The 141,176-nt window shown below is 45.9% G+C and overlaps 5 protein-coding genes and 2 long non-coding RNA genes across 34 annotated transcripts; 2 read left to right on the forward strand and 5 right to left on the reverse strand.

Moving 5' to 3' along the window:
* Positions 1–221: 221 nt before the first annotated feature.
* On the reverse strand, positions 222–9,705 carry LOC149911842 (uncharacterized). Of its 3 annotated transcripts, none has more exons than XR_016462837.1 (3): positions 8,483–9,705; positions 1,657–1,792; positions 222–379 (listed from the first exon to the last, which is right to left on the reverse strand). It is a non-coding gene; the product is annotated as an uncharacterized LOC149911842 (long non-coding RNA). The 3 variants fall into 3 exon arrangements; XR_016462836.1 differs by having other exon boundaries at positions 901–1,792; XR_016462835.1 differs by lacking the exon at positions 222–379 and having other exon boundaries at positions 685–1,792.
* A 33,773-nt stretch (positions 9,706–43,478) lies between these two features.
* Positions 43,479–69,266, reverse strand: LOC149911843 (annexin A4-like). 17 transcript variants are annotated; one of them, XR_016462794.1, is made up of 7 exons: positions 67,579–69,266; positions 67,398–67,492; positions 67,035–67,148; positions 66,056–66,112; positions 65,664–65,740; positions 62,985–63,132; positions 43,479–44,079 (listed from the first exon to the last, which is right to left on the reverse strand). XR_016462794.1 is itself a non-coding variant. In XM_090133266.1 (6 exons), the coding sequence occupies exons 1-6, from the start codon at positions 67,655–67,657 to the stop codon at positions 53,609–53,611; spliced, it is 504 nt and encodes a 167-aa protein (XP_089989392.1). In that variant the 5' UTR covers positions 67,658–69,266; the 3' UTR covers positions 50,768–53,608. The 17 variants fall into 17 exon arrangements, 11 of the variants coding, with proteins under 11 accessions (XP_089989392.1, XP_089989389.1, XP_089989391.1 ...); XR_016462792.1 differs by lacking the exon at positions 43,479–44,079 and adding an exon at positions 50,766–53,619; XR_016462793.1 differs by lacking the exon at positions 43,479–44,079 and adding an exon at positions 61,557–62,714.
* Positions 69,267–69,702: 436 nt separating this feature from the next.
* On the forward strand, positions 69,703–77,221 carry LOC149911844 (zinc finger CCCH domain-containing protein 11A-like). Of its 2 annotated transcripts, XM_090133248.1 has the most exons (9): positions 69,703–70,988; positions 72,279–73,050; positions 73,392–73,599; positions 74,241–74,364; positions 74,842–74,904; positions 75,150–75,236; positions 75,526–75,864; positions 76,171–76,247; positions 76,369–77,221. In XM_090133248.1, the coding sequence occupies exons 3-9, from the start codon at positions 73,546–73,548 to the stop codon at positions 76,423–76,425; spliced, it is 801 nt and encodes a 266-aa protein (XP_089989374.1). In that variant the 5' UTR covers positions 69,703–70,988; positions 72,279–73,050; positions 73,392–73,545; the 3' UTR covers positions 76,426–77,221. The 2 variants fall into 2 exon arrangements, with proteins under 2 accessions (XP_089989374.1, XP_089989373.1); XM_090133247.1 differs by lacking the exon at positions 69,703–70,988 and having other exon boundaries at positions 71,768–73,050; positions 73,484–73,599.
* Positions 77,222–83,176: 5,955 nt separating this feature from the next.
* Positions 83,177–86,103, reverse strand: LOC149911845 (uncharacterized). Of its 2 annotated transcripts, XR_016462843.1 has the most exons (3): positions 84,374–86,103; positions 83,996–84,073; positions 83,177–83,369 (listed from the first exon to the last, which is right to left on the reverse strand). It is a non-coding gene; the product is annotated as an uncharacterized LOC149911845 (long non-coding RNA). The 2 variants fall into 2 exon arrangements; XR_016462842.1 differs by lacking the exon at positions 84,374–86,103 and having other exon boundaries at positions 83,996–84,367.
* Positions 86,104–89,886: 3,783 nt separating this feature from the next.
* LOC149911846 (RANBP2-like and GRIP domain-containing protein 8) lies at positions 89,887–97,027 on the reverse strand. Its single transcript, XM_090133282.1, has 6 exons — positions 96,922–97,027; positions 95,802–95,895; positions 93,160–93,271; positions 92,672–92,828; positions 91,700–91,930; positions 89,887–91,318 (listed from the first exon to the last, which is right to left on the reverse strand). Exons 3-6 carry the CDS (start codon positions 93,201–93,203, stop codon positions 91,214–91,216), a joined length of 537 nt encoding a protein of 178 aa, XP_089989408.1. The 5' UTR covers positions 93,204–93,271; positions 95,802–95,895; positions 96,922–97,027; the 3' UTR covers positions 89,887–91,213.
* LOC149911847 (uncharacterized) lies at positions 97,027–116,832 on the forward strand. Of its 8 annotated transcripts, XM_090133232.1 has the most exons (10): positions 97,027–101,494; positions 102,082–102,147; positions 102,489–102,548; positions 103,098–103,169; positions 103,545–103,637; positions 104,064–104,211; positions 104,484–109,288; positions 111,271–113,604; positions 114,311–114,442; positions 115,936–116,832. In XM_090133232.1, the coding sequence occupies exons 1-7, from the start codon at positions 101,308–101,310 to the stop codon at positions 104,644–104,646; spliced, it is 789 nt and encodes a 262-aa protein (XP_089989358.1). In that variant the 5' UTR covers positions 97,027–101,307; the 3' UTR covers positions 104,647–109,288; positions 111,271–113,604; positions 114,311–114,442; positions 115,936–116,832. The 8 variants fall into 8 exon arrangements, with proteins under 8 accessions (XP_089989358.1, XP_089989357.1, XP_089989359.1 ...); XM_090133231.1 differs by having other exon boundaries at positions 104,484–113,609; XM_090133233.1 differs by having other exon boundaries at positions 104,484–113,609; positions 114,365–114,442.
* A 7,284-nt stretch (positions 116,833–124,116) lies between these two features.
* On the reverse strand, positions 124,117–130,558 carry LOC149911848 (zinc finger CCCH domain-containing protein 11A-like). Its single transcript, XM_090133289.1, has 7 exons — positions 129,058–130,558; positions 126,960–127,731; positions 126,411–126,618; positions 125,646–125,769; positions 125,106–125,168; positions 124,774–124,860; positions 124,117–124,484 (listed from the first exon to the last, which is right to left on the reverse strand). The coding sequence occupies exons 3-7, from the start codon at positions 126,462–126,464 to the stop codon at positions 124,117–124,119; spliced, it is 696 nt and encodes a 231-aa protein (XP_089989415.1). The 5' UTR covers positions 126,465–126,618; positions 126,960–127,731; positions 129,058–130,558.
* Between the last annotated feature and the right edge of the window lie 10,618 nt (positions 130,559–141,176).

The raw sequence follows: 141,176 nt of genomic DNA on the forward strand, positions 1-141,176 counted from the left end.
GACTCCTTTTTGTGCCGTTTGGATGCATTCTGTCCCTCCTGCACTCTCCCTGTGGGGCAGCTGCAGCCCCTGCCCTCTGCTTCCCTCTCCCTCCATCTCTTCTTCCCTCCATCCCTCCCTCCATTCTTCCTTCAATTCCTCCTCACTTGGCCTTGCCTTCTACCCGCCCTCCCAGCTAGTGGCAGGGCACCCAGTCCATTTGAATTGAAGCCATAAGAGGGTGCTGTAGTCCTGGTGCTTTATAATCCTAACAAAGCTTTTTCATTTTCCCCTTGATGTAGCCCACCAAAATCTTTCTCCATTGCAATTAATGATCCCTTTAAAGGCTGTGATCTGGGGAGGTCAGCCAAAATTTCCTGGTGTATCCGTTGTTTCATACCTACAGAAAAGGAGCACCTTTTACTAAGTCAAGCTTATGCGAAAAATAAAGAAGTGTTTTTGAGGTTGCTTACATTCATTTTCTTCCCGACTAATATATATATTCTATATATTATCTATATTATCTATCTATATTATCTATATAATCTATATTATCTATCTATATCTATATATTATCTATCTATCTATATATTCTATATATTCTAATATATTTAGCTTTTTATTCCCTTCAATCCTTTCTACAATATGGCAATCAATGCAGAAGAGAGAAAAAAACACATTTGAAATAAACAGAGAAAGACAAGCTCATTGTCACTGATGTGTCGTTTTGCTGTTGTGGCATGCCTTCTGGTATTCTGCCTTCTCTGTTATCTGTCTATACTATTAGCTTTTTGGATCAAAGCCATTTTCTCTACACATAGAGTTATACGAACGATATTGTAGAGCCTTTGGTTTCTCAGCACTGGCATTTGTCAAGGGATAAATTGCTACTGCCCCGTTGCAAAAAGGAACTACTAATACCAAGATGCATTTGTTGCTCTGAGCTGTCGTGGGCTGGAGTCCTGCAAAGTCAATCTGCAGTCATTCCCCTGGGCCTTCGGTACACTGGTGCTGGCCTGAGGCTTTTACTCCAGCATAATCAGCACTGGTCAGGGCACAAGCATGACAGTTCTTACATCAGCAATCTACTGTCTTCCTCATGTTACGTCACAAATCAGTGTCCTTCACTCCGCTTAGACCATTTGTTTTTGCTCATAGGTTAAGTGGATTAGACAGCTTTTAGTAAATTGAGGCACAGTCCAATAATGTTTGCCTTCTGCCACTATAGCACAATACATTTGATTTTCCCTTACTCAGAGGACTGGCCGGATGGATCTTTTCACACTGTTCCACTTAACTTCCCTAGCTGGAAGGAGATGTTCTCCCCAAATAATGGATTCTACCACAGTTACTTGGCGTGACCTGCACTCGACTCTTTCAGTCTGAGTTTGCCACAGATAATCCAGGACGTTTCGTGGATATCTGGATATCTACTAAGAATCAGGAAGAGTTTCTTGGATTCCAGTGGCCACTTCAACTGTGGATCATCCCCAACGATCCACTGTCTTATTGTGGGGGGGAGGATTTAGTGTGCCGGGCTGGGCTGCAGTACAGGGACAAAGACAACTGCTAGCAATCAGATCCCTTGGGGCTCTCCTTCCAGGCTCCATCTGTAGTCCCAAAGGGTTCTGGTCTCCTGCAGGTTCTCTCTGACAACTGTTAGTCCCAGGCAGGTACCTCAGGAACACCAGGGCCTCTCGAGATGGCACCGGCTGCTTGTGGTCACACGGTGGAGCTCTGCTTGAAAACCTGAAGTCATCTTCAGTGTTTTTCAAACACTCAGCACCTCCTCATGAGCTGCCCTGGTTCAATCCTGTCAGTGAAACACGCACACAATAAGTGGAATTTCTATCATGAGAAAACGTGACCTTTCAGGATGGATATTCACTGTATGGAAAGAAATACCAATCTTCCGCTGTTCTTGCACTGACAACTCTCTCTCATTCTGTGCATGTAACTGCCCTCATTTTACAGGTATTTCCACCTGCCCTGATTAGGCTGACCACGTTGGAAGCCACCTTTCCAGCTGCCTGTCTCAACCTTTGCAGTTTCTATTGTTATCCCAATTTCCTCTCCCCTTAATCTCTGATCATTTATAGCCCTTTTAATGAGTGCAGTTCTTTGAGTTTCAGGGAGCTAATGTTTGTCCCTCCTTAGCAGTTTGTCTCACTGTGTCCTTAGCCAGCTAACTGTTTAATTAATATGCCTTTCATATTAATATTTATCATTTCCTATCTATGTACGTGACATATTTCTTGTACAGTTATCTTTTGGGAAGGAGAACTTCAGTGGAGGCATACAGCTGAGGAGTACGTTCTATTTCTTGGTAACCTGTGTTACGCTTTGTTACGCTTACTGTTCTTTGTTTAAAGGTAAGAGAAACCCTTCTGCACCCGTGTCCTCTGAGGAGAGCAGGTGGCAGCTGCTACAAAGGATCTGAAACATTCAGTGCAGACTTTAGAAGAGAAGTCTGATGTAAGGAAAAGCAAGGCAAGTGCCAGGTGGCATTAAGCAGACAGGGCTGGGGAGATGGGCAGTCACGTTGTCCATGCAGTGTCAGATTAAGCAACTGCTCTTCCTGCCTATGCAGGTCTCCTTAAGGGACACCCTGGATCCACCCTGGATCCACATCAATTGGAGAACGATGCTCCAGAGCCAATGGAAGAACATTATGGAACAGACACAGCTCACTGTAACCTTCTGCACTTTAGAAAGATCCACGGTATATTTAGTGCTACTTCTGCGAACGTAAGGTACTGAGAGGAGAATCACAGAATCATTAAGGTTGGAAAGCTCATCCAGTCTAACCATCCACCTGCCACCAACACTGCCCAACAAACCCTGTCCTGAAGTACCACAGCTACCCTTTCCTTATGCACCTCCAGAGACTCCACCGCTTCCCTGGGCAGCCTGTGCCAATGCCTCGCCACCCCTTCTGGGAGAAACTTTTCTTAATATCCAATCTGAACCTCCCATGGTGCAATGTGAGGCCATTCCCCGTAGTCCTATTGCTATTTACCTGGGAGAAGAGGTCCCATCTCACTGTAACCTCCCTCCAGGTAGCTGGACGGAGCGATAAGGTCTGCCCTGAGCCTCCTCTTCTCCACACGGAACCATCCCAGCTCCCTCTCCCACTCCCCGTTAAGTCTTGCGCTCCAGACCCCTCCCAGCTTTGGTGCCCCTCTGTGGATACACTCCAGGGCCGCCATGTCTTCTTGTAGGGAGCGGCTGGGCTGGGCTGGGCTGCAGTTGATGGGACAAGGACAACCGCTAGCAATTTAGATCCCCTGGGGCCACTGGCAAATCACAGCGACGATCGCATCCCCGCTCCTGACTGCCCCATTTCAGGCTGCCATTGGGCTCCTTGGCCACTGGAGGGCACTGCCGGCTGTCACCAGCACCCCAGACCCTTTTCGTCCGTGCAGCCTTACAGCTGCTCTGCCCCAAGCCCGTAGTGACGGTGCCTGGGGTTTCTGTAGCCGAAAAGCAGCACTCAGCTCTTGACGTTCTTAAAACTCATGCAGTTGCAGTCAGCCCAGTGATTCAGCCTATCTCAGTCCGTCTGTGGGACGCTTCCTCCTAACTTGGTGTCATCTGCAAACTTACTGAGGGTGCACCCAATTCCCTCATCCGACTCGTCAGTGAATACACTGAACAGGACAGGCTGCAGCGCCGACCCCTGAGGAACGCCTCTCAGAACTGGACTCCATCTGGATCTCTCTGGGCCTGGCCCTCCTAGCAGTTTTTTACTCAGCAAAGAGTGTACCCATCCCAGCCATGGACTGCCAGCTTCTCCAGGAGAATGCTACAGGAGGCGGTGTCAGAGGCTTTGCTCCAGTCCAGGTAGCTTCCACCCACAGCATCTCATCCACCAGGTGGGTATGTAGTCATAGGAGGACATCAGGATGATCCTTCTCGTAGATGGGCACCACATTAGCAAGTATTCAGTCACCTGGGAACTCCCTGATTGATTAGGGCTGCTAGGATGCCATGTCCACCAACTGCCTCAGTACCCTCAGGTGGATCCAGTCCAATCCCATGGATGTGTGACAGCCCGGGTGGAGCAGCAGGTCACGTGCTGTTTTATTCTGAATTGTGGAGGGTTTATTCTGCTCCCCACCCTGTCTTCCAGTTCAGGGGGCTGAGTACCCTGAGAATAACGGGCCTGACTATTAAAGACAGATGTAAAAAAGGCGTTGAGAACCTGTCTGCTTTTCCTCATCCTTTCTCCTTGCACTGGGGTGGAAGGGGATCCATCCTGTGCCAGCCACGTGCACTTGTGTTAGGCTGTTAGGGTGCCTTGGCATGTTTATACAGATATTTATTTGGGTCCCAGATTGACCAACTGAACCGAGTTAGATTCAGAGAATCATAGACTGGTTTAGGTTGGAGCGATATTAAAGATCATACAGTTCCAACCCCTCTGCCATGGGAAGGGTTGTCATGCAGTAGATCAGGTTGCCCAGAGCCACATCCACCCTGGCCCTGAATGCCTCAAAGGATGGGGCAATCCAAAACCTTTCTGGGGGACCTCTTCCTGTGCCTGACAGCCCCCACAGTGAAGAATTTATTTGATCACCAACAAAGATATTAAAAACAGCAGTCCTAAGATGGAACCCTGAGGGATTCCTTAATATAACCACTTATTGTTAGCCTCCACCTGGACACAGAGCTGCTGACCACAACCCTCAGGCTGCAATCATACAGCCAGCTACTAATCCACTTTTCAAATCCACGTATCTCCAAATTAGAGATAAGGATATGGAGTGAGACCATATCAAAGCCTTGCACAAGTCCAGGTAGATTACTTCAGTGTATGGGAACTGCTGAGTCACGGCCTGAACCTCTGATTAGTCACCTGAGGCGAGCAATGAGGCAGCCCTGGGAGCACAGGTGAAAGCAATTCACCTGTGCTGCAGGAAGGGGTGGAGCCTGGCTGCACCTCTCCTAGACCCATTCAAGAGCTGACTACCAGGGGGGAAGGATCTCTCTCTCTCTCTTCGGAAGATCCACTCCACTGGTCTTTCCTGAGCGAGCCCACGACACGGGTGAGCCTTCTATTTATTCTCTTTGTCTCGCTGTGCCTAACTCTCTTGCTTATTTCATTACTATAACATCTTAATATTATTAAATTATATAATATTCCTTTATATAATTTTCATTAATTATACACTTGGCGAGCCAGGCAGGCAAGCTGAATATACTGAAACTTACACTATGTCCTTTCTTTGGAATTTCTGTAAATGGTTCAAGGGGGAGAACACTACCCCCCTAGATAAAACAATTCCAGGGCAGATCCCAGGATTTGCGGGATCCCCTTATTATGAATTGGCAACTATCATTGAAAAATGGGTCCCCTACGTGTTGTGGGAAACGTTTCCCCATATCGCCTAGCGGATTACTTTCAGGGACTAGGCAAAGATATATTAGTCACTAGAGAAAGACAATTAGCTGCTTCTACAGTGGCATGGCCACTATTAAATGCTTTAAACAATGCCGAAATAAGGAATAATACTTCAGTGAATGAAAATGAACTTTTAAAAGATCGTATTGAAAAGTTAGAGCAGGAACTTGGCCTATTAACAGGAAAAAAAAACCAATTCTATGTCTTCCAATAGGTCAAGTTCGTAGTATTTCAATAAACAATGACCAGGCTCCTGAATCAACGGACTGTGTTGATCAGGAAAATAAACCATCTAAATCGAATCTTGAATCCCCAATTTTGACGGACGCACTAGAAGTCCGTCCTGTTATATCTCAAAAAACAAAAAAGGTACAGGACAGACCAGCAGGGGTGCCGCCTGATCAGTGGCCCCCCACTCAAACCCACTTGCACGTAACAGCCCAACCGTACACGGCAACAGAACTGATGGACTTAGTCCAACGATTCAGGCAGAAACCTAGAGAAAGTGTGCCGGCTTGGTTATTAAGACTATGGGATTCTGGGGCAGAAAGTGTTCTGGTGAATGGCCTGGAAATAGCCAAATTGGCCACAATGACCGTCCATCCTGCTCTTAGACAGAGATTATATGCAGGTAATCAATATAATGATGAAAACCATTCAATAATAGAATGGTTAATGGTGGCCTGCCGTATGGTATGGCCCAATAAATCTGATATTCCTTTACATACAGGGATGTGGTCCTCCATAAAACCAGGTAACGGTCACAGGATGTGCATTTTCAGTAGCCTAAGCGTAGCCTAAGTTGCTAAATATTGCAACATATTGGCATTGTGTGTTTATTGCTGTCTTTTTCAGGGCTTGCAAGAGTCAAAATGGAGCATGAAAACTGTAGTTAGAGAGTTTATTCTGCTAGGATTGTCTCAATCCCACAAAGTCCAGTCAATTCCCTTCTTCTTCTTCCTCCTGTTCTACATCATAATTCTCCCAAGCAACATCCTTATCATTCTCACAATTCAGGGGGATTCCCAGCTGGGATCACCCATGCATTTTTTCCTGGCTAATCTGGCATTCTTGGATATCTGCTACTGTTCTGTGATCCCACCCAAAATGCTGGCTGACTTTTTCTCAAATCCTAAGATCAACTCCTACAAGGCCTGATTGACCCAGCCTTTGTTTCTTCACTTCCTGGGAGCAGCAGCAGCTTTCCTGCTGTTGGCCATAGCCTGTGACTGTTACGTTGCTATTTGCAAGCCTCTCCACTACACCATGCTTGTGAACAGGACTGTATGCTGTGCCCTGGCTGGAGCTTCGTGGGGCGGTGGCTTCATTCATGGCATCATTCTATTTGCTCTCACCATCAAGCTCCCCTTCTGTGGCCCCAACGTCCTGGACGACTTTGTCTGTGATGTGCGTCAGTTGGCGAACTTGGCCTGTGCTGACCTTACACGGCGGAACTTCTGATGTTCCTCAACAATGGAGTTGTCATTGTCATGTGCTTTGCACTTCTCCTCATCTCCTACATAATCCTCTTGCTGAAGCTCCAGACACACCAAAACAAAGAACAAAATAACCTCCACCTGCGTTTCCCACATCATCGTTGTTTTTGTCATGCTTGGCCCAGCTGTCTACATATATGTCCTACCCTCTGAGGCTGTCCCAGTGGAAAAGGTTTCCATTGGGAAACCTTTCTTTTCCATACGGTTGTCTTCCCTTGACTAATCCCATGATCATGCTGTAACAAGGAGATCAAAAGCTCCGTGTGGAAGTTGGTCAGCAAATACATATTAAAAAAAAATTTGAAAGAAATAAATGAAAGTTTATTTGTTCCTCGTTTTGTTCATGCAATTTTCTTAGGAACAAATCCACACTGTACGTTATGTAAAAGCATAATGTACAAGTGATAACCTTCAAGAAGTCCTTTTCTATCAAAAAAATCCCTAGAGTGATACTAAAACCTGTATGGAATAAGTTAAGGAAGAACCAACCTGTGTAAAGGAACCAACTCATGCACTATGAAGTTATCATTAAGAATCTTTTAAATTCATTAGAAAGTATCTGGTAGGTGTTGAGATTTCATAGAACTATTACTGGACTACTGGTTCAGCTTCAACCATGGTAATTCATTATTTCAGTTTATAGTCAAACTTTCACTGTTGATGCTGCCTTCTCGTTGGACTCATTCATGATCCCACCATTGAATGAGTTGATTACATTTCCACAAAGGGAGAGTGTGAAAGCTGCTGGATGATCCAGCTTGCAGGCAAGCTTTGCAATTCATATAGCATAGGCAAGACATTGCAATCTGTTAAGTAAAAATCAAAGACAATGTAGCTATAGCTTTACAGGACGTGCAGATCATAAACTTTATCCATACAGTTACAGACATTTGCAGCACAGATGTCTGTCTGAATTAGTCACTAAGGATTCCAGCAAAACTAACAGGCATTTCTAGGGAGAAGTTCAGCTAACCCTTTCTTAATTTCTACTTTGAGAAGTAATAAACCATGCCTTAGGCGTTTTTGTCTCGCCCCTTGTACTTGCCCTGTAATCCGCTTTATAGTTTGACCCCAAGGTGGTCAGCCAAATAATTCTTCTCAATGGGAAACTGTGCTTTCAGAGAGCATGGTTTTCTTACTGCAGTGTAACTTCCTTAGGCAGTGTAGATGATGCAGAGTGAGCTAAACACGTCTCCGTCCACAAAGTCCTCCAATAATCTCTCAGAAGACATTGCATCCTACAGGTCATGGAGTTCTTGGTTCTCACATAACGCTCTAGCATGCTGTAAATATCCAAATGCAGTTGCCCTTGCAGTAGGGTATTTTTGTTCTTGTTGTTCCTTTCTTCACTAACTTTCTACATATCACTAGGTGAAAGAAAACGCCATAAAGTCAAGAGTGCCTTTCTCAGGAATGCACTCAGCTCTGAGCACCACCACTTATACACGGCCTTCTGTCACACTGCTGCCATCAGCTGCCGCTGTCGGCCTCCCCAGTGCTTCCACCATGGTTACCTGACATCCCTACAGTCCTGCACCTGCTCAGAAGTAATACTTAAAATGCATTCTTCCATACTTCATGACAGAGGACTGAAGAGACTCACTTTTGCGTAGTGCTAAGGATGGTCCATCCCCAACACGTCCCTTTGCGCGCTGCAAGGCCCAGCTGGCATTCTGGCAGCCTGCTGGCTGCTGCTCCCTAACGCAGGGAACCGCACTGTGCTGCTTCTGAGGAGAGAAAGAAAGGAGGGTCCATGGAAATGGGCACCCAACATCTGCAAAGAGATGCAGCGTTCCAGATCGTGCCAGAGACAGGATATCACAGTGCTGAGTCATTAGCTACCACTAAAGGAAACAAACATTTGGGAGAGTATTCACAGCAACTGCTGCAATTTCTGGGCATACCCCAGCTTTCTTACTGTTCAGGTGGAGAAGACTGGCGCTCACAGACATCAGTTCAGTGGGTTAAACCAACACACCTGCAAAATGCCAGCATTATTCAGGAAACAGTCTTCAGGTGCCACAGTTCAATCCACGCAAAGTTATTGTGCAGAGCCTTAGCTCTTGACTTCCATTTCTTCCCTAAATTTTACTACTGCAAGCAGCTAGAACAAACCTTTCAGGTGAAATTCAGGGCAGCAGGGACCTGGCAAACCATAACTAGGTGCAGCTGGCAGGAGGGCAGTTCACGCTCTTTGCTCCCACCCTGCCCCAGCAGGTTAAGGAGCCTGGCAATGCTGTCCTGTTGCAGCACATGCAGAATCCAACCGGTTATGGAGGTAACAAAGGACCAGTAGTGCTCCCCCTGCTCCAGCTTTTCCCCTTCAAAATGAGAGAAAGGAAGAAAACCCAAACAAATAAATCCAGCCATACTTTTCCATATGCAGAGCAGGAATGGGAACTGCGTCTGTCTTCTCATTGAGACAGTGGTGGGGAAGCTCAGTTCCTGGGGTCCTCTCCACAGGGACTGCCCCCTGGCTTCACTCTTTCTTCAACTGCCTCAATCCCCAAAATCTCCTTTTGGAAAGAATCCCTAAAGAAAGAATCTGCAAGTGAAAAATAGTAAGGAGAAGCATTTTCCCAGCTTTCTTCTATCATGCACTCTAAAGTACTCTTGAGTAGGACAGTGTCTTAAAATCAACTGGTTACAAGAACCATCCCCAAAATACAACTAGATTCTGTACAGCTGCCATGATTTCTGACAGCAAGTGTTCTCCATCTCCTCAACATTTATACACCTTGAAGCAAGTGGCTGGTGTTGCTGTCATGAAGAAAACTCCCTTTGTCTTCCACCCCTACTGCAGCCGCAATAGCTGCACTGGTACGATCCACGGGTTCAACAGACAGGGAAGGAATAATCTTGTCTATAAATAGTGATAAGCATTTTCAACATCACAGTGCATGTGTAGGCTTGTTCAGTCAAGAAATCAGACGATACGACCAGCAGAATATATATTAACAGATTATTAATCTACTTCCTATAGTAACTTTTGATGAAGTAATTTCTAGCTTTCTTCTGATGTTTTTATTTTGGTAGTTTGTAATATATTATTAAATAGCTATTATTTTTGTCTGTATTTCCTATGACAAAAGTTCACTAAAAATGGAAATTTTTCTAATAAAGAACTGATCAGCAGTCTCTTCAGATAGAATCTGAACAGAAACTTCAGTGCTTTTTTTTTCCCTGAGAGTCAATACAGTTTAGAACCTGCTAATCCTGACTGCATCTTTCACTAATGTTTGAGGTCAAAAAGCTAAATCTTGAGGGGAAAAAATAAATAATACCTGAAAGCTTACAGTAACTAATACACTTTGAAACAGCAATGATAGAATATACTGAATAAATGTATCTTCCACGTGAAGATTTTTATATCTTCTGATGAGTTATGCAACTTATTAGAAACAATGTTAAGAAAAACTATTGTAATTTTATTTTATGATTTTTAATATTGTGCTTGCTTCAAGCTGTGAACTACTGTTGTTCTCTTAAAAAAAAAAAAAAAAATCAAGGAAAATTGCACCTAGGTATGTATAAGGATTATTTTTAATGCTAATGTGTGAAGATTATGCAGAAGCATACTTTAGATATGATCCCACTGATTCTTTGACTCACAAACATCCATTAAAATTGAAAGATACATTGCAGATAAGCCAGCTTCTTATGTGCCTGAAAATTGAGTAACAGATTTCTAATTTTAGAGAAATTACCTGTTTATATATTTTTTGATAAAACACAGTCAGGATATGTTTTGAGCTTTTAAGAGGGAAAGTAAATTTACAAGTAAAAAATTAAAAACTGTATAATGTAAAAGCTAAAAGCAAGTTTAATAATTATCGACTTATATAGATTGGTGTAAAATTTTCAAATTATCAGAAAAAGTCTGGAAAGAAAGAAGTATTCAAAATTCCAAAAAATATTGCAATATTATTCCTGAAGGATGCTTTCCCAGGATTTACTGGGATCTTTACTGGACAAAGTATTTCCCCTTCAGCTCAAACTAGCTGTGTGCTCTGGTGGCCAGGCAGGGTCCTGTCCACCTCTCCCCAGATGGCCACCTCTGTCTTGGCACCAAACTATCCATCCCATAAGTTTACCACTAGCTGGCGGAGTCCCAACTCCAGTACCACCTTGCAGGCTCACATGGCCATTCCTGGTAATTCTTTTGACAACAAAAGCTCCTGTGAGACCATCCTTCGCATCTCCATCCTTTTCCCTTGCCAAAATCTGTCATTTCTTCTTCCCCAAGTCCTCAGGAATAGGGGAAGGCAGAGACCAGCATTCTCTGAGCTGCTGTGCCAGGACAACAGAAGGAATCCAGCAGAAGGACCTGAGCTGACTGGGGCCCTGAGAATGTGTCAAACAAGTTACAGAAGTGGCTACTCATGTGGAGAAGATGACTTTGGTTCTGACATGAAGCAGCCTGAAGTTCAGCATGAAGGTCATCTTTTCAAGATGAGGCATATTGAACAATTGATTCAATAAATAAAAAATGAGTAATACTTAAGAAAACGAACTCACAAAAACAACAAAAACAACACATATTTCTCTCTCTATTTTTTCCCCCCTTTTGGACCTTGAGAATCTGCATGAGGATTCTTAAGTCCCTACCTGGTGTCCCTGGTATGAAAAAGACATTGCCACATGGAGCAAGAGCTCAGCCAGGGCTGGTGAGAGTCCAGGGCACCCAGCAGTCGCAGCAAAGGCTGAGGGAACTGCCTACAATCAGTATTAAAAAAAGTGAGTGTTACCTACAGATGCTTACTGGGATTGTGGAAGATGATGAAGCCTGGCTTTTCTCACAGGTGCTCAGTGACAGGAGCACAAGCGGCACCAGACACATGCTGCAGCATGGACATCTTCCAGCTGGGAGAAAAAGACTGTCCCCATGAGGATGCGTTCCCAGAAAGCATGGGGGTCTCTGTCTTCCCCATGATATCTAACCTTGACTCAATCTAGCTGAATGTAACTCCCCTCCTCTGAAGAAAAGCTCTGGGCAACATGTTCCAGTACTCTGTAACCCTCATTGTGAAGAAGTTCTTTCGCTTATTGGTTCGTAACTTCCTATGCTCAACTTTATGGCCATTTCCCCTTGTTCTGTCCCCATGGACTGCTGAAAAGAGGTTGGCCATGTCCCTTTGACTCCCACACTTAAGATATTTATAGACATTAATAAGATCCCCTCTCAGTCTTCTTTTCTCAAGGCTGAAAAGATTCAGGTTACCTAGCCTTTCCTCATAGGGGAGACTCTCCAGGTCACTTGTGGTCCTCTGCTGGACTATCTCCAGGAGATCCCTGCATTTTTTTGTACTGGGAAGCCCAGACCTGGATAGAGTACTCCAGGTGAGGCCTGACCAGAGCAGAGCAGAGGGGGAAGATCACCTCCCTGGACCTTCTGGCCATGCTCTTTTCAATGAACTCATTGGCCTTCTTGGTCATCAGAGCAGTATGTTGATAATATATTGTTTATGTGCTTAAATTTTCATAATGATATTTTGGTGCCCGTGATTAATAACAACAAGAAAATACTCTACATGTGTGGAATATGGTAGCCCAGCGAGAGGCTCTTTGATACATTTTACGTGTTTGAAAGATAGATGCTTTTAAAGGATAGATTCACGGTTAATGCTTTTTAGTCGTACAGAATTAGTATATGCATTAGTGCCCATACAGCAGCATAAGGCTCACATAATATGTTAAGAAAAGAATGCTGAAAGTGAAGATCCTCACTCTAAAAATGTTTTAATCTAAAAAGTATGTCAGATGAAATGGAGTTAATGTAAGTGAAAAAAGTGAGAAAAATTTCACCTAAGATTGCCAGCAATCATTAGTACAGAACCTTTATATTTTTAATCCCAGTGAAATGTTTTGTAAGAAGTGTGCAGAGTTGATCGTGTAGAAGCCATTGGCAATTTTGAAATATGTGTGAATGGTAAATTTCCTATGAATATTGTTGGCTTGATTTCAGATATATTCACAAGCATTTCTCTGGAAAGTACACTGCTATTCTGTCCAATGTAAATTCACTGACACCTGCTCTTAGCAGGAATTTTTTAGTAATTCAAGGCAGTAACGTTTATCAAAGTAGCTAAATTAGCTGTTATGAAATCACTGTTGAGTTTTTGTGAATGAGCACCTCTATGCACTATTCTACTTCTATTCTAGCACTTTTCAGACACTAACATAGGTAATAGACTAATGAGGCAGGGGAACCTGCGAATCCAAGCCCTGGGAAAAGGAAAAGGGGAAAAGGTAGGGAGATGGGTCTAAAAACAGCACAGTGGCAATGATCTGAGGAGAAACAAACTAATTTACTAAATAAGATATCAGAATGCAAGATAACATACTATAATGCAATATAATATAACGTAATTAGAATTGAAGCTAATAACTAAAGTGAGAGTGTCTGAAAAATAGAAGCCTTACTCTAATTAAGCTGAGGTGATATGGCTGGGAGCAGAGATGAGCCAGAAAATCAAAAAAGGGAAGTCAAGAGATCTACGAATGGTTTTTATCTTTCCCACTGAGCAGAAATGGTAACAGAACAGTGAGCAGTCCTCTGGGGGATATAGTTCTTCTTCTCTTCTAAAACAGGTACCCCGAAGTATCTACTATGCATGGAACAGGAGCATTAATGCTTTAACATGTACTACATGGTGTTATGATGTGGAATACTGAGAACAAAAATCTAAAACCATGACATATAGTTACACTTCCGTCACCAGAAAAAAGAGGAAATAGGGAAGTTCTGGAGTCTGAGTCTAATTCAAAATTGTTTGTAATTAATTAAATGAATTATTTTGGAATTCAAAAAGGAATCTCTTTTACAGATTTTGTTCACTGACCAAAATTTACAAAATTCTTCAAGTAGACACAAGTATAGGGCAAAAAATATCTGAACAAGCCTACCCAAGTCTAATAAGGTAATAAGACTGTGGGTGGTGACTTATTTTCCTTTGAGATTTGGAATTGGGGTCACTTTTGTCACCAGATTTTTTAACACCTTCTTCGAGATATTCTGATTTATTGTTCTTCAGAGGAAAACTGCTTAAATGTGGCATCACAGAAATATATTGGATTAAGGGCTAATACATTTTCCTAGCCAGATGAAAGTGGTGGTGTATTTTTAACATGTCAATAGTGCTTATCCATATCTCAGGAAATCCAACAGTGGAGAAATCAGGTTTAAAGTAATTAGATTTATATTTCTTATTTAAATGCATATATTTATTTTCAATATTGTCAGTTACTTTTTTCCTATCTTACCACGTTTTTGTCTCTCTTCCTCTTTTCCTGTCTCTCTCGTGCACTAATATATAAACAAATATATAAACATATATGTATACACTTATATACTGTCTCTTTCCTATTAATGGTAGTTAGTTTAGTGACTAAGGATGAAAAATATTGTATATTTACGCTTCAATTATAGGAACAATATGTTTTACTGTCTAAGTACCATTTCTTGTCATGGTTATTATCGTGATATTAAATAGCTGAGAGTCATTGTAGAAGGAACATAAGTCATTACCATCTTTCTATACATAATGACTCTTAAACATAATTGCTATGTAATCTTTAGGTGAATTATTATATTGAATTACTATATAGGCCAGTGCACATGCTGGTAGCTTAGCTAGGAATAAAAGAAAGCTACTCAATCAAAGATTAGTCCTGTTTCTTTTTTAATTGAATGATTTCAAAGCATAATATTCAGGGCCGTGTTTTAGAAATATGTGATACTTTTACTTGACTCTGTTAAAGTGTGTGATATTAATTTATGTAAATTGATAATGAAACGAACATAACTGCATGACTGAAAGACTGATCCAGGTATGAAAAGGATACTTGTATTTCATGAGCTACATATTGAGAACCCACAAACCCACAAAAATCTAGTCAAAGTCTTGATTAGAATGTGAGTCACATGCTTGACAGTCAAGGTAACTTATGCTGATGTTACAAAGAGATACCAGCTGATCTTAGGGGAAAGGTGATATGTTCTACATAGGGGACTTTACAAACAGCAGAAAATTAAATTCTTTCCTTTGACCTCCTTCATAGGATGCGAAGTCAATGCAGTATTTATTTCAAATATTCCTTTCATACGCATCAAAAAAGTACTACTGATTGATCCTCAGAGGCAGAATTACAATCTGTGACTGTCCTCAAACATGCTTATATGTCCTTCTACTTGAATGTGAAAGCTGTTCTCCTTCCTAGGAAAATGAAGACAGTTCTAAGCACCTGGTCTTAAGTAGCTTAAGAAAAAGAAAGAAAACAATATAATGAACATAAGATAATGGAAGGTAGGTTTATTTGTTTGTTTGTTTTAAAGTAAATAATCTGATTTCATGCTTCTGTTTCTTTTGAAGCTTTATTATTTCAGGAGGTTTTTGTTCCTTTGGAAGAGATACTATTCCTCTGTGATTTCCCTGTAGTTCTATTCATGTTTATATGAAACAAAGTACTCCAAAATTCAGAAAGTCTTCTAGGTCAAATGCCCCTGAATAGATCTTAGCATCTGAAATAGGAGGACTTCTGTATCTTAGCAAAATAGATTAAGATGTAAATATCATTTAATAACCAGAAAAAGAAAAGAGCAATAGAGAAGAATGACAAGATTTTGATAGAGTGATTTAAATACATCTTTTCCTTACAAAGAAAATGATTTAATCATTTACTGTTATATCATTGAAGCGAAGTGAGAGATTTCTAAAGACTGTTAGATGTTCTGGAACTAGAATCAGAATGAGCTACGTTCATTCCAGTAAAGATAATCTCTTCTTTGATATGTATTGTGTGGATGTTTCAAAGCATTCCTCTTTCCCTGTTCATAATGAAGTTGTTGTCCATGAAGTGCCTTCCTTTCATAAGCAATTCACTCTGCTTCTTTTTGATGTTCCTGTTCAATAAGAACTTGCTCTCTTTCAAAATGCTCTCATTCCATCCTTTCCCTCTAGATTTTACCTTTCTATTTCTAATTGCTCCCTTTCTCTTTGCAAGCATTCTTCTGGCTCATACATTATTTGTACACATTCTCTCTCATGACACTCCCTTTCAGCAATTTCTGTATTCTTTCAGAGTTCAAGAGCTCACTGTATTCTCTCCAGCAGAACCATGTGTTCTTGCAATCTCTTTTCCTTCATCTTTCCAAAAGACAAGATATCCTCTCTACTCATGTATTCTCTAAACTACACTTTATCTTGAATAATACACTCTTTGTTCCTCTACATCTGTGGTTTATTAAACCTTTCCCTTCTAACTGCCCTAGTGTGGCCTTGATTTCCTTTTGTTTAATCTAAAACTACAACTCAAGCTTTTACCACTTCAGGTTTTCTTCAGGTTTTCTTTTTTAGTTGTTTCTTGATTAGGACCATTATCACTCTTTCTCATCTTTACCCTCTGTTTTCTCGAGTTCTTAAGTTTGTTTTGTTTTATTTTTGTTTGTTGTTGTTGTGGTTGTTTTTCCAAATTTCCTGGATTGCTTCTATTTTGCTTGATGAAGTTTTTCAGGCTTTATCACTTGGTGCGGTTTGTTTATTCCCCATGCTTCTACCTGAAGCAGATTTCTCATCATTTTTCATCAGCTTCTTTTTGGAGGGGTCACCTTTGACTTTCTGAAAAGAAATTTACACTGATTTGGCTTTTTTTCATAAGAACTGGATTAGCTGTGAGAATAATTTCCGTTCATGTATTCATAAGTAAGGAACTGTAAATTAGTATGCAATATTGGTGATATTGCTGCTGAAATAATTCTTCAGTGTAGTTACCATACAGGAGTTTAAAATTACTGGTTTGTCCCTTAAAGAGAGTGATTCATACTTCTTGCTATTCTTCTGTGCAAATAAATTATCCAAGTGAACATAAACTGAAAAAGCTGCAGAAGTATTTTCAGCTCTTTGTTGAATATTGTCTCCTCAAAAGAAACCAGACTGGCTTTCTCTAGTAGAAAACTAGCACCAGCCTCTGAGGGACACCATTCATCACTTATATCCATCCAGACATTGAGGCATTGGCCATCACTCTTTGGACTCGATCCTGCAGCCAGTTCTTCGTCCGTCAAGCAGTCCACCCATCAAATCCATATCTTTCCAATTTGGAGGGAAGGAAGTTGTGGGGTACCATGTCAAAAGTCTTACTGAAGTCCACACAGACATTAATGACTCTTCCCTTATCCATTGACACAGGGACACTATCATAGAAGGCCAGTAGGTTGGTCAAGCGGGATTTGCCCTTGGTGAAGCCATGCTGGTTCTCCCGTATCACCTCTCTGTCTTCCATGTGCCCTAGCATATCTTCTGGAAGGATCTGTTCCACAACCTTCTCTGGCACACGAGAGATACTGACAGGTTGCTAGTTTCTGGTGTTGTCCTTTTTACTTTCTTAAAAATTGGTGTGATGTTGTCTTTTTCCCAGTATCCAGGGCATTCAGTTGACTGACATGGCTTTTCTAATATGTTTGATGCTTGGCAACTACATCAGCCAATTCCGTCAGGACTCTGGGATGCATCTCATCAGGACTCATAGTCTTGTGGATGTTCAGATTCCTCAGGTGATCCTGAACCTGATCTTTGTTTACAGCGGGAAGGATGTTTCTTCTCCAATCCCCTCACTGTGAACCAGTATTTTGAGGGCTGTGTGCTGTGCTGTGCACTCATCAGAACAGGCTGAGGTAAAAATTTTTTGAGTACCTCAGCCTTCTCCTTATCTGCTGTTACCATCTTGCCTGTGTCACTCTTTCGGGGGGGTACACCCTCTTGGACTCACCTTTTCTGGTTGAGATACCCGTAGAAGATTCATTTCAAATACATATTTTTATTTTTATTTTATTTTTATTTTTTGTGATTTATTTATTAAATGTATTGCTCCATGGCATTTATTCAGATTTAGCAAGGCCATCCAATGATTTCATGTAAAGCCAAACATTCTGAGAATTGTGCTTTCTTTTCAAATGAAGAAAAACCACTTACATGTACATGTAAAATTTGAGAGAACTAATCAGCAATACCACTTGTAGGTGAGGAAACAGTCTGATTAAAGCAGGGGAGCACACTGAAGAGATGTGAGACTAGGCACTTTAAAAATTTAGAATACAAATTTTTGCCAAATATTTAGTTAATAAAAAACCTCAGCACTGGGCGTGGAGTCTGGACATCCTCACTTCTGAACTTGTCTTAGCCACAGAACCTCTCTCTTTTGCCACTTCAAGCTTTACATTTTCTTGCTTTGCATTTCAAATGTTAAAATAATCAATATTTAAAATATAGTTTATATGATGGATCTGATCCCTAAAAATTGATTTCAAATAATCAATAAAAGCCAAATAGAACTTTGTCTCAGGTTTTGGAAATACATACAATGATAACATGGCTATCTAGATGCACAGAAACAGAACTGAGGAAAAAAAAGATATTACAAAACAACATTCTCTTTTTTAAAATGTTTTAACTAAAACTAAAACGTTTTAAGTAAACTATTCACTTAATTTGCAGAATTTTTAGACTAGCTTATTTAAAGCACTGCAGGTTATGTGGGGAATATATTCTGTCATAACACCGTAGCTCATAGTTTCCTAAATTTCCAAATTAAGTGAAAACCTGATGGCATAGAGATTACTTACAGATTGTGATCATGGTCAAAACGGATTTAGCTTGGGGAAAAGTAATTTGTTTCCAAACAAATAACATGAGATGGAGAGAAACAAACACAGAGAGCACAGAGCCTATGTTACTGCCTGCTTTTCAGGCCTACGCCACCCCTCCATTTCTGACCCTTCTAACTGTCTCAGAGCTGATCGTCTCTGCTGACCTTTCCTCCTCACACCTTTCCCTGCTCCAGCACAGGCTCTCCAGAACAGCACAATGAACTCTGCTGGATGCACCTCCTCCCCGAGCTACTTGCAGGATTGTTTCTCACTCTTTTCCTCTTAATGCCAGGCAGCATTTTGGATTTCCAAGCTTTCTTCATCCCAAGGCACTTGCCCATGGTTGAGGGGCCTGACTGCACCCTGTGGTGGGGTCAGTGGAGCCAGCTGAAACAGCTGTGTCTGGCACAAAGCAGCTACACCTCACTTCTCACAGCACTGTGGCAATCTGTGCTTGCTGCTTCCTCAGCACCTGAATTTGGTACACTCACTCAAAAGTATACTTGCTTTTCTAGGGCGTACATTATTCCCTCACCTAAAATCTAAGAAATGACTGTACTATGTTGTTATGTTGTTGCTAGCTTCTCCCCCACTCCAGCTCTCTCTCTCTCTTTTTTTTTTTAAAAAAAAACTAATAGATGGAAAACGATTCCTAAAAGATTCAAGTTTATTTGCAACAGAATTTTCCTAAACTTAATTTTACACTGTATTACAAATCTTAGAATATTTAACATTTAGTCAATTGGTAACTAGTTATTTACAAGTCATTTGTTAATTTATGCAGCATGAGGTATCTGATTTATCTGATTCTGGTATGTCTTTCTTCTTATTATTAATTTCGGCAGTCAGGATTTTTTAAAAAAGGAAGTGGTGATATTTTGAGTCTAGCTTTGCTTTGTATCAGGCTGCTAGTTGTATCAATGAGTTGAGATGATAGCCTTTATGGACTGAATAAAGGAAAATTTAGATACCAACAGAGTGCATCTCTGCTATTAATGGTTTCATGTTTTCTTACTGGTGTAGAAGCAGGCAACGGAAATTTTAATATACAAAGTTAAAGGCCCAATGTTTGTTTTACATCACCTACTTGCTAGTTAAAAGGATCTATAACAGCACAGAGGAGTGTGGTTTTCTTGCTATTCAAAGACCCAAATTCCCCAGGAAAGGATTGGTAAAAAATGGTGAGTCTTGTGTATATTTTTCCATATATATAAAATGAATATTTCCCTTTTCCAGTAAGAACAGCTATTCTTATTATAACTAGCTTAATATTATAACTAGCTTAGTAATATGATCTTCACTATTAATACATTGCTATTCTTCAGTGAAGTTTATCCGTTCTGTTAGAATTAGTGTAAGAAAAACTAAAATAGAGCTTGAGAGTACTTTGAAACCATGTTTACAAATGTTCAGAATACCTGCAGGAAACATCTTTACAGCGGTTTGATAAAACTTTGTAAATACATGTAATGCAATGGTACAAGCACCGGAGCCAGGAATGGTGGTTGGAAGTTTTCATTTTGTTGCTCGCATACTGTTTGAATTTAGACCTAACAACTCAATGTCTATGAAACTCATTCTGTCTGTAAAAAGGAGATAATATCCATTATACCCTCAGAAGTCTGTTCTCAGTACAAATTTTTGTACTGATCCTTTAAAAATAAAAACAATAGATGCACTGTTTTTACATCTCTCTTAAAATATAAAATATAAATAATTACTATTTATTTATTTATTAAAAGAGAGACTCAGTGTCCAAATGAGAGCATTATGATAATCTAGTAAGAAGTAAGAAGTAATCTAGTAAGAAGTAAGACACAGAACAGACTCCTATGAAACAGTTCAGTTAATGAGTTCTCAGTCAGGGTCATAGTGAAACATTTAGAAGGTTATTCACTCTTAATTTCAAAACTTATAGTAATGGAAGACAGAATTGACAAACACCCTACAGAAGATCATCCAATAGTTAATAATGTTTACTCTTTAAAATAGGCTTTATTTTCACCTAGGCTATATCTGTTTTGATCCTCTAGGAATTGGATCTCATTGTGCCTTTTGCTTTGTATTAAGGAATAGTTCAATGTTATGCATGTCATCTCCTTTGCAAGTTCCTGGCAAATTATGATGAAACGGATACACTTGCAGAACATCAAAGTAATCACGTAATTAAGCCAAACTGGTGGTTTGTCTGGAACAGCTTGCAAAATGACAATGTGATCTAATTTGCAATATCTGTATAGGTTTGGTTTTAAACGTGCTGGCATATTTTTTAATTAGATCTTCTTCCTCTGTCACTGGTGTAAAAAATCAGACTTAAATAACAGTGTGGGTTTCTATTCTGTTTTTGTTTCCAATTATCAGTCTCATTAACTTATTATTATCTAGCTGGGATTGTATATTGTACAATAACAGAAAACTTCCTCACAGTCTTTGTACTTCATATAAAATCAGCTGTAACTTAATTCACAATGACATAAACAATGTGATAACACCATAGCTTATGCTTCCATTTAAAATTTATCATTTCTATTTTTGTAAAATAACATCAGTTCGTATAATCTGTGTACAATTCAGTCTGATTGCTTAGAATAACTTGTTACAAATGTTAAATAGCTGTCATGCTAATATATCATAAGACATGATGAATATGTAGTTTTTAGGAAGAGTGCCACAAGAGCTCAATCCATCTTTGAAGAGACACATTTTTTATAAGGAACCTATTTCATACTCATACATAAAGCACAGTTGTTTAGCTTTGTTTATCTTTGCAGAAGCTTGCTTATGAATAGAAATAACACATTTTATAGAAGAGAGAAAGGAAGGTAGAAAGAAAGTAGCAGTAGCACATCCTTCTTTTCATAAATTCTCTTAGAAAGTTAACTGAGTTTCACTGAAGGGAATGAATCAATGGTCCTTTATAAAGAAAAAATCAATTAGAAAGTCATTACATAAACGTTAGCATTCAAAAAATAAAATTATATATTAAAGCCAATTAGACTGTATGTCAGAACTACGGTGAATTGCACTTGCATTGATGTATGCAAAATCATTAACAACCTCCATGTCCAAGAAATGTAGAGAGTGAAAAAGAACACGTTTATAGACAACTGAATTTTCTTTTGCAAGCTATCTCAAGCAGCAGATGACTTCTCTGGGCTTTTTAAGAGGTTTACTTTGTCTATCTCAAGTGTTACTGTTGTTACTGAAATTAGAACACTTGAGGCAACACATAAGACAACAGCCACTCCTGTGGCATCCAGGAGGGCTATAGGAAGAACAGGAATCCCAGTAGAGTCTTTCTCCCAATAGCTTGCTGTAGTCCTGGTGTGATTTGTGTTTAATGCCACACTGGAGAGGCAGATGGTGTTAAACATTGAGAAGGAGCACTACTGAGCATCTCACAGAAGAGCTGAAGTCCCCTCCTGTGGATGCAATGGGACAGTCAATCTTATTTATTTCCTTAATGACAGCAAATAGGCTAGCTAACTTTTCGTGTTTGGGTCTGCATCACAGAAGATTAATGTATCTAACCCTGATGGGTTTGTTCTGAGCAATCAGAAGCAGAAGAAATCTCTCCCTGTAAGTCAGATGCTGTAGCTTGCAAAATTAAACATTCCGATACAGGTTGTCACATCATACAACCACTGCAAGGGATGGGGCATTTCAACTGTATCACAGTTTCAGGATTTTTGTAATTGGTATTTCACATCTTAACATCAAGTAGTGCACTGGGAGTTAAAGAGTTAATGCTCCAGTTCTGTGGATTGTTGATATTTCTAGGTATAGCTGTCTCAGAAGACAACTATATAGCCCAGAGGACTTTACGTTTTTATTTTCTGTTTGGATGGGAAAACAAAACTGTTTGCAAATCATGAGACATCTCCTTTTTCCTTTCCGCTCATCTCTACAGCGTGTGTGCTCCCTAGCCATCTCACCTTCAGCGTTAGAGTAAGGCCTTTGTTTTTTGGACACTCTCATTTTATTTGATTTCTTAGCTTCCATTTCGATTATATTATATTATATTGTGTTATCTTGCATTTCAATATCTCATTTAGTAAATCAACTTTTCTCCTCAGATCATTGTTGTTTCATTTTTAGGCCCATCTCTCTACCCTTTACCCTCTCTACCCCTTTTCCCCTTCCCCCTTTCCCAAGGTGTGGGTCTGTGGGTCCCCCTGACCCATTAGTCATGGAACCAGGCTGAACTGGCCTGTAAACCATTGACATACTGCATCTACCATTAGAGGTTCAATCCTAAACACAGTAGATAGAGAGAGAAGGAGACACAGAAGTCTGAATTCATTACATATGTTTCTGAACACATATTCAACATAATACACATTTTAGTTAGATATAACTGAAATGCAAATGGCATGCATTTCATTTCAGAAATGAGATGCATTTCTGAGCTGAGGTAAAAACTATGTTTAGTTAGAAAAGCTGAATTAGGGTACTTAGTGCCAGAGATGCTTAAGTAACAAAGACATCCCTATAGCTCTGTAGATGTGAAGGAGGTATGAGATGAGACAACAACTGCTGGACAGACAAAATGCCTGAGTGTGCCTCAGCTGGTGAAAGATACCTAAATTCAGAAACATAATTTGTCCTAGGTTCCTAAAACACTTCAGTATGAGATGTATACTGTCCTAACGCTATCCATTTATCTTCTAGCAATATGTACTTAGATTAGACAAGTTTGTATAAAAGTCTAATCAAATGTTCTGATAATGGTTATTTTTATATTTGAATTCAGGCATAATGGACCATAGGGTCATAAAGAGTAGATGGTGCATATACAAATTCATATCCACTTCATAATTTATAACAATTAGTAATTTTGATGACAGAATACTAGTTCTTGGGAACAAACATACCAAAAACTACACCCATTTGGTCTAGAATAGCAAACAATCACCAAAGTCAAATAACACAACTCAAAACACTTAGTACTCCACGAATAATTTCAAAGTTTAGCACAAAGGACATTATTTTAAAGACTTAATCTGGATATATGAACAATAAACAGAAAAATAGAAGAAAAAAAAAAACATGAAAAAAAATGAAAGCAAATAATAAAGAAAGATTGTTAAAGAAAAAATGGTTATGACTGCTACTGGAGTACTGTGTTCAGGGAATCCAGAACAACCACATATTATATTCTTATTGTCCCTCGTTTAATCGTTGCTAGCAAAACCTATGCTTTAAATAAAATGCTTTTATACTAACTTTTCATACATTAAATTTGATTTCTAAATCAAAATATACCTAAGTCAGGTTTCAGTGTAAGATATTTATAAAGTAGCCAGTATTAAATAAATTGTTTGAATATTTATTTTACAACTTGAAGGTCTATTTTGCAACTGTAGCTTATTTTCTTTGGCTCTACTTCAAAAAAAATAATAATAATAATAATCCTTTTGTGTCTCACATGTCTTAAATCATCTTAAGATGTCTTAAGACATCTTAAGTCACTGCATGTGTTTAGGAGCTGGTTGATCACATCTGAGAAGTGCTTGTAAAAGGAAGCAACTTTGTAGTATCTTTTATTCCAACAAGTTAATCAGTAAATCCTCTCTGCTTTCATTGCGCATCATCTGTAAACTGAAAAGCTGAAGGCTGACTTGCATATTTGCTAATGCACTAATGCAGTAAATGATAAGAATATGTAAGTGGTTGATTCTAATCACAGCCTTGTGAAGCTATATTGCAGAAAGCAGAATTAAATCCATAGGGCTACCCTGGACATCTGTTGTGTGGAGCTCTGACTTTGCAATTCCTATTGACAGCTACATCAAACATCCGAGTGCTTGAAATATTTGAGTGAGTGACCAGAACTCTTTAGGCTCAAATGAGATGCTGCATTACTGCATTAATAATTAGAGGAATGTTCATCAGTTCAGACATCTACAAGTTAGACTCTATATTTCTATCTAAACTCTGAATTTTAAATAGACATGTTTTCTTAGAATGTAAGAATATTTTACCATTGTGTGCATTGACACAGCTAATCATAGCAGCTAATCATAAATGAGCAGATTTGTAGAAAGATTCAAGCATTAAGCGTTATCTGGAGTATTATGTTCAGGTCTGGGGCCCCCAATACAAGAAGGAAAGGGAGTTGTTAAGGTCCAGAGGAGAGCCACAGAGATGATAGAGGGATGGAGCACCTCCCCTACAAAGACAGGCTAAGGCACATGGACTTGTTCAGCCTGGTTAAAAGAAGGCTACGGGGTGACCTCTTGGCAGCATGTGACATGGAGTATGGAGAGATCAACTTTTCACAGTCTCAGCAAAGATATATTATGCTTCAAATTATGATAGATTCAAAGAAAAACAGAGATTATGCATGGAAAAGGGATGACAATCTGTTAAGCTTATTACTAAAATGCTATCAATACTGAAGGCTTTTGTGGGGTTAAGAATGTAAACTGGGAAATAATATGTAAGAGCCATTTAAAGTTCAATAAATATGCAGTAGAACCACATGACTCAAGAAGTTTTTGAGCCAAAACTAATTCAAAAGTAGAAGAACACTGTCTGGAAGCAACATACCTATTTTTATTTTTTTTATATATACACTTCTTACCAGATCCCAAAGAGATGGCCTTTTCTTACATTTATATATATATAAAAAAAAAAAAAAATATGGCCTTTTCCCTCTCAAGCATCTGTTTTCTCACCAATACCTGGCATTTTCTCCCAGAAATACCAGCTTTCTCACGGATACATGACCTTCTCCCCCCCACATCAGACATTTTCTCCCAGAAATATGTCATTTGAGCACAGAGATCAAGTCTCCCCGAAAAAGCACTTTTCTGAGAAATACCTGACATTTTCTCTCCAAAATACTACTTGACACTCCTCCAGTGGACATTTTCTCCCGTGTTTACCATATTTTCTCCCCGAGACCACTTGGCACACCAAAAATACCGCAGTTGCTCTCCTCTACAAGACAGTCTTTCCCACCGTTTCCCACGTTTCTCCCTCATTTATCTCATTTGCTCCCTGAAGTTCCAGCTTTCTCCTCCTTCGATGACATTTTCTCCCAGAAATTCCCGTTTTTCACCCAGAGGATGGCATCTTCTTCCAAAAAGAACACCTTAGCTCCCAGAAATACCAGCTTTCTCCAATCCAATGAGATTAGCTCCCAGAAATACTGCTTTTTGCCCAAACACACGATCTATTCCACCACAACTATCATGTTTTAATCCTCAAGAATACATTTTCTACCAGACCTATGCCATTTCCCCCCACAAATACCACCCTTCTCCCAAATACGTGGCATTTCCTCCCACAAGTACTACTCGGCCATCCAAAAGAGGACATTTCCTCCCCAAAGAAGGAGACTTGCTCCCTGAAAAAACAGCCTTCTCCCCAAACAGATGAAGTTTTCTACCTTAAATACAGCTTTTCTTAGATATGCTTCACGCTTCATCCACAAAATACTATATGACAATGCCAAAGGTGACTTTTTCCAACAAAAATACGATCTTTTCTCCCACAAATATCACCATTCTCCCAAACAGATGACATTTTCTACCACAAGTACTACTTCACACTCCACAGGATGAGACTTACCATCATACTTTTCTAGACTTCATATCACAGTTTCCTCCCAAATTAGATTTCCTTCCAGACATACCAGCATTCCCCGAAACAGAGGACATTTTCCCCCGGAAATACCATCTTTTCTCCCAGAAATGCCAGCTTTCTTACAAATACTTCACATTTCCTCCCATTTACACTACTTCACACTCCTAACAATCCTACGGCCGTTTCATCTCCCAAATGTGTTTCTGCCAGAAATACCAGTTGTCTCTTAAATATATGAAGCTTTCTTCTTAGACAATCCTCAAGATGACATTTTCTCCAAACAGAGGACATTTTCTCTCAGAAATACCAGGACTCGTATGAATATTTCAATTTCCTCCCGAATATACAACATTACACTCCTCAAGAGGACAGTTTCATCCAGAAATGTGGCATTTTATCACACCTAGACCATTTTCATCCCCAATAGAACTCATTTTCCCCCACACATACCACTACTCCAAGAAATAGCTCCCATTCTCTACCAAAAATGCTGCTTTACTCTCCTCAAGATCACACTTACCCCCATCAAGATGGCAGTGTCAAAGAAATACCAGCTTCTGCCCCCCAAAATAGGACATTTTCTCCCCAAAACAAGACATTTTCTCCCAGAAATACCACTTCTCTTAGAAATACCTCCCATTTCATCCCAGGAATACTACTTGACACTCCTCAAGATCACACTGACTCCCATCACAATGGCCTTTTACTCCCACATACACCAGGTTTCTCAGAAATACACCACATTTACTCCTACATAGACCAGGTTTCTCCCAAAGATGGCATACATTCACCCAGAAATTCCTGCCTATTCTTCAAAATACGGCCTTTTTCCCCAAAAAAAACCAGCTTTCTGACAAACACATGTCATTTTCCAACCAAGTCTGCTACTATCTCCCAGAAACAGCCGGTTTCCGAGAAATACCTGACGTTTGCTCTCCCAAATACTACTTGACACTCCTCCAGAGGACATTGTCTCCCCTATTTACCACGTTTTCTCCTCAAGAGACCACTTGGCACACCAAAAAGACCACCGTTGCTCTCCAATACAAGACATTCTTTCCCACCGGTTCCCACTTTTCTCCCTTAACGATGTCATTTCCTCCCAGAAATACCACTTTTCCCTTGGAAATTTCACCTTCTCTTCCAAAAAGAGGAGATTTGCTCCCAGAAATACCCCTTCTCTTACAACTGCCACACGCTTTCTCCCCAAAAAGCCTCCATGACAATGCCAAATGGGACACTTGCAGCCAAGAAGAGGACGCCTTCTCTCAGAAAGACCACTTTTCTCCCCAAGAGAGGAGATTTTCTCCCAATTGGATGACATTTGCTGTAAGAAAGACCCGTTTTCTTCCCTCAAGAAGACATTGTCTTTCCCACTGAGGACATTTTCTCCCAGAAGTACCGCTACTCTTAGAAGCACCTCCATTTCCTCCCAAATCTACTCCATGACACGCCTCAGGATGACACTTACTCCCCAATTTGGGGCATTTTCTCCCAGAAATACCACTTCTCTCCCAAAGGGATGGCCTTTTCCCTCTCTAGCATCTGTTTCCTCACCAATACCTGGCATTTTCTCCCAGAAACACCAGCTTTCTCACACATACGTGACCTTCTCCCCCCATCAGATGTTCTCTCCCAGAAATATGGCATTTGATCACAGATATACTCTTTCCAGGGAATACCAGGTTTCATAAAAATACCTCATAATTTCTCCATGAAGTTCGTTAGCAAGATGACATTTTCACCCTAAATAGGAGATTTTCTCTCAGAAATGCATGCTTCCCCCTCACAGAACAGCATCTTCTCCCCAAATTAGGACATTATCTCCCCGAAATACCACATTTCTCCAATCCAATGACATTATCTCTACGGAGAGTTTGCAGTTGCTGCCCGTTAAATCGCTTTTCTCCCCGAATACCACGTTGTGCTTTCAGAGAGGACGTTACAGAAAGAAAAAAACCCCTGTTTTCAGGAAATGCAGTATTCTGAATTCGCACGTTCTCGGCATCGCAATTTCGCTAATTCGCTCTCGTGGGTCGACAGCGCCACTCTCTGTTAACCGCTTCGGAGAGTCTGCAGTTGCTGGCCGGGAAATCGCGGTTCTCCCGGAATGCCGCTTTCAGCCTTCAGCAGCGGTCTCGTCTCCCTATGATGCCGAGAAAGGTGCGACGTCAGCCGATTGCTTTTCATCAAGAAGCGGCTTCTTCTGCGCATATCCCAAAGGAGCGGTTCTGACTACTCCTTGTGTCCATGCATTCTGCACTACGCTTCTCTCTCATTCTTATGTCTTTCCTCTTATTGCTAGCGACTTTTCGTTTTGGTGTGTTTATCCGATGCTGCACTTCAGCATTCTGTGACGAACAGAGTAGGAGGGAAAAGCCCCTCTAAACAGGCAGCTAGAAGTTCCAGGAGAGACACACGTTGTGCTTTCAGGGAGGACGTTAGAGAAAGTGGAGAGATGTGGATTCTATTTCCGGAGGAAAAAAACCCTGTTTTCAGGAAATGCTGTATTCTGAATTCGCACGTTCTCGGCATCGCAATTTCGCTAATTCGCTCTCGTGGGTCGACAGCGCCACTCTCTGTTAACCGCTTCGGAGAGTTTGCAATTGCTGGCCGAGAAATCGCGGTTCTCCCCGAATGCCGCTTTCTGCCTTCAGCAGCGGTCACGTCTCTCTCGCATGCCGAGAATGAGCGACTTCAGCCGGATGCTTTTCTCGGACGAGAGGCTTCTTCTGCTCACATCCCAAAGGAGCGGTTCTGACTTCTCCTTGTGTCCATGCATTCTGCACTACGCTTCTCTCTCATTCTTATGCCGTTCCTCTTATTCCAAGCGACATTTCGTTTTGGTGCGTTTATCCGATGCTACACTTCAGCATTCTGTGATGAACAGAGTAGATGGGAAAAGCCCCTCTAAACAGGCAGCTAGAAGTTCCAGGAGAGGCACACGTTGTGCTTTCAGAGACGACGTTACAGAAAGTGGAGAGATGTGGATTCTTTCCTCCGGAGAAAAAAAACCCTGTTTTCAGGAAATGCAGTGTGCTGAATTCCCACGTTCTCTGCATCGCAATTTCGCTATTTTGCTCTCGTGGGTCGAAAGCAGCACTGTCGCTGAACCACTACGGAGAGTTTGCAGTTGCTGCCCGTTAAATCGCTTTTCTCCCCGAATACCACGTTGTGCTTTCAGAGAGGACGTTACAGAAAGAAAAAAACCCCTGTTTTCAGGAAATGCAGTATTCTGAATTCGCACGTTCTCGGCATCGCAATTTCGCTAATTCGCTCTCGTGGGTCGACAGCGCCACTCTCTGTAAACCGCTTCGGAGAGTCTGCAGTTGCTGGCCGGGAAATCGCGGTTCTCCCCGAATGCCGCTTTCTGCCTTCAGCACCGGTCTCGTCTCCCTATGATGCCGAGAAAGGTGCGACTTCAGCCGATTGCTTTTCATCAAGAAGCGGCTTCTTCTGCGCACATCGCATAGGAGCGGTTCTGTCTTCTCCTTGTGTCCATGCATTCTTCACTACGCTTCTCTCTCATTCTTATGTCTTTCCCTTGATTCCTTTCGACATTTCGTTTTTCTCTGTTTATCCGATGCTACACTTCAGCATTCCGTGACGAAACGAGTAGAATAAGCGAAACTGCGATGCCGAGAACGTGCGAATTCAGCAGTATATGCATTGCCTGAAAACAGGGGGTTTTTTCTTCGCAGGAAATAATTCACAGCTCTCCACTTTCTGTAACGTCCTCCCTGAAAGCACAACGTATGTCTTTCCTGGAACTTCTAGCTGCCTGTTTAGAGGGGCTTTTCCCTTCTACTCTGTTCGTCACAGAATGCTGAAGTGTAGCATCGGATAAACACACCAAAACGAAAAGTCGCTAGCAATAAGAGGAAAGACATAAGAATGAGAGAGAAGCGTAGTGCAGAATGCATGGACACAAGGAGAAGTCAGAACCGCTCCTATGCGATGTGCGCAGAAGAAGCCGCTTCTTGATGAAAAGCAATCGGCTGAAGTCGCACCTTTCTCGGCATCATAGGGAGACGAGACCGCTGCTGAAGGCAGAAAGCGGCATTCGGGGAGAACCGCGATTTCTCGGCCAGTAACTGCAGACTCTCCGAAGCGGTTAACAGAGAGTGGCGCTGTCGACCCACGAGAGCGAATTAGCGAAATTGCGATGCCGAGAACGTGCGAATTCAGAATACAGCATTTCCTGAAAACAGGGGTTTTTTTCTTTCTGTAACGTCCTCTCTGAAAGCACAACGTGGTATTCGGGGAGAACCGCGATTTCTCGGCCAGCAATTGCAAACTCTCCGTAATGGTACAGCGACAGTGCTGCTTTCGACCCACGAGAGCGAAATAGCGAAATTGCTATGCAGAGAACGTGCGATTTCAGAATACAGCATTTCCTGAAAACAGGGTTTTTTTTCTCCGGAGGATAGAATCCACATCTCTCCACTTTCTCTAACGTCCTCCCTGAAAGCACAACGTGTGTCTCTCCTGGAACTTCTAGCTGCCTGTTTAGAGGGGCTTTTCCCTCCTACTCTGTTCATCACAGAATGCTGAAGTGTAGCATCGGATAAACACACCAAAACGAAAAGTCGCTAGGAATAAGAGGAACGGCATAAGAATGAGAGAGAAGCGCAGTGCAGAATGCATGGACACAAGGAGAAGACAGAACCGCTCCTATGCGATGTGCGCAGAAGAAGCCGCTTCTTGATGAAAAGCAATCGGCTGAAGTCGCACCTTTCTCGGCATCATAGGGAGACGAGACCGGTGCTGAAGGCAGAAAGCGGCATTCGGGGAGAACCGCGATTTCCCGGCCAGCAACTGCAGACTCTCCGAAGCGGTTTACAGAGAGTGGCGCTGTCGACCCACGAGAGCGAATTAGCGAAATTGCGATGCCGAGAACGTGCGAATTCAGAATACTGCATTTCCTGAAAACAGGGGTTTTTTTCTTTCTGTAACGTCCTCTCTGAAAGCACAACGTGGTATTCGGGGAGAAAAGCGATTTAACGGGCAGCAACTGCAAACTCTCCGTAGAGATAATGTCATTGGATTGGAGAAATGTGGTATTTCGGGGAGATAATGTCCTAATTTGGGGAGAAGATGCTGTTCTGTGAGGGGGAAGCATGCATTTCTGAGAGAAAATCTCCTATTTAGGGTGAAAATGTCATCTTGCTAACGAACTTCATGGAGAAATTATGAGGTATTTTTATGAAACCTGGTATTCCCTGGAAAGAGTATATCTGTGATCAAATGCCATATTTCTGGGAGAGAACATCTGATGGGGGGAGAAGGTCACGTATGTGTGAGAAAGCTGGTGTTTCTGGGAGAAAATGCCAGGTATTGGTGAGGAAACAGATGCTAGAGAGGGAAAAGGCCATCCCTTTGGGAGAGAAGTGGTATTTCTGGGAGAAAATGCCCCAAATTGGGGAGTAAGTGTCATCCTGAGGCGTGTCATGGAGTAGATTTGGGAGGAAATGGAGGTGCTTCTAAGAGTAGCGGTACTTCTGGGAGAAAATGTCCTCAGTGGGAAAGACAATGTCCTCTGGAGGGAAGAAAACGGGTCTTTCTTACAGCAAATGTCATCCAATTGGGAGAAAATCTCCTCTCTTGGGGAGAAAAGTGGTCTTTCTGAGAGAAGGTGTCCTCTTCTTGGCTGCAAGTGTCCCATTTGGCATTGTCCTGGAGGCTTTTTGGGGAGAAAGCGTGTGGCAGTTGTAAGAGAAGGGGTATTTCTGGGAGCAAATCGCCTCTTTTTGGAAGAGAAGGTGAAATTTCCAAGGGAAAAGTGGTATTTCTGGGAGCAAATCTCCTCTTTTTGGAAGAGAAGGTGAAATTTCCAAGGGAAAAGTGGCATTTCTGGGAGGAAATGACATCGTTGAGGGAGAAAAGTGGGAACCGGTGGGAAAGAATGTCTTGTATTGGAGAGCAACGGTGGTCTTTTTGGTGTGCCAAGTGGTCTCTTGGGGAGAAAACGTGGTAAATAGGGGAGACAATGTCCTCTGGAGGAGTGTCAAGTAGTATTTGGGAGAGCAAACGTCAGGTATTTCTCGGAAACCGGCTGTTTCTGGGAGATAGTAGCAGACTTGGTTGGAAAATGACATGTGTTTGTCAGAAAGCTGGTTTTTTTTGGGGAAAAAGGCCGTATTTTGAAGAATAGGCAGGAATTTCTGGGTGAATGTATGCCATCTTTGGGAGAAACCTGGTCTATGTAGGAGTAAATGTGGTGTATTTCTGAGAAACCTGGTGTATGTGGGAGTAAAAGGCCATTGTGATGGGAGTCAGTGTGATCTTGAGGAGTGTCAAGTAGTATTCCTGGGATGAAATGGGAGGTATTTCTAAGAGAAGTGGTATTTCTGGGAGAAAATGTCTTGTTTTGGGGAGAAAATGTCCTATTTTGGGGGGCAGAAGCTGGTATTTCTTTGACACTGCCATCTTGATGGGGGTAAGTGTGATCTTGAGGAGAGTAAAGCAGCATTTTTGGTAGAGAATGGGAGCTATTTCTTGGAGTAGTGGTATGTGTGGGGGAAAATGAGTTCTATTGGGGATGAAAATGGTCTAGGTGTGATAAAATGCCACATTTCTGGATGAAACTGTCCTCTTGAGGAGTGTAATGTTGTATATTCGGGAGGAAATTGAAATATTCATACGAGTCCTGGTATTTCTGAGAGAAAATGTCCTCTGTTTGGAGAAAATGTCATCTTGAGGATTGTCTAAGAAGAAAGCTTCATATATTTAAGAGACAACTGGTATTTCTGGCAGAAACACATTTGGGAGATGAAACGGCCGTAGGATTGTTAGGAGTGTGAAGTAGTGTAAATGGGAGGAAATGTGAAGTATTTGTAAGAAAGCTGGCATTTCTGGGAGAAAAGATGGTATTTCCGGGGGAAAATGTCCTCTGTTTCGGGGAATGCTGGTATGTCTGGAAGGAAATCTAATTTGGGAGGAAACTGTGATATGAAGTCTAGAAAAGTATGATGGTAAGTCTCATCCTGTGGAGTGTGAAGTAGTACTTGTGGTAGAAAATGTCATCTGTTTGGGAGAATGGTGATATTTGTGGGAGAAAAGATCGTATTTTTGTTGGAAAAAGTCACCTTTGGCATTGTCATATAGTATTTTGTGGATGAAGCGTGAAGCATATCTAAGAAAAGCTGTATTTAAGGTAGAAAACTTCATCTGTTTGGGGAGAAGGCTGTTTTTTCAGGGAGCAAGTCTCCTTCTTTGGGGAGGAAATGTCCTCTTTTGGATGGCCGAGTAGTACTTGTGGGAGGAAATGCCACGTATTTGGGAGAAGGGTGGTATTTGTGGGGGGAAATGGCATAGGTCTGGTAGAAAATGTATTCTTGAGGATTAAAACATGATAGTTGTGGTGGAATAGATCGTGTGTTTGGGCAAAAAGCAGTATTTCTGGGAGCTAATCTCATTGGATTGGAGAAAGCTAGTATTTCTGGGAGCTAAGGTGTTCTTTTTGGAAGAAGATGCCATCCTCTGGGTGAAAAACGGGAATTTCTGGGAGAAAATGTCATCGAAGGAGGAGAAAGCTGGAACTTCAGGGAGCAAATGAGATAAATGAGGGAGAAACGTGGGAAACGGTGGGAAAGACTGTCTTGTAGAGGAGAGCAACTGCGGTATTTTTGGTGTGCCAAGTGGTCTCGGGGAGAAAATATGGTAAACACGGGAGAAAATGTCCACTGGAGGAGTGTCAAGTAGTATTTTGGAGAGAAAATGTCAGGTATTTCTCAGAAAAGTGCTTTTTCGGGGAGACTTGATCTCTGTGCTCAAATGACATATTTCTGGGAGAAAATGTCTGATGTGGGGGGGAGAAGGTCATGTATCCGTGAGAAAGCTGGTATTTCTGGGAGAAAATGCCAGGTATTGGTGAGAAAACAGATGCTTGAGAGGGAAAAGGCCATATTTTTTTTTTTTATATATATATATAAATGTAAGAAAAGGCCATCTCTTTGGGATCTGGTAAGAAGTGTATATATAAAAAAAATAAAAATAGGTATGTTGCTTCCAGACAGTGTTCTTCTACTTTTGAATTAGTTTTGGCTCAAAAACTTCTTGAGTCATGTGGTTCTACTGCATATTTATTGAACTTTAAATGGCTCTTACATATTATTTCCCAGTTTACATTCTTAACCCCACAAAAGCCTTCAGTATTGATAGCATTTTAGTAATAAGCTTAACAGATTGTCATCCCTTTTCCATGCATAATCTCTGTTTTTCTTTGAATCTATCATAATTTGAAGCATAATATATCTTTGCTGAGACTGTGAAAAGTTGATCTCTCCATACTCCATGTCACATGCTGCCAAGAGGTCACCCCGTAGCCTTCTTTTAACCAGGCTGAACAAGTCCATGTGCCTTAGCCTGTCTTTGTAGGGGAGGTGCTCCATCCCTCTATCATCTCTGTGGCTCTCCTCTGGACCTTAACAACTCCCTTTCCTTCTTGTATTGGGGGCCCCAGACCTGAACATAATACTCCAGATAACGCTTAATGCTTGAATCTTTCTACAAATCTGCTCATTTATGATTAGCTGCTATGATTAGCTGTGTCAATGCACACAATGGTAAAATATTCTTACATTCTAAGAAAACATGTCTATTTAAAATTCAGAGTTTAGATAGAAATATAGAGTCTAACTTGTAGATGTCTGAACTGATGAACATTCCTCTAATTATTAATGCAGTAATGCAGCATCTCATTTGAGCCTAAAGAGTTCTGGTCACTCACTCAAATATTTCAAGCACTCGGATGTTTGATGTAGCTGTCAATAGGAATTGCAAAGTCAGAGCTCCACACAACAGATGTCCAGGGTAGCCCTATGGATTTAATTCTGCTTTCTGCAATATAGCTTCACAAGGCTGTGATTAGAATCAACCACTTACATATTCTTATCATTTACTGCATTAGTGCATTAGCAAATATGCAAGTCAGCCTTCAGCTTTTCAGTTTACAGATGATGCGCAATGAAAGCAGAGAGGATTTACTGATTAACTTGTTGGAATAAAAGATACTACAAAGTTGCTTCCTTTTACAAGCACTTCTCAGATGTGATCAACCAGCTCCTAAACACATGCAGTGACTTAAGATGTCTTAAGATGATTTAAGACATGTGAGACACAAAAGGATTATTATTATTTTTTTTTTTTGAAGTAGAGCCAAAGAAAATGAGCTACAGTTGCAAAATAGACTTTCAAGTTATAAAATAAATATTCAAACAATTTATTTAATACTGGCTACTTTATAAATATCTTACACTGAAACCTGACTTAGGTATATTTTGATTTAGAAATCAAATTTAATGTATGAAAAGTTAGTATAAAAGCATTTTATTTAAAGCATAGGTTTTGCTAGCAACGATTAAACGAGGGACAATAAGAATATAATATGTGGTTGTTCTGGATTCCCTGAACACAGTACTCCAGTAGCAGTCATAACCATTTTTTCTTTAACAATCTTTCTTTATTATTTGCTTTCATTTTTTTTCATGTTTTTTTTTTTCTTCTATTTTTCTGTTTATTGTTCATATATCCAGATTAAGTCTTTAAAATAATGTCCTTTGTGCTAAACTTTGAAATTATTCGTGGAGTACTAAGTGTTTTGAGTTGTGTTATTTGACTTTGGTGATTGTTTGCTATTCTAGACCAAATGGGTGTAGTTTTTGGTATGTTTGTTCCCAAGAACTAGTATTCTGTCATCAAAATTACTAATTGTTATAAATTATGAAGTGGATATGAATTTGTATATGCACCATCTACTCTTTATGACCCTATGGTCCATTATGCCTGAATTCAAATATAAAAATAACCATTATCAGAACATTTGATTAGACTTTTATACAAACTTGTCTAATCTAAGTACATATTGCTAGAAGATAAATGGATAGCGTTAGGACAGTATACATCTCATACTGAAGTGTTTTAGGAACCTAGGACAAATTATGTTTCTGAATTTAGGTATCTTTCACCAGCTGAGGCACACTCAGGCATTTTGTCTGTCCAGCAGTTGTTGTCTCATCTCATACCTCCTTCACATCTACAGAGCTATAGGGATGTCTTTGTTACTTAAGCATCTCTGGCACTAAGTACCCTAATTCAGCTTTTCTAACTAAACATAGTTTTTACCTCAGCTCAGAAATGCATCTCATTTCTGAAATGAAATGCATGCCATTTGCATTTCAGTTATATCTAACTAAAATGTGTATTATGTTGAATATGTGTTCAGAAACATATGTAATGAATTCAGACTTCTGTGTCTCCTTCTCTCTCTATCTACTGTGTTTAGGATTGAACCTCTAATGGTAGATGCAGTATGTCAATGGTTTACAGGCCAGTTCAGCCTGGTTCCATGACTAATGGGTCAGGGGGACCCACAGACCCACACCTTGGGAAAGGGGGAAGGGGAAAAGGGGTAGAGAGGGTAAAGGGTAGAGAGATGGGCCTAAAAATGAAACAACAATGATCTGAGGAGAAAAGTTGATTTACTAAATGAGATATTGAAATGCAAGATAACACAATATAATATAATATAATCGAAATGGAAGCTAAGAAATCAAATAAAATGAGAGTGTCCAAAAAACAAAGGCCTTACTCTAACGCTGAAGGTGAGATGGCTAGGGAGCACACACGCTGTAGAGATGAGCGGAAAGGAAAAAGGAGATGTCTCATGATTTGCAAACAGTTTTGTTTTCCCATCCAAACAGAAAATAAAAACGTAAAGTCCTCTGGGCTATATAGTTGTCTTCTGAGACAGCTATACCTAGAAATATCAACAATCCACAGAACTGGAGCATTAACTCTTTAACTCCCAGTGCACTACTTGATGTTAAGATGTGAAATACCAATTACAAAAATCCTGAAACTGTGATACAGTTGAAATGCCCCATCCCTTGCAGTGGTTGTATGATGTGACAACCTGTATCGGAATGTTTAATTTTGCAAGCTACAGCATCTGACTTACAGGGAGAGATTTCTTCTGCTTCTGATTGCTCAGAACAAACCCATCAGGGTTAGATACATTAATCTTCTGTGATGCAGACCCAAACACGAAAAGTTAGCTAGCCTATTTGCTGTCATTAAGGAAATAAATAAGATTGACTGTCCCATTGCATCCACAGGAGGGGACTTCAGCTCTTCTGTGAGATGCTCAGTAGTGCTCCTTCTCAATGTTTAACACCATCTGCCTCTCCAGTGTGGCATTAAACACAAATCACACCAGGACTACAGCAAGCTATTGGGAGAAAGACTCTACTGGGATTCCTGTTCTTCCTATAGCCCTCCTGGATGCCACAGGAGTGGCTGTTGTCTTATGTGTTGCCTCAAGTGTTCTAATTTCAGTAACAACAGTAACACTTGAGATAGACAAAGTAAACCTCTTAAAAAGCCCAGAGAAGTCATCTGCTGCTTGAGATAGCTTGCAAAAGAAAATTCAGTTGTCTATAAACGTGTTCTTTTTCACTCTCTACATTTCTTGGACATGGAGGTTGTTAATGATTTTGCATACATCAATGCAAGTGCAATTCACCGTAGTTCTGACATACAGTCTAATTGGCTTTAATATATAATTTTATTTTTTGAATGCTAACGTTTATGTAATGACTTTCTAATTGATTTTTTCTTTATAAAGGACCATTGATTCATTCCCTTCAGTGAAACTCAGTTAACTTTCTAAGAGAATTTATGAAAAGAAGGATGTGCTACTGCTACTTTCTTTCTACCTTCCTTTCTCTCTTCTATAAAATGTGTTATTTCTATTCATAAGCAAGCTTCTGCAAAGATAAACAAAGCTAAACAACTGTGCTTTATGTATGAGTATGAAATAGGTTCCTTATAAAAAATGTGTCTCTTCAAAGATGGATTGAGCTCTTGTGGCACTCTTCCTAAAAACTACATATTCATCATGTCTTATGATATATTAGCATGACAGCTATTTAACATTTGTAACAAGTTATTCTAAGCAATCAGACTGAATTGTACACAGATTATACGAACTGATGTTATTTTACAAAAATAGAAATGATAAATTTTAAATGGAAGCATAAGCTATGGTGTTATCACATTGTTTATGTCATTGTGAATTAAGTTACAGCTGATTTTATATGAAGTACAAAGACTGTGAGGAAGTTTTCTGTTATTGTACAATATACAATCCCAGCTAGATAATAATAAGTTAATGAGACTGATAATTGGAAACAAAAACAGAATAGAAACCCACACTGTTATTTAAGTCTGATTTTTTACACCAGTGACAGAGGAAGAAGATCTAATTAAAAGATATGCCAGCACGTTTAAAACCAAACCTATACAGATATTGCAAATTAGATCACATTGTCATTTTGCAAGCTGTTCCAGACAAACCACCAGTTTGGCTTAATTACGTGATTACTTTGATGTTCTGCAAGTGTATCCGTTTCATCATAATTTGCCAGGAACTTGCAAAGGAGATGACATGCATAACATTGAACTATTCCTTAATACAAAGCAAAAGGCACAATGAGATCCAATTCCTAGAGGATCAAAACAGATATAGCCTAGGTGAAAATAAAGCCTATTTTAAAGAGTAAACATTATTAACTATTGGATGATCTTCTGTAGGGTGTTTGTCAATTCTGTCTTCCATTACTATAAGTTTTGAAATTAAGAGTGAATAACCTTCTAAATGTTTCACTATGACCCTGACTGAGAACTCATTAACTGAACTGTTTCATAGGAGTCTGTTCTGTGTCTTACTTCTTACTAGATTACTTCTTACTTCTTACTAGATTATCATAATGCTCTCATTTGGACACTGAGTCTCTCTTTTAATAAATAAATAAATAGTAATTATTTATATTTTATATTTTAAGAGAGATGTAAAAACAGTGCATCTATTGTTTTTATTTTTAAAGGATCAGTACAAAAATTTGTACTGAGAACAGACTTCTGAGGGTATAATGGATATTATCTCCTTTTTACAGACAGAATGAGTTTCATAGACATTGAGTTGTTAGGTCTAAATTCAAACAGTATGCGAGCAACAAAATGAAAACTTCCAACCACCATTCCTGGCTCCGGTGCTTGTACCATTGCATTACATGTATTTACAAAGTTTTATCAAACCGCTGTAAAGATGTTTCCTGCAGGTATTCTGAACATTTGTAAACATGGTTTCAAAGTACTCTCAAGCTCTATTTTAGTTTTTCTTACACTAATTCTAACAGAACGGATAAACTTCACTGAAGAATAGCAATGTATTAATAGTGAAGATCATATTACTAAGCTAGTTATAATATTAAGCTAGTTATAATAAGAATAGCTGTTCTTACTGGAAAAGGGAAATATTCATTTTATATATATGGAAAAATATACACAAGACTCACCATTTTTTACCAATCCTTTCCTGGGGAATTTGGGTCTTTGAATAGCAAGAAAACCACACTCCTCTGTGCTGTTATAGATCCTTTTAACTAGCAAGTAGGTGATGTAAAACAAACATTGGGCCTTTAACTTTGTATATTAAAATTTCCGTTGCCTGCTTCTACACCAGTAAGAAAACATGAAACCATTAATAGCAGAGATGCACTCTGTTGGTATCTAAATTTTCCTTTATTCAGTCCATAAAGGCTATCATCTCAACTCATTGATACAACTAGCAGCCTGATACAAAGCAAAGCTAGACTCAAAATATCACCACTTCCTTTTTTAAAAAATCCTGACTGCCGAAATTAATAATAAGAAGAAAGACATACCAGAATCAGATAAATCAGATACCTCATGCTGCATAAATTAACAAATGACTTGTAAATAACTAGTTACCAATTGACTAAATGTTAAATATTCTAAGATTTGTAATACAGTGTAAAATTAAGTTTAGGAAAATTCTGTTGCAAATAAACTTGAATCTTTTAGGAATCGTTTTCCATCTATTAGTTTTTTTTTAAAAAAAAAAAGAGAGAGAGAGAGCTGGAGTGGGGGAGAAGCTAGCAACAACATAACAACATAGTACAGTCATTTCTTAGATTTTAGGTGAGGGAATAATGTACGCCCTAGAAAAGCAAGTATACTTTTGAGTGAGTGTACCAAATTCAGGTGCTGAGGAAGCAGCAAGCACAGATTGCCACAGTGCTGTGAGAAGTGAGGTGTAGCTGCTTTGTGCCAGACACAGCTGTTTCAGCTGGCTCCACTGACCCCACCACAGGGTGCAGTCAGGCCCCTCAACCATGGGCAAGTGCCTTGGGATGAAGAAAGCTTGGAAATCCAAAATGCTGCCTGGCATTAAGAGGAAAAGAGTGAGAAACAATCCTGCAAGTAGCTCGGGGAGGAGGTGCATCCAGCAGAGTTCATTGTGCTGTTCTGGAGAGCCTGTGCTGGAGCAGGGAAAGGTGTGAGGAGGAAAGGTCAGCAGAGACGATCAGCTCTGAGACAGTTAGAAGGGTCAGAAATGGAGGGGTGGCGTAGGCCTGAAAAGCAGGCAGTAACATAGGCTCTGTGCTCTCTGTGTTTGTTTCTCTCCATCTCATGTTATTTGTTTGGAAACAAATTACTTTTCCCCAAGCTAAATCCGTTTTGACCATGATCACAATCTGTAAGTAATCTCTATGCCATCAGGTTTTCACTTAATTTGGAAATTTAGGAAACTATGAGCTACGGTGTTATGACAGAATATATTCCCCACATAACCTGCAGTGCTTTAAATAAGCTAGTCTAAAAATTCTGCAAATTAAGTGAATAGTTTACTTAAAACGTTTTAGTTTTAGTTAAAACATTTTAAAAAAGAGAATGTTGTTTTGTAATATCTTTTTTTTCCTCAGTTCTGTTTCTGTGCATCTAGATAGCCATGTTATCATTGTATGTATTTCCAAAACCTGAGACAAAGTTCTATTTGGCTTTTATTGATTATTTGAAATCAATTTTTAGGGATCAGATCCATCATATAAACTATATTTTAAATATTGATTATTTTAACATTTGAAATGCAAAGCAAGAAAATGTAAAGCTTGAAGTGGCAAAAGAGAGAGGTTCTGTGGCTAAGACAAGTTCAGAAGTGAGGATGTCCAGACTCCACGCCCAGTGCTGAGGTTTTTTATTAACTAAATATTTGGCAAAAATTTGTATTCTAAATTTTTAAAGTGCCTAGTCTCACATCTCTTCAGTGTGCTCCCCTGCTTTAATCAGACTGTTTCCTCACCTACAAGTGGTATTGCTGATTAGTTCTCTCAAATTTTACATGTACATGTAAGTGGTTTTTCTTCATTTGAAAAGAAAGCACAATTCTCAGAATGTTTGGCTTTACATGAAATCATTGGATGGCCTTGCTAAATCTGAATAAATGCCATGGAGCAATAAATTTAATAAATAAATCACAAAAAATAAAAATAAAATAAAAATAAAAATATGTATTTGAAATGAATCTTCTACGGGTATCTCAACCAGAAAAGGTGAGTCCAAGAGGGTGTACCCCCCCGAAAGAGTGACACAGGCAAGATGGTAACAGCAGATAAGGAGAAGGCTGAGGTACTCAAAAAATTTTTACCTCAGCCTGTTCTGATGAGTGCACAGCACAGCACACAGCCCTCAAAATACTGGTTCACAGTGAGGGGATTGGAGAAGAAACATCCTTCCCGCTGTAAACAAAGATCAGGTTCAGGATCACCTGAGGAATCTGAACATCCACAAGACTATGAGTCCTGATGAGATGCATCCCAGAGTCCTGACGGAATTGGCTGATGTAGTTGCCAAGCATCAAACATATTAGAAAAGCCATGTCAGTCAACTGAATGCCCTGGATACTGGGAAAAAGACAACATCACACCAATTTTTAAGAAAGTAAAAAGGACAACACCAGAAACTAGCAACCTGTCAGTATCTCTCGTGTGCCAGAGAAGGTTGTGGAACAGATCCTTCCAGAAGATATGCTAGGGCACATGGAAGACAGAGAGGTGATACGGGAGAACCAGCATGGCTTCACCAAGGGCAAATCCCGCTTGACCAACCTACTGGCCTTCTATGATAGTGTCCCTGTGTCAATGGATAAGGGAAGAGTCATTAATGTCTGTGTGGACTTCAGTAAGACTTTTGACATGGTACCCCACAACTTCCTTCCCTCCAAATTGGAAAGATATGGATTTGATGGGTGGACTGCTTGACGGACGAAGAACTGGCTGCAGGATCGAGTCCAAAGAGTGATGGCCAATGCCTCAATGTCTGGATGGATATAAGTGATGAATGGTGTCCCTCAGAGGCTGGTGCTAGTTTTCTACTAGAGAAAGCCAGTCTGGTTTCTTTTGAGGAGACAATATTCAACAAAGAGCTGAAAATACTTCTGCAGCTTTTTCAGTTTATGTTCACTTGGATAATTTATTTGCACAGAAGAATAGCAAGAAGTATGAATCACTCTCTTTAAGGGACAAACCAGTAATTTTAAACTCCTGTATGGTAACTACACTGAAGAATTATTTCAGCAGCAATATCACCAATATTGCATACTAATTTACAGTTCCTTACTTATGAATACATGAACGGAAATTATTCTCACAGCTAATCCAGTTCTTATGAAAAAAAGCCAAATCAGTGTAAATTTCTTTTCAGAAAGTCAAAGGTGACCCCTCCAAAAAGAAGCTGATGAAAAATGATGAGAAATCTGCTTCAGGTAGAAGCATGGGGAATAAACAAACCGCACCAAGTGATAAAGCCTGAAAAACTTCATCAAGCAAAATAGAAGCAATCCAGGAAATTTGGAAAAACAACCACAACAACAACAAACAAAAATAAAACAAAACAAACTTAAGAACTCGAGAAAACAGAGGGTAAAGATGAGAAAGAGTGATAATGGTCCTAATCAAGAAACAACTAAAAAAGAAAACCTGAAGAAAACCTGAAGTGGTAAAAGCTTGAGTTGTAGTTTTAGATTAAACAAAAGGAAATCAAGGCCACACTAGGGCAGTTAGAAGGGAAAGGTTTAATAAACCACAGATGTAGAGGAACAAAGAGTGTATTATTCAAGATAAAGTGTAGTTTAGAGAATACATGAGTAGAGAGGATATCTTGTCTTTTGGAAAGATGAAGGAAAAGAGATTGCAAGAACACATGGTTCTGCTGGAGAGAATACAGTGAGCTCTTGAACTCTGAAAGAATACAGAAATTGCTGAAAGGGAGTGTCATGAGAGAGAATGTGTACAAATAATGTATGAGCCAGAAGAATGCTTGCAAAGAGAAAGGGAGCAATTAGAAATAGAAAGGTAAAATCTAGAGGGAAAGGATGGAATGAGAGCATTTTGAAAGAGAGCAAGTTCTTATTGAACAGGAACATCAAAAAGAAGCAGAGTGAATTGCTTATGAAAGGAAGGCACTTCATGGACAACAACTTCATTATGAACAGGGAAAGAGGAATGCTTTGAAACATCCACACAATACATATCAAAGAAGAGATTATCTTTACTGGAATGAACGTAGCTCATTCTGATTCTAGTTCCAGAACATCTAACAGTCTTTAGAAATCTCTCACTTCGCTTCAATGATATAACAGTAAATGATTAAATCATTTTCTTTGTAAGGAAAAGATGTATTTAAATCACTCTATCAAAATCTTGTCATTCTTCTCTATTGCTCTTTTCTTTTTCTGGTTATTAAATGATATTTACATCTTAATCTATTTTGCTAAGATACAGAAGTCCTCCTATTTCAGATGCTAAGATCTATTCAGGGGCATTTGACCTAGAAGACTTTCTGAATTTTGGAGTACTTTGTTTCATATAAACATGAATAGAACTACAGGGAAATCACAGAGGAATAGTATCTCTTCCAAAGGAACAAAAACCTCCTGAAATAATAAAGCTTCAAAAGAAACAGAAGCATGAAATCAGATTATTTACTTTAAAACAAACAAACAAATAAACCTACCTTCCATTATCTTATGTTCATTATATTGTTTTCTTTCTTTTTCTTAAGCTACTTAAGACCAGGTGCTTAGAACTGTCTTCATTTTCCTAGGAAGGAGAACAGCTTTCACATTCAAGTAGAAGGACATATAAGCATGTTTGAGGACAGTCACAGATTGTAATTCTGCCTCTGAGGATCAATCAGTAGTACTTTTTTGATGCGTATGAAAGGAATATTTGAAATAAATACTGCATTGACTTCGCATCCTATGAAGGAGGTCAAAGGAAAGAATTTAATTTTCTGCTGTTTGTAAAGTCCCCTATGTAGAACATATCACCTTTCCCCTAAGATCAGCTGGTATCTCTTTGTAACATCAGCATAAGTTACCTTGACTGTCAAGCATGTGACTCACATTCTAATCAAGACTTTGACTAGATTTTTGTGGGTTTGTGGGTTCTCAATATGTAGCTCATGAAATACAAGTATCCTTTTCATACCTGGATCAGTCTTTCAGTCATGCAGTTATGTTCGTTTCATTATCAATTTACATAAATTAATATCACACACTTTAACAGAGTCAAGTAAAAGTATCACATATTTCTAAAACACGGCCCTGAATATTATGCTTTGAAATCATTCAATTAAAAAAGAAACAGGACTAATCTTTGATTGAGTAGCTTTCTTTTATTCCTAGCTAAGCTACCAGCATGTGCACTGGCCTATATAGTAATTCAATATAATAATTCACCTAAAGATTACATAGCAATTATGTTTAAGAGTCATTATGTATAGAAAGATGGTAATGACTTATGTTCCTTCTACAATGACTCTCAGCTATTTAATATCACGATAATAACCATGACAAGAAATGGTACTTAGACAGTAAAACATATTGTTCCTATAATTGAAGCGTAAATATACAATATTTTTCATCCTTAGTCACTAAACTAACTACCATTAATAGGAAAGAGACAGTATATAAGTGTATACATATATGTTTATATATTTGTTTATATATTAGTGCACGAGAGAGACAGGAAAAGAGGAAGAGAGACAAAAACGTGGTAAGATAGGAAAAAAGTAACTGACAATATTGAAAATAAATATATGCATTTAAATAAGAAATATAAATCTAATTACTTTAAACCTGATTTCTCCACTGTTGGATTTCCTGAGATATGGATAAGCACTATTGACATGTTAAAAATACACCACCACTTTCATCTGGCTAGGAAAATGTATTAGCCCTTAATCCAATATATTTCTGTGATGCCACATTTAAGCAGTTTTCCTCTGAAGAACAATAAATCAGAATATCTCGAAGAAGGTGTTAAAAAATCTGGTGACAAAAGTGACCCCAATTCCAAATCTCAAAGGAAAATAAGTCACCACCCACAGTCTTATTACCTTATTAGACTTGGGTAGGCTTGTTCAGATATTTTTTGCCCTATACTTGTGTCTACTTGAAGAATTTTGTAAATTTTGGTCAGTGAACAAAATCTGTAAAAGAGATTCCTTTTTGAATTCCAAAATAATTCATTTAATTAATTACAAACAATTTTGAATTAGACTCAGACTCCAGAACTTCCCTATTTCCTCTTTTTTCTGGTGACGGAAGTGTAACTATATGTCATGGTTTTAGATTTTTGTTCTCAGTATTCCACATCATAACACCATGTAGTACATGTTAAAGCATTAATGCTCCTGTTCCATGCATAGTAGATACTTCGGGGTACCTGTTTTAGAAGAGAAGAAGAACTATATCCCCCAGAGGACTGCTCACTGTTCTGTTACCATTTCTGCTCAGTGGGAAAGATAAAAACCATTCGTAGATCTCTTGACTTCCCTTTTTTGATTTTCTGGCTCATCTCTGCTCCCAGCCATATCACCTCAGCTTAATTAGAGTAAGGCTTCTATTTTTCAGACACTCTCACTTTAGTTATTAGCTTCAATTCTAATTACGTTATATTATATTGCATTATAGTATGTTATCTTGCATTCTGATATCTTATTTAGTAAATTAGTTTGTTTCTCCTCAGATCATTGCCACTGTGCTGTTTTTAGACCCATCTCCCTACCTTTTCCCCTTTTCCTTTTCCCAGGGCTTGGATTCGCAGGTTCCCCTGCCTCATTAGTCTATTACCTATGTTAGTGTCTGAAAAGTGCTAGAATAGAAGTAGAATAGTGCATAGAGGTGCTCATTCACAAAAACTCAACAGTGATTTCATAACAGCTAATTTAGCTACTTTGATAAACGTTACTGCCTTGAATTACTAAAAAATTCCTGCTAAGAGCAGGTGTCAGTGAATTTACATTGGACAGAATAGCAGTGTACTTTCCAGAGAAATGCTTGTGAATATATCTGAAATCAAGCCAACAATATTCATAGGAAATTTACCATTCACACATATTTCAAAATTGCCAATGGCTTCTACACGATCAACTCTGCACACTTCTTACAAAACATTTCACTGGGATTAAAAATATAAAGGTTCTGTACTAATGATTGCTGGCAATCTTAGGTGAAATTTTTCTCACTTTTTTCACTTACATTAACTCCATTTCATCTGACATACTTTTTAGATTAAAACATTTTTAGAGTGAGGATCTTCACTTTCAGCATTCTTTTCTTAACATATTATGTGAGCCTTATGCTGCTGTATGGGCACTAATGCATATACTAATTCTGTACGACTAAAAAGCATTAACCGTGAATCTATCCTTTAAAAGCATCTATCTTTCAAACACGTAAAATGTATCAAAGAGCCTCTCGCTGGGCTACCATATTCCACACATGTAGAGTATTTTCTTGTTGTTATTAATCACGGGCACCAAAATATCATTATGAAAATTTAAGCACATAAACAATATATTATCAACATACTGCTCTGATGACCAAGAAGGCCAATGAGTTCATTGAAAAGAGCATGGCCAGAAGGTCCAGGGAGGTGATCTTCCCCCTCTGCTCTGCTCTGGTCAGGCCTCACCTGGAGTACTCTATCCAGGTCTGGGCTTCCCAGTACAAAAAAATGCAGGGATCTCCTGGAGATAGTCCAGCAGAGGACCACAAGTGACCTGGAGAGTCTCCCCTATGAGGAAAGGCTAGGTAACCTGAATCTTTTCAGCCTTGAGAAAAGAAGACTGAGAGGGGATCTTATTAATGTCTATAAATATCTTAAGTGTGGGAGTCAAAGGGACATGGCCAACCTCTTTTCAGCAGTCCATGGGGACAGAACAAGGGGAAATGGCCATAAAGTTGAGCATAGGAAGTTACGAACCAATAAGCGAAAGAACTTCTTCACAATGAGGGTTACAGAGTACTGGAACATGTTGCCCAGAGCTTTTCTTCAGAGGAGGGGAGTTACATTCAGCTAGATTGAGTCAAGGTTAGATATCATGGGGAAGACAGAGACCCCCATGCTTTCTGGGAACGCAGAAAACTGCGTTTTCATCAAAACTTACTATAGGAAGTAGATTAATTATCTGTTAATATATATTCTGCTGGTCCTATCGTCTGATTTCTTGACTGAACAAGCCTACACATGCACTGTGATGCTGAAAATGCTTATCACTATTTATAGACAAGATTATTCCTACCTTAATGGAGAAAAAAAAAAAAAAGCATGATAACATCTAGATAGGAAAATTCTTTTTATTAAAGGCCAAGAGGAAAGGAAAGCAAGAAGAACTCTTAAGAAGAAAGTGGAAAAGAAAGAAATCAAAAGGGAGAAAAGCTTGAAAAGGGAACGAGGGGGGGAAGAATGAAGTAAAGAATGCTGAAAGTAGGGACTGTTCAAACCTCACTAAAATTGGCTGTAGTGAAGGGGCAACAGGATCCCTTCTCTGATAATGGGGGAATAGAATTTATTTATTTTTTCCTAGAAGTTCATATTGTGTTGCACTGGTGATTAAAGGTGAGCATTGCTTACATATAATCATGGACTGGCCTGGGTTGGAAAGGACCATAATGATCATCTAGTTTCAACCCTGCTGTCACGGGTAGGTTTGCCAACCAGCAGACCAGGTTGCCCAGAGCCACATTCAGCCTGGCCTTGAATGCCTCCAGGGATGGGGCATCCACAACCTCCTTGGGCAACCTGTTCAAGTGTGTTACCGCCATCTGAGTGAAAAGCTTCCTCCTAACCTCTAACCTAAATCTCCTCTGTTTCAGTTTAAGACCATCCCCCTTTGTTCTATCACTATACACCCATGTAAACAGTCTTTCCCTTCCTGTTTATAAGCTCCCTTCAAGTATTTGGAGGCCACAATGAGGTCTTTCTGGAGCTTTCTCTTCTCCAAGTTAAACAAGCCCAATTCCTTCAGCCTTTCTTTCTTTATACAAGAGGTGCTCTGGTCCTCTGATCTTAGCAGCCCTATCAGGACCTGTTCCAAGAGCTCTGTGTCTTTCTTGTGCTGAGGGCCCTAGGTGTGGATGCAGTACTCCAGATGGGGCCTCACAAGAGCTGAGTAGACGGGAACAATCACCTCCCTCTCCCTGCTAGACACTCCTCTTTTAATGCAGCCCAGAACATAGTTGGCCCTCTGGGCTGCAAATGTACACTGATGGTTCATGTCTAGCTTCTCATCTGCCAGTACCCCCAAGTCCTTCTCTGCAGGCTGCTCTCAAGGTGGTCTTCCTCCTGCCCTTATAAATACCTGGAGTTGTCCCAGCCTAAGTGCAACCTCATTAGATTCTCAGGGGCTGACTTCTCCAGCCTGTTCTGGTCCCTCTGGATGGTTTCCCTTCCCTCCAATGTATCAACTGCACTGCTCAGCTTCGTGTCACCTGCTAACTTGCTGAGGATGCATTTGATGCCATTGGCCAGACCATTGACAAAGATGTTGAAGAGCCCCGTTCCCAAGACTGACCCTTGTGGGACACCACTTGTGACCGGCCTTCACCCTGACACAGAACCACAGATCATGTCCAGCCAACCAGTTCTTAATCCATTGAAAAATTCCCAGGGAACTACATGCTGGTGATCCTCACCTCTGTACCTGGGAAGATCATAGAGTAGGAACCATGCGAAGGCACCTACAAGATAAAGAGGTGATCAGAGACAGCCAGCACAGCATCACAAAGGGCAGATCTTGCCTGACCAATCTGATGGCCTTCTATAATGGAGTGACGGTATCACTGGACAGAGGAAGGACGATGTCATTTACCTCGACTTCTTCAAAGCCTTTGACATGGTCCCTCATCACATCCCTATCTCAAAATTGGAGAGGTATGGACTTGAAGAAGGAATTTTTCAATTACTTTAATTTCAATTACTTTACTTCAATTTCACTACTTCCTATAGTAAGTTTTGATGAAGTAATTTCTAGCTTTCTTCTGATGTTTTTATTTTGGTAGTTTGTAATATATTATTAAATAGCTATTATTTTTGTCTGTATTTCCTATGACAAAAGTTCACTAAAAATGGAAATTTTTCTAATAAAGAACTGATCAGCAGTCTCTTCAGATAGAATCTGAACAGAAACTTCTGTGCTTTTTTTTTCCCTGAAAGTCAATACAGTTTAGAACCTGCTAATCCTGACTGCATCTTTCACTAATGTTTGAGGTCAAAAAGCTAAATCTTGAGGGGAAAAAATAAATAATACCTGAAAGCTTACAGTAACTAATACACTTTGAAACAGCAATGATAGAATATACTGAATAAATGTATCTTCCACGTGAAGATTTTTATATCTTCTGATGAGTTATGCAACTTATTAGAAACAATGTTAAGAAAAACTATTGTAATTTTATTTTATGATTTTTAATATTGTGCTTGCTTCAAGCTGTGAACTACTGTTGTTCTCTTAAAAAAAAAAAAAAAAAAAAAATCAAGGAAAATTGCACCTAGGTATGTATAAGGATTATTTTTAATGCTAATGTGTGAAGATTATGCAGAAGCATACTTTAGATACGATCCCACTGATTCTTTGACTCACAAACATCCATTAAAATTGAAAGATACATTGTAGATAAGCCAGCTTCTTATGTGCCTGAAAATTGAGTAACAGATTTCTAATTTTAGAGAAATTACCTGTTTATATATTTTTTGATAAAACACAGTCAGGATATGTTTTGAGCTTTTAAGAGGGAAAGTAAATTTACAAGTAAAAAATTAAAAACTGTATAATGTAAAAGCTAAAAGCAAGTTTAATAATTATCGACTTATATAGATTGGTGTAAAATTTTCAAATTATCAGAAAAAGTCTGGAAAGAAAGAAGTATTCAAAATTCCAAAAAATATTGCAATATTATTCCTGAAGGATGCTTTCCCAGGATTTACTGGGATCTTTACTGGACAAAGTATTTCCCCTTCAGCTCAAACTAGCTGTGTGCTCTGGTGGCCAGGCAGGGTCCTGTCCACCTCTCCCCAGATGGCCACCTCTGTCTTGGCACCAAACTATCCATCCCATAAGTTTACCACTAGCTGGCGGAGTCCCAACTCCAGTACCACCTTGCAGGCTCACATGGCCATTCCTGGTAATTCTTTTGACAACAAAAGCTCCTGTGAGACCATCCTTCGCATCTCCATCCTTTTCCCTTGCCAAAATCTGTCATTTCTTCTTCCCCAAGTCCTCAGGAATAGGGGAAGGCAGAGACCAGCATTCTCTGAGCTGCTGTGCCAGGACAACAGAAGGAATCCAGCAGAAGGACCTGAGCTGACTGGGGCCCTGAGAATGTGTCAAACAAGTTACAGAAGTGGCTACTCACGTGGAGAAGATGACTTTGGTTCTGACATGAAGCAGCCTGAAGTTCAGCATGAAGGTCATCTTTTCAAGATGAGGCATATTGAACAATTGATTCAATAAATAAAAAATGAGTAATACTTAAGAAAACGAACTCACAAAAACAACAAAAACAACACATATTTCTCTCTCTATTTTTCCCCCCTTTTGGACCTTGAGAATCTGCATGGGGATTCTTAAGTCCCTACCTGGTGACCCTGGTATGAAAAAGACATTGCCACATGGAGCAAGAGCTCAGCCAGGGCTGGTGAGAGTCCAGGGCACCCAGCAGTCGCAGCAAAGGCTGAGGGAACTGCCTACAATCAGTATTAAAAAAAGTGAGTGTTACCTACAGATGCTTACTGGGATTGTGGAAGATCATGAAGCCTGGCTTTTCTCACAGGTGCTCAGTGACAGGAGCACAAGCGGCACCAGACACATGCTGCAGCATGGACATCTTCCAGCTGGGAGAAAAAGACTGTCCCCATGAGGATGCGTTCCCAGAAAGCATGGGGGTCTCTGTCTTCCCCATGATATCTAACCTTGACTCAATCTAGCTGAATGTAACTCCCCTCCTCTGAAGAAAAGCTGTGAGATTTTAGCTTGGACAAGGCTTTGGAGATGATTTATTGTAGCCTTTTGATACATACAGTGGGCTTAAGAAAGATGGAGAAAGACTTTTTCTGATGATCTCTAGTGACAGGAGAATGGGGACAATTTAAATTCAAAGATATATTTAGATTAGAATTAAGGTAGAAATCTGTCACTATGAGGCTGTTGAGGCAGTGTAACAAGCTGCCCAGAGAAGCTGTGGATGCATCAGTGGAAGAGCTCCAGGTCCAGTTAAATGGCACTTTAGAGTAACCTCATCTAGTGAAATGTGTCCCTACCCAGGGTGACACTTAGTAGAATGAAAAGGCTCTCACTGTGAGGGTGCTCAAACGTGGAACAGGTGACAGAGATACAGAGGATCTCAATCCTCCCCAGATTAACCAGATATAAGTAAGCTTCACTGAATCTAACCTAAAGAACCAACAACCAATGCTTGCAAGTTGTATTCCGTTCAGAGGCTTTCCTCAGGAAACGAGTCAAAGAAGAGAAGCTATGAAGCAGCGGTGAAGGGACAGCTGTCCCACTTACCCCATTAGTCCAGTGGACAGTTCAATGGTACAATTTTCTGCATCTATACAAGGCATAGAAAAAAATATAAGAAGTACCCAAGCAAAAGGGGTGCGTTGAGATCCTCTGGTACCATGGCAACACTGATGTCACCAAAAACAACACAACTAACTCAGTTTTCTTTAGTTCAGTAACAGTCTGTATGATTGTTTGCAATTTAGTCTTCATAGGAAACAGAATCACCGCTTTTCTCTCTACCTGAAGAGAATGTACACAGGGGTAAAGTGATGGGGGGACAGACACACTTATACATGCATCACTAAGCAAGAGCATCCGTAAATAAAAGCATGCTACATAAATGCCAGCTGTGGCTAAACAAATAGAATCACAGAATCACTCAGGTTGGAAAAGACATTAAAGATCATTGAGTCCAACGACCTAACCTGACTACCCTAAATAGCCTCTGCTAAATCATCTATCTGAGCAGCACATCCAAATGGTTTTTAAACACATCCAGGGATGCGATCTTTTAGGTAACAAAGAACTTTTTTATAGCTATAGTTTTATAAAGTTATTCTCTCAAGTTGTTCAATATACTTAGAACCAAAAGGGCAACTATGTACCATGAGAAATAACGAAAAATAAGGAGAGAGAAAACGAAGGAAGAAAGGAAGTAAGAACATGTTTATATTGAAAGAATTAAAAATCCACTCTTCAAGTTTCTGAAAAAGAAAAATAGAGATGTTACCATGCAAGGAATTAAGCAATAATTCTTTTTCCAGCAACCAATACAGAAATATGAAGTTCTGTTTGGAAAAATAAATGCTGAAAACAATTAATAATGTAAAAAAATATATTTATTTTCAGAACTCGCTAATTACATACATTCTTCTAAAAGTTTGAGGTTCCTTTATTAAAATAATTTTCTAATCTAGAAGTTACATAAGCACTTATGTGAAAAGGAAAGATTTATAGATTTCTCATGCAAAGGCTGCTCTGAAAGCAATGCCTTCTATTTTATTTTGTTGGCCCATGATATCAGAGGTAGACATCAGTAGTATAACAGTAGAGATTGAACGTTCCCACCAATATCCCACTAGATTTTGTTGCCATGATGGCAGCATAGTGGCAGTCTGTGAAAATTATATCTGACACAGAAGTGCACATGAAACAAAGATATAACTGAATTCCTCCATGTGGAAAAAACAGCATCCATTGACATTCTTCAATACTTGATGAATATTCACAGAGATTTAACAGTCAGTGTTAGCATAGTGTGTTAGGTGGTGTGTTTCAGCAGTGGTGACAGTAATAGTGGATCAAATCTGCTGCTCCAGGCTTTTTTTTTTTTTTTTTTTTTTTTTTAAACAATACGCGCAGCATACAAGCCCTTCTTCAATCACCACCAAAAATGCATAGCTAGTCATGGTGACTACATTGAAAAATAATCTTCTGTAGCTTAGAACTTATTCTATTTAAATGGAAACTATATTATATAAGATTATGATGATACAATTTGATAAATGGGAAGCATTACTTTCAGAGCAAAGAAAATATTTAAGGGAATGTATTTAAATCTTATTTAATTTATTGTGACTTTCTAAAAGATAAACAAAGTCCAAGTGTCCCATAAAAAAAAATTTAGTATTTCTAAATCAATTTTTCTGAAGGAGGGCCACAAAGATGATCAGAGGGATGGAACACGTCCCCTGTGAGGACAGGCTGAGGGAGTTGGGCTTGTTCAGCCTGGAGAAAAGAAGGCTGCAGGGTGACCTCTTAGCAGCATTCCGGTACCTAAAGAGAGTCTACAAAGAGGAGGGGAGTCAACTCTTTGAAAGGGTAGATAATGGCAGGACGAGGGGAAATGGTTTGAAGTTGAGGGAGGGAAGATTTAAGTTGGATGTCAGGGGGAAGTTCTTTACAGAGAGAGTGGTGAGGTGTTGGAACAGCTGCCTAGAGGGGTTGTGGATGCCCCATCTCTGAATGTGTTCAAGGCCAGATTTTATGAGGCCCTGGGTAGCCTGGTCTAGCATTAAATGGGGAGGTTGGTGGCCCTGCATGTGCAGGGAGGTTGGCGATCCACAATCCTTGAGGTCCCTTCCAACCCTGGCCATTCAGTGATTCTGTTATAACATCTGTACATTCATTGATTATACAGTATTCCATCAAAAAACCTTAAAAAATCTTTTAAAAATGAACTAGCAATACATACTCTTCTAAAGGAAATGCTGAATGATTTAAAAAAGTGTTCAAGTGTAATTGAAAAATGTTTGAGTATGCAACTGAACATTTTGGTGGGATATGTATGCATGTAAAATAGATTTTTTTTAAATCTGACTTTGATTATGCATCCACTGATGCATAACAAATGTACTTGTATGGGATACACATTGCTGTTGCAGATCACAAACCTGTGGTGCCTGAGAATATCCACCAGTAACTTCACTACAGCTAGACATTTAAAAATAATGGACTGCTCAATTTGCTGTGGTTTCAAGAAGTTGATACAAAAATAAAACATTTTTTGTATCAGACTAAATATATGTTAAAAGAATGAAAAATATATGTTAAATTTTAATATTTCATTTAAAAATTGTACCATTCTTAGGTGCTGAGTTGATGACAGGGCCTGCTGGGCTGCTGTGTGTGTCTGGGGTGCCCTGTGCTGGACACAGCCAGAACCAAAATAGACCCATACCTATTACTGTTAACCACTAGAGATAAGAAATTAGCTGAAGTCTGTTCTCACTTACTTTCATACCAGAATAACAAACACTTGCAAAGAAACAATCACAACTATTTCTTCCTGGGGAGTAGGTAAACAACCCACACTTTAAATACTTATAAAAAAAAAAAAAAAAGTTATTTTTGATCCTAAATCTGCAAAACTCTACTGTTTGAGGAGTACCATGGAGCAAATGAGGAAAATCACCAATTTTTATGATCTTCAAGATAAGAAGTCCCCTCTATGTAAAAACAAATAAGAAAAAAAAAAAAGAAAAAAAAAAAAACATGCTAGAGAGTACATTAGAAAAGAATTAAGCTTTCAAACAGAGCATGTTTTCAAAGAGATCTTCAAATGTTTTCACAGTTCATTTCCCTCACTCTCCACTGTTTTAATACAAGTACTGAGACATGCACCTGTAATATCAGAAAAAGTAAATACCAAGCTATGCTTGCAGATGTTGAACTGTGACTATGCTGGCTGAAAATCAATTACATAGAAATTGTAGAAATATCCAGAATAAAAATATCTAAAGAGAAACAGAGAAAAAGAGGGTTGGATGCTTCGGATAACTCTTAAGTGTTCTATTCACTGTCACAAACAAAGCTACTAAGTTTACAGTGACTGCTGATAATTTTCTCAAATCTGTGATTCTTTTTTTCTCCAAAATGAAAAACAATTTTAATTACAATGATTTAATACAGTTGCTACAAATATGAGAACATGATTAGACAAAACATATGCTTCAAAATGTTTCTTCCTATCTATCATTTAATATTTTTATGCAGTTCCATCACTTCTATGGGCATAGAAGTCCATCTTTTCATTAAGACAGTTTAGTGAACATTATTATTATGAGTAATAAAATATTATGAGAGGTTGGCAAAGAACCATTTACATGGATTATGAGACCACATAAGTATCTTCACAATTTAGGTGGAAAAAAAAAGTGTAAAAGAATAAATATGTATTCATATGTTTACATACATATGGACATATAGTTCATTCAGCATAGGGAGTTCCAGTGGCCATCAAGACACTTCATCAGTTTTTTGATCGTTTGTTTGTGAGCATAGGCTGATGAAACAAAATGTCCACTATATCTATCTAGTGGCACTGGACAAAAGAAAATTGGTTAGGTTCCACACAAGTTAAATAGTGGCTTTCTTATCTACTTTAAATATTCCCTGTGATATTTTGATGTAATATATAGTTTTGGAGAGAATGGAGTTTCTGTGAAGTACATATGGCAACCATAGGAGAGAGTGATGGAGATATGAATAGTTGGTAGCAATAGCATGACAATGGCAAAGGAAATTACAAGTATCACAGAAATTTTTCTAATGATGAATACAGCTGATGAATGTGGAATTAATAGTGAAGAGGAACAATGGTTTCACTTAAAGTCACTACAGGCAAATAGGATTAACTTGTCAAAATCTGTTCAAGCTCTAATTTTTAGCACTTCAATATTTTCAAAACAGTTATTGTAAATATTCCTTTCAAATACTTATGGCTTAAGCCTTAACAGCACCTCCAAGTCTAATTTTTTTTTCTCTTGTAAATATTCACATGACCAAGATTTTGTTCACTGTACTATCTAAGGAGTAAATAATCTCCATAAAAAATGTTCATTTCTTCATAAAACGATAAGGTCTGACTTGTTTATTTTTCTTCTTTTCTCTCCTTCTTATCTTAAAAAGTGCTGTCAAAGACTGTTCAATAGGAATGCTACTGTTTTTTTTGTTGTTGTTTGTTTGTTTGTTTGTTTGTTTTGTATGCATTAATCTGCTGCAGTATTGTGATTGAAGGAACTATTCGTATGGCAATGATTCTGCAGGAGCTTATTATGAACTTCAAAAATCAGTGATAAAATACAATATATATTGTAGTTGTCATAGCCTCCAGATGCCTTGAATTTGCTGATTGTCTAAAAAATTCATAAATGGGAACATGACGAGAGACATCTATCTATCATGTCTCTTTACTCTCTGTCTCAAAAAGAGCTTGAATATAAATATTCCATCAGCTTTGCATTAATGAATTCAGTGGATACTTTGCCTTCTGTAACATTACTTTCTTTCCTATGACTTGCTTTTTGATAAATTTTTCCTATGGCTTGCTTTCTGCTAAATTATGTCACTGCAAATGTAAAGATCCTTTCCCCTCTTTTGAGTGTATTAAATATATTATATGTACCTGAAACTCTACAAAGGGGATGGGGGGCAAAATGCCTCCTATACTGTCAGAGAAGAGCAAGTCTGACACTGCCTTATGACACTAAATATGGACAAGTCTCTGGAGCTGGACAACATGTATCTCAGAGTCCTGAACTAACTGACTGATGTGGTTGCCAAGCTACTCTAAATCATTTCTGAATATTCATGGCTGTCAGGTGAAGGTCCTGGCAAGTGGAAAAAGGAATCATCACTCCCATTTTTAATAAAGGGAGAAAGGAAAATCTGGGAGACTATCGACCAGTGAGCCTTACCTGTGCCAGGGAAGATCACAGAGCAGAACCTCCATGAATCTACTCTAAGGCATGTGCAAGAAAGGGGAGGGGGGTGATTCAAGAATGCCAACACAGCTTCATCAAGGATAGACTATGCCTGACCATAGAAGTGCTCAGGTTGGAAAAGACCTCAGAGACCATCAAGTCCAACCACAACCTAACCAAACTTACCCTAATTCTAACAACCCTCTGCTAAATAATGTCTCTGAGCACAGTAAACAAATGGTTTTTAAACACATTCAGGAAAGGTGACTCAACCCTGCCTCTGGGGAGCCTATTCCAGTGCTTAACAACCCTTTCTGTAAAGAAGCTTTTCCTGATATCCAGCTTAAACTTACTCTGGCACAACTTGAGACCATTTTCCGTCATCCTGTCACCAGTGAGAAGAAACCAACCCTGCACTTGCTGTAAGCACCTGTCAGGTACTGGAAGAGAGTAATAAGGTCTCTCTTCAGACTCCTTTTCCCCAGACTAAACAGCCCAATTCCTTCAGTCGCTCCTCATACGGCACATTTTCCAAGCCCTTCACAAGCCTTGCAGCCCTTCTTTGGACCTGCTCGCACCCCATGTCCTTTCTGTATTGAGGTGCCCAAAACTGAACACAGTACTCGAGGTGAGGCCTCACCAGTGCTGAGTACAGGGGCCAAATTACTTCCCTAGTCCTGCTCACCACACCATTCCTGATCCAAGCCAGGATGCCACTGGCCTTCTTGGCCACCCGGGCACACTGCTGGCTCGTATTCAGCTGACTGTCCATCAATATACCAGGGTCCCTTTCTGACAGGCAACTTTTCAGCCACTCCTTCCCAAGCCTATAGGGTTGCCTGGGGTTGTTGTGACCAAAATGCAGGACCTGACACTTGACACTATTGAATCTCACACGGTTCACCTTGGCCCATCAATCCAGTTTATCCAGGACCTTCTGTAGCACCTTTCTCCCCTCTGGCAGATCAACACTCCCTCTCAATTTGGTGTAGACTGCAAACTTACTGAGGGTGCACTCAAACCCCTCATCAAGATTGTTAATAAAGATGTTAAATAGAAGCGGCCCCTGTACTGAACCCTGGGGGACACTGCTCATGACCAGCCGCCAACTACATTCAACTCCATTGATCACAATTCTTTGGGCTTGGCCATCCAGCCAGTGTTTCACCCAGCAGAGCATACATCCATTCAAGCTATGGGCAGCCACCTTCTCCATGAGAATGTTGTGAGGGACAGTGTCAAAGTCTTTACTGAAGTCCGGGTAGATCACATCGACAGCCTTACCTTCATCCACTAAATGGCTCACCTTGTCATAGAATGAAATCAGGTTTGCCAAACATGATCTACCATTTGTAAACCCATACTTACTAGGCCTGATCCCTTGGTTGACTTTTAATTGGTCCATTATGTCTCCTGAGATTATCTGTTCCATAATCTTCCCTGGTACTGAGGCGAGACTGATAGACCTGGAGCTACCAGGATCATCTTTCCGTCCTTTTTGAAGATGGGTGTCACATTTGCCAGTCTCCAGTCCACTGTGACATCCCCGGTTAGCCAGGACTGCTGAAGGATGATGAAGAGTGGCTTGGAAACCACATCCACTAACTCCTTCAGCACTCTAGATGCAATCCATCTGACTCCATGGACTTTTGAGCATTCAGCTTCTGGAGCAAGTCCAAAACCATCTCATCGTGGATTATGCAGGGCCTATTCTGTTCCCCATCCCTATCTACCAGTGCAGGAGGCTGTGTTCCCAGGGAGTAACAAGTCTTACTATTAAAGACTGAGGCAAAGAAAGCACTTAATACCTCAGCTTTATCCTGATCCTTGGTCACCATGCTGCCCTCGGTGTCCAACAAGTCATGGAGGTTCTCTCTAGCCCTCCTCTTGCTGTTGATATATTTATAGAAATATTTGTTGTTGTCTTTTATCTTAATGACCAAGCTCAGTTCTAACTGGGCTTTGGTTTTTCTAATTTTCTCTCTGCACAGCTTCACTCCATATCTGTAATCGCCTGGAACAGCTTGAAAAGCGGGCTCATGTAAAATCAAATGAGATTCATCAAACCAAAATGTAAGGTGTTGCCACTTGGGTTGGAGCAATCTCAGATATGTGAACAGACTGGGAGAAGTACTCAATGAGAGCAGCTCTGTCAAGTAGAACTTGGGGGTCCTAGTGGATAAAGAGCTGGATGTGAGCCAGCATTGTGCACTTGCAATTTGGAAGGCCAACAGTATACTGGACTGCCTCAAAAGAAGGGCAGCCAACTGGGTAACAGGAAGAAGTTGTCCCCCTCAGTTCTGTTTTTGTGAAGTCACACCTGAAATACTGTGCCCAGGTCTTAGGCCCTGAAGACAATGAAGATGTGGAGCTGTTGGAATCAGTCCAGAGGGCAGCCACAAAGATGATCAGAGGGCTGGAGCACCTCTCCCGTGAGGTTCAGGAAGTTGGGCTTGTTTATACTGGAGAGGAGGATTGTTTTTCTGGGGAGACCTCATTGCGACCTTCCAATACTTCAGAGGAGTTTATGAACTGGCAGAAAACCAACTTTTTTCATGGTCTATTAGTGAGAACGGGCAAGAATGGTTTTAAATTAAAAGAAAGGAGATTTAGGTTAGATGATAGGAGGAAATTTTTTATTCACTGTGGTAAAGGACTGGAAAAGGTTGCCCAGAGAAGATGCAGATGCTTTTTCCCTAGAGGCATTCAGTGCCAGTCTGGATCAGGCCCTGGGCAACCTGATCTAGTGGTTGATAACTATGTTCATGTGAGGGCATTGGAACTACATGATATTTAAAATCCCTTCCAACATAAGTCATTCTATGATTTTAAAATGAAAGCTACAACTCCCGTTGACTACAGTATATTTTTTTTTAATGTTAAATATTTTGTTTGCTTCTCTTCCCACACAGTTAAAATCTTTTCTAAATTTGACATCAGCACTTATTCACAGAGAGAAATGTAAAGAACATTTTCAATCTTACTGTAGAGGGAGCCTTTAATTAATTAATTAATTAATTAATTAATTTTTGTGACTTCCGAGAGATCTATTAGAAAGTAACGTCGCAGATCTCATCTGCAGTTTCAAACATAGAAAAATCTCAAAGCAAGAAGGCAAGCAAATAATTAAATGAATAAGAGCACCTTGAAAGGAAATATTTTGTAATTTTACAAACTTCTCTAGGGAATAGATGTCATCTCTAATTCTCTTTTAAAGTTGAACCTTTTTTTTAATTCACATTGCTGTGTAAGGAAGAATGTAGTTTCCATTTCTGACACACAAAAAATAATGTGTATTTTATCAGCATACTCAAGAAAAATAAGAACAAATCAATATGGCAATTAATGACCACGTATTTCAATATGTGGTTTAATGAGAGTTCTTAATACTCTGAGACTAATAACCAGATTGCTGTATTGTGCAATGAAATATTTTTCTTAAGCACTAAGTTTATGACTTTCCAATTAAACCTTTACTATGAGAAAATGTGCAAGTTCTACATCTGAAATATGTTCTCAAATATTCTCTAAATAAAAGACTGCATTCAATATAAACCTACAAACTTGAAGAAAAATATATGATTGTAAGGTATTAAGCAACCTTTTGCTTTAGGTAATGTTTCAAAAATTTTCACAAATTGGATTAGATGCCCATGTTTTAATCAGGCTTAAAAAATTGCTACTTATCTATACAGTCAGTTTCTTCACTGACAGCAGGATTAATCTGCAAATCTCACTGGTTAATGACAATGCTTCAATATACAATACTAATTATAGGGCTAAAAACTTTGCTCCTGCTGAATTCCATATCTATGGAACAATGTAACTTTACATAAGTTGCTCCAAATAATGCATTTGAAAACAAGTTTGGAACTCTCAAACATTATTCTGTTTTTCCAAGAAGTCATAAGACAGTGAACTTTTCTTCTCAACTGCGCTGCTGCTGTCTACTGGTTTCAGCATACTGACTCAAGGACAGCCTGATTCCTGCTTCTAAAATCTAACAGTATTTTAGGAGAGGGTTTTTTTGTTTCTTTGTTTTGTTTGTTTTGTTTGTTTGGGAGGAGAAAGAAAAAAAAAGTTCCTATAGACATATAAATGTAAAACATTATTATTAATGTCATTAACAAAATACTGAAATAACTTATAATACTAGCAGTTCAATGCTTCTCTTCGAGGAAAACAAAAGGTTAGGTTTCTTACTTCAGTTGTCTGTGAAGACAAATTTTATCAGTATTTTTTTAGTTGATTCATTATTTCCTTGATAGATGTGTTTTATTTTTCTCCAGAAATATGCAGTCTTTCAAGCAGACAACTTTTCATTTTGTTAGCCAACTATGCTTTTCCTCACATTTAGTTTCAGACTCCAAATTCATCTTGTAACGTGCTTACAGTGCATTAGATATCAATTTAATTAAAAAAAAAAAAAAAAGGAAACAAAACAAAAACCTAAAACCTTTTGCTTGTAAATATTTTTGGCTAAAAAAAAAACAAAAAAAAAAACCTACAACTTAAAAATATTTTCTTTTTTTTGTTGTTGTTTAAAAAAGTGTTGGATTAAAAAAAAAAAGTTGGTTTCTGTCTCCATATACTTGTATTTGTATTCAAAGTAGATATACTTAAATGTAAAAAAATGTAATCATGATGTGAAATCAACCATGTTATAGTGTTGGCTACACTTAAAACAGCATATAAAATATTTTAATAGAGTGATGGCAAATTTGGTTCATTAAGAGCCTTGTACACAGTGCTACCTAATACTTCAGATGATCACTACCTTTTTGAACAAGAACCAACTTGTTGTAGGATAACCTACAGTTCCTCAGATAACAAATACAATGTGTTTTCTTACAAACGTATCCAACACCCATGAATTCCCCCAGCACAGCCCTACCAACACCGCAGCAAGTTCGATTTGATTTTTCAGCTAAGTTATTTCAGCTGTTAAAAAATTATCTAAGTTTAATCTAAATTTTAAAATGAGGCTTTAATTCTTTGCATGGAAATAGGAAAAATAATACCAGAATGTGATTCTCAATAGTGTTTAATGAAAGCACATAGCCAAGTCAAAACAACAGAAATCACAAGATATTTTTGCTAGTTAATTAACATAATTGCTAGTTACCATGACAAAGTGTTTCAATAGGCCTTAAATCACTTGATGTCAATGGAAGAGTCTTCAATATAGGTGCTTCTTAACTTGTTCTAACTTTTTTTTTTTTTTTTTTTTTTTAAGATAAATCTCAAGTATTTATTTCCCCTAAAACACCTACAAGAATACTGTACTAAATTTGCATAGAAATAGGACATCAGACATTTACAGTTTGCAGGCATGTGGACTTCACGTAAGCACCCACAGGATCAAATTCAAGGAATGGTATTTAGAAACTACACTTGCTTTTCTTAAAACTTGATCTGTTGTGCTCTTAACCACTTGCACCATTGCTCATCTCGTTTTTTTTTTTAGAAGAGATTCTAAAGTTATACTCAAATATTAAAGGAAAAATCTCTGAAAAACATGTCATATTTAGACAAGATGAGCTTCTTCAATTGAATTTTTACTTGTTTTATTTTTATCTTTGTCATCAGGCAATGAATTATGTCTTGTTTCCCTCTCAAGACCCAGCATGAAATGTATCTGAATGCTATCTTTTCCTCAACTGGTCTATTCAAGTCTTCTGCAAAAACAATTTTGAAGATCAAAAGTAGTGATTTCAAAGCACTCTTACTAATTCTAATGCTGTATTTCCTATAGAAGAGCTAACTAGAAACTCAGAATAAAGGATACAGTAAATATTAAATTAAGCTCCAGTTATTACAATTAGTAATCCTGGAATATCTTCATGCATTTTAGCAAAAAGCACTTGAGATTCAGATTTAATCTGAAATTCAAAGACAGTTTCTATTTACATTTTTTTTTTTTAAAGGAATATAATGGAAAAACTTACAGTAGGAGCAACCGTAGACCTCAATTCTTAACCCAATTTGGCCTTCTCCATTCCAATCTAAAGGAACTATACGTACATAGCGAGCAATGACTGGGTGTTGCAAATCATGTCGGACCACACTATCAGAGTTTGTGTTTCCAGGAAATGCCTAAGGGAAAGAATAAGAAAATTATTTTATTATTTCTATCTCATACACTGTAAAGATTCTGTTATGAAGGAAAATTTTAGGTAGTGAAGACCTCCGAGTGACTAGTTAGCACTTAAGTTTGGTTAAAATGTTTTCTTTGATACTGAGCAAATGAACAGTGGTTTTAAAAAGTTTTGTAGTGCTCACAACACAAACACTGTAGCACTGGAACCTCGTGCTTTCTCCACAATAGATACAGTAAATTCAGATAAGAGCTGCTGCTAGATAAGAAAGTATTTTGCATCACTGATCCATTGCTCAGTTACTAAAACATTTATAAAGATGTCCAAAAGGGTTGTTCTGTGACAAGATACCCATCCTCTAACAGATTACAAACAGCAGTCACTGTCTTGTAAACAGAAACACTGATATATCCTATTTCCTACAGCAGACCCTCCAATTTCTCAAATTTCCAGGAATACAAAGATCTTTCTTTATTTTTTATGTACTACCTTCTGGAAAATGAGCACACAGTTTCTCTCCTAACCATAGTTACCTCCCACAGCAAAATCAGCTCTTTTTTGACTTTGGAAGTCAAAAAAGTACAAAACACAGTACTCTGTCATGGTTTTATAATTTTGTTATCGGTATTCCACACCAAACATCATGTAAAGCACGGGTAATTAAAGAGTTAATACTCCAGTTCCGTGGACTGACATCTTTCTGGATGCCTGGTTCTCAGAAGAAAGGAAGAACTACACATCCCAGGGGACTTCATGTTCAGAGAGGAAGATAAGCCATGGGAGGGAGTCATGGGATCTTGCTCTCTGGCTCTCTTGCTCACTGCCTAGCAGTGTGTGGGTCTGCTCCCCAACCGTGTGCCTTCAGTTCAAAGTAGGCCTTTTAGTTTCGGACACTCTCTCTCTCTTATTTGATTTATTAGCCTCAATTTCAATTATATTATATTATATTGTGTTATCTTGCATTCCGATATCATGTTCAGTAAAATTAAGTTTTCCTCCTTAGATTGTTGCTGCTGTTCTGGTTTCTGGGCCCAGCTCCCATCTCCCTTCCCTTCCCCCTTTTCCGTCCTGTTTTTGGGCCAGGGGGCCTATGGGCTTGCTGCCCCCTGTCGAGGGCACACGTTGATCTAGATAACTCCGTGACAGACTCTCAAGTAAAATTTAAAAATGACTGAAGTAAATTCAGTGCTTCTTTTGTAATTTTGTACCTCTTGGTAAAAGATTTCATAGTACTCTGCTTAAAAGTAAATGATATCTATCTGTTAACATAACAGATTTTATTGTCTTTTCATCTCATGCACAAACCATTTGTTTTCTAATGGTAAATGTTGAAGATTGCCATTTAGTTATTTTCAGCATTTTCAGAGAAACATCATAAGTCTTCATGAGTAATTTTCAATAAAACGAGTACCTTGGAGCAGTAAACAAAGAAAGGTGATCTTTGCCACACAAATAAACCCATATAGAATCCTATAATACATTCAAGTACTGGAAATAAAAAGAAATGAAGAAACAACTAGGCTGTAAATGTATCTACTGCAAAATATAGTCATCAGAATTTTGTAAAGCCAAAAATTTAGGTTGACACTTTGCATATAGATACAGCACTAGATATTTCAGATGAGTATCCATCTTGTATACTGCACAGTAGATCTAGGTGTAGGTAAAGATTCACAGAACCCTTTCCTTGATGAGCTAAAAAAAAATAATGCATGTAATATTTTTTATAAGGTTGGTTGTTGTACTGCTGCAATTATTGTGCTAAATAATGATGAAGACACTCGCGGCTTCATAGTAAAACTTGTTAGGTACAAAAATTAATGCCTGTGAAGCACTTCCATATTTGAGTGCTAAGCATTTATGAGAAATACAATAGTTCTGTATTCTGAGCTGAATAGCAGACAGACAACAACAAAAAGCACAGGCTGAACAAGAACTAAACAATCTATTGAATAACTGCCTACCATCTCAGATTTAATGCTGTTATGTCCTTGTTAGCAATGCCTCTGTACCATCAAAAACTATGGCAGAAAGTCACAGAGATTCAAAGGACCGCTTTGCAACAAGCTCCTCGTATACTGCATGAACATTCTTTCATCCCTGCAGCACTCTCAGCTAAATCAGGATCGCCCCACAGAAATAATTCATTTTCACTGCTAACAGTCTTGCAAATTGGCCGACCACAGCTAGTACCATTTTCAAGACCTGCTGCTTTGTGCTGCCAATCAAGTTTCTTAGCTCCTCTCCCCCCTGCCCCAATGGCAGTCACACTTCATGATCTCTGCTTTCCATGCTGGAGCTGCAGCCAGTTGGACTTAGGTTTCTCAAGTCCCTTTCAGTCTCAGGAGGGAATAAAACAGCCAGAATGGAATGGATGCAATGGGGCTCTCTCTAGGACACCTGCTGCCTCAGAAGAGTTCACATCTACTGGACAGCTACAGAGCTCCTACAAAAGCATCACACACAAACAAGGAAGGAAAGAAAAACCCAGGACACTGTGCAGGGGTCCTACCTCTCACTAGGTGATACCTGTTTATGTCCATCCTCTGTACACGGAACTGCACCTCATCTGTTCCCCACTTCTTCTCCCCCGCTTCGTACAGGCACTTCAAGACATTAGGGGTGACAAAGTAAGGCTCATGGAGAAGACTGGGCGTACAGGAGATCTTAAATCCCTTGCAGCTAGAGCACTGCTGGCACGTACTTGTCTAGATCACGGATATTTTCCAACAAGCACCTACCAGGCACGGCAACCCACAGCCAAAATCTCATTGCCCCTGCCAAGTAGCCAGCCTGTCGAGAGACCTCTCATTAGAGACTTGCAAACAAGGCTAAAAACATTATTTCCATTTCACAGGCTGGCTTCTCTTCACCACGCATCACCTGCACAAGAATAGATTGGGAAGCACATTACTACGCACCTGAGCATCTTGCTGAGCATGGGCATCATCCACATACATTCCTTCATCTCTGTTTCCCTGCAAAGACACAAGGATAGAAGACTCAGTTCACCAGAGCATCTACTGGAAGCAACTCCTGAGAATTCCCCACTCATGAAAAGCTGCTGGGGATGGATAATGGAGTCCTTCAAAGGGAACACTAGCTTACAAATGAAATGCAGCTCAGATGTACTTTGGGCTTCCTTCTGAAACGAGCAGCAACCCACTTTACTGGGACATTTAAAGAAGAGCCCACAGCACTCATGCACACCCAGAGTCAGAGTTCCCTCCCCGGAGAGGCTGGGTTTGAGGAGCAGGTCATGGGACACACAGGGTGAGAAAAAGCCAGCCTGGAGCTCCTCACCACTGAGTGCAGAGCTGTGCCCACAGCTCTGAACATTCACCCCCTTCTCCCCTCAGCTTGGCTCACTGTTGCGAGGGACACGAGGACCCTTCGAAACATGGGAGATGTGTCAGATACGATGCCATCCTCAAGGGAGCAGCCATATTCCAGCAAGAACACACACACAGCACCCGTTAGGAGCAGGGCCACCACCTGGGTGCTGCCCACAACATTTGCCAGCTGTAACCTAGCTAAGTACAGAACTGTGCCCAGGGCTCCCAGCAGCACTGCAGCACTCCAGCCATCATCATTACTGCTACAGCCTCCAATTAAGAAGCGCAGACAGGAAGAAACTGACAAGAGAGCCTTTTGCACTCCTTACGAAGCTTGTAGTTCTCATTAATGCCACAAATCTCTCCATTGGTGCGAAAAGCCAGAATTTCCATTGGGCAACCTTCATCTGCTCCTGCTCCCTAGGGAATCACCAAGGCAAGACTTAAGATACCAGCACCTGCTTGTGACGTGCAACCAGGTTTCTTTAAGAGAGAGAAGACATGCATAACAAAGCAGTAAGTCCTTGGCCAGAACTTAAGCAATACAAAAGGAAGATTTCCAAACCTTCACAGCCCTCCTTAGTTCGTGCACGTCATACATGGTGGTGGGAGTCATCACCCCAATGATCACCCTCTCAAAATTCCCACTCAGCTCCGACTTCAAGTCATCAATCAAATCCTAGAAGGCAAAGAGGAGAAAGGAGTTGGCAGAAGGGACGGCCTTTGAGGACAGAGGAACTGAGCTGTTCAGCACTCCTCTTCAGGCTCCAACCCTCCTTGCATCAACAACTGCTCTGAACTGAACAAGAACAAAACAACCTTGGTCAGGTGAAGTCTCTGCCGACCTTTCTCTTGTAGAGATTGGGTCGTTTTTCACTTTGCGCCCAAGTGACACAACCACGTTCGTGCATCTCTGCAGACCACCCACCCTGCCAGTAGTGCTCTTAGAGGTGATCAGAACTTGCTGACGCTGGGAAACATTTAGTTTGGTCAAGACGTCAGTGATGGCATCTTCATCCGTGCCTGCAAGAAACAAATGGAAGCTAGTCAGGATGCTTGCACAAGGATCAGAAGTGCCCTCTGGTCTTGTGCCACCTCCAGTCCCTCACACAGCCAGCTCTCAACAGCTCCAGGACTACATCGATGCACACAAAGCTGCCAGGACCCACGCCACCAGAGCAGCTGCATTTCGGGACACGAAGGGCAGTTCTGTTTCCACTTTCCAACAATTTTTAGGGCAGTTGTGCAGCAGAGCAGTGCAAGCAGCTATGCTTCCCTCTATCAAACCACCAGAGCAGCCATTCGCAGTGCTGGGGAAAAAATAAAAGTTGACCATGGAGGGAGATCAACTTAGCAAAGCCCTTCATGGCCTTCCTGAGAGCCTGCGCTTCTTGCTCAGCGCTGAAACTTGAGACCCCCTCGATTGTTGCCTAAGGCCACAAGAAAAGGATTTAGCAAAGGCAGACCGACGCACGCAGAGTTGAACTGGAAAAAAAAAAGAAGACAAACATGAAAGATGTGAACACAGAGATAGTAAAACTCCACCCACACAACTGATGCTTCTCTCTCACTTCTGTCTCACACGGCAGCCTGTTCTAGTGGGACTTCCCAAGCATATCAGAAAGAAGCCACGGGGGCACAACTGCATGGAGAACATATCTCCATATTGCTGCCCACGGAGTACCTGGTTTCCAATGAAACAAAAGCTGGACCACCCGGCATCTGTGTTCAGGCCCACCAGGCCTTCTTCCTAGCAGTTCTCCACGTCAATCATAAAGCAATGCGCTCCCATCATAGCCCTAGTCCTGACTTCTCTTGTAGCAGGTAAGGACCAGTATTCTGCACCATTCCTTTTGCTCTGCTCGGCACTGGGGAGGCTGCAGCTGGAGAACAGCGTCCAGCTCTGGGCTCCCAGTACAGGAGACAGCTGGACATGCTGGAAAGAGTCCAACGCAGGGCTACCAAGATGGTGAAGGGACTGGAACACCTCTGCCATGACAAGAGGCTGAGAGAGAGGGGGCTGCTCAGCCTGGAGAAGGGGAGCTCAGGGGGATCCCACCCACGGCTGTAGAAGTTCCGCACAGAAGTTTGTCCTGATATCCAACCTAAACTTACCCCATGCCTGTGTGTCCTGCGGAACCCCACAGATGTGACAGTGGGCTGCTTCTCAAAGGAAACCAGTGCTCGGCGTCGGGAGCGGTGGAGGAAGCAGCTGATCCTGCCAATAACGCTGCCATCGCGCGTCCCTCCCCGGGACTCCCACACCTTCCTCTCCCCAGCCCGGCTCGGCTCCTCGCAGGCTGCAGACACTGCTGAGGCACTCGCGCTCCAGGCCGTCATCTTCCTCCCGTGCTGCCGGACCGCTCTCTGCAGGGCTGCGCTGAGCTCCTGCTGCTGCACCAGAACCGCAGCTCCCGTGCTGACGGACGGCGGAGCTTCGTGCCGGCACCCACAGCACGCGGCCCCCGGGCTGCTGGCGGCACGGCAGGATGCTCCCGTCCCCGCCTCCCTCCCACCGCCCCTCGGCTCCGGCATCCTCCCGTTATCCGCCTGAGGAAACGAAGGCCCCGCACAGGGCTCTGGACGGGCTGACCGACGGCTGATGCCAACGGAACGACGTTCAACACCGCCACGCGCCGGTCCCGCACTTCGGTCACGACGACCCGAGGCATCTCTGCAGGCCGGGGGCAGAGCGGCTGGAAGGCCGCGCGGAGGAAAAGGATCCGGGGGCGCGGGCCCCGGGTCCCCGGAAGCGGAGCGGGCGCGCGGCGCGGGGCAGCGCCGCGGGCAGCCGGGCCGGGGCCACGCGGGACGCGCGCGGTGATGACGCAATGACGGCGCGACCGCGGGCGCAAACGACCCCGCCGGGAGCGCCCGCCCCGTTCCGCGGGCCGACCAATAGGAGAGCGGGAGAGGCGGGGCCGAGCGCGGGCTCTCCGCCAATGGCGGCCGCGGGATTCCGTGCCGGGAAAGCGGCGCTCCGCCGCCCCGCGTCCCCGCCGCCGCCCGCCCCGCGCCTCGGGGCCCCGTCCGTCCCGCGTCAGAACGGAGCCGTCCTCCGGAGTCGGCGTCGCGGCGGGGCGCCGCCGGCTGAGAACCGGCGGCTGACTGCGAGCGGCGGGACGCCCGGTGTCCGGGAGCGGCTCCTGGCCGAGCCGGGCAGCCCCGAAAGAGAGGGACCGACCCCGCCGATCGAGACGCGTTGGAGCCCGGCAGAGTCGGGCGGCCGCCTTCGGTTCCGGCTCGGCTCGGCTCGAACGGTCAGCAGCGCCGTGCTGAGCCGCTGCCCCGCAGGCGGAGGACTCGACTGCCGTTTTCTGTATTCACGTCTGTCCGAGAAGAAAGCTGGCGGCGCTGGCGCTGACCAGGGAGAGGGAGGCCGGGGGCCGGAAAGCTCTCGGGCTGCGGCTCCAGGGCAGGCAGAGGAAGTCACGGCGCTTTGCTGCTGAGTTCGTTACCCGACGAAGCCCGACGCGGGGGGGCTGGGCAGACAGTCTTGCCAAAGAGGCCCGTGCTACAGCAAGATTGACAGCACGACGCCTTTTGTTCCCCTTGAGCCCTGGGCAGGCTTCGGGGCGAAAACCAAGAGGAGAAAGAGGGCAGCGGCTGTTCCCCCGGACTGCTCCGTACATTGGTTTACTCTGTGCTAGAAAGGCTGGAGCTGCTTGCAGCGGCTCTGGACGCCTCACTCGTGGGATGGATGCATTGCTGTGCAACTTCCCCATGGCTGGGAGAGGTTCTTCAGATCCTCCCTGCAAACGGGGCTCCCCAGTGACTGCGGATCTGGCTGATGGTAAAGTGCTGGGGCAATTGGTCGTGGATCTTTCTTCACCACTGTGCTCACGTGGCAATGAGTAGGCCCACTGCCTTGCTTATTCCCTTTACTGCTAAGCTTCTCTTTTGGCTATAGACGCTGCCAATATGACTTTGGTTTTATTTTGTCATAGGCAGTAAAATAAGCCTATCCCAAAGACGTTGGTGTCTTTGTTGCAGCTGTTGAGCCCACCGATTGGCACAGCAGCATTAACACATGATGGGCACGTAACTTGGACATCAGGAACGTGACTTCAAAGGCTTCAAAGCATCGGGAATGTCTCCTTTGGAGAGAGACTGAGAGGTTTGGGCTTGTTGAGCCCGGAGAACAGAAGGCTCATGGGAGACCGTGTGGCTGCCTTTCAGTACACGGGGCCTCACAGATCACCCTTGCTGAGGGTGAGCACTATTCCCTCATCGAGGACATTGATGAAGATGTTGAACAAGACCGGACCCAGCACCGACCCCTGAGGAACACCGCTGGTTACAGGTCTCCAACCGGACTCTGCACCGCCAACGACGACCCTCTGCACTCTGCCAGTCAGCCAGTTCTCAACCCACCTCACTGTCCACTCATCTGTCCACACTTCCTCAGCTTTGTCATAAGGATGTTGTGGGAGACGGTATCAAACGCCTTGCTGAAAGCAAGGTAGACTACATGCACTACATCCACCCAGCCAGTGACAACATTGTAGAAGGCTACCAGGTTGGTCAAGCATGCCCTCCCCCTTGCTGATTACTCCTGATAACCTCCTTTTCTTCCAGTTGTCTGGAGATGGCATCCAGCACAAGCTGTTCCATCACCTTTCCAGGGACAGAGGTGTGCCCAGGTGGCCAAGAGGGCCAACAGCATCTTGCATTAGAAATAGCGTGGCCAGCAGGAGCAGGGAGGGAATCATCCCCCTGTACTCAGCCCTGGTGAGGCCACGCATTGAGCACTGTGTTCAGTTTTGGGCCGCTCACTACAAAAAAAGACATTGAGGCCCTGGAACGTGTCTACAACTTCCTGAATGGAGGCTGTGATGAGGAGGGGTTTGGCCTCTTCTCCCAGGCAACAAACAGGACCCGAGCAAATGGCCATAAGTTGTACCAGAGGAGGTTTAGGTTGGACATAAGGAAGAACTTGTTCTCTCAGAGAGCAGCCAGGCACTGGAATGGCTGCCCAGGGAGGTGGTGGAGTCGCCGTCCCTGGCAGTGTTCAAGAGGCATCTGGATTAGGAGTTACAGGATATGGTTTAGTGCTTGTGGTAGCAATGGTGATGGAAGGATGGTTTTTTCTCCTTTCCTTTTTCTTCTTTTCTTCCCTTCCTTTCCTTTTTTTCCTTTTTTCATTTTGTTTTCTGTTTTCCATCTTTTCTTTCCCTCTCCCCTTTTCTTTCCCTCTCCCCTTTTCTTTCCCTCTCCCCTTTTCTTTCCCTCTCCCCTTTTCTTTCCCTCTCCCCTTTTCTTTCCCTCTCCCCTTTTCTTTCCCTCTCCCCTTTTCTTTCCGTCTCTTTTCATCTCTTCCCCTTTCTTTCCTTTTTTCATTTCTTTTGATTCATTTTGTTTAGTACTTTCTTACTTTTCATCTTTTAGATTCCTTTCTAAAAGAAAAGATAGAATGGGAGACAATAATTAAAGAAACAAAACCTGCTTTGAAAGCCATGGGGCCGGATGGATTGAACCTTGGGGTGCTGAGGGGGTTGGCAGACGTGGCTGCCAAGCCGCTCTCCATCATCCTTCAGCAGTCCTGGCTAATTGGGGATGTGTCCTGGCTGTCCCTGAACGTGTTTAAAGAGCTCTGGATGTGGTGCTCAGGGACATGATTGAGTGGTGGGTTGTTAGAGTTAGGGGAGTATGGTCAGGTTGCGGTTGGACTCGATGATCTTTCAGGTCTTTTCCAACCTGATCCATTCTATGATTCTATGGATTTAACAGCAGCGTTCTTGTGGGAGCTGCACTGAGACTTGCAGTGTCTCTGGGTCCCCAGAATTACTTTCTCCAAGCTGATTCGTAGGTGCTGGCACTTCTTTAAAGCAAGAGCAGCTGCTGATGGGAGGAAGGTAGTTCCGGCTCATGAGCTCCGCAGCATCTCCCAGGATGGTACCAGAGGAGGCAGGAATGATATTGCAGAAGATGAGAAGCTCCCCAGCAGGAAGCCAGAAACCCTGCGGGAGAGTCAGAGCACGTGTGGATGCCCAGGAGGTAATGCAGCCCCAGTATTTGAGAAGCGCGTGGCCATGGAGCTGCGGCCCAAGAACAGAGCTATTCCGCCTTTGCAGAATAGCTGGCATCCCAAGAAGGACTCGTCTGTCCTTGTAAAAAGCAGGGGGAGGGCACGTCCAAATGCTTGCTGGTTGCTTGGGAGCTCAAATCCTCCAAGCTGGAGGCAGCCTGGGGGTAACATCTCCTTGGTCCGATCGTGCAGCACCTGAGCAAGAACTGGCTGCACGAGGGTCATCTTAATTTCTCTGTTCTTTTACTTAAATAAACCCGTTGGGAGACCGTGGTGTTGGTTTCCTAAAATTTGGATCTGGGAGGTGAGCACGCCCTTTGCTTATGATGGAAGCACAGAAGTGATGCGGGCACTCGCTGAGGTCACAGTCATCGCCGAGGTGGGAGCGTTTGTGGCACAGCCGGTGAGCAGAGCTGGTGCTCTGGTGAGCATGCTGCACGCAGAGACTGAGCTGTGAGCTTTCCTTGAGAGATCACCCTGCGAGAGCCCGTCGGAAGCACCGCTGCGGCGTGTGCGTGAGCTGGGCACAGCTCAGGCTGAGCAGGCCGAGCAGGTGAGCTGGGTTTGGTGCTGGGTGGTTGCTGGGAGGTGTCTCAGCAGGAAAGCTGGGCTGGGGTGGGCACGCTGCATCAGCCCTCGTCCCGGCTGGCGGTGAGACAGAGGGAGTTTTCTTCAGGACAGCAACACCAGCCATGTGCTTCAAGGCGCGTAACTATTGAGGAGATGGAGAACGCTTGCTGTCAGAAATCATGGCAGCTGTACAGGAGCTGGGTGTATTTTGGGGACAGTCCTTGTAACCAGCTGGTTTCGAGACATTGCCCTGCCCGAGAGTCTAAACTGCACAGCAGAAGAATGCTGGGAAAATGCTTCTTCCTCACTGTTTTTCACTTGCAGGTTCTTTCCTTAGGGTTCCTTTTTCCTTTCCAAAAGGAGATTTTGGGGATCGAGGCACTTGAAGAGAGAGTGAAGCCAGCTCTTTCCAACAGTGCGGGCAGTCCCTGTGGAGAGGACCCCGGGAACTTGAGCTTCCCCTGAGACGTTCCCCAGCATGTCTCAGCAGGGAGACGGACGCAGTTCCCATCGCTGCTTTGCACGTGGAAAGGTATGGCTGGGTTTCTTTCGCTTGGGTTTCTCCTTTCTCTGGTTTTGGAGCGGAAGGGATGGAGCAGGGGGAGCCCTGCTGGTCCTTTGTTAGCTCAGTAAGCGGCTGGGTTGTGCACTTGCAGCAACAGGACAGCATTGCCAGGCTCCTTAACCTGCTGGGGCAGGGTGGGAGCAGAGAGCGGGCACTGCCCTCCTGCCAGCTGCGCCTGGTTATGGTTTGCCAGCTGCCCTGGGTTTCTGCTGAGAAGTTTGTTCTAGCTGCCTGCAGTAGTAAAGGGTGGGGAAGAAATAGTGGTGAAGAGCTAAGGCTGTGTACGGTAATTTTGCATGGGTTGAACTGTGGCACCTGAAGTCACTGTTTCCCTCGGAATAATGCTGGTGTTTGCAGGTGTGTTGGTTTAACCCCCCGAAGTGATGTCTGAGAGCGCCCGTCTTCTCCACCTGAACGATGAGAAAGCTGGATATGCCCAGAAATTGCAGCGCGTGCAGATGTTGTGAATGCGCTCCCAAATGTTTCCGTTAGTGATAACTAACGTCTCAGCACTCTGATACCCATCTCTGGCACCATCTGGAACGCTGCATCTCTTTGCAAACGTTGGGTGCCCGTTTCCATGGCCCTTCCTTTATTTCTCTCCTCAGAAGCAGCGCGGCGCGGTTCCCTGTGCTAGGGAGCAGCACCCAGCAGGCTGCCAGAGAACCAACAGCGCCTTGCAGCGCACAGAGGGACGCGATGGGGACGGACCATCCTTAGCACCACGCAAAAGTGAGTCTCTGCAGTCCTCTGTCATGAAGTATGGAAGAATGCATTTTAAGTATTACTTCTGAGCGGTGCAGCACTGCAGGGATGTCCGGTAACCATGGTGGAAGCATTAGAGAGGCCAACAGCAACAGATGGCAGCAGTGAGACAGAAGTGTGTGTGTAAGTGGTGGTGCTCAGAGCTGAGTGCATTCCCTGTAGGGACAAAAAATCCGTGCCTCGACTTTTGCAGCTGATAGCGTTTTGTGTGCTGACGCAGCTTTGCTCTGCAGCATGCAGAGCTGTCAGGCAGACTGGGGTTCCTCTGCTGCCACCTGAGCGGGAATGAGAGCAGTAGTGCTTTGTGCAAGCGCACTGCAGTTTAAAGATCAGTTTCTGTTCTGGCTGTAGAACGGTGTCTTTTGGTTTTTGTGGTGGACGTGGGCTAACAGGACAGTGCTGCTCCTGGTGTCTGTGAAATCAACACACAATCTGTTGTTGTAGGGACGGAGCCTGCTCGTCCATGGAATGGTGCTGGGCTTGGGGGGAAACGGAAAGCCTCCCCAGGTAAGAAGCTCTTGTGAGCTGTGGTGTGGGTACCTGCCTCTAAATAGGGCTGCATGAAGGGCTGTGTGGGATGGAGGAGAAAAGAAGGGGCACTGCAGATCTGTGCTGACTGCAGAAATGGCACAGCGTTGTAGCAGCAGAAAGGCCAATTGAAGAAACTACGCTTGAGGAGTTTGTGGTTGGCTGTGCTAAAATGCTCCTCCAAAGAGATGCTCTTCATGTCTTTCTTGTTTCCTTTCTGACAGAAGCTGATGCAAGCAGGCTTGCAGTGAAGCGCAGCCTTGCAGGAAGCCAGGGGAGGAGCATGGAGCGTGGCACAGCCCCCAAGAGAGGTACAGACACACAGCAGCATCTGGGTTTGGTGCACTGTCTTTCTAGTTAGGCTTTCTGTCTGTCCTTTCCTGGGACTGCTGTCGTTGCGTGTTGCTTGAGATCTTAATCCCTGGGGATTACAGTTGCCTTTCCTGTCCCAATTGGAAATGGCCCACAGTTCAGCCAAGATCCCAAGGTCCATTGCTGTGAACACTCGAGAGTTCCTAGCATTGTGGCCCATTTTGCAGACCGAAGGCAGTGTGTGACTCTCTTTTAATCTTGCTGCTTCCCCTTGCTTGATTTGAACAGGGAGAGGTGCTGAGCCAAACGGCAAGATGTACGCGAAAGCTCCTCTCCAGGCTCCAGGAGGGCTTCCTGGAACAGCAGGTCCCAGCAGAGGGGAAAGACCTTCCCCTGCAGTTGACAACCACTCCCTCTCCAAGACCATGGCTGCAAGAAAGCGCAAGGGAGTGAAGGAAGAGGAGCAAAAAGCAGAGCTGTGGCCTGCCAAGAAACAAGTGAAGGTGGAGCGCGATGGGGAGAAGGCTCAGAGCCCACATCAGAGCAGAGGCGGTGTGCCAGCTCCAGCAACACACCCTGGGCCTGCCCCAGCGCCGACTGAGCGGTTCCGGACCTCAAAGCGAAGAGGTAGGAAGGTGCTGCAGCTGCCCTGGTGAGGTGCTTCCCTTATCAGGTGCATGGAGTTTGCTTAGGATTTGCTTTGCTTTCTCCTTCTCTCTGCGGAGAGGGGAAAAGAGTAGAAGGCTGCCGAGTCCAATGGCAAGGAAGTGCCAGAAAGTGTAACCCTCTCTTTTCCCATGAAATCCATGACGGCCTTCTGCTTGTCCCACTGGAAATACCCTTCCTTGAGAGGCTTCCTAGCCTGTTTTCATGTACCCATGTTTCCGCGGTTTTGCTGTTGACAAACTGAATTTCTCTCCTCTTTCTCTATAGCAAGACGACAACGACAAAAAGAGAGGAGAGCAGAAATGAAGAAGGCTGCTCTGAGAGCTGCCGCTGCACGTGCAGAGGTGAGTCCTCGGTGAGCACAGACACGGCTCTTGTTGTTCTCTGTCTGTCAGACGTGAAGGGGATTGTAGAATGCTGGGGGAAGCGGTGTCCTACTTTGACGCTCGCTTTCTTTCTTTCCAGTCCTCCACAATGAACAGCCTTGTGGAGATGATGGAGAAGCTGCAGCTGAAGGACTGAGTGGAGGAGCATCAGAAGGCAGCGGCTTCGTGGCAGCAGCCCAACTTGGCACTCTGGTTGCAGTCCATCAATAAACAATTGGAGCTTTGTATTCACAAAGAGCGCATGGCCTGATTTGTCCAGTGGCACTCAGTGAGCTGCTGCACCACCTCCTCATTATTCCACTCGCGGCGCTGGGTCAGAACTCCCACATCTCCATCAGGGGATGCTGCAGGTTATAGAAGCAATGGACGCACCAGTCCTTGGCCCTGCCCATAAACGCACTGCCTGCAAAGCACGTGCACAGAACTGCAAGTAGCACGGCCTGAGCACAGGCGCGCTGAGTTAGAGAACAGCTGTCTCGAGCTGTCTGAGTTTCTCAGGGCAGCACTGAGCAGAAGTGAGCGTGTGCCCCTCACCCTGCAGGCGTCTCTGTTGGGGGAAGACAGGCTCCTGATCCCAGAAGGCAGAGGTGTTCTCCTGACTTCTCTGCAGTGCTACCTTGCCTCATTGTCCCCCCTCTCTTCAGCCGTTTTGATGCTACTTTTCATCCTTTGGGCAGAGCTTGAGTCACTCTCATCATCGCACAGCTTTGTACTGAGCGGTGTGGAATTTTCTGGCTTTGCTCTTAAAAGCCTAGGCTGAAAACTGCAGCGTGCATGCTTAGTTTACATGGGGACATGGGGGGGGACATCCCCTAACCCCCATTATCGAAAAATAAACCTTAATTGCAAAAGTGAGGGGTGTCAACCCCCGACCCATGGGAACAAAGTGGTCCGTGGGGGTGACACTGTGGGGGTGTCCCCATCTCCAGTACGTGACACCACCAGGGTGCCATGAAGGTGTCCCCAACTTTGGTGGTGTGACAGCACGATGCTGTGTCCCCACTTCTCCAGGAAGTCCTCCAGCTGGTTACAGTGTCCCCAGCTTCAGCTCAACGTCCCCAGGGGGTCCCTTTGTCCCCTCTGCATGACGGTGACACCCGATGCTGGCTGCCGAACGCGACACCCGATGACGATGACACCGCGTCACGGCTGTGCCACGCTGGTGTCACACAGTCCCCTCTGGTGGTGGCACAGAGTTCACCACCGTGCGTGTCCCCATCCTCATGTCAGACGATGGTGACAGCGCCAGAGGACTCCAGTGTCACCAGGTCCAGCTCTAGGCGGGCCTGGAGGGGTGACAAAGAACAGTGAGAGGCTCAGTGACAGCATGGTGACAACACAGAGCTGCCTGTGCCTGGCCCCATGCGGTGGTCAGAGTACAGGGAATGGTGTCACCCGATAGATGGTGGCACACAAGTGATGGTGACACCAGATAACGGTAACAACAGTGACAGCCAGGGATGGGGACGCTGCGTCACGGCTGTTCCACATCGAGGTCACCCTGTGTCACGGTGTCACCCGAAGACAGTGACACTCAACGACTCCCAGTGGCATCCAGTGAAGGGAAGCACCAACAATGGTGACACCACCGACCCCATGTCACACCCACAGCAGACCCCACATGTCCCCCGACTGTCCCCAGCCCCCCTCCCTGTACACTCCTCGTCACCTCTTCAATGAGGATGGCACCGCTCTGCAGTTGTGCCAGTCCTCTTCTTGGTTGCAAGTGTCCCATTTGGTTTTGTCATCCAGTATTTTTGGGAGAAAACGTGTGGTAGTTCTAAGAGAAGGGGTATTTCTGGGAGAAAATATCCTCTTTTTGGAAGAGAAGGTGAAATTTACCACTGAAATGTGGTATTTCTGGGAGAAAATGACATACTTGAGGGAGAGAACTCGGAAATGGTGGGAGAGAATGTCTTCTATTCGAGAGCAACTGTGACATTTTTGGTGTGACGACTGGTCCTTTGGGGAGAAAATATGGTAAATATGGGAGAAAATGTCCTCTTGAGGAGTGTCAAGTAGTACTTTTGAGAGAAAATGTCAGGTATTTCTCAGAAAACTGCTGTTTCTGGGAGATAGTAGCATCCTTGGTTGGAAAATGACAGGTGTTTGTGAGAAAGCTGGTATTTTGGGAAAAAAGGCCGTATTTTTAAGACGAAGCTGGTATTTCTGGGGGAATATGTCCCGTCTTTGGGAGAAAAGTGGTCTATCTTGGAGAAAATGTCGTGTATTTGGGAGAAAAACTGGTCTATCTGGAAGAAACTGCCATTTTTCTGGGAGTAAGTGTGATCCTGAGGAGCGTCAAGTAGTATTCTTGGGATGAAACGTGAGGTATTTCTAAGCGTAGTGGTATTTCTGGGAGAAAATGTCTTGTTTTGGGGGGAAAAGATCACATGTATGTGAGAAAGCTGGTATTTCTGGGAGTAAACGCCATATTTTTAGGAAAAAATGGGTATTTCCCAGATAATCGGTCACATAGTTGGAGAAAAGTGGTCTATCTGGGAGAAAATGTCCTTGTTTTTTGGTGGAAGAGATCATGTGTAGGGGACTAAAATAGTGTTCCCGGATGAAAATGTCACGTATCTGTGAGAAAAGTGGTATCTGTGGGTCACAGTGCTGTTCCCCAGGGGTCGGTGCTGGGGCCTGTCCTCCTCAAGATCTTTCTTGATGAGCTGAGGGCACTGAGTGCACCCTCGGGAAGTTTGCGGATGACACCAGGCTGGCTGGAAGTGTGGATCTGCCTGGGGGTAGCGAGGCCCCACAGAGGGATATGGACAGGCTGGAGAGCTGGGCTGAAGCCAATGGGATGAGTTCCAACAAGGCCAAAGGCCAGGTCCTGCACTTTGGCTGCAACAACCCCAGGCGACGCTACAGGCTGGGGGCGGAGCGGCTGGAAGATGCGTAGAGGAAGTGGACCTGGGGGTGTTGATGGATGCTGGGCTGAAATGAGCCAGCAGTGTGCCCGGGTGGCCAAGAAGGCCAATGGCATCCTGGCCTGCATCGGGAACGGTGTGGCCAGCAGGAACAGGGCAGTGATTGTCCCCCTGTCCTCAGCTCTGGTGAGGCTGCACCTCGAGTGCTGTGTCCACTTTTGGGCCCCTCACTGCCAGAAAGACATCGAGGCCCTGGAGCGGGTTCAAAGAAGGGCGCCAAGGCTGGCGAGGGGTCTGGAGCACAGAGCTCACGAGGAGCGGCTGAAGGAGCTGGGGTTGTTCAGTTGGAGAAGAGGAGGCTCAGGAAGACCTTACTGCTCTCTAGAACTACCTGAAGGGAGCTTGTAGTGAGCTGGGCTTCAGCCTCTTCTCTCATGTCACTAGTGCCGAAAAACGACGTTATAACCCACAAATATCAGTGTTCTCCCAAATACACGATGTTTTCTTCCGGAAAGATCACTTTTCAATCCTAAATATGACAATTTGTTCCAAAAATGCGATATTTTCTCCCGGAAATACAAGCATTCTCCAAAATCCATGATATTTTCTCCCAGAATGCCAGCTTTATCAGAGATATATGAAATTTTCTTCCAAAATTATGATATTTCCTCCCAGAAATATCAGTTTCCTTAGAAATACTTCACGTTTCCTCCAAAAAATACAACATTACAATACCCCCCCTTCCCCATAATGTGATACTTTCTCCAGGGAGTCACAGTTTTCTTAGAAATACCTCATGTTTTCTCCAAACAATATGACATTACAATCCTCAGTATGACATTTTCTCCAAAAATAGGACATTTCCTCCCAGAAATACCAGTTATCTTTACAAAAATAGGACTGCAGCCATCGGAGATCTGCTGGAAGGACAGACGGCCAGCTCCAGGAGCTCCAGGAGGCTCCTGGAATGCAGCCATGGTCACTTTGTGCTCCGGGCGTTGGGCAGACCGACCAGAGGTGAAGCGTGGCTGGATCTGCTGCTCAGCAGTGCGGAGGAGATGATGAGTGAAAGGCGTTCAGGTTGGGGCAGCCTGGCTGCAGTGAGCACGGCTTGTGGGGTTGGTGATCCGAGGGATGTGGGCAAGGCAAGGAGTGGGGCAGGACCTGAGCTTTGGGACGGCGAGCTTTAAGCTTTCACGGGCTGATGGCCCAGATCTCTCGGGATCTGTCTGTAAAAACAAAGATGGTGAGCAAAGCTGGCTGCTCTTCAAGGCTGCCTTCCCTTCTGAGAGCACAAGAGCTCTCCGTCCCTCTGAATAGAAAGCAGAGGACGCAGGAAGCCCATCGGCTCGGCGCAGACCTGCTGGGCAGCTGGGGGCAAAGCAAGGAGCAACGAGCTCTGCTAACAGGCCGTGTCACCTGGAGCAATACAGGGCTAACAAACAGGCCGTGTCACCTGGAACAATCAATACAGGGCTAACAGGCCGTGTCACCTGGGAAGAATACAGGGATGTCTGGACCTGCAGACGTGGGATCAGGAAACACAAGGCACAGAACTGAACTTGGAGAGGGACGTGAAAAACAACAGGAAGACTTTCTACACGTGCATTGGCCAGAAGAGACAGGTCAAAGCAAGTGTGCCTCCTTTGTAAATGTAAAAGGAGAACTGCCTGCAACAGATGGAGAGAAGGCTGAGGTACAGAATGAGTTCTGTGCCTCGGTCTTCACTGGCAGCCAGGATTCCAGAGTTTGTCACGTCCCTGAGCCCTGCATCCATAAACCTCCAGGTGGGGACCGGGGTGGTAAATACCCCCTGCTGTGAGGGCAGAGCAGAGAGACTGCCTGATGAGATTGAACGTGTGCAAGTCTATGGAGCAGATAGATGGTGAGATGTGAGACTGAACGTGTACAAGTCTATGGGCAGGATGGCGTGCATCTCAGGGCTCTGAAGAAGCTGGCTGCCAAGCCGCTCTCCATCATATTTGAGAAGTCGTGGCTGTCAGGTGAGGTCCCGGATGCCTGGAGGAAGGGTCATGTCACTGCCGTTGGCAAGAAAGGGAGCAAGGAGGACACGGGAACTACAGGCCGGTGAGTCTCACCTCTGTGCCTGGGAAGATGATGGGACAGATCCTCCTGGATGACATGCTTGATCACATGAGGAGTGAGCGTGTGATCCGAGACAGCCAGCACGGCTTCAGCAGGGGAAGTCATGCTTAACCAATCTGGTGGCCTTCTGTGATGGAGTGACGGCATCGGTGGACAAGGGGAGGGTGACCGATGTCATTTCCCCGGACTTGAGCACGGCCTTTGACACGGTCCCCCACCACATCCTGATCTCCAAACCGGAGGGATGTGGATTTGATGGGTGGACCACTGGATGGATAAGGAATTGGTAGTAAGGCCGCAGACAAAGAGTGGTTATTAATGGCTCTATGTCCAGGTGAGGCCAGTAACGAGCGGCGTCCCCCAGGGGTCTGTCTTGGGACCGGTGCTCTTTAGCGTCTTTATCAATGACATGGATGGTGGAATCGGGTGCACCCTCAGCAAGTTTGCTGACGACACCAAGCTGAGCGGTGCGGTTGACACGGCTGAAGGAAGGGATGCCATTCGGAGGGACCTCGACAGGTTGGAAAGGCGGACCGGGGTGAACCTGATCAGGTCCTACACAGCACAGTGCAAGGTTTTGCACTTGGGCCGGAGGAATCCCAGGCATCCATACAGACTGGAAGGAGCGGTCCTTGAGAGCAGCCCCGTGGAGAAGGACCTGGGGATCCTGATAGATGAAAAGCTTAGCATGAGCCAGCAGCGTGCCCTTGCAGGTGGGAAAGCAAATGGGATCCTGGGCTCCATCAGAAGAGGGGTGGCCAGCAGGGACAGGGAGGTGATTGTCCCCCTCTACTCCGCTCTTGTGAGGCCCCATCTGCAGTACTGTGTCCAGATCTGGAGCCCTCAGTACAAGAAAGACAGGGAGCTGTTGGAGAGGGTCCAGAGGAGGGCCACAAAGATGATCAGGGGACTGGAGCACCTCCCTTATGAGGACAGGCTGAGGGAGCTGGGCTTGTTCAGCCTGGAGAAAAGAAGGCTGCGGGGTGACCTCATTGCAGCATTTCAGTACCTAAAGGGAGCCTACAAGCAGGAGGGAAGTCAACTCTTGGAAAGGGTAGAAAACTGCAGGACGAGGGGAAATGGTTTGAAGTTGAGTGAGGGAAGATTTAGGGTGGATGTCAGGGGGAAGTTCTTTACAGAGAGAGTGGTCAGGTGCTGGAACAGCTGCCCAGAGAGACTGTGGATGCCCCATCCATCCCTGGAGGTGTTCAAGGCCAGATTGGATGGGAACCTGGGCAGCCTGGTCTAGTGTGAAATGTGGAGGTTGGTGGCCCTGCATGTAGCAGGGGGGTTGGAGATTCATGATCCTTGAGGTCCCTTCCAACCCTGGCCATTCTGTGATTCTGCTATTCTGTGTCTTCTCCCTGATGCCAATTGGAAGTGATATCCTTTAGTCTTCAGTATAACAGACATTCTGTGACTGTGCTTGAAGACAGTCTCCCTTGAGCGTTTTAGTTGTGCTTGTTTAGTGCTCGTAAAACCAACTGTGCAAGTGCTGCTCTCCTCCCCGTTGTGAGGGGATTGCTGGCAGGAGCTAAGCAGTTCCCACAGGCACATCCAGCAAGGAGCTGCCGTGGCAGATGGGCAGGTGGAGCAGCTGTCTTCCAACCTGTCCACTGCAGCAGTTGGCATTCTGTAAGCTACTCTTCCCCAGTTTGCAGAACGAGTATCAAAAGTTGATACTCTTTTGTGAAAGAGTAAATGCGGGTTGAAAAAAGAGGTGATATGACATTCCTGACTGCAGATAAACAACAGCACAGATGCTGGTCACCGCCGCAGAAAAAGCTGGACTTGTTCATGAAGCAGCTTATCCATCTGTGTTGGGATTTTGTACAGCTGACCTCACCTGCCTCTCATTCCTTGCCATCGCCCCCTTTTTCTTCTAAGGTGAAAAAGACAGCCTTATTCTTTGTGAGTCCGTAATTGTGATCGTTTATTGATTGAGTACAACCAGGTAAGACATGGAGTGCCAAGTTGGGCGGCACTCGCAGCGCTGCCCTGTAACACCACACACTGCAGCTGCTGCCTTCTGATGTTCTTCCTCTCAGTCCTTCAGGTGCAGATTCCGCATCATTGCCACAGGGCTGTTCATTATAGAGGACTGGAAAAAAACAAAGCAAGTGTAGAAAAAGGACAGAAACAATCTAGGGAGAGCTCACTAAGAAAGTCTGAACAGTAAACTTCCACAACAGCCCCATGCAGAACAGCAGGTTACTGCCATTCAGATCACTGACATTACTTCCCATAACACACAGCTTAGCTGCTGTCCCCTCCCTTCCCTACCTGAGCTGCATGCCCTTCCTTTTCCCTACCTGAGCTGCTTGCCCCTCGCCTCCTTTTTCTTGGTGCTCTTGCCTTTTCCTGCTACTCACTCCCAATCTCAACACTTGCCTGCTCTGCTTGCTGCTCTGACAAGTGTCTCTCAACTCTGCTCGCAGCTTCTCTCCTTCTGCATGCCCTTCTCTATTCCCTTCTCGTGCCCTTCAGGCTTCTGCTCCCCTTGCTGAGCAAGCCCATGCCTGGTAGCTCCCCTTCAACCTCCTCCGCCCTTTGCCTTTCTCCACACAGATGCTTGCTTCTGGCCAGCACTCCTGCCCAATGCCTAGCCCACAGCCCGCATCTCTTGGGGAGACAGCAAGGTGGCCTGGAGCTACCCACACCTCCTCCCGGGCACGGCTTCTCAGCTTTGCTTCAAGCCCACAAAAAACCCCAAGGAGCTCCTCTTACCTTTGGGCTCAGCTTCTTCTCCTGCCGTGCAGCTCCTGTGCCAGGCCGGGGCTCAGCTCTTCCCACACTCCACCATTCCTGCAAGGTTGCTTTCTCTCATTCACTGCCTTCCTTTGCTTTCCTTTGCTCTGCTACCCTTAGCTTCCCTACTTGCTTTCTCTACATTTACGTGCACCGCTTTGTACTTTTGAGTCTCTTCTTTGCATCTCCTTTCTCTATTTTCCCTTCAACCCTCCCCCCCCCTCCCCTCCCCTTCCCCTCTCTCCCATTTTTCCCTTCCTCCCCTACCTCCTCTCCCCCCCTGCTTCCCTTCCCCTCCCGTACCCCCCCTTTTCTCCCTTTCCCCTCCCCTTCCCCCTTGCCTTATGGCAAACTCACCTTTCCTGCTCTTCACTCCCTCCTTCTTCATTCTCCTGCCTTTTGCTGCTACTCTCGCCTTGCTTTCCCTTGCTGTGCTCTGCTTTGCTTTCTCTACATTTTGGCCATCCAGTCTTTTCTCAGCTGTTATTCTTGACTGTTTACTTGGCTTTTTTCTTCTTTTCTCATTTCTTTTTTTTCTGACCTTTTTGAGCTTTTTTCTTCTTTTTTTATGCTTTCGTTTCTTTTTTCATTTCATTGCACTTGTTCTTTTTTTTTTTCTCTTTTCGTTTTTTTCTGTTTTCTTCTATTTTTTCTCTTTTTCATCTTGGTTTTCTTTTTTCATGTTCACTCTTTTTTTCTTTTTTTTATTCTTTTTTTCATTTTTTTTCATTGCCGCCTGAGGGGAGAAGAGCTCTGAGCCGGCTGCCAACGGCCGTTCCCGCGCGCCGCGCCTCAGCCAATCGGAGCCAGCGGCGCTGCCGCTGACCAACGAGAGCCCGGGGGCGGGACGGTCCGGCACCTGACCAATGAGAGCCCGGGGGCGGTGCGGCGTTGCGCTGCGCTGTTGGTGGGAGGAGCGCGGCAGGGGGCGGGCCGTGGGTGGGGCCTCGGGGTGCGCCCTACTGCTATAGGGGGTGCGAGATGGGAATGGGATTGACAGGTGGGAGGTGGGGCTTGGATGTGGGGTTGGGATATGAGGTTTGGAACTGGGCTTGGGAGCTGGGGTTGGGATGTTGGATGTGCATTGGGATGTGAAATGTAGGGTTGGGGTGTGGGGATATGGATATGGGGTGGATATGGAATGGGAAATAGGAAAATGGAATATATATGGGATGGGCTTGGGATGGACATGGGACCAACACTGAAGAATGTGGGATGGATTGGGGATGAAATATGGACACGGGATGGGATTGGGATGATAGTGGCATGGGATAAGTAGATGGAATGGACATGGGATGCATGTGGGGATAAGGATTCGGAATGGCTATGGATATAGGGTTAGGGATGGGGATAGGATGTGGGGGTATGGATGTGGGATGGGTTTGAGATGGCTGTGGGGTGGATATGATGGATATGGGATGGGATAACGTTGTGGGATACGGACGAGGGATGGCTACGAGATGGGGCTGTAGTGGTTATGGGGCCATAGGGGCGATGGGGCCAGGATGCTGCAGTCACCTCTGTCCCCAGAGTTCATCCCCAGTGTGACACATGGAGCCCCACAGCCGCTCCTCTGCCCTTTGTCACTTTCATGGGGAGGACATCCCCCAACCCCCATTATCAAAAATAAACCTTAATTAGAAAAGTGAGGGGTGTCAACTCCGCCCCATGGGAACAATGTTTTCTGTGGGGGAGGGCACAGATGGCGTCTCCAGAGGGCTGTCCCAAACTCTGGGGGGTGTTCACAACTCTAGGATATGACACCACCAGGGTGCCATGAAGGTGTCCCAAGCTTTGGGGTGTGACACAGGGATGTCCCCAATTTTGGTGGTGTGACATTGTCATGTGGTGTTCCCACTTCCCCGGGAAGTCCTCCAGGTGGTCACGGTGTCCCCAGGTTCAGCTCAATGTCCCCAGGGTTCTTTTTGTGCCCTCTGCATGACGGTGACACCCGGCGCCAGCTGCCAGGAGTGACGCCCAACGGTGATGACACCGCATCACGGCTGTGACACACTGGTGTCACACAGTCCCCTCTGGTGGTGGCACAGAGTTCACCACCGTGCATGTCCCCGTCCACATGGCAGACGATGGTGACAGCAACAGAGGTTTCCGGTGTCACCGGGTCCTGCGGTAGGCAGGTCTGGAGGGGTGACAAAGAACAGTGAGAGGCTCAGTGACAACATGGTGACAACGTGGTGCCGCCAGTGCCTGCCCCCACATGATGGTCAGAGTACAGGGAATGGTGTCACCCGATAGATGGTGGCACACAAGTGATGGTGACACCAGATGACGGTAACAACAGTGACAGCCAGGGATGGGGACGCTGCGTCACGGCTGTTCCACATTGAGGTCACCCTGTGTCACAGCGTCACCTGAAGACAGTGACATTCAGTGACACCCAATGGCATCCAGTGAAGGTGGCACCCAACTATGGTGACACCACCGACCCCATGTCACACCCACAGCAGACCCCACGTGTCCCCCGACTGTCCCCAGCCCCCCTCCCTGTACCCCTCCTCGTCACCTCTTCAATGAGGATGTCACCGTGCTGCAGTTGTGCCACCATGGCAGGGGGGACAGCTTGGGACAGTCACGGACAGCCAGGGTGACAGCGTCCAGGAGCTGTAGGACGCTGATGGGGCTCTCGATGGGGCTCACTACGTTTAATGATTTAATTCGGGCTGGGGTCCAATTTGCTAAGATTGACCGCCAGCCCAACCATGTTCTTCTCCAGCTTTGGAGACAGCTAAAGGACAACCAAAAATTTCAGACCTACCCTAAGAAACCAAGGGTAAGGGTTACAGAGAGAATGCCAACAACAACATGGAACTTAGAAGATTTCATTGTTGCTAATAGAAAAAAAAGCCTCCTCAGGTGTCTCGGGCTACAATGCCTGAGGCACTGGAAGCAAAAGAATTGGCCATAGCTCAATTCATGGCGTGACGAGGGATGTTAGTCCCCCTAGGGCCTCCAGATAGGACCAGAGGCCCTGTGTAGAATTAAGGATTTATTGGTCCCGAAAAAACATTCAGAGAGTTATGGCATTGGTGGACACTGGAGCAGAAACATCAATTATCTACGAAGATCCAACCAAATTTGGTGGAGACAGAGTGATGATTGGTGGCTTTGGGGGACAGACTATTCCTGTCACCCAAACATGGTTGAATCTGAGGGTGGGGCGTCTCCCACCCCGGGAGTGTAAGGTGTGTATTGCCCCAATGCAGGAACACATCTTGGGCATAGATATTCTATGGGGTCTGGCTCTCCAGACAACTGTGGGAGAGTTCAGACTTGGACAGAGATGTATCCGTACCCGGGCAGTGCAGGCAATATTAAGAGGCCATGCGAAACATGGGCCTATTTGCCTGCCGAAACCGCGCCGGATTACTGATATAAGGCAGTACAGACTCTGGGTGGGCAAGATGAAATATGGGGAACGGTGCAGGAATTAGAAAAAGTGGGCATTGTAAGACCTGCACACAGCCCATATAATTCCCCCACACGGCCAGTGCGAAAGTCGGATGGCACGTGGAGAATGACAGTGGATTACAGAGAGTTAAATAAGGTCACGCCGCCTGTTCATGCGGCCATAACCAACATTGCCTCCCTAATGGACACATTGAGTAGGGAGATAAAAACCTATCACTGTGTCCTGGATTTAGCAAACGCGTTCTTCAGTATCCCGATTGCTGAGGAATCGCAAGATCAGTTTGCGTTTACGTGGGGAGGCAGGCAGTGGACCTTTCAGGTCCTGCCACAGGGGTACGTGCATTCACCAACGTCACAATCTAGTGGCGTGTGACCTGGCTGATTGGAAAAAACCTGATGATGTTAACCTGTATCATTATACTGATGATCTCCTGCTGACATCCAACTCACTGGAGGCATTAAGGCAGGTGGCAGATTCATTAACCGCCTATTTACAGCAGAGAGGATGGGCTATAAATCCCAGAAGGTGCAAGGTCCGGGCCTGTCCGTAAAATTCCTGGGGGTGGTTTGGTCAGGAAAGACCCAAGTACTGCCCAGTGCTGTCTTAGATAAGGTTCAGGCGTTCCCAGTCCCTACAACATCGAAGCAGCTGCAAAGTTTCTAGGTATACTGGGTTACTGGCGTTCCTTTATACCTCACCTAGCGCAGCTGCTAAGGCCGCTGTACAGACTCACAAAAAAGGGGCAGCTATGGGACTGGGGGAAAACAGAACAGGATGCTTTCCAACAGGCAAAACTGGCAGTTAAACAAGCCCAGGCATTGGGTATATTCGATCCTACCCTCCCAGCTGAGTTGGATGTTCACGTTACTCAAGATGGCTTTGGTTGGGGCCTGTGGCAACGCCAGAGTTCTGTTCGGACCCCCATTGGTTTTTGGTCTCAGGTCTGGGATGGAGCAGAAGAAAGATACAGTATGATTGAAAAACAGTTATTGGCTGCCTATTCAGCATTACAGGCAGTAGAGCCAATAACCCAGACGGATGAAGTCATAGTTAAGACCACTCTGCCGATTCAGGGGTGGGTGAAAGGTCTGACCCACCTTCCTAAGACAGGGGTGGCCCAAGCACAAACAGTGGCACGATGGGTCGCCTACCTCAGCCAAAGGAGCAGTCTGTCTTCATCAGCCTTAAAAGAAGAGCTTCAGAAGATCCTAGGCCCAGTGACCTATCATTGTGATGCACCAAAAGAAACACTGGTCGCTCCACCAGAGAAGAGCCCCGTTCAGGAGGGGAAATATCCTATCCCTGAAGATGCCTGGTACATGGATGGGTCCAGCAAGGGCAACCCGAGCAAGTGGAGAGCGATAGCATACCATCCTTCCACTGAGACAATCTGGTTTGATGAGGGGGATGCTCAGAGCAGCCAATGGGCAGAACTGCAAGCCGTGTGGATGGTTATACCCAAGGAACCCGGTGATGGTATCCTGAATATCTGTACAGACAGTTGGGCTGTGTACCGGGGGCTCACTCTTTGGATTGCACAGTGGGCCACCCAAGAATGGACTATCCACGCCCGACCAATCTGGGGCAAAGACATGTGGTTAGACATATGGAATACAGTCAAACACAGGACTATATGTGTCTACATGTTTCTGGTCATCAGCCCCTACAGTCACCGGGAAATGGTGAAGCTGACACGCTGGCCCGAGTTTGATAGATTGAGAATTCACCATCTGAGAATATCGCCCGTTGGTTACATCAGAAGCTACGGCATGCGGGACAATAGACAATGTGGGCAGCTGCTAAAGCATGGGGGCTGCCCATACAGCTACCTGACATTGTCCAGGCATGCCAGCATTGCGACGCTTGCTCTAAGATGAGACCAAGATCACTGCCTGAAACGACAGCCCATCTTGCTAGAGGACACAATCCTCTCCAACGATGGCAGGTCGATTACATTGGGCCCCTTCCTCGGTCTGAGGGGGTGAGATATGCTCTGACCTGCATTGACACTGCAAGTGGGCTACTGCAGGCCTATCCAGTACCGAAAGCAAACCAGGCATATACCATCAAGGCACTGACTAAACTGATGTCTGCCTACGGGACACCTCAAGTCATCGAGAGCGACCAAGGGACTCATTTTACTGGTGCAACGATACAGCGCTGGGCAGAAGAAAACAACATCGAATGGCGATTCCATCTGCCATATAATCCAACGGGGGCAGGCCTCATTGAACGTTATAACGGTATTCTTAAGGCTGCCCTGAAGACAGACTCCCAGTCCCTGCAGGGGTGGACGAAAAGACTGTATGAAACCTTGCGGGACCTGAATGAAAGACCCCGAGACGGCAGACCCAGTGCCCTGAGAATGCTGCAGACAACATGGGCCACCCTGCTTAGGATCCAAATTACGGGCACTGATTATCAGGTAAGACCTAGATTGGTAATGAAAATAATCTTCTGCTCCCTGCCCCTGAGAATTTAGAACCAGGCACCCATAGAATAAAATGGCCTTGGAAGGTGCAGGTAGGACCCAAGTGGTGTGGCCTACTTGCACCTTGGGGGAGACTGTTGGAGGTGGGAGGCTCAGTAGTTCCTCCAGTAATAGGTACATGGCCAACTGATATTGTGGTCAACACTCCGATCTTCACTGCTAAAGGGACCCCCATCATGTCCCTATGGCAGATCAGGAGACCTCCTTTGGTGCCTGACAAAGTTATGCAGCCACAGATATCTGGCCAGAAGGTGTGGTACAGGCGGCCGGGACGTGCCCCAGTACAAGTGGAAGTGTTGACCCAGGATAGAAGGACGGCCTGTATCTTGCCCTGGAGAGCAGACCTTCTCCTCCTGGTACCCTTGAAACATCTGTATTACTCCCCGTGAGTCTTCGAGCCTTCAGGATCACTGCAAGGAACGAAATGCCATCAAAGCGTTCCAGTGTTACAGTCAGATCACGTGCGACACCCGGTGATGGCCTACATGGGACTGATGGAGCAGAGGACGGACCTGCACCTGACGACCGCATGCCTCCAGTAACTTCATCGAGCACTGGCCCATACAAGAATATCAACGTTCACCAATCGTCACTTGTCTTGAATTGTACCAACATGCGTCGCGATGGAAACTGTATAAGTGTCGTGATATAAGTGGGTCTCTGTATTAGGAAAAGCTTACCCATTAGTCAACCTGATCATTGGTTCACGCCGTGAAGGGGTGGAGTGTATGGGAACTGCTGAGTCACGGCCTGAACCTCTGATTAGTCACCTGAGGTGAGCAATGAGTCAGCCCTGGGAGCACAGGTGAAAGCAATTCACCTGTGCTGCAGGAAGGGGTGGAGCCTGGCTCCACCTCTCCTAGACCCATTTAAGAGCTCACTACCAGTGGGGAAGGATCTCTCCCTCTTTGGATGATCCACTCCACTGGTCTTTCCTGAGCAAGCCCACGACATGGGTAAGCATCCTATTTATTCTTTTTGTCTCGCTCTGCCTAACTCTCTTGCTTATTTCATTATTATGACATCTTGATATTATTTGATTTATATAATATTCCTTTATATAATTTTCATTGATTATACACTAGCACAGAGAAACTCCTCTCCTGTCCACAAACTGGTTACTCAGGGAAACTGATGCCTGCTAGATGTTCTGTGACTCAGAAAAACATATTCCCTTCTGGATTGTTTCTGTTTGGTTGGTTTTTAAATGCAGTAAAGATGAAACAATACCTTTCAAGTGCCTCTCTGCGCTGATGGACATCTCCCGAAGCAAACTTCATTTTAATAAAGCTAGAATGAGCCAGTAGATGACTGCTCTTGATAGCTCCCCAATTCTTTGTATTAAGTTCCAAGTCCTGTCCTGCGCTGATTTGAGGCATTCCTAAAGAATAAAGTTCATCAGAGGATGAGGAACCACCATCTTTCTGTGAAGGCAAGGACATTACTTCTCCAGGACACACTGCTACCTAACCCAGGATCACAGCTGAGGCATTAACATATCCTTCAGCAGTAAAGTTCCAGGAACTCTTTGAACAGTTCTCCCCCTGATGGAGCTGCTATATCCAGCTTAGACTTGAAGTAAGAAAATAAGCAAGGTTTAACTTTAGGAAGAAAATCCCCATTAAACAATTGGCTTCAGTAGACTTTCATTTGGAAAAGTTAAATCACTTGAGCAATAGCTGTCAGTGGAACAAAAATAACAGACTATGACCAGTTTTGAGGATATGGAAGATTATGACAGGATCAAAAGATGGTTAAGTACCTCAAGTGTCTTTACGACACAGGAGTACCATTCCAAGCTTGTCTCCAGAGGTATTTTCTTCTCTGCCTCCTGAACATGGAGCACAGCATCTCGTAACTTATTGCGTGAGCGGTACAGTGCAACAAGTCTGATGTTAAGGTAGACGTCATCGGGTCTCACACGGAGTTCAGCTTGAGTCACATAAAAGAGCTCATTCCAGCCATCTTCGACTTTATATTCTTGAAACTTCTCCTATTAAACATCAAGGCAACGTATTAATATATTTTTTTTCCACATCAGCCTTTTCAACAACCACATTACCTGACAGTTTGCTCACCTCCGCTACACAGACTACAGACTTGCTGGAATTACTCCAACATCTTAGAAACGAGATAACGGGAAAAAACTTCACTGTGCCTCTCGTAGATGCCAAGTTAAGACTGTCAGACTATCTGAGACAGAGACAGCACACCTTGTTACAGAATAGCTGGTCCAAATAAGACAACAGAAAGCTAACAGAAGCCTCTGAGAACCTCTGTGTCCCTGCAGCTGTGCTACATAAAAATAAGTGCCAAAGTGACACTGCATAACTGATGAAAGCATTTACACTGTAGTTGAGAATGACAGCACTTCCTACATTCTGCATTTTTAAACTCAAAAAACTAAAAAGCAGCTTAGGCAATACTTGATGTGTCTGTTGCGACTATCTAAACTCAACTTCTTGGATATTATTGCTAACACAGTTTCCCCACATTTTTGAACACCTCAACCTTAAAACGCATGAGAAAGCTCAGAGCTGCAATTTTCAAGCAAGCTAGACAAAAACATCAGACAGCAAAGAAATTAACATGTAATAGATTCATGCTAAACTAATGCTAAACTAATTTAGCCAAGGAAATATTGTGAGATGACTAGATGGCATGCTAGAAGCACCCAGTCAGATACGGAAAGTTTCTTCAAGGCACAGAGCAGAGATGAGAAGCTGGAATTTACCTTCAATCTGAGAGCAGCAGGATTCCTGGGGAGCAGCCTGGCAGCTTTCTCAACCCAGTATTTTGCTCTTCCATCACTGGTGTCTTTATTGCAGAATAGCTCCACAATCTTCAGCACCAGATCCTTCTGTATTGGGTTCTGGAGATTACCATCATCCCTGCTTGGCAATTCCACAGCAGGCACAGACCCTTAGTCCAAAGGGCAATGGGAAGACTATCATAGCAGTTACCACAAAGATCAAGTCAGGACACAAAAGAAAGAATCAACTGGAAAATAAATAAATAAAAGCTGAAGCCAATTCTACCAAAAAAAGAATCCTTTCTTAAGTACATCATAGACAGATTTGGCAATGCAAAATGTACATCATACAATTTGTCCACAACACATTTTCTCTCTGAGCTTAAGGAATGCACAGCACAGATGCATTTTAAAAGTCCATTTACAAAGGAAGAAAGCTGGTCATTACAGGGGGTCAGTGGATCGCTTACCTTGTAACACCCAACAGCTTTTTCTGTGTTGTCCTGAGCTTCATAAATTTGTCCAAGAAACCTGTGTGCCCTGGGATCTCTCTCTTGGACACTGAGATAAGTAGATATGTATCTACAGAGCGAGAAAACCCAGAAAGATCAATACTCCTCAATAATACAAGTCCCCCCACACCGTGCAGCTAAAGCTAAAGGGAATTTAATCTGTCAAATGGAAAGCAGGGCTATATTTAGTTCTAGATGCTTGACCTAGACCTTCCTGTGAGGAACAACATTATTTTTACACGTACCAATGCTACTTACTTGTCAGCAAGTACTGAGTTCTGAGCAGCAGCTCACAGAACCAGATGCATCATATGATGAAATAAAAGCCACTTCAACTCCATGATTTCTTTGGTATTATATAACTAATGCAGTTGCTCCTTTAGAAGGATTTCAGTGGCACCCAATCCTTCCATTTACTGTTACCTTAAAAAGGCATGATCGTGATCTTGATTTCTCTACTTCAGCTGGCTTTTCTATTACACTTTCAAGAACAGATCAACCACATACATCAACACGTATTACCTTTTAGCAAGTTCATACTCTTTTATTTCAAAATACAGCTTAGCACAGATGAATCCTTTCAACCATTTCTGAATGGAAAACGAAAACAAACACGACAGGCACATGTCAGATGTACAGTACGTTTGAAGCAACTGAACAGGAAGAGCCCTCTTTTCAGCAACGCATAACAGTGCTAACAGTTAATTACCAGCCCACTTCTTGTATTCAAGCCTTTGTTTCTGAAAGAGACAGGATTAAGAAAGGAATCTTGTTTCCAATAACGGGCAGAAGCTACCAAAGGAAAACTGAGGCCATTAGCGAAGCAAGCGACTGATCTTTATACTTGGGACATTTCACAAACACTTCTGACTAAAGAAATCAGAAGAATGGGGTCTGCTACAGCTGAGCTTTTTGTTATTGCTGCTGTTGCAATACAACAGTGTTGCAGGAGAAAACAAATCCTACAAACTAAGAGTGAAGATGTTACCCCAGCTCCTCCTGCTGGTGCTTCTGCCATCTTCCCCTCCTGCCGGCTCTGCCTTCTGCTTTGCTTTTTGTATTTTCACTTTTGTTTCCTCCTCCTACCCCTCCATAGATACCTTTGGAGACTTACGTTTCACCTTTCACTCACACAGTGCGTGCTGTGAAGTTATCTTGGGCTGATAACATCAGAAATAGACTACTGCATCCAAAAAGCATTTTCTACCTGCATGAAGGAGCTAGAGAACTAGGAAGTGACAAGCAAAAACTTCACGGCAGACGTAAACTAAATAACATGAAACAAGTCTCTGCAGTCTAAGTACGCCTGAAGTTCATCTCCAACCCTCTTCCCACCCCAAAATACGGGGGGAAGTTATTCACGCAAGTCTCCTGAGTTTCAGTCTGTGTTCTGAAGTAAAACAAGGACACGCTGACATTCATCAGAGCAGAGTCATGCTTGACATCTCCTTGTAAACAGGGTTGAAAAGAAACTTCATCAGACACGCTGGCAGCCTTGAAAGACCCTCCCTTCCAAAATCAGCACAACAAGAAAACCAGTCACTATTTCCACCATTGACTGTGCTAGACAGTGAGTTGTAAGCATCACTGCAAAGATGAAACCAAACCACAGAACTTGGCCTCGAGTGCAACAAGAAGCGAAGCAATGGTTTTTGTTGAGCCCAACAGGAATCTCAGAACGGTTGAAGAGCATCTCTGAATTTGGCAGCGGTACGCTCCACACTGCATAGTCTAAACAGCACCCAAGTCAGCTCAACAAAGCCACAGGAGAACTTTGTTGCTGTTGGAAAAGCTCAAAATGAAGATGCACGCTGCCTCACCCCAAGACCCTGCAGCAGAACAGCAGCCCGCGTGCATTCACGCTCTGCAGCACACTGCTGAATCTGCTGCCTCTGCAATAGAACCCACTCACAGCAGCAGAGCAGCACCTTTGGGGATTAAATAGCTCCCACTAACTGCACTGGTTGGCTCTCTATGATCTGTGCACCATTTCCAGATCGCAGGGAATCATCTGGCTGCCAGGTACAGCAGCAAAACTACACTGGCCCAGCTCTCCCTCTCTTTTTCCTGACCTTCCACAGCACTGTCACACAGACAGGAATATCAACCACACAGCACGTGAAAGAAAACCAGAAGCTTAGGAACACCTGTCCCCTGTTTGGGCTCTTCAGTTCCACAAAACGCAGGGATCTGTACGGACTGACAGCACTGGGCTCCTCGTAACTCTACCGAGGGCTCACCAGTTTGAAGAGCGCACAGCCCTGGCAAACCATCTTCCCAACAAGTCAGCTCCGTGCCCTCCCACACAGCCGCTTCCCTCAGCTTCCACTCCCCCTGCCATCCGACCTCAAAGTCAGGGTGGGGAGCCTTGCTCACAAGGGAACTTTGCTGCAATGTCTGTTACCTGACTAAGCATGTTGCCGGGGCTCTGGGCGCTCAGTCTTGCCAAAGAGGCCCGTGCTACACCAAAACAGATGGCACAGCTCTTTCTGCTCCTCCTTGAACCCTGGACAGGGTATTCAGGAAGAAAACCGAGAGGAGAAAAGGAAAACGGATGTTCCACCTGACTGCTGCCTACCCTAGTACTCTGCAGACCTCACCTCCGGGGTGGACACATCGCCGTATGAGTTCCCAACTGCTGGGACAGCTTCTCCAGATCCTTCCTGCAACCGGGACTCCCCAGCCACTGTGAATCTGGATGACGATAAAGGAGTAGGGCAACTGGTGATGCATCTTTCTTAATCACTATCACTATGCTACATGTCATTATATTATGACGTGGTAATGATTAGACTCACTGCACTGCTTATTTTCTTTCCTGCTAAGCTTATCTTTTCACTTTAGGGCACTGCTTTGTTTTTGTATTGTTTTGAAATTGACAATAAAATAAGCTTATGCCTTCCTTCGTGTCTACGTCCTTCCTGCTGACCCAGTCAATAGGCAAAAAAAAGATAAAAAATAAAACGTAAGTGAAGGTAAGGTCGGACAAGGGAAGTTAAGGAAACGGGGAAGGGGAGGGAACAGGGAAGGGGAGTGAAGGGAAAAAATAATAAAAATCTCTCTGGAGGAAGACCAACATCTTAAAAGCATGCCCAGAAGGATACAAGGGAATTTGCAAACCAGACCAAAGTTCTCGAGTCCTTACCCTGGTGTTCTCTGAGGCTCCTACCCACCATTAAAACTCATCAACATGAAATATCTCCAGAAACAAGCAAACAATAACCAACCAACCAAACCAAAAACCCATACCATGTATTTTGGGGTGGTGCCATTCAGAACGGCAGTTTGGGATATTCCATACTGACTATTTATGAAAAAGAGAAGGTGAACTACATTGGGGTATCTCCCTTACATTTCAGATACTCAATGAGAAAATCTGCACAACATGAGAAAGAAAAGGAAAGGAAAAGGAAAAAGGGAAAGGGGAAAGGAAAAGGAAAAGGAAAGGGAAAAGGAAAAGGAAAAAAAGGAAAGAAAGGAAAAGGGAAAGAAAAAGGGAAAGGGAAAGGAAAAGTGAAAGGGAAAAAAGACCTTGCTCTTAGTGCCTAGAGAGGATGTTCCACAGTACATCTGCAGGCTTTCTGGACAGCAGGTTTTATCTTGAAATGACTACTTTCCCTCTGCTGAACAGAAACATCCATTTGTTTCAGAAGTTCTTCAGTTCTACAAAGTTCCCAGAAATCACTGATTGCAGCCCTCCTTTTACTTTGGGTCTTTTACCTCAATCTTTACAGACGTCACAGAGACACAAAGCACGGCTGAACAGATTTCATGTTGGGTTGCGGTTGGATCTGATGACCTTGGAGCTCTTTTCCAACCTGAGCAATTCTATGGTTCTATGATCCCGTATCCATTCCAAGTCCACCCCATACCCAGAGCCCATCCCATACGCATCCCATTGCCCAATATCCCATCCCATATCCATCCCATATCCACATCCCCACATCCCAATCCCAAATCTCACATTCCAATCCCACATTCAACATCCCAACCCCACGTCCCGACCCCACATCCTACATCCCACATCCCAATTCCAAATCTCATTCCCAGTCCCTCCTCCCGAGCCCATCACCCACCTGTCCATCTCATTCCCTCATCCCAGTCGCAATCCCACAGCCCCGATCCCATCCCCTATGGCAACAGAGAGCACCCCGAGGCCCCCCCACAGCCGCTCTGCCCCGCCCCCGGCCTCTCATTGGTCAGGGGCAGTTCCGGCCCGTTCGTGCCTCTCATTGGCCAGCGGCAGCTCCGGCCTCTCACTGGTCAGGGGCAGTTCCGGTCCGTTCGTGCCTCTCATCGGTCAGCGGCAGCTCCGGCCTTCCCCGGCCTCACACTGGTCAGGGGCAGTTCCGGCCCGTTCGTGCCTCTCATTGGTCAGCGGCAGCGCCGCCGGCTCCGATTGGCTGAGGCGCAGTGCGCGGGAAAGGCCGTTGGCAGCCGGCTCTCCCCTCAGGTGGTGCCGGTCCCACAGCCGCTGCGCGCCGGAGCTGTCCGGGCAGCACCGAGACGGAACTGCGGCACGACGGGAGCGGTGCTGAGGACAGCGGCGCCGGAGCCGGGAGGGACGGAGAGCGCCGCCGGGCCGGGGAGGGAACCCTGCGCGGCCGTAAGCCACCTCCGTGTGGGGTGAGGGGCTGGGAGTGGGACTGGGATGTGGGGATGTGGATGGAGACAGGATGGGATGTGGGGAAGTGGGATATGTACGGGACGGGCTGTGGCTGTGGGATGGATGTGGGATCAATATGGAGCTCTGGGGAGCTCCGGGAGAGATACAGGGGCTGAAGGGAAGTAGAGGGGGCTAGGAAGCTGTGGGGAGCTGGGAGGGCCTTGGGGGGGCAGGGGGCTACAGAAGGCTGCTGGGGTATAGGGAGGCACACGGGGCTGGAGTGGGCTGTGGTACGGGATTGGGGTATATGGGGCTCTAGGGGTGGGTCTAGGGGGATTTGGGGCAATGGAGGGCGGTGAGGGGCTTAGGGGGGACACGGTGCTATAGGGAGCATTGGGGGGGTTGGGAAGGGGCTCAGAGGGGCTGGGGAGAGCTATGGGGAGGGATATAGGGGGCTGGGGGAGGATATAAGAGAATGTGGTTGTACAGATGTCTGTAGGGGGCAAATAGGTGGGCTAGAAGGGGATATCACAGAATTGCCAGGGTTGGAAGGGACCTCGAGGATCATGAATCTCCAACCCTCCTACCACATGCAGGGCCACCAACCTCCACATTTCACACTAGACCAGGCTACCCAGGGCCCCATCCAATCTGGCCTTGAACACCTCCAGGGACGGGGCATCCACAACCTCTTTGGGCAGCTGTTCCAGCCTGTTCCACCACTCTCTCTGTAAAGAATTTCCCCCTGACATCCAACCTAAATCTCCCCTCCCTCAACTTCAAACCATTTCCCCTCGTCCTGCAGTTTTCTACCCTTTCAAAGAGTTGATTCCCCTCCTGTTGTAGGCTCCCTTTAGGTGCTGAAATGCTGCAATGAGGTCACCCCGCAGCCTTCTTTTCTCCAGGCTGAACAAGCCCAGCTCCCTCAGCCTGTCCTCATAAGGGAGGTGCTCCAGTCCCCTGATCATCTTTGTGGCCCTCCTCTGGACCCTCTCCAACAGCTCCCTGTCTTTCTTGTACTGGGGGCTCCAGACGTGGTCGCAGTACTGCAGATGGGGCCTCACAAGAGCAGTGTAGAGGGGTACAATCACCTCCCTGTCCCTGCTGGCCACCCCTCTTTTGATGGAGCCCAGGATATCATTTGCCTTCCGAGCCACAAAGGCACACTGCTGGCTCATATTAAGTTTTTCATCTATCAAGACCCCCAGGATATGGGGCTAGAGGGAGCAGTGGGAGGGCTGTGGGTGTGATATGGAGAAACAGGCGCGATAGGGGTCTGCAGAGAGGTATAGGTGGGACATATGAGGTTATAAAAGGCTGTAGGGGAGCTCTAGGGGGCTTGTGTAGACTATAGTAAAGTATAGGGGAATATGGGGCTATCGGGGGGCTATAGGGTAATGTGGGGAGAAGAGGCACTGGTAAAGGCCCATATACAGAAACGATAAGGGGGATAAAGGGGGCCAACAGATGGATATAAAGTAACATCAGGAGGCTGAAAAAAAAAAAAAAAAACAAGTAAGAAAAGATAAAAAGATTAAAACAGAAAAACCAACCAAGAAACAAACAAGCAACAAAAAAGAAACAGGGAGGACTGTGAGGAAAATAGAAAAGAGGAAAAAAGAGAATAAGAAGTAAAAAGTAATGTGTGTAAATGTAGAGAAAGCAGGTAGGAAAGCTAACCGTAGCAGAGCAAAGGAAAGCAAGACAAAGAATGAAAAAATGCAACCCGGCAGGAATGGAGGAGTGTGGGAAGAGCTGAGCCCCGGCCTGGCACAGGAGCTGCACGGCAGGAGAAGAAGCTGAGCCCAAAGGTAAGAGGAGCTCCTTGGGGATTTTTGTGGGCTTGAAGCAAAGCTGAGAAGCCGTGCCCGGGAGGAGGTGTGGGTAGCTCCAGGCCACCTTGCTGTCTCCCCAAGAGATGCGGGCTGTGGGCTAGGCAGTGGGCAGGAGTGCTGGCCAGAAGCAAGCATCTGTGTGGAGAAAGGCAAAGGGCGGAGGAGGTTGAAGGGGAGCTACCAGGCATGGGCTTGCTCAGCAAGGGGAGCAGAAGCCTGAAGGGCACGAGAAGGGAATAGAGAAGGGCAGGCAGTAGGCGTTAAGTTGCGAGCAGAGCTGAGAGGCACTTGTCAGAGCAGCAAGCGGAGCAGGCAAGTGTTGAGATTTGGCTTGAGTAGCAGGAAAAGCCAAGAGCATGAATAAGAAGGAAGTGAGGAGAAGGTAAGTGAAGGGCAGGCGAGGTAATGGTAGGCTAAGGAAGGGAGAAGGGGAGGGGTAAGGGAGGTGAGGGTAAGGGAGAAAAGGAGAGTAGGGGGATGGGGAGGGTAGGGGATGGGAGCAGAGGAGGGGAGGGGGGGTTTGAGGGGAGGGTTAAAGGAAAACGTATGATTAAAATCAGAAAAAATAAGAGAGAAAGAAAAATGAGAAAAAAAATGAGGAAAAAATGAGAAAAACAAGAGGGAAAAAAAAAGAAAAAAAGATTAAAGGAAATGAGAAAAAGAGGAAAAAAAGAGAAAAAGAAAAAAGAAAAAAGAGAAAAGAAAAAAAAGATGAAAAATAGAAAAAAGAAAAAGGAAAGAGACAAAATAGAGAAAAGAAAAAAGAATATATAATAAAAATAAGAAAGAAAGATAAAAAGAAGAGAAAACAGAAAAAATGAAAAAAAAGCAAAAAAAAATTAAGAAAGATAAAAGAAGAGAAAAGAAAAAAGAGAAAAAAGTATTTAATGTTAGAAAAGAGAAAAAAGAAAAATGAAAAAGAAAAAAATAAAAAGAGAAAAAAGAGAAAATAAAAGAAGAGAGAGAAAATAATATATGAAAAGAGAAAAAAGGACTAAAAGAAGAAAAGAGAAGAAAGGCAAAGAGAATAGAAGAAAAAAGCCAAGTAAAAAGTAAAGAATATGAGCTAAGAAAAGAATGGCTGGCAATAAATATGGAGAGAGCAATGCATAGCATTGCAAAGGAAAGCAAGGCAAGAGAATCAGAAGAGCAGGAGAGGTAAGTTTGGCATAAGGCAAGGGGGAAGGGGAGGGGAAAGGGAGAAAAGAGGGGGAAGGGGAGGGGAGGGGAAGCGAAGGGGGGGAGGAGAGGGGAGAGGAGAGGAAGGAGAAAATGAGAGAGGTAGGGGTGATGGGAGGGGAGAGTGGATGGGGTGGGAGGGTTGAAGGAGAAATGTCACTGAAGAACCGGCTTCTGTTTTGGCATTAAAAGAGAAAAGTGAATCTCTAGATTTGCACAAAGCAGTAAAAACAACACTGAAGTGATTTTCTTTCTCCTTTGACAGCGTCTCTGTCTCTTTAATGTCGCTTCCCAGCCGAGCCATTCCACACTTCCGTGCTGTCCATGTGACATCAGCGGTCTCCTGCTGCTCTAGATGCCTGGGAATCCTCCCCCAGCACGACAGCGCACACAGCAAGCCCAGGGGGAAGCTGGCCCTGGTGGCGGAACAGATGTCATCGTGGGGACGTGGGGTCACAACGCCCCGCCTGGTGCCATGAGCTCACAATGCTCAGCGTGTGCCCCAGGCGTTCTGTGCCGCCTAGCAGCACTCGCTGTGGCTGCAGCGGTGGTGGTGGCAGCATGGCACGAGTGTGGGGGGCCACGGCCCCCGCCCGCCTTGCTCTCCTCCTCCTCCTGACGGCCACGTGTTCCCAGGAGACTTGTGCCGCTCCGTGGCGAGCGCCAGCAGCAGGTGGGTGGGCAGAGACAGGGCCACAACCGAGTGGCGGCGAGGGCGAGAGCTCCGGGCTCTTGTCCCCGTGTGCCGCGCTGCCCTGGGGCTGCCTTCTGTGGGGGTGTTGGGATGGGGGGGACGGGCAGCAGCGCAGGAGCCAGGCGAGGGCGTGAGGAAGCAGTGCTCTGCAGGGCTGGCTCCAGCCGTGCCGGGCCGTGGCTCTGCTGCTGGCTGAGCACGCTCTTTGGCCGGGGCTGACCTAGGGGGAGCTCAGAAGATGTGTGCTGGGAAAAGCGGGAGCATTTCTGCTCCGGCTTCCTGGTGCTCCCCATAGATGAATCCTGGTTCCCAGCAGAGACCCCCGGCTGGAGCCCAGTTTGCTCTAGGTGTCTTTTCTTGGTGTGCTCATCCACACAGTCCCGGAGGGGTGTTGCACGTGGCCTGGAGAGCTTCGGAAAGCTGCCCAGTGCCAGGCTCCAGATCACCCTGTAGCTTTGGCAGTCACGGCCTGAGTCTGCCATCCCATTAGCTGAGCCCTCCCCCACCACTAAGGGAGGAGATCACAACATGCCATGGGAACATCCCTCTTCTGTTCTTGATTCTAGATGATGGTGCTCCATATCCGGACAATGGGATGAAGGCTGCTTTTGTGTCTCAGGGGAAACCCAGAGGTAAGTTGTGAGTGTCTGCTTCCTTGAAGGCAGAAAAGTTAGTGCCATCATAGTTTATTTGGGTACTCAGGAACCTCCAAGGGTCTTTCAAGTCTCTTTGTGCCTCAAAGGCTGTACACAGATCAGTCCTGAGTATTTCTTTATTTGGAGAGTTGTCACATATCTGTGGGAAGGCAGCCCTTGCCACTCTTTGGAGGAGAGAACCTATACGTTTGCTGTTTGGGCCATGTCATTCCCTGACCTGCAGCCAGTCCTCGCAGGTCACTGCAGAAAAAAACCCCAGGCCCCAAGGTGCAGTGGAAGCTCTCCTCACCTGTGTCTGATCACATCTGTGCCTGCAGGTCCTCTTGGTGAATTACCAAAGCAGAGTCCTGTTCCTGAGCCTGGGCTGGATGCCAGAGGTAAGTCACCAGCCTTCATCTCACGCTCTCTGCTCATATGTGGTTGTGGTAGTTCAGGAAGGGTTCAGCTTTTCACTGCCCGGTGATTTCTCCTGCACGAGAAGCCTGGGTGCCAGCCAACTGCCCACCTCTCCAGCTTGGCAACTTTCAACCCAAGTCTGAGTGCCACGTCATCAGCTGAGCCCCTTCCAGTCACTGCAGGTCCCTAAGGAAGAGAGAGATCACAACACACAATGGGAATGTTTCTCATTACAGCTGCGCCTATAAGCAGTGTCTTGCCAAAGGCTCAGCATAATCTGCTCCATAAGCCTCCTGTGGGGCTATCCCAAAGGAAAGGGATCTTCCCTTCCCCTTCCAGCCCCTTCCCTTCTGCAGACAGTTCCGCACACGGTTCCTTCTTGGACTGGCACGGTGCTGCTGCAGGCACCCAGCAGCTATTTGCCAGATGCTGCTGTGTAGCAGGCAGAGAAGAGTGCTGTGGAGCTGGCATTGCAGTCTAAACAAGTACCTGGCCATGTCTGACAGGAGCTGCTCTGTGTTTGTGTACAGGTGCGGGTGGAGTCGAATGGTCTCCAGCTTCCCAGCCGAGCTCAAGGACAGAAGCCCCAGCAACTCGTATTGGTATGCCATGAGTTTTTGCTTCCTTTGAGAGATGCCAGCTCACAGTCCTAATGTCAGCCGGGCATGTCTGCAAGCGTGAGTGAGAATGCACAGCTGCATGTGCGTACCCTGTCCTCACATGATCCCCTGGCACCATCTGCTCTTCAGTGATGCCCTTGTGCAGTTGTGTAGATTGCAGTGTGTGGTGGGAAGTTCTCCTCATGCTTTGGGTGCAGAATTGCCTCCAGGGAAGGCTGTGCCAAATTCTCGGCTGCTTCCTGTGCTGGAGCCCCACAGGCATCCCAGGGTGGCTGTTGTCTTTGTTGACTTCACCGAAAAGACCGCTCAGTTCAATACTTTGTTTCTCTAAGATTTATCTTAATGCTTTCTGTTAAGGTCCTGGGGGATGGAAAGTGGCATGGGAAGATGGAAAATATTCCAAGAGACTGTCCCATTTACTAATGAAAATCATGAAGAAGGCAGCACGTGGTGAGTGTATTTCTGTCTATACCCTGATTAAACAGATCCACACGCTCTCCTGCTCTAGTGAGATTTGTTTAGTCAGACAACTACCCAGCCTCAGGAGGCAATGGTGGGCAAGTGCAAAAGGAGTCTTAGAGCACGATGGAGAAGAAGGAGCAAATCCATGGCCCAGGAAGGTCTGGACCGTGGCAGAGCCAGAGTGTAAACAAAGCTGAGAGGCCAAAAAGAGGTTCCCTAAGGCGCTGCCTTGATGTGCAGTGCCTTAGGGAGTTCCCTTTGCTTCGCTGGAATCAGGGAAGCATTGCAGCCCAAGGATTTTCACATGTTCCTGGAGGCCAACAAAGTGAAAGACAACATTTTTGGCCATGTCAGACCTCTCGTGAGACTGCCAGTAGGGCACAAGACACAGCAGTGAGCACATTGTTCCTCCAGGTGTGGAAGATGAAGGACGTGCAAACGCCACAGAAGATCAAGTTTTACTGAAGTACTGCCTGGCACTGACTGCAGCTTTCCTGGTTTCCATGCTGGCAGCCATGCTAACATGCTGTCTGCTTATCCGGCGATGGAGGCAGAGAAACCAGTGAGTTGTTGTTCACCCCCACCCCCATCCTGCCCAACTCTTTACTGTAGGGCTGCTGTGAGCCAGGAGGCACTTGTAGTTCCAGCAGCACAGAGGCCGGTTAGTTGTTGGCTAACGTGGTCTGAGATTTACGCTATCAGATGTTTGAATTGGCACGGCCGTTCCTGCAGCCCGTTCTTAGTGCTGGGCCTGAGACAGGCTGAGAGCTGAGGGCGGCTCTTTGCCATTGAGGAAGGAGAGCAGGGGCCCTCAGCACGTTCCTCTCTCCACAGGCGCCTCGCTGCAGCTGATGGAGCCCAGCACGATGTCTGCGGCCACAGTTTGCCCTCGTCCTGCTCTCCTCAAGGGGCCTGGCAGATGGACATGATGCCAACGGCGGTGACCACCTGCCCACCAGCCGGATGGCACCACCAGGGCGGCCCCTGCCAGACCTGACAGCAGCCGGGCTCAGCTGCCCCCGTCACGGGCCCCACAGCCCACCAGCCCAGGCTCTGCAGCCCGGGGGGCATCAACACCACCCCCCATCCCCCACCGCCATCTTTTAGGGGACGGGAGGAACCCGCTTGGCTTGGAAGCTTGTGCTCATCGGCCGGCACCCAAACAACGGCACCCTGGCGGATGAGCAACAGGCCCAGCAGCCCCCCAGCCGCCCTGGGCATCAAGACCACCCCCCATCCCCCACCACCATCCTTCGGGGGTCGGGAGTGGTCCCTCAGGGTGTCAGCCTGGGGGCAGCCACATCCTCAGGGAAGCCTGAGAGGCCTGGCAGCCCCCAGCACCACCTCTGCCTTCGCTCTCCCCTCCAGCATCCATCAGGGGATGGAAGCGAGCCCAGCAGTGTGTAGACTTGGGGACATTGTCCAACCGACAGACAACCGCTGCCTTGGGAAAGCCAACTGGCCCAGCAGCCCCCCATCCCCCTGGGCATCATCACCACCCTCCCACTCCCCTCCACCATCCTTCAGGAGGTGGGAGCGGCCCCCCTAGGTTGTCAGTTTGGGGGCATTGCCCAACACCCAGAAAACCACCCAGAATGCCAGGGGGAAGCATATCAGGCCCTGCAGCCCCCAGCCCCCCCAACACCACCTCTGCCCTCACACTCCTCTCCACCATCCATCAAGAGGTGGGAGCGGCCCCCTCAGGGGGATCATGTAACACCTGTAAAAAAAACTGTCTGGGGGAAGTATGACAGGCACAGCAGCCCCCTGACTCCCGCCCCTTCCCCCCCCAGCATCACTTCTGCCCTCCCACTTCTCCACCATCAGTCAGGAGCTGGGAGCACCCCGTGTGTGGGTTTGGGGACATCATCTGACAGCCAGAGAACCACAGCTGGCATCAACTGGGGCTTTCTAGGCTGTGCTGTACCAATAAATAGAAAGTACCATCACAATTGTCCACGCTGTTGTCATGTTACTACCTGACCCACGAGGAGACCTTGTGTGCCACTTGGCATTGGCAGACAGCCACTGTCGTGTGGGAATGGCTTTGAACTCCAAGAGTGGAAACTGAGGTTGATGTGTAGAGAAATCCCTCCCCCAGAGGCAGCGAGGCCCTGGCCCAGGCTGCCCAGAGGCTGCGGGTGCCCTACGTCCCGGCTCGGGCAGGGGACAAGGGTGGCAGTGCATTATGCAAAAGCATCAGTGCTTCTGCGTGAGCTTTACCGGACAGCAGGCAATCATTTGCTCTGCAATAGGAACCAAGCAAGAACTATGAGCACATTTCCTGCCTCCTCTACTTCATTTTGCTTTGTGGGCTGGGCCGAGAATCTGAACGTGGAGAGAGACGGGAGGAAGGCAGTGCTGCAAGCCTCGTATGCCTGCTGTCACTGCTCGCTCTGTGACTGCAGTCGCCTTAGCAGAGGCACAGTCCGTTGTGCTACCAGCAGCGCCCAGCTGCCACGATAGCACCCTGCAGCTCCTCTCCAGCACCTGCCCTAGGCCACTGATTTCTCAGCATCCTCCAGGAGGTGCAACATTCCCCCATTTCAGCTCTCAGCACTGCTGCACTCCTCAGGAGCTGTGGCCACAACCAAAGCAGCCGTCAGCTGTAAAAGCATCCCGGTCCTCTGCAAGAGGACACAGTGCTCCTGTTCCGACAGCTTCCCTCAGCAGCCCAGCGCTGAAATGCTTTGTGGGGTTCCTTTGAGCAAGCTGCTGAGGACAGAGGCAGTCACATCAGCTGCCTATACATTAACTGGGAGCTGTTTTTATGTTCATCCCTGGTCAACACATCAGAGGGTTCTTTCTTTAACATCCTTATTATACCTTTTTAACTGAGTATGACTGTTTTCTAAAAAAGTTTTCAGCACTACAAATAATGATATTCAAAACATCTATATGGAATATAGATATTCCAAATGAATTAAAATTAAAAGGGAGGAAGGGAGGAAGGCAGGAAGGCAGGAAACAAGAAGCTGCTTCCTTCAAAAGTCGGAGTATTCTGACGAGGAGAAAACAGCAAAACTAAGCCTGCCATCACCACGTCATTGCCATCAGGGCTCCAACTAAGGCAGCCAGCTGAGCAGGGAAGAACTTCCATTAGATGCTGCTCAGTGACGGCACCCAGAATGAAGCAGCAAGGATGTTACGAGTAGGAGACTGCAGCACCATTTAGCAATCCCCACCTACTAATATTTATTATAACAGTTAGCTCAAAAATCCAGATTGTTTGTAATTACTGTTTTTAATTAGAAGACAACCTTGCAGCTGTGAATCTTTATCACTGGACTGTGAGATATTTCTGGCAGTGAATTCTCTCTTTGTACCATTGGTTTTGTAGCAGTCATTGTTAGGCTTGCCTTGCTATTCCTCTGGGTTCTCTGTACACGTCCCTTTCTGAAACTGTACTTCTCACTGGGGAAACCCCCTGACAACCTTTCCTCTTCTCCTTTAGACTGGACATAAGGAAGAAGTCTGTTACGATAAGAGTGGCACTGGTGCAGGGACACTGAGGGACCCTGGGGATCTCTGGAGCCCTGAGCACTGGGGATGGATGGGATGGAGGGCACCATCCCTGCCCCGTTCCAGGGGGACCAGTGCCACCCCAGACCTTCCCTCGTGCTTTGTGGGGCTGTGCAGAGGAGGAGGGTCTCAAGGTGTCCTAGGGATGGCCCAGGGTCACTGTGCAGATGGGGCAGGGGCTGTGGCTGCTGTCCCCAGGGGACCCACGTCCTGCCCTGGGCTGCTGCCAGCCCTTCTCCTGCCCAAAATCCTGAGGCACAAACCCTGCTGGGACAAAATCCTCAGATGGAAAACAAAGATCTGAAGAGCAATGCCCTGATACCACTGCCCAACACAGATGGATAAGCTGCTTCATTAACAAGTCCAGCTTTTACAGCGGGGCTGGCAGCATCTGTGCTGCTGTTCACCTGCAGTCAGGAATGTCACACTGCCTTTTTTTCAACCCACATTTTCACAAAAGAGCATCAACTTCTGATATTTGTTCTGCAAACTGGGGAAGAGTAACCCGCAGAATGCTAACTGCTGCAGAGGACAGGTTGGAAGACAGCCGCTCCACGCGCCCATCGTGCCACAGCAGCTCCTTGCTGGATGTGCCTGGCATAACTGGTTGGCTCCTGACAGCAATCCCTCACAGTGGGGAGGAAAGCAGCACTTGCACAGCTGGTTTTAAGAGCGCTAACCAAGCTCAGCTAAAATGCTCAAGGGAGACTGTCTTCAAGCACGGTCACAGGATGCGTTTGTTATACTGAGGACTAAAGGAGATCACTTCAGATTGACATCAGGGAGGAGACGGGGTAAAACTCCCCGCTGGCCCACACTTCAGGATCTGTGGCATGTTTTTCTGCACAGCTGCCGTTTCTAAATTTGGAAAGAGACAGTAAAACATACCTGGAAAGAGTTGAGAAGTCAGGGTCTCCGTAGCTACAGAGAGATGTTGGATGCTTCTTTCTGTGGGAATGTTTGTGGAAAAGTGACTTTAGGTAGCTTAAATCTCTGCCTTCTGACACAAGAGCAAAATGGAGCCAGGAATGTATTCTTACTTCCATAATAAGAGTGTCAAAAGGAAACACCCTGAGACTTCTTGTAGGGGTGTCCATTTGCTGTCTCCCAAAAACCAGTCGGGAGAAAGGCACAAGAGGGGTGTGCCCTGCCAGCTCCGGGTCTTAAGACCTTAGAAACCCAGTCTCTTTCAAAAGTTGAGGGAGTTTCCATTCTTAGAGCTCAGCCCTGAAGCCTTGCTGGTTCAATTCCTCTCAATGATGCATCTAAAAGATGCAGTGCAGGTGGGCAAAGGCTCCACAGCTGTACAGCATCTATGGGACAGCTCTTATTGAGCCGGCAGGTGTAACTGCTTCCCGAGGAGCTGTGCAGCCATAAAGGCATTCCAAAGCACCTCTTGCTCTTACATGAACGCATCACTGGCCTCATCTCACTGCCGTGCTTAATTCCCAGTGCTGACAGGTCTGTCCGGCAGCTCTGCCTAGAGAACCAGCATTTGTTTCAGGCACGTGTCCTGAACGAGTCACTTCGTTTCAGTGAGTTTAGCATCAGTGAGAGCTCCCTGCCCCAGCAAGTCTACCGAGCACCTGTGTTCTCTTACATCCCCGCACCATGCCGTGCTGCTCAGCGAGTCCAGCGCAGCTCTGCAGGACCCGGGGGACTACAGAACACGTGCCAGCGGTGAGCTGAGCTCGTTCTTCAGGTCCTGCTCCGGGCTGTGCCCTTCTCACATCCCACGCACCGAGCCCGGCCGGGCCACCGCTCGGTTCTTCCTTGGAGGAGAAAGTGGCCAGAGATGCCGCCGCAGGAGCCGTGAGAAAACCGGGCAGAGATGCGCGCTCGGCTTTCAAGAAGCGCCAGCAGCCCGGAATCGGCCTGGAGAAAGCGATTCTGGGGAAGCCGGAGACGCCGCACGACTCAGCGCGGCTCCCGCAGGAGCCGTGCCGTTCGACGGCGTCGCCACGGCGACGGCGCCTCAGCGCCTCAGCGCCGGTCCGTCGCTACGGCGCCGCGCCGTCCCCGCCGAGTGACGTCATCACGCCGCGACCCGAGGAGGCGGCCGTGCGGAAGCGGTGCGGGGCGCCTCGGGGCTCCGGGCGCCGCCTCGGCTCCTACAGGTGGGTGTTCGGGGGGCGCCGGGGCGGGGGCCGGGGTGAAGGCGGCGGGGGGGCCGCGTGCCGCTCTGCCTCGGCCCCGCGGGGTCTCCGTGGTGCTCGGGGCTTCCCTCGGCGGGGGCGGCTGCCCTGCGTCTCGCCGCCTCCCCCACCCCGTGTCTTCCGCTGCCCTCCCCCCCTCTCCCCCTGCCGCTGATCGCCCGCACCCCCCAGTCCCTCTGTGTGCCCCCCGGGGTTACACCCTTCCCCCGGTCTCCCTCCCTTCCAGTCCCCCCGTTCTGATCGCCATAGTCCTCTTCCACCCCTCCCCTCTGTGCCTCCCCCATTCTGATCCCTGGTGTCCCCCCACCCCCCCACCGCTCTCCCCATTCTGTCCCCTAGAGTCCCCCCCTTTCCCAGTCTCCTCTATCTGACCCCCGAACCCCCTCTCCTCCCCCCGAGTGCCCCCACTCCAATTCCCCCATTCTGATCCCCAGAGTCTCCTACCACCCCCCATTCCCCTCTATTTGACCCCCAGGGTCCCGTGTCCTCCCTTCTCCTCCCACCTCCTGGCCCCTTTTTTCTGACCCCTAGAGGTCCCTGTACCCCCCTGTGCGCTCCTCCCTGACCCCTGGCGTCAGTTCCCTCATTTTGACCTCCAATTCCCCTCAGCCAGACCCCATAGAAGCCTCGCACAACCCCTGGCTCTTCCCTCCCACCCCTCCCTCCACCCCGAGATGCTCTTCCTGCCTTGTAGAAACTCTGTTCACCCCTTTCCCCCACACAAGCCACTAAGTTTCCCCCCAGACTCTTTTTCCACCCCATAGACATCCCACTCTCCTCTTCTCCCCCCCAATACTTCCCTAAGGTGTCCCCCAGACTCCCCTTCCACCCCATAGAAGCCCCCCACAACCCTCCAGATTTCCTCTGCCACCCCTTCTCCATTCCTAGACCCCTTTTCCTCCCAGCAGAGACCCAACTCACCCCTTTTTTCCCCCACACAACCCCCCGTCCACTCCCAGACCCCCCTTTCTGCCCTACAGAAGCCCCCTTTCCACCCCTCAAGTTCCCCTCCACAATGTACCCCTCCATCCCCAGGCCCCCTTTTCACTCACAGAAGCCTCGTTCTGCTCTTTTCCCCCTCACAACCCCCTCTCTCCATCCTCAGAGCCCCTTTCCACGCCACAGAAGCCCTCCACAATCCCTCAGTTTCCCCTTCCAACCTTTCTCCACCTCCAGACCCTCTTTCCACCTCACAGAAGCCCCACTCACACCTTTCCGCCCATAGATTCCCCACAAGCCCCCCCCTATATACCCCTGGAGGCATGCAGAAGAATCTGGAGATGTTGTAGAGGGGTTTTGGGCATCCAGTTGGTCCCCAGGTGGATCCAAGGTGTCCTTGGATTCATACAGAAGGATCTGGAGATGTCCCAGAGGGATCCTGGGGTGTCCAGGGGCTCGCGAGAATGGTCCTGGGGGTCTCTGGAAGGATCTGGAAGCTCCCAGGATGGGTCCAGGAGCTCCGAGGAGCCACTGGGATGATTTGGAGATGTCCCAGTAGAGTCTGGTAGGGTCCAGAGAGTTCTCATGTGGGTCTGAGTGGTCCTGGAGTCATCCCGTCATCAGAGACATCTCTGGGGATGTCCCAGAGAGGACTTGGAGGGTGCAGGGGGTTTTCAAATTGATCCAGGGGGTCCTTGGATTCATCCAGAAGGGTCTGCAGATGTCCCAGAATGATCCTGTGGAATGTGGGGGGGTCCTGAAGTGGGTTCAGAGGGTCCTATTGTCTTCTGGAAGGGTCTGGAGATGTCCCATGGGTGTCTTGGGGTCCCCAGGCGTTCCTGGAGTCCTCCAGAGGTCTCCAATGAGGATTTTGAGGACAACCTCACATAGTGAGACATTCTCGCTCTTCTTTGTCCCCGTGGGATCGCCCCCAATAATGTCTGTTTCCATTAAAATCAATACTATGTCACTTTTCTTGTATATTTTTTGCCACTTCCTTTCAGAAATGGATGGTTCCCACCAATCCCTGTGCAAAGCCCCACGGAAACAATCCCCCCAGGGCCACCGGGTGACACCGGACAACCACTTGTCCCCAAAGTTCTCACCGTCACCGTAACCGTGGAACCTGGGGCCGTACCAACGTACCTTGAGAGCCCCATCAGCGTCCTACAGCTCCTGGACGCTGTCACCCTGGCTGTCCATGACTGTCCCATGCTGTCCCCCCTGCCATGGTGGCACAACTTCAGCACGGTGCCATCCTCATTGAAGAGGTGACGAGGAGGGGTACAGGGAGGGGGGCAGGGGACAGTCGGGGGACACGTGGGGTCTGGTGCAGGTGTGACATGGGGTCGGTGGTGTCACCATTGTTGGGTGCCACCTTCACTGGATGCCATTGGGTGTCACTGAATGTCACTGTCTTCAGGTGACGCCGTGACACAGGGTGACCTCGATGTGGAACAGCCGTGACGCAGCGTCCCCATCCCTGGCTGTCACTGTTGTTACCGTCATCTGGTGTCACCATCACTTGTGTGCCACCATCTATCGGGTGACACCATTCCCTGTACTCTGACCATCACATGGGGGCAGGCACAGGCGGCACCATGTTGTCACCGTGCTGTCACTGAGCCTCTCACTGTTGTTTGTCACCCCTCCAGACCTGCCTACTGCAGGACCCGGTGACACCAGAGTCCTCTGGTGCTGTCACCATCGTCTGCCATGAGGACGGGGACATGCACGGTGGTGAACTCTGTGCCACCACCAGAGGGGACTGTGTGACACCAGTGTGTCACAGCCGTGATGCGGTGTCATCACCGTTGGGCGTCACTCCTGGCAGCTGGCGCCGGGTGTCACCGTCATGCAGAGGGCACAAAAAGAACCCTGGGGACATTGAGCTGAACCTGGGGACACCGTGACCACCTGGAGGACTTCCCGGGGAAGTGGGAACACCACATGACAATGTCACACCACCAAAATTGGGGACATCCCTGTGTCACACCCCAAAGCTTGGGACACCTTCATGGCACCCTGGTGGTGTCATATCCTAGAGTTGTGAACACCCCCCAGAGTTTGGGACAGCCCTCTGGAGACGCCATCTGTGCCCTCCCCCACAGAAAACATTGTTCCCATGGGGCGGAGTTGACACCCCTCACTTTTCTAATTAAGGTTTATTTTTGATAATGGGGGTTGGGGGATGTCCTCCCCATGAAAGTGACAAAGGGCAGAGGAGCGGCTGTGGGGCTCCATGTGTCACACTGGGGATGAACTCTGGGGACAGAGGTGACTGCAGCATCCTGGCCCCATCGCCCCTATGGCCCCATAACCACTACAGCCCCATCTCGTAGCCATCCCTCGTTCGTATCCCACAACGTTATCCCATCCCATATCCATCATATCCACCCCACAGCCATCTCAAACCCATCCCACATCCATACCCCCACATCCTATCCCCATCCCTAACCCTATATCCATAGCCATTCCGAATCCTTATCCCCACATGCATCCCATGTCCATTCCATCTACTTATCCCATGCCACTATCATCCCAATCCCATCCCGTGTCCATATTTCATCCCCAATCCATCCCACATTCTTCAGTGTTGGTCCCATGTCCATCCCAAGCCCATCCCATATATATTCCATTTTCCTATTTCCCATTCCATATCCACCCCATATCCATATCCCCACACCCCAACCCTACATTTCACATCCCAATGCACATCCAACATCCCAACCCCAGCTCCCAAGCCCAGTTCCAAACCTCATATCCCAACCCCACATCCAAGCCCCACCTCCCACCTGTCAATCCCATTCCCATCTCGCACCCCCTATAGCAGTAGGGCGGACCCCGAGGCCCCACCCACGGCCCGCCCCCTGCCGCGCTCCTCCCACCAACAGCGCAGCGCAACGCCGCACCGCCCCCGGGCTCTCATTGGTCAGGTGCCGGACCGTCCCGCCCCCGGGCTCTCATTGGTCAGGTGCCGGACCGTCCCAGCCCCGGGTTCTCATTGGTCAGGTGCCGGTCCGTCCCGCCCCCTGGCTCTCGCTGGGCACGTGCCGATCCGTTCCGCCCCCGGGCTCTCGTTGGTCAGCGGCAGCGGCGCCGGCTCCGATTGGCTGAGGCGCGGCGCGCGGGAACGGCCGTTGGCAGCTGGCTCAGAGCTCTTCTCCCCTCAGGCGGCGGCGCTCCCGCAGCCCGGGCCGCCCCGCACCGCCGCTGCGCGCCGGAGCTGTCCGGGCAGCACCGAGACGGAACCGCGGCACGACGGGAGCGGTGCTGAGCACAGCAGAGCCGGAGCCGGGAGGGACAGAGAGCGGCGCCGGGACAGGGGAGGAAGCCTGGTGGGGTGAGGGGCTGGGAAGGCGGGGGGGGGGATAGGGAGGCAGGTGGGGCTGCAGCGGCTGTGGTATTGGGGTACATGGGGCGGTAGGGGTGGGTACAGGGGGATTTAGGGCAGCAGAGGGCTGTGAGGGGGCAACGGGGGGACACGGTGCTATAGGGAGCATTGGGGGGTGGGAGGGGCTGGGGAGAGCTACGGGGAGGGATATAGGGAGCTGGGGGAGGACCTAAGAAACTGTGGCTCTATGAGTGGCTGTAGGGGGAATGGAGGTGGGATAGAAGGGGATGTGGGGCTACAGGGAGCAGTGGGAGGGCTGTAGGCGTGGTATAGAGAAACAGGCATGACAGGGGTCTGTGGGTGGGATTGGGGGGGAAGTAGAGAGGTGTAAGGTTATAAAAGGCTGCAGAGAGACAATAGGGGGCTTGCGTGGGCACAGGGAAATAGAGGGTAATGTGGGGCGACACCAGGCACTAGACGGGAATGTGAGAGAGAAGACCCACTTGGAAACACAGATAGAGGCAAGCTGAGGGGGATAAAGGTGGAGAATTTCAAGGGGGCAAGGAAAAAAAAAAAACAAAAGGAAAAATGAGAATGAAAAGTAAGAAAAAAAAAGATGGAAAAAGAAAAAAAAAAATGGAAGTGCTGAAAACAGAAAAAAAGAGGCACAGAGGAGGAAGAAAAGTAAAAAGCAATCCATGTATATCAAGAGAAAGCAAGTAGGAAAGCTAACTGCAGCAGAGCAAAGGAAAGCAACCTTGCAGGAATGGAGGAGTGTGGGAAGAGCTGAGCCCCGGCCTGGCACAGGAGCTGCACGGCAGGAGAAGAAGCTGAGCCCAAAGGTAAGAGGAGCTCCTTGGGGATTTTTGTGGGCTTGAAGCAAAGCTGAGAAGCCGTGCCCGGGAGGAGGTGTGGGTAGCTCCAGGCCACCTTGCTGTCTCCCCAAGAGATGCGGGCTGTGGGCTAGGCATTGGGCAGGAGTGCTGGCCAGAAGCAAGCATCTGTGTGGAGAAAGGCAAAGGGCGGAGGAGGTTGAAGGGGAGCTACTGGGTATGGGCTGGCTCAGCAAGGGGAGCAGAAGCCTGAAGGGCACGAGAAGGGAATAGAGAAGGGCATGCAGAAGGAGAGAAGCTGCGAGCAGAGTTGAGAGGCACTTGTCAGAGCAGCAAGCAGAGCAGGCAAGTGTTGAGATTGGGAGTGAGTAGCAGGAAAAGGCAAGAGCACCAAGAAAAAGGAGGCGAGGGGCAAGAAGGGAGGGCACTGCAGCTCAGGGAGGGCACTGCAGCTCAGGTAGGGAGAAGGGAGGGGACTTCCAGTAAGGAAGCCAAGTGAGCAAACATCTCCTCAAGTACGTAGCGAGGGGCAAGGAGCTCAGCTAGGTAAGTTAGGGGGAAGCAGCTCAAATAGGGAATGAGAGGGGCCAGCAGCTCAGCTAGGAAAGGGAGGGGCAAGCAGGTCAGCTAGGTAATTTTTGGAATAAGCAGCTCAGGTAGGTACAGGAAGGGTCAGCAGCTCAGGTAAGAAGAGCAGGCAAGGGAATGGTAGGATAGGGCAAGGGGGGAGGTGAGGGAGAAAAGAAGAAATGGGGAGGGTAGGGAGGGCTTAAAGGGGGTTTCAGGAGTACCTATGATTATAAAAAAAAAAAAAAATGAAAAATGAAAAACAAGAAAAAAAAATGAAAGAAAAAAGAGAGAGGAAAAAAAAAAGAGTAATAAAGGAAAGAAAAGCAAAAAGAAAAAAAGAAAAACGGAAAAAAGAAAAAAAAATGGAAAACAAAAAAAGAAATCCAAGATGAAAAAGAAAAAGATGGAAATAGAAAAAAATGAGAAAAAAGAAAGAAAAATGAAATAAAAAAATAAAGTGCAATGAAAAAAAAAAAAAAGAATAAAAAAAGAAAAAAAGAGTGAAAATGAAAAAGAAAACCAAGATGGCCAAAATGTAGAGAAAGCAAAGCAGAGCACAGCAAGGGAAAGCAAGGCGAGAGTAGCAGCAAAAGGCAGGAGAATGAAGAAGGAGGGAGTGAAGAGCAGGAAAGGTGAGTTTGCCATAAGGCAAGGGGGAAGGGGAGGGGAAAGGGAGAAAAGGGGGGGTACGGGAGGGGAAGGGAAGCAGGGGGGGAGAGGAGGTAGGGGAGGAAGGGAAAAATGGGAGAGAGGGGAAGGGGAGGGGAGGGGGGGGGAGGGTTGAAGGGAAAATAGAGAAAGGAGATGCAAAGAAGAGACTCAAAAGTACAAAGCGGTGCACGTAAATGTAGAGAAAGCAAGTAGGGAAGCTAAGGGTAGCAGAGCAAAGGAAAGCAAAGGAAGGCAGTGAATGAGAGAAAGCAACCTTGCAGGAATGGTGGAGTGTGGGAAGAGCTGAGCCCCGGCCTGGCACAGGAGCTGCACGGCAGGAGAAGAAGCTGAGCCCAAAGGTAAGAGGAGCTCCTTGGGGTTTTTTGTGGGCTTGAAGCAAAGCTGAGAAGCTGTGCCCGGGAGGAGGTGTGGGTAGCTCCAGGCCACCTTGCTGTCTCCCCAAGAGATGCGGGCTGTGGGCTAGGCATTGGGCAGGAGTGCTGGCCAGAAGCAAGCATCTGTGTGGAGAAAGGCAAAGGGCGGAGGAGGTTGAAGGGGAGCTACCAGGCATGGGCTTGCTCAGCAAGGGGAGCAGAAGCCTGAAGGGCACGAGAAGGGAATAGAGAAGGGCATGCAGAAGGAGAGAAGCTGCGAGCAGAGTTGAGAGGCACTTGTCAGAGCAGCAAGCAGAGCAGGCAAGTGTTGAGATTGGGAGTGAGTAGCAGGAAAAGGCAAGAGCACCAAGAAAAAGGAGGCGAGGGGCAAGCAGCTCAGGTAGGGAAAAGGAAGGGCATGCAGCTCAGGTAGGGAAGGGAGGGGACAGCAGCTAAGCTGTGTGTTATGGGAAGTAATGTCAGTGATCTGAATGGCAGTAACCTGCTGTTCTGCATGGGGCTGTTGTGGAAGTTTACTGTTCAGACTTTCTTAGTGAGGTCTCCCTAGATTGTTTCTGTCCTTTTTCTACACTTGCTTTGTTTTTTTCCAGTCCTCTATAATGAACAGCCCTGTGGCAATGATGCGGAATCTGCACCTGAAGGACTGAGAGGAAGAACATCAGAAGGCAGCAGCTGCAGTGTGTGGTGTTACAGGGCAGCGCTGCGAGTGCCGCCCAACTTGGCACTCCATGTCTTACCTGGTTGTACTCAATCAATAAACGATCACAATTACGGACTCACAAAGAATAAGGCTGTCTTTTTCACCTTAGAAGAAAAAGGGGGCGATGGCAAGGAATGAGAGGCAGGTGAGGTCAGCTGTACAAAATCCCAACACAGATGGATAAGCTGCTTCATGAACAAGTCCAGCTTTTTCTGCGGCGGTGACCAGCATCTGTGCTGTTGTTTATCTGCAGTCAGGAATGTCATATCGCCTCTTTTTTCAACCCGCATTTACTCTTTCACAAAAGAGTATCAACTTTTGATACTCGTTCTGCAAACTGGGGAAGAGTAGCTTACAGAATGCCAACTGCTGCAGTGGACAGGTTGGAAGACAGCTGCTCCACCTGCCCATCTGCCACGGCAGCTCCTTGCTGGATGTGCCTGTGGGAACTGCTTAGCTCCTGCCAGCAATCCCCTCACAACGGGGAGGAGAGCAGCACTTGCACAGTTGGTTTTACGAGCACTAAACAAGCACAACTAAAACGCTCAAGGGAGACTGTCTTCAAGCACAGTCACAGAATGTCTGTTATACTGAAGACTAAAGGATATCACTTCCAATTGGCATCAGGGAGAAGACACAGAATAGCAGAATCACAGAATGGCCAGGGTTGGAAGGGACCTCAAGGATCATGAATCTCCAACCCCCCTGCTACATGCAGGGCCACCAACCTCCACATTTCACACTAGACCAGGCTGCCCAGGTTCCCATCCAATCTGGCCTTGAACACCTCCAGGGATGGATGGGGCATCCACAGTCTCTCTGGGCAGCTGTTCCAGCACCTGACCACTCTCTCTGTAAAGAACTTCCCCCTGACATCCACCCTAAATCTTCCCTCACTCAACTTCAAACCATTTCCCCTCGTCCTGCAGTTTTCTACCCTTTCCAAGAGTTGACTTCCCTCCTGCTTGTAGGCTCCCTTTAGGTACTGAAATGCTGCAATGAGGTCACCCCGCAGCCTTCTTTTCTCCAGGCTGAACAAGCCCAGCTCCCTCAGCCTGTCCTCATAAGGGAGGTGCTCCAGTCCCCTGATCATCTTTGTGGCCCTCCTCTGGACCCTCTCCAACAGCTCCCTGTCTTTCTTGTACTGAGGGCTCCAGATCTGGACACAGTACTGCAGATGGGGCCTCACAAGAGCGGAGTAGAGGGGGACAATCACCTCCCTGTCCCTGCTGGCCACCCCTCTTCTGATGGAGCCCAGGATCCCATTTGCTTTCCCACCTGCAAGGGCACGCTGCTGGCTCATGCTAAGCTTTTCATCTATCAGGATCCCCAGGTCCTTCTCCACGGGGCTGCTCTCAAGGACCGCTCCTTCCAGTCTGTATGGATGCCTGGGATTCCTCCGGCCCAAGTGCAAAACCTTGCACTGTGCTGTGTAGGACCTGATCAGGTTCACCCCGGTCCGCCTTTCCAACCTGTCGAGGTCCCTCCGAATGGCATCCCTTCCTTCAGCCGTGTCAACCGCACCACTCAGCTTGGTGTCGTCAGCAAACTTGCTGAGGGTGCACCCGATTCCACCATCCATGTCATTGATAAAGACGCTAAAGAGCACCGGTCCCAAGACAGACCCCTGGGGGACGCCGCTCGTTACTGGCCTCACCTGGACATAGAGCCATTAATAACCACTCTTTGTCTGCGGCCTTACTACCAATTCCTTATCCATCCAGTGGTCCACCCATCAAATCCACATCCCTCCGGTTTGGAGATAAGGATGTGGTGGGGGACCGTGTCAAAGGCCGTGCTCAAGTCCGGGGAAATGACATCGGTCACCCTCCCCTTGTCCACCGATGCCGTCACTCCATCACAGAAGGCCACCAGATTGGTTAAGCATGACTTCCCCTGCTGAAGCCGTGCTGGCTGTCTCGGATCACACGCTCACTCCTCATGTGATCAAGCATGTCATCCAGGAGGATCTGTCCCATCATCTTCCCAGGCACAGAGGTGAGACTCACCGGCCTGTAGTTCCCGTGTCCTCCTTGCTCCCTTTCTTGCCAACGGCAGTGACATGACCCTTCCTCCAGGCATCCGGGACCTCACCTGACAGCCACGACTTCTCAAATATGATGGAGAGCGGCTTGGCAGCCAGCTTCTTCAGAGCCCTGAGATGCACGCCATCCTGCCCATAGACTTGTACACGTTCAGTCTCACATCTCACCATCTATCTGCTCCATAGACTTGCACACGTTCAATCTCATCAGGCAGTCTCTCTGCTCTGCCCTCACAGCAGGGGGTATTTACCACCCCGGTCCCCACCTGGAGGTTTATGGATGCAGGGCTCAGGGACGTGACAAACTCTGGAATCCTGGCTGCCAGTGAAGACCGAGGCACAGAACTCATTCTGTACCTCAGCCTTCTCTCCATCTGTTGCAGGCAGTTCTCCTTTTACATTTACAAAGGAGGCACACTTGCTTTGACCTGTCTCTTCTGGCCAATGCACGTGTAGAAAGTCTTCCTGTTGTTTTTCACGTCCCTCTCCAAGTTCAGTTCTGCGCCTTGTGTTTCCTGATCCCACGTCTGCAGGTCCAGACATCCCTGTATTCTTCCCAGGTGACATGGCCTGTTAGCCCTGTATTGATTGTTCCAGGTGACACGGCCTGTTTGTTAGCCCTGTATTGCTCCAGGTGACACGGCCTGTTAGCAGAGCTCGTTGCTCCTTGCTTTGCCCCCAGCTGCCCAGCAGGTCTGCGCCGAGCCGATGGGCTTCCTGCGTCCTCTGCTTTCTATTCAGAGGGACGGAGAGCTCTTGTGCTCTCAGAAGGGAAGGCAGCCTTGAAGAGCAGCCAGCTTTGCTCACCATCTTTGTTTTTACAGACAGATCCCGAGAGATCTGGGCCATCAGCCCGTGAAAGCTTAAAGCTCGCCGTCCCAAAGCTCAGGTCCTGCCCCACTCCTTGCCTTGCCCACATCCCTCGGATCACCAACCCCACAAGCCGTGCTCACTGCAGCCAGGCTGCCCCAACCTGAACGCCTTTCACTCATCATCTCCTCCGCACTGCTGAGCAGCAGATCCAGCCACGCTTCACCTCTGGTCGGTCTGCCCAACGCCCGGAGCACAAAGTGACCATGGCTGCATTCCAGGAGCCTCCTGGAGCTCCTGGAGCTGGCCGTCTGTCCTTCCAGCAGATCTCCGATGGCTGCAGTCCTATTTTTGTAAAGATAACTGGTATTTCTGGGAGGAAATGTCCTATTTTTGGGAGAAAATGTCATACTGAGGATTGTAATGTCATATTGTTTGGAGAAAACATGAGGTATTTCTAAGAAAACTGTGACTCCCTGGAGAAAGTATCACATTATGGGGAAGGGGGGGTATTGTAATGTTGTATTTTTTGGAGGAAACGTGAAGTATTTCTAAGGAAACTGATATTTCTGGGAGGAAATATCATAATTTTGGAAGAAAATTTCATATATCTCTGATAAAGCTGGCATTCTGGGAGAAAATATCATGGATTTTGGAGAATGCTTGTATTTCCGGGAGAAAATATCGCATTTTTGGAACAAATTGTCATATTTAGGATTGAAAAGTGATCTTTCCGGAAGAAAACATCGTGTATTTGGGAGAACACTGATATTTGTGGGTTATAACGTCGTTTTTCGGCACTAGTGACATGAGAGAAGAGGCTGAAGCCCAGCTCTCTACAAGCTCCCTTCAGGTAGTTCTAGAGAGCAGTAAGGTCTTCCTGAGCCTCCTCTTCTCCAACTGAACAACCCCAGCTCCTTCAGCCGCTCCTCGTGAGCTCTGTGCTCCAGACCCCTCGCCAGCCTTGGCGCCCTTCTTTGAACCCGCTCCAGGGCCTCGATGTCTTTCTGGCAGTGAGGGGCCCAAAAGTGGACACAGCACTCGAGGTGCAGCCTCACCAGAGCTGAGGACAGGGGGACAATCACTGCCCTGTTCCTGCTGGCCACACCGTTCCCGATGCAGGCCAGGATGCCATTGGCCTTCTTGGCCACCCGGGCACACTGCTGGCTCATTTCAGCCCAGCATCCATCAACACCCCCAGGTCCACTTCCTCTACGCATCTTCCAGCCGCTCCGCCCCCAGCCTGTAGCGTCGCCTGGGGTTGTTGCAGCCAAAGCGCAGGACCTGGCCTTTGGCCTTGTTGGAACTCATCCCATTGGCTTCAGCCCAGCTCTCCAGCCTGTCCATATCCCTCTGTGGGGCCTCGCTACCCCCAGGCAGATCCACACTTCCAGCCAGCCTGGTGTCATCCGCAAACTTCCCGAGGGTGCACTCAGTGCCCTCAGCTCATCAAGAAAGATCTTGAGGAGGACAGGCCCCAGCACCGACCCCTGGGGAACAGCACTGTGACCCACAGATACCACTTTTCTCACAGATACGTGACATTTTCATCCGGGAACACTATTTTAGTCCCCTACACATGATCTCTTCCACCAAAAAACAAGGACATTTTCTCCCAGATAGACCACTTTTCTCCAACTATGTGACCGATTATCTGGGAAATACCCATTTTTTCCTAAAAATATGGCGTTTACTCCCAGAAATACCAGCTTTCTCACATACATGTGATCTTTTCCCCTCAAAACAAGACATTTTCTCCCAGAAATACCACTACGCTTAGAAATACCTCACGTTTCATCCCAAGAATACTACTTGACGCTCCTCAGGATCACACTTACTCCCAGAAAAATGGCAGTTTCTTCCAGATAGACCAGTTTTTCTCCCAAATACACGACATTTTCTCCAAGATAGACCACTTTTCTCCCAAAGACGGGACATATTCCCCCAGAAATACCAGCTTCGTCTTAAAAATACGGCCTTTTTTCCCAAAATACCAGCTTTCTCACAAACACCTGTCATTTTCCAACCAAGGATGCTACTATCTCCCAGAAACAGCAGTTTTCTGAGAAATACCTGACATTTTCTCTCAAAAGTACTACTTGACACTCCTCAAGAGGACATTTTCTCCCATATTTACCATATTTTCTCCCCAAAGGACCAGTCGTCACACCAAAAATGTCACAGTTGCTCTCGAATAGAAGACATTCTCTCCCACCATTTCCGAGTTCTCTCCCTCAAGTATGTCATTTTCTCCCAGAAATACCACATTTCAGTGGTAAATTTCACCTTCTCTTCCAAAAAGAGGATATTTTCTCCCAGAAATACCCCTTCTCTTAGAACTACCACACGTTTTCTCCCAAAAATACTGGATGACAAAACCAAATGGGACACTTGCAACCAAGAAGAGGACTGGCACAACTGCAGAGCGGTGCCATCCTCATTGAAGAGGTGACGAGGAGTGTACAGGGAGGGGGGCTGGGGACAGTCGGGGGACATGTGGGGTCTGCTGTGGGTGTGACATGGGGTCGGTGGTGTCACCATTGTTGGTGCTTCCCTTCACTGGATGCCACTGGGAGTCGTTGAGTGTCACTGTCTTCGGGTGACACCGTGACACAGGGTGACCTCGATGTGGAACAGCCGTGACGCAGTGTCCCCATCCCTGGCTGTCACTGTTGTTACCGTCATCTGGTGTCACCATCACTTGTGTGCCACCATCTATCGGGTGACACCATTCCCTGTACTCTGACCACCGCATGGGGCCAGGCACAGGCAGCTCTGTGTTGTCACCATGCTGTCACTGAGCCTCTCACTGTTCTTTGTCACCCCTCCAGGCCCGCCTAGAGCTGGACCTGGTGACACTGGAGTCCTCTGGCGCTGTCACCATCGTCTGACATGAGGATGGGGACACGCACGGTGGTGAACTCTGTGCCACCACCAGAGGGGACTGTGTGACACCAGCGTGGCACAGCCGTGACGCGGTGTCATCGTCATCGGGTGTCGTGTTCGGCAGCCAGCATCGGGTGTCACCGTCATGCAGAGGGGACAAAAGGACCCCCTGGGGACGTTGAGCTGAAGCTGGGGACACTGTAACCAGCTGGAGGACTTCCTGGAGAAGTGGGGACACAGCATCGTGCTGTCACACCACCAAAGTTGGGGACACCTTCATGGCACCCTGGTGGTGTCACGTACTGGAGATGGGGACACCCCCACAGTGTCACCCCCACGGACCACTTTGTTCCCATGGGTCGGGGGTTGACACCCCTCACTTTTGCAATTAAGGTTTATTTTTCGATAATGGGGGTTAGGGGATGTCCCCCCCCATGTCCCCATGTAAACTAAGCATGCACGCTGCAGTTTTCAGCCTAGGCTTTTAAGAGCAAAGCCAGAAAATTCCACACCGCTCAGTACAAAGCTGTGCGATGATGAGAGTGACTCAAGCTCTGCCCAAAGGATGAAAAGTAGCATCAAAACGGCTGAAGAGAGGGGGGACAATGAGGCAAGGTAGCACTGCAGAGAAGTCAGGAGAACACCTCTGCCTTCTGGGATCAGGAGCCTCTCTTCCCCCAACAGAGACGCCTGCAGGGTGAGGGGCACACGCTCACTTCTGCTCAGTGCTGCCCCGAGAAACTCAGACAGCTCGAGACAGCTGTTCTCTAACTCAGCGCGCCTGTGCTCAGGCCGTGCTACTCGCAGTTCTGTGCACGTGCTTTGCAGGCAGTGCGTTTATGGGCAGGGCCAAGGACTGGTGCGTCCATTGCTTCTATAACCTGCAGCATCCCCTGATGGAGATGTGGGAGTTCTGACCCAGCGCCGCGAGTGGAATAATGAGGAGGTGGTGCAGCAGCTCACTGAGTGCCACTGGACAAATCAGGCCATGCGCTCTTTGTGAATACAAAGCTCCAATTGTTTATTGATGGACTGCAACCAGAGTGCCAAGTTGGGCTGCTGCCACGAAGCCGCTGCCTTCTGATGCTCCTCCACTCAGTCCTTCAGCTGCAGCTTCTCCATCATCTCCACAAGGCTGTTCATTGTGGAGGACTGGAAAGAAAGAAAGCGAGCGTCAAAGTAGGACACCGCTTCCCCCAGCATTCTACAATCCCCTTCACGTCTGACAGACAGAGAACAACAAGAGCCGTGTCTGTGCTCACCGAGGACTCACCTCTGCACGTGCAGCGGCAGCTCTCAGAGCAGCCTTCTTCATTTCTGCTCTCCTCTCTTTTTGTCGTTGTCGTCTTGCTATAGAGAAAGAGGAGAGAAATTCAGTTTGTCAACAGCAAAACCGCGGAAACATGGGTACATGAAAACAGGCTAGGAAGCCTCTCAAGGAAGGGTATTTCCAGTGGGACAAGCAGAAGGCCGTCATGGATTTCATGGGAAAAGAGAGGGTTACACTTTCTGGCACTTCCTTGCCATTGGACTCGGCAGCCTTCTACTCTTTTCCCCTCTCCGCAGAGAGAAGGAGAAAGCAAAGCAAATCCTAAGCAAACTCCATGCACCTGATAAGGGAAGCACCTCACCAGGGCAGCTGCAGCACCTTCCTACCTCTTCGCTTTGAGGTCCGGAACCGCTCAGTCGGCGCTGGGGCAGGCCCAGGGTGTGTTGCTGGAGCTGGCACACCGCCTCTGCTCTGATGTGGGCTCTGAGCCTTCTCCCCATCGCGCTCCACCTTCACTTGTTTCTTGGCAGGCCACAGCTCTGCTTTTTGCTCCTCTTCCTCCACTCCCTTGCGCTTTCTTGCAGCCATGGTCTTGGAGAGGGAGTGGTTGTCAACTGCAGGGGAAGGTCTTTCCCCTCTGCTGGGACCTGCTGTTCCAGGAAGCCCTCCTGGAGCCTGGAGAGGAGCTTTCGCGTACATCTTGCCGTTTGGCTCAGCACCTCTCCCTGTTCAAATCAAGCAAGGGGAAGCAGCAAGATTAAAAGAGAGTCACACACTGCCTTCGGTCTGCAAAATGGGCCACAATGCTAGGAACTCTCGAGTGTTCACAGCAATGGACCTTGGGATCTTGGCTGAACTGTGGGCCATTTCCAATTGGGACAGGAAAGGCAACTGTAATCCCCAGGGATTAAGATCTCAAGCAACACGCAACGACAGCAGTCCCAGGAAAGGACAGACAGAAAGCCTAACTAGAAAGACAGTGCACCAAACCCAGATGCTGCTGTGTGTCTGTACCTCTCTTGGGGGCTGTGCCACGCTCCATGCTCCTCCCCTGGCTTCCTGCAAGGCTGCGCTTCACTGCAAGCCTGCTTGCATCAGCTTCTGTCAGAAAGGAAACAAGAAAGACATGAAGAGCATCTCTTTGGAGGAGCATTTTAGCACAGCCAACCACAAACTCCTCAAGCGTAGTTTCTTCAATTGGCCTTTCTGCTGCTACAACGCTGTGCCATTTCTGCAGTCAGCACAGATCTGCAGTGCCCCTTCTTTTCTCCTCCATCCCACACAGCCCTTCATGCAGCCCTATTTAGAGGCAGGTACCCACACCACAGCTCACAAGAGCTTCTTACCTGGGGAGGCTTTCCGTTTCCCCCCAAGCCCAGCACCATTCCATGGACGCGCAGGCTCCGTCCCTACAACAACAGATTGTGTGTTGATTTCACAGACACCAGGAGCAGCACTGTCCTGTTAGCCCACGTCCACCACAAAAACCAAAAGACACTCTTCTACAGCCAGAACAGAAACTGATCTTTAAACTGCAGTGCGCTTGCACAAAGCACTACTGCTCTCATTCCCGCTCAGGTGGCAGCAGAGGAACCCCAGTCTGCCTGACAGCTCTGCATGCTGCAGAGCAAAGCTGCATCAGCACACAAAACGCTATCAGCTGCAAAAGTCGAGGCACGGATTTTTTGTCCCTACAGGGAATGCACTCAGCTCTGAGCACCACCACTTACACACACACTTCTGTCTCACTGCTGCCATCTGTTGCTGTCGGCCTCTCTAATGCTTCCACCATGGTTACCGGACATCCCTGCAGTGCTGCACCGCTCAGAAGTAATACTTAAAATGCATTCTTCCATACTTCATGACAGAGGACTGCAGAGACTCACTTTTGCGTGGTGCTAAGGATGGTCCGTCCCCATCGCGTCCCTCTGTGCGCTGCAAGGCGCTGTTGGTTCTCTGGCAGCCTGCTGGGTGCTGCTCCCTAGCACAGGGAACCGCGCCGCGCTGCTTCTGAGGAGAGAAATAAAGGAAGGGCCATGGAAACGGGCACCCAACGTTTGCAAAGAGATGCAGCGTTCCAGATGGTGCCAGAGATGGGTATCAGAGTGCTGAGACGTTAGTTATCACTAACGGAAACATTTGGGAGCGCATTCACAACATCTGCACGCGCTGCAATTTCTGGGCATATCCAGCTTTCTCATCGTTCAGGTGGAGAAGACGGGCGCTCTCAGACATCACTTCGGGGGGTTAAACCAACACACCTGCAAACACCAGCATTATTCCGAGGGAAACAGTGACTTCAGGTGCCACAGTTCAACCCATGCAAAATTACCGTACACAGCCTTAGCTCTTCACCACTATTTCTTCCCCACCCTTTACTACTGCAGGCAGCTAGAACAAACTTCTCAGCAGAAACCCAGGGCAGCTGGCAAACCATAACCAGGCGCAGCTGGCAGGAGGGCAGTGCCCGCTCTCTGCTCCCACCCTGCCCCAGCAGGTTAAGGAGCCTGGCAATGCTGTCCTGTTGCTGCAAGTGCACAACCCAGCCGCTTACTGAGCTAACAAAGGACCAGCAGGGCTCCCCCTGCTCCACCCCTTCCGCTCCAAAACCAGAGAAAGGAGAAACCCAAGCGAAAGAAACCCAGCCATACCTTTCCACGTGCAAAGCAGCGATGGGAACTGCGTCCGTCTCCCTGCTGAGACATGCTGGGGAACGTCTCAGGGGAAGCTCAAGTTCCCGGGGTCCTCTCCACAGGGACTGCCCGCACTGTTGGAAAGAGCTGGCTTCACTCTCTCTTCAAGTGCCTCGATCCCCAAAATCTCCTTTTGGAAAGGAAAAAGGAACCCTAAGGAAAGAACCTGCAAGTGAAAAACAGTGAGGAAGAAGCATTTTCCCAGCATTCTTCTGCTGTGCAGTTTAGACTCTCGGGCAGGGCAATGTCTCGAAACCAGCTGGTTACAAGGACTGTCCCCAAAATACACCCAGCTCCTGTACAGCTGCCATGATTTCTGACAGCAAGCGTTCTCCATCTCCTCAATAGTTACGCGCCTTGAAGCACATGGCTGGTGTTGCTGTCCTGAAGAAAACTCCCTCTGTCTCACCGCCAGCCGGGACGAGGGCTGATGCAGCGTGCCCACCCCAGCCCAGCTTTCCTGCTGAGACACCTCCCGGCAACCACCCAGCACCAAACCCAGCTCACCTGCTCGGCCTGCTCAGCCTGAGCTGTGCCCAGCTCACGCACACGCCGCAGCGGTGCTTCCGACGGGCTCTCGCAGGGTGATCTCTCAAGGAAAGCTCACAGCTCAGTCTCTGCGTGCAGCATGCTCACCAGAGCACCAGCTCTGCTCACCGGCTGTGCCACAAACGCTCCCACCTCGGCGATGACTGTGACCTCAGCGAGTGCCCGCATCACTTCTGTGCTTCCATCATAAGCAAAGGGCGTGCTCACCTCCCAGATCCAAATTTTAGGAAACCAACACCACGGTCTCCCAACGGGTTTATTTAAGTAAAAGAACAGAGAAATTAAGATGACCCTCGTGCAGCCAGTTCTTGCTCAGGTGCTGCACGATCGGACCAAGGAGATGTTACCCCCACGCTGCCTCCAGCTTGGAGGATTTGAGCTCCCAAGCAACCAGCAAGCATTTGGACGTGCCCTCCCCCTGCTTTTTACAAGGACAGACGAGTCCTTCTTGGGATGCCAGCTATTCTGCAAAGGCGGAATAGCTCTGTTCTTGGGCCGCAGCTCCATGGCCACGCGCTTCTCAAATACTGGGGCTGCATTACCTCCTGGGCATCCACACGTGCTCTGACTCTCCCGCAGGGTTTCTGGCTTCCTGCTGGGGAGCTTCTCATCTTCTGCAATATCATTCCTGCCTCCTCTGGTACCATCCTGGGAGATGCTGCGGAGCTCATGAGCCGGAACTACCTTCCTCCCATCAGCAGCTGCTCTTGCTTTAAAGAAGTGCCAGCACCTACGAATCAGCTTGGAGAAAGTAATTCTGGGGACCCAGAGACACTGCAAGTCTCAGTGCAGCTCCCACAAGAACGCTGCTGTTAAATCCATAGAATCATAGAATGGATCAGGTTGGAAAAGACCTGAAAGATCATCGAGTCCAACCGCAACCTGACCATACTCCCCTAACTCTAACAACCCACCACTCAATCATGTCCCTGAGCACCACATCCAGAGCTCTTTAAACACGTTCAGGGACAGCCAGGACACATCCCCAATTAGCCAGGACTGCTGAAGGATGATGGAGAGCGGCTTGGCAGCCACGTCTGCCAACCCCCTCAGCACCCCAAGGTTCAATCCATCCGGCCCCATGGCTTTCAAAGCAGGTTTTGTTTCTTTAATTATTGTCTCCCATTCTATCTTTTCTTTTAGAAAGGAATCTAAAAGATGAAAAGTAAGAAAGTACTAAACAAAATGAATCAAAAGAAATGAAAAAAGGAAAGAAAGGGGAAGAGATGAAAAGAGACGGAAAGAAAAGGGGAGAGGGAAAGAAAAGGGGAGAGGGAAAGAAAAGGGGAGAGGGAAAGAAAAGGGGAGAGGGAAAGAAAAGGGGAGAGGGAAAGAAAAGGGGAGAGGGAAAGAAAAGGGGAGAGGGAAAGAAAAGGGGAGAGGGAAAGAAAAGGGGAGAGGGAAAGAAAAGATGGAAAACAGAAAACAAAATGAAAAAAGGAAAAAAAGGAAAGGAAGGGAAGAAAAGAAGAAAAAGGAAAGGAGAAAAAACCATCCTTCCATCACCATTGCTACCACAAGCACTAAACCATATCCTGTAACTCCTAATCCAGATGCCTCTTGAACACTGCCAGGGACGGCGACTCCACCACCTCCCTGGGCAGCCATTCCAGTGCCTGGCTGCTCTCTGAGAGAACAAGTTCTTCCTTATGTCCAACCTAAACCTCCTCTGGTACAACTTATGGCCATTTGCTCGGGTCCTGTTTGTTGCCTGGGAGAAGAGGCCAAACCCCTCCTCATCACAGCCTCCATTCAGGAAGTTGTAGACACGTTCCAGGGCCTCAATGTCTTTTTTTGTAGTGAGCGGCCCAAAACTGAACACAGTGCTCAATGCGTGGCCTCACCAGGGCTGAGTACAGGGGGATGATTCCCTCCCTGCTCCTGCTGGCCACGCTATTTCTAATGCAAGATGCTGTTGGCCCTCTTGGCCACCTGGGCACACCTCTGTCCCTGGAAAGGTGATGGAACAGCTTGTGCTGGATGCCATCTCCAGACAACTGGAAGAAAAGGAGGTTATCAGGAGTAATCAGCAAGGGGGAGGGCATGCTTGACCAACCTGGTAGCCTTCTACAATGTTGTCACTGGCTGGGTGGATGTAGTGCATGTAGTCTACCTTGCTTTCAGCAAGGCGTTTGATACCGTCTCCCACAACATCCTTATGACAAAGCTGAGGAAGTGTGGACAGATGAGTGGACAGTGAGGTGGGTTGAGAACTGGCTGACTGGCAGAGCGCAGAGGGTCGTCGTTGGCGGTGCAGAGTCCGGTTGGAGACCTGTAACCAGCGGTGTTCCTCAGGGGTCGGTGCTGGGTCCGGTCTTGTTCAACATCTTCATCAATGTCCTCGATGAGGGAATAGTGCTCACCCTCAGCAAGGGTGATCTGTGAGGCCCCGTGTACTGAAAGGCAGCCACACGGTCTCCCATGAGCCTTCTGTTCTCCGGGCTCAACAAGCCCAAACCTCTCAGTCTCTCTCCAAAGGAGACATTCCCGATGCTTTGAAGCCTTTGAAGTCACGTTCCTGATGTCCAAGTTACGTGCCCATCATGTGTTAATGCTGCTGTGCCAATCGGTGGGCTCAACAGCTGCAACAAAGACACCAACGTCTTTGGGATAGGCTTATTTTACTGCCTATGACAAAATAAAACCAAAGTCATATTGGCAGCGTCTATAGCCAAAAGAGAAGCTTAGCAGTAAAGGGAATAAGCAAGGCAGTGGGCCTACTCATTGCCACGTGAGCACAGTGGTGAAGAAAGATCCACGACCAATTGCCCCAGCACTTTACCATCAGCCAGATCCGCAGTCACTGGGGAGCCCCGTTTGCAGGGAGGATCTGAAGAACCTCTCCCAGCCATGGGGAAGTTGCACAGCAATGCATCCATCCCACGAGTGAGGCGTCCAGAGCCGCTGCAAGCAGCTCCAGCCTTTCTAGCACAGAGTAAACCAATGTACGGAGCAGTCCGGGGGAACAGCCGCTGCCCTCTTTCTCCTCTTGGTTTTCGCCCCGAAGCCTGCCCAGGGCTCAAGGGGAACAAAAGGCGTCGTGCTGTCAATCTTGCTGTAGCACGGGCCTCTTTGGCAAGACTGTCTGCCCAGCCCCCCCGCGTCGGGCTTCGTCGGGTAACGAACTCAGCAGCAAAGCGCCGTGACTTCCTCTGCCTGCCCTGGAGCCGCAGCCCGAGAGCTTTCCGGCCCCCGGCCTCCCTCTCCCTGGTCAGCGCCAGCGCCGCCAGCTTTCTTCTCGGACAGACGTGAATACAGAAAACGGCAGTCGAGTCCTCCGCCTGCGGGGCAGCGGCTCAGCACGGCGCTGCTGACCGTTCGAGCCGAGCCGAGCCGGAACCGAAGGCGGCCGCCCGACTCTGCCGGGCTCGAACGCGTCTCGATCGGCGGGGTCGGTCCCTCTCTTTCGGGGCTGCCCGGCTCGGCCAGGAGCCGCTCCCGGACACCGGGCGTCCCGCCGCTCGCAGTCAGCCGCCGGTTCTCAGCCGGCGGCGCCCCGCCGCGACGCCGACTCCGGAGGACGGCTCCGTTCTGACGCGGGACGGACGGGGCCCCGAGGCGCGGGGCGGGCGGCGGCGGGGACGCGGGGCGGCGGAGCGCCGCTTTCCCGGCACGGAATCCCGCGGCCGCCATTGGCGGAGAGCCCGCGCTCGGCCCCGCCTCTCCCGCTCTCCTATTGGTCGGCCCGCGGAACGGGGCGGGCGCTCCCGGCGGGGTCGTTTGCGCCCGCGGTCGCGCCGTCATTGCGTCATCACCGCGCGCGTCCCGCGTGGCCCCGGCCCGGCTGCCCGCGGCGCTGCCCCGCGCCGCGCGCCCGCTCCGCTTCCGGGGACCCGGGGCCCGCGCCCCCGGATCCTTTTCCTCCGCGCGGCCTTCCAGCCGCTCTGCCCCCGGCCTGCAGAGATGCCTCGGGTCGTCGTGACCGAAGTGCGGGACCGGCGCGTGGCGGTGTTGAACGTCGTTCCGTTGGCATCAGCCGTCGGTCAGCCCGTCCAGAGCCCTGTGCGGGGCCTTCGTTTCCTCAGGCGGATAACGGGAGGATGCCGGAGCCGAGGGGCGGTGGGAGGGAGGCGGGGACGGGAGCATCCTGCCGTGCCGCCAGCAGCCCGGGGGCCGCGTGCTGTGGGTGCCGGCACGAAGCTCCGCCGTCCGTCAGCACGGGAGCTGCGGTTCTGGTGCAGCAGCAGGAGCTCAGCGCAGCCCTGCAGAGAGCGGTCCGGCAGCACGGGAGGAAGATGACGGCCTGGAGCGCGAGTGCCTCAGCAGTGTCTGCAGCCTGCGAGGAGCCGAGCCGGGCTGGGGAGAGGAAGGTGTGGGAGTCCCGGGGAGGGACGCGCGATGGCAGCGTTATTGGCAGGATCAGCTGCTTCCTCCACCGCTCCCGACGCCGAGCACTGGTTTCCTTTGAGAAGCAGCCCACTGTCACATCTGTGGGGTTCCGCAGGACACACAGGCATGGGGTAAGTTTAGGTTGGATATCAGGACAAACTTCTGTGCGGAACTTCTACAGCCGTGGGTGGGATCCCCCTGAGCTCCCCTTCTCCAGGCTGAGCAGCCCCCTCTCTCTCAGCCTCTTGTCATGGCAGAGGTGTTCCAGTCCCTTCACCATCTTGGTAGCCCTGCGTTGGACTCTTTCCAGCATGTCCAGCTGTCTCCTGTACTGGGAGCCCAGAGCTGGACGCTGTTCTCCAGCTGCAGCCTCCCCAGTGCCGAGCAGAGCAAAAGGAATGGTGCAGAATACTGGTCCTTACCTGCTACAAGAGAAGTCAGGACTAGGGCTATGATGGGAGCGCATTGCTTTATGATTGACGTGGAGAACTGCTAGGAAGAAGGCCTGGTGGGCCTGAACACAGATGCCGGGTGGTCCAGCTTTTGTTTCACTGGAAACCAGGTACTCCGTGGGCAGCAATATGGAGATATGTTCTCCATGCAGTTGTGCCCCCGTGGCTTCTTTCTGATATGCTTGGGAAGTCCCACTAGAACAGGCTGCCGTGTGAGACAGAAGTGAGAGAGAAGCATCAGTTGTGTGGGTGGAGTTTTACTATCTCTGTGTTCACATCTTTCATGTTTGTCTTCTTTTTTTTTTCCAGTTCAACTCTGCGTGCGTCGGTCTGCCTTTGCTAAATCCTTTTCTTGTGGCCTTAGGCAACAATCGAGGGGGTCTCAAGTTTCAGCGCTGAGCAAGAAGCGCAGGCTCTCAGGAAGGCCATGAAGGGCTTTGCTAAGTTGATCTCCCTCCATGGTCAACTTTTATTTTTTCCCCAGCACTGCGAATGGCTGCTCTGGTGGTTTGATAGAGGGAAGCATAGCTGCTTGCACTGCTCTGCTGCACAACTGCCCTAAAAATTGTTGGAAAGTGGAAACAGAACTGCCCTTCGTGTCCCGAAATGCAGCTGCTCTGGTGGCGTGGGTCCTGGCAGCTTTGTGTGCATCGATGTAGTCCTGGAGCTGTTGAGAGCTGGCTGTGTGAGGGACTGGAGGTGGCACAAGACCAGAGGGCACTTCTGATCCTTGTGCAAGCATCCTGACTAGCTTCCATTTGTTTCTTGCAGGCACGGATGAAGATGCCATCACTGACGTCTTGACCAAACTAAATGTTTCCCAGCGTCAGCAAGTTCTGGTCACCTCTAAGAGCACTACTGGCAGGGTGGGTGGTCTGCAGAGATGCACGAACGTGGTTGTGTCACTTGGGCGCAAAGTGAAAAACGACCCAATCTCTACAAGAGAAAGGTCGGCAGAGACTTCACCTGACCAAGGTTGTTTTGTTCTTGTTCAGTTCAGAGCAGTTGTTGATGCAAGGAGGGTTGGAGCCTGAAGAGGAGTGCTGAACAGCTCAGTTCCTCTGTCCTCAAAGGCCGTCCCTTCTGCCAACTCCTTTCTCCTCTTTGCCTTCTAGGATTTGATTGATGACTTGAAGTCGGAGCTGAGTGGGAATTTTGAGAGGGTGATCATTGGGGTGATGACTCCCACCACCATGTATGACGTGCACGAACTAAGGAGGGCTGTGAAGGTTTGGAAATCTTCCTTTTGTATTGCTTAAGTTCTGGCCAAGGACTTACTGCTTTGTTATGCATGTCTTCTCTCTCTTAAAGAAACCTGGTTGCACGTCACAAGCAGGTGCTGGTATCTTAAGTCTTGCCTTGGTGATTCCCTAGGGAGCAGGAGCAGATGAAGGTTGCCCAATGGAAATTCTGGCTTTTCGCACCAATGGAGAGATTTGTGGCATTAATGAGAACTACAAGCTTCGTAAGGAGTGCAAAAGGCTCTCTTGTCAGTTTCTTCCTGTCTGCGCTTCTTAATTGGAGGCTGTAGCAGTAATGATGATGGCTGGAGTGCTGCAGTGCTGCTGGGAGCCCTGGGCACAGTTCTGTACTTAGCTAGGTTACAGCTGGCAAATGTTGTGGGCAGCACCCAGGTGGTGGCCCTGCTCCTAACGGGTGCTGTGTGTGTGTTCTTGCTGGAATATGGCTGCTCCCTTGAGGATGGCATCGTATCTGACACATCTCCCATGTTTCGAAGGGTCCTCGTGTCCCTCGCAATGGTGAGCCAAGCTGAGGGGAGAAGGGGGTGAATGTTCAGAGCTGTGGGCACAGCTCTGCACTCAGTGGTGAGGAGCTCCAGGCTGGCTTTTTCTCACCCTGTGTGTCCCATGACCTCAAACCCAGCCTCTCCGGGGAGGGAACTCTGACTCTGGGTGTGCATGAGTGCTGTGGGCTCTTCTTTAAATGTCCCAGTAAAGTGGGTTGCTGCTCGTTTCAGAAGGAAGCCCAAAGTACATCTGAGCTGCATTTCATTTGTAAGCTAGTGTTCCCTTTGAAGGACTCCATTATCCATCCCCAGCAGCTTTTCATGAGTGGGGAATTCTCAGGAGTTGCTTCCAGTAGATGCTCTGGTGAACTGAGTCTTCTATCCTTGTGTCTTTGCAGGGAAACAGAGATGAAGGAATGTATGTGGATGATGCCCATGCTCAGCAAGATGCTCAGGTGCGTAGTAATGTGCTTCCCAATCTATTCTTGTGCAGGTGATGCGTGGTGAAGAGAAGCCAGCCTGTGAAATGGAAATAATGTTTTTAGCCTTGTTTGCAAGTCTAGTGAGAGGTCTCTCGACAGGCTGGCTACTTGGCAGGGGCAATGAGATTTTGGCTGTGGGTTGCCGTGCCTGGTAGGTGCTTGTTGGAAAATATCCGTGATCTAGACAAGTACGTGCCAGCAGTGCTCTAGCTGCAAGGGATTTAAGATCTCCTGTACGCCCAGTCTTCTCCATGAGCCTTACTTTGTCACCCCTAATGTCTTGAAGTGCCTGTACGAAGCGGGGGAGAAGAAGTGGGGAACAGATGAGGTGCAGTTCCGTGTACAGAGGATGGACATAAACAGGTATCACCTAGTGAGAGGTAGGACCCCTGCACAGTGTCCTGGGTTTTTCTTTCCTTCCTTGTTTGTGTGTGATGCTTTTGTAGGAGCTCTGTAGCTGTCCAGTAGATGTGAACTCTTCTGAGGCAGCAGGTGTCCTAGAGAGAGCCCCATTGCATCCATTCCATTCTGGCTGTTTTATTCCCTCCTGAGACTGAAAGGGACTTGAGAAACCTAAGTCCAACTGGCTGCAGCTCCAGCATGGAAAGCAGAGATCATGAAGTGTGACTGCCATTGGGGCAGGGGGGAGAGGAGCTAAGAAACTTGATTGGCAGCACAAAGCAGCAGGTCTTGAAAATGGTACTAGCTGTGGTCGGCCAATTTGCAAGACTGTTAGCAGTGAAAATGAATTATTTCTGTGGGGCGATCCTGATTTAGCTGAGAGTGCTGCAGGGATGAAAGAATGTTCATGCAGTATACGAGGAGCTTGTTGCAAAGCGGTCCTTTGAATCTCTGTGACTTTCTGCCATAGTTTTTGATGGTACAGAGGCATTGCTAACAAGGACATAACAGCATTAAATCTGAGATGGTAGGCAGTTATTCAATAGATTGTTTAGTTCTTGTTCAGCCTGTGCTTTTTGTTGTTGTCTGTCTGCTATTCAGCTCAGAATACAGAACTATTGTATTTCTCATAAATGCTTAGCACTCAAATATGGAAGTGCTTCACAGGCATTAATTTTTGTACCTAACAAGTTTTACTATGAAGCCGCGAGTGTCTTCATCATTATTTAGCACAATAATTGCAGCAGTACAACAACCAACCTTATAAAAAATATTACATGCATTATTTTTTTTTAGCTCATCAAGGAAAGGGTTCTGTGAATCTTTACCTACACCTAGATCTACTGTGCAGTATACAAGATGGATACTCATCTGAAATATCTAGTGCTGTATCTATATGCAAAGTGTCAACCTAAATTTTTGGCTTTACAAAATTCTGATGACTATATTTTGCAGTAGATACATTTACAGCCTAGTTGTTTCTTCATTTCTTTTTATTTCCAGTACTTGAATGTATTATAGGATTCTATATGGGTTTATTTGTGTGGCAAAGATCACCTTTCTTTGTTTACTGCTCCAAGGTACTCGTTTTATTGAAAATTACTCATGAAGACTTATGATGTTTCTCTGAAAATGCTGAAAATAACTAAATGGCAATCTTCAACATTTACCATTAGAAAACAAATGGTTTGTGCATGAGATGAAAAGACAATAAAATCTGTTATGTTAACAGATAGATATCATTTACTTTTAAGCAGAGTACTATGAAATCTTTTACCAAGAGGTACAAAATTACAAAAGAAGCACTGAATTTACTTCAGTCATTTTTAAATTTTACTTGAGAGTCTGTCACGGAGTTATCTAGATCAACGTGTGCCCTCGACAGGGGGCAGCAAGCCCATAGGCCCCCTGGCCCAAAAACAGGACGGAAAAGGGGGAAGGGAAGGGAGATGGGAGCTGGGCCCAGAAACCAGAACAGCAGCAACAATCTAAGGAGGAAAACTTAATTTTACTGAACATGATATCGGAATGCAAGATAACACAATATAATATAATATAATTGAAATTGAGGCTAATAAATCAAATAAGAGAGAGAGAGTGTCCGAAACTAAAAGGCCTACTTTGAACTGAAGGCACACGGTTGGGGAGCAGACCCACACACTGCTAGGCAGTGAGCAAGAGAGCCAGAGAGCAAGATCCCATGACTCCCTCCCATGGCTTATCTTCCTCTCTGAACATGAAGTCCCCTGGGATGTGTAGTTCTTCCTTTCTTCTGAGAACCAGGCATCCAGAAAGATGTCAGTCCACGGAACTGGAGTATTAACTCTTTAATTACCCGTGCTTTACATGATGTTTGGTGTGGAATACCAATAACAAAATTATAAAACCATGACAGAGTACTGTGTTTTGTACTTTTTTGACTTCCAAAGTCAAAAAAGAGCTGATTTTGCTGTGGGAGGTAACTATGGTTAGGAGAGAAACTGTGTGCTCATTTTCCAGAAGGTAGTACATAAAAAATAAAGAAAGATCTTTGTATTCCTGGAAATTTGAGAAATTGGAGGGTCTGCTGTAGGAAATAGGATATATCAGTGTTTCTGTTTACAAGACAGTGACTGCTGTTTGTAATCTGTTAGAGGATGGGTATCTTGTCACAGAACAACCCTTTTGGACATCTTTATAAATGTTTTAGTAACTGAGCAATGGATCAGTGATGCAAAATACTTTCTTATCTAGCAGCAGCTCTTATCTGAATTTACTGTATCTATTGTGGAGAAAGCACGAGGTTCCAGTGCTACAGTGTTTGTGTTGTGAGCACTACAAAACTTTTTAAAACCACTGTTCATTTGCTCAGTATCAAAGAAAACATTTTAACCAAACTTAAGTGCTAACTAGTCACTCGGAGGTCTTCACTACCTAAAATTTTCCTTCATAACAGAATCTTTACAGTGTATGAGATAGAAATAATAAAATAATTTTCTTATTCTTTCCCTTAGGCATTTCCTGGAAACACAAACTCTGATAGTGTGGTCCGACATGATTTGCAACACCCAGTCATTGCTCGCTATGTACGTATAGTTCCTTTAGATTGGAATGGAGAAGGCCAAATTGGGTTAAGAATTGAGGTCTACGGTTGCTCCTACTGTAAGTTTTTCCATTATATTCCTTTAAAAAAAAAAAATGTAAATAGAAACTGTCTTTGAATTTCAGATTAAATCTGAATCTCAAGTGCTTTTTGCTAAAATGCATGAAGATATTCCAGGATTACTAATTGTAATAACTGGAGCTTAATTTAATATTTACTGTATCCTTTATTCTGAGTTTCTAGTTAGCTCTTCTATAGGAAATACAGCATTAGAATTAGTAAGAGTGCTTTGAAATCACTACTTTTGATCTTCAAAATTGTTTTTGCAGAAGACTTGAATAGACCAGTTGAGGAAAAGATAGCATTCAGATACATTTCATGCTGGGTCTTGAGAGGGAAACAAGACATAATTCATTGCCTGATGACAAAGATAAAAATAAAACAAGTAAAAATTCAATTGAAGAAGCTCATCTTGTCTAAATATGACATGTTTTTCAGAGATTTTTCCTTTAATATTTGAGTATAACTTTAGAATCTCTTCTAAAAAAAAAAACGAGATGAGCAATGGTGCAAGTGGTTAAGAGCACAACAGATCAAGTTTTAAGAAAAGCAAGTGTAGTTTCTAAATACCATTCCTTGAATTTGATCCTGTGGGTGCTTACGTGAAGTCCACATGCCTGCAAACTGTAAATGTCTGATGTCCTATTTCTATGCAAATTTAGTACAGTATTCTTGTAGGTGTTTTAGGGGAAATAAATACTTGAGATTTATCTTAAAAAAAAAAAAAAAAAAAAAGTTAGAACAAGTTAAGAAGCACCTATATTGAAGACTCTTCCATTGACATCAAGTGATTTAAGGCCTATTGAAACACTTTGTCATGGTAACTAGCAATTATGTTAATTAACTAGCAAAAATATCTTGTGATTTCTGTTGTTTTGACTTGGCTATGTGCTTTCATTAAACACTATTGAGAATCACATTCTGGTATTATTTTTCCTATTTCCATGCAAAGAATTAAAGCCTCATTTTAAAATTTAGATTAAACTTAGATAATTTTTTAACAGCTGAAATAACTTAGCTGAAAAATCAAATCAAACTTGCTGCGGTGTTGGTAGGGCTGTGCTGGGGGAATTCACGGGTGTTGGATACGTTTGTAAGAAAACACATTGTATTTGTTATCTGAGGAACTGTAGGTTATCCTACAACAAGTTGGTTCTTGTTCAAAAAGGTAGTGATCATCTGAAGTATTAGGTAGCACTGTGTACAAGGCTCTTAATGAACCAAATTTGCCATCACTCTATTAAAATATTTTATATGCTGTTTTAAGTGTAGCCAACACTATAACATGGTTGATTTCACATCATGATTACATTTTTTTACATTTAAGTATATCTACTTTGAATACAAATACAAGTATATGGAGACAGAAACCAACTTTTTTTTTTTAATCCAACACTTTTTTAAACAACAACAAAAAAAAGAAAATATTTTTAAGTTGTAGGTTTTTTTTTTTGTTTTTTTTTAGCCAAAAATATTTACAAGCAAAAGGTTTTAGGTTTTTGTTTTGTTTCCTTTTTTTTTTTTTTTTAATTAAATTGATATCTAATGCACTGTAAGCACGTTACAAGATGAATTTGGAGTCTGAAACTAAATGTGAGGAAAAGCATAGTTGGCTAACAAAATGAAAAGTTGTCTGCTTGAAAGACTGCATATTTCTGGAGAAAAATAAAACACATCTATCAAGGAAATAATGAATCAACTAAAAAAATACTGATAAAATTTGTCTTCACAGACAACTGAAGTAAGAAACCTAACCTTTTGTTTTCCTTGAAGAGAAGCATTGAACTGCTAGTATTATAAGTTATTTCAGTATTTTGTTAATGACATTAATAATAATGTTTTACATTTATATGTCTATAGGAACTTTTTTTTTCTTTCTCCTCCCAAACAAACAAAACAAACAAAACAAAGAAACAAAAAAACCCTCTCCTAAAATACTGTTAGATTTTAGAAGCAGGAATCAGGCTGTCCTTGAGTCAGTATGCTGAAACCAGTAGACAGCAGCAGCGCAGTTGAGAAGAAAAGTTCACTGTCTTATGACTTCTTGGAAAAACAGAATAATGTTTGAGAGTTCCAAACTTGTTTTCAAATGCATTATTTGGAGCAACTTATGTAAAGTTACATTGTTCCATAGATATGGAATTCAGCAGGAGCAAAGTTTTTAGCCCTATAATTAGTATTGTATATTGAAGCATTGTCATTAACCAGTGAGATTTGCAGATTAATCCTGCTGTCAGTGAAGAAACTGACTGTATAGATAAGTAGCAATTTTTTAAGCCTGATTAAAACATGGGCATCTAATCCAATTTGTGAAAATTTTTGAAACATTACCTAAAGCAAAAGGTTGCTTAATACCTTACAATCATATATTTTTCTTCAAGTTTGTAGGTTTATATTGAATGCAGTCTTTTATTTAGAGAATATTTGAGAACATATTTCAGATGTAGAACTTGCACATTTTCTCATAGTAAAGGTTTAATTGGAAAGTCATAAACTTAGTGCTTAAGAAAAATATTTCATTGCACAATACAGCAATCTGGTTATTAGTCTCAGAGTATTAAGAACTCTCATTAAACCACATATTGAAATACGTGGTCATTAATTGCCATATTGATTTGTTCTTATTTTTCTTGAGTATGCTGATAAAATACACATTATTTTTTGTGTGTCAGAAATGGAAACTACATTCTTCCTTACACAGCAATGTGAATTAAAAAAAAGGTTCAACTTTAAAAGAGAATTAGAGATGACATCTATTCCCTAGAGAAGTTTGTAAAATTACAAAATATTTCCTTTCAAGGTGCTCTTATTCATTTAATTATTTGCTTGCCTTCTTGCTTTGAGATTTTTCTATGTTTGAAACTGCAGATGAGATCTGCGACGTTACTTTCTAATAGATCTCTCGGAAGTCACAAAAAGTAATTAATTAATTAATTAATTAATTAAAGGCTCCCTCTACAGTAAGATTGAAAATGTTCTTTACATTTCTCTCTGTGAATAAGTGCTGATGTCAAATTTAGAAAAGATTTTAACTGTGTGGGAAGAGAAGCAAACAAAATATTTAACATTAAAAAAAAATATACTGTAGTCAACGGGAGTTGTAGCTTTCATTTTAAAATCATAGAATGACTTATGTTGGAAGGGATTTTAAATATCATGTAGTTCCAATGCCCTCACATGAACATAGTTATCAACCACTAGATCAGGTTGCCCAGGGCCTGATCCAGACTGGCACTGAATGCCTCTAGGGAAAAAGCATCTGCATCTTCTCTGGGCAACCTTTTCCAGTCCTTTACCACAGTGAATAAAAAATTTCCTCCTATCATCTAACCTAAATCTCCTTTCTTTTAATTTAAAACCATTCTTGCCCGTTCTCACTAATAGACCATGAAAAAAGTTGGTTTTCTGCCAGTTCATAAACTCCTCTGAAGTATTGGAAGGTCGCAATGAGGTCTCCCCAGAAAAACAATCCTCCTCTCCAGTATAAACAAGCCCAACTTCCTGAACCTCACGGGAGAGGTGCTCCAGCCCTCTGATCATCTTTGTGGCTGCCCTCTGGACTGATTCCAACAGCTCCACATCTTCATTGTCTTCAGGGCCTAAGACCTGGGCACAGTATTTCAGGTGTGACTTCACAAAAACAGAACTGAGGGGGACAACTTCTTCCTGTTACCCAGTTGGCTGCCCTTCTTTTGAGGCAGTCCAGTATACTGTTGGCCTTCCAAATTGCAAGTGCACAATGCTGGCTCACATCCAGCTCTTTATCCACTAGGACCCCCAAGTTCTACTTGACAGAGCTGCTCTCATTGAGTACTTCTCCCAGTCTGTTCACATATCTGAGATTGCTCCAACCCAAGTGGCAACACCTTACATTTTGGTTTGATGAATCTCATTTGATTTTACATGAGCCCGCTTTTCAAGCTGTTCCAGGCGATTACAGATATGGAGTGAAGCTGTGCAGAGAGAAAATTAGAAAAACCAAAGCCCAGTTAGAACTGAGCTTGGTCATTAAGATAAAAGACAACAACAAATATTTCTATAAATATATCAACAGCAAGAGGAGGGCTAGAGAGAACCTCCATGACTTGTTGGACACCGAGGGCAGCATGGTGACCAAGGATC

This window comes from Phasianus colchicus, unplaced genomic scaffold, assembly GCF_987193195.1.
Source record: "Phasianus colchicus unplaced genomic scaffold, bPhaCol1.hap1.1 HAP1_SCAFFOLD_56, whole genome shotgun sequence".
NCBI lineage: Eukaryota > Metazoa > Chordata > Aves > Galliformes > Phasianidae > Phasianus > Phasianus colchicus.

Excerpts from the sequence above, each read along its gene's own strand:
- LOC149911847 (XM_090133227.1), top strand. The coding sequence starts at position 97,040 with ATGATCCCGTATCCATTCCAAGTCCACCCCATACCCAGAGCCCATCCC. Across the intron at positions 99,619-114,364 it reads AGAAGAAGCTGAGCCCAAAG|GAATGGAGGAGTGTGGGAAG; the intron begins GTAAGAGGAGCT and ends GCAACCTTGCAG. Across the intron at positions 114,443-115,935 it reads AGAAGAAGCTGAGCCCAAAG|GAATGGTGGAGTGTGGGAAG; the intron begins GTAAGAGGAGCT and ends GCAACCTTGCAG.
- LOC149911848 (XM_090133289.1), bottom strand. The coding sequence starts at position 126,464 with ATGTCTCAGCAGGGAGACGGACGCAGTTCCCATCGCTGCTTTGCACGT. Across the intron at positions 125,770-126,410 it reads GCTGCTTTGCACGTGGAAAG|AAGCAGCGCGGCGCGGTTCC; the intron begins GTATGGCTGGGT and ends TTCTCTCCTCAG. Across the intron at positions 125,169-125,645 it reads ATCCTTAGCACCACGCAAAA|GGACGGAGCCTGCGCGTCCA; the intron begins GTGAGTCTCTGC and ends CTGTTGTTGTAG.
- LOC149911844 (XM_090133248.1), top strand. The coding sequence starts at position 73,546 with ATGTCTCAGCAGGGAGACGGACGCAGTTCCCATCGCTGCTTTGCACGT. Across the intron at positions 74,905-75,149 it reads GAAACGGAAAGCCTCCCCAG|AAGCTGATGCAAGCAGGCTT; the intron begins GTAAGAAGCTCT and ends CCTTTCTGACAG. Across the intron at positions 75,237-75,525 it reads TGGCACAGCCCCCAAGAGAG|GGAGAGGTGCTGAGCCAAAC; the intron begins GTACAGACACAC and ends TGATTTGAACAG.
- LOC149911846 (XM_090133282.1), bottom strand. The coding sequence starts at position 93,203 with ATGAAGCTCAGGACAACACAGAAAAAGCTGTTGGGTGTTACAAG. Across the intron at positions 92,829-93,159 it reads AAGCTGTTGGGTGTTACAAG|GGATGATGGTAATCTCCAGA; the intron begins GTAAGCGATCCA and ends ATTGCCAAGCAG. Across the intron at positions 91,931-92,671 it reads CTGCTGCTCTCAGATTGAAG|GAGAAGTTTCAAGAATATAA; the intron begins GTAAATTCCAGC and ends GATGTTTAATAG.
- LOC149911843 (XM_090133263.1), bottom strand. The coding sequence starts at position 67,657 with ATGCAGCTGCTCTGGTGGCGTGGGTCCTGGCAGCTTTGTGTGCATCGA. Across the intron at positions 66,113-67,034 it reads AACTAAGGAGGGCTGTGAAG|GGAAACAGAGATGAAGGAAT; the intron begins GTTTGGAAATCT and ends GTGTCTTTGCAG. Across the intron at positions 63,133-66,055 it reads ATGCTCAGCAAGATGCTCAG|GCATTTCCTGGAAACACAAA; the intron begins GTGCGTAGTAAT and ends TCTTTCCCTTAG.